General features: G+C 43.2%; 1 protein-coding gene and 1 pseudogene across 2 annotated transcripts; one reads left to right on the top strand and one right to left on the bottom strand.

The window, feature by feature from the left end:
* The first annotated feature begins 41,027 nt into the window (after positions 1-41,027).
* Positions 41,028-118,416, top strand: LOC139001790 (selection and upkeep of intraepithelial T-cells protein 1-like). Of its 2 annotated transcripts, XM_070403328.1 has the most exons (7): positions 41,028-41,299; positions 64,833-64,913; positions 75,691-76,038; positions 101,212-101,358; positions 102,646-102,717; positions 104,121-104,219; positions 117,901-118,416. In XM_070403328.1, exons 2-7 carry the CDS (start codon positions 64,838-64,840, stop codon positions 118,029-118,031), a joined length of 873 nt encoding a protein of 290 aa, XP_070259429.1. In that variant the 5' UTR covers positions 41,028-41,299; positions 64,833-64,837; the 3' UTR covers positions 118,032-118,416. The 2 variants fall into 2 exon arrangements, with proteins under 2 accessions (XP_070259429.1, XP_070259430.1); XM_070403329.1 differs by lacking the exon at positions 104,121-104,219 and having other exon boundaries at positions 41,029-41,299.
* LOC139002392 (pre-B-cell leukemia transcription factor 2 pseudogene) lies at positions 61,792-64,606 on the bottom strand (annotated as a pseudogene).
* Positions 118,417-118,867: the final 451 nt, after the last annotated feature.

Here is a 118,867-nt window from a genome sequence, read left to right as displayed (position 1 = left end):
TGTGAATTCCTTAGGATTTTCTATAATATAAGATTATGTTATCTGTGAATGAGATTTACATTTTCCTTTATAATGTGAATGCCTTTTCTTTCTTATTCTTGCCAAATTGCCCTGACTAGGAAATCCAGTGCATCATTGAATATAAGACGAAGCATCCTTGTATTGTCACTGATCATAAAGGGACATCATTAACTCTTTCACTACATAGTTCCATGTTAGCTTTGGGTGTTTTCGTAGATGGCTTTTTATCAAATTGAAAATTCTTTTCACCCGGCAACAGTGGCTCAGTGATTGATCATCAACCTATGAACCAGGAGGTCTTGGTTTGATTCCAGGTCAGGGCACATGCCCGAGTTGTTGGTTCAATCCCCAGTAAGGGGAATGGAGAGGATAGCAGATCAATGATTCTCTCTCATCATTGATGTTTCTATCTCTCTCTCCCTCTCCCTTCCTCTCTGAAATCAATAAAAAAAATTTTTTTTAAGAAAGTTATTTTCTGTCCCTGACTTTTTATTGTTTTTATCATGAAAAGTGCTTGTGTTTCATTACTTGACTTTCTGAATCTATTGAGATGAATATGTTGTTTGGTCTTTTATTCATTGTATTATATTAATTTGTAGAAGTTAAACTAACCTTTCAATGCTAGGATAAGTCCCACATGGCCATGGTGAATAACACCTACACTAATAAAAGAGAAACATGGTAATTAGCGTACGACCGCTACCCTTCCCATTGGCTAATCAGCATATCCTTATGCAAATTAACTGTCAGCCAAGATGGCGGCCGGCAGCCATGCACTGAAGCGAACAGGGAGGCTTGCTTGCTCCAGTGACTGCGGACTCCAACGTTCCCCGCCGGCCTCTCAGCTGCAACTCTAAGCAACTATGTTGCAAATATAGAAGCGAAACAAAACCCCAGAAACCAGCTTTCAGTCAGCAGGGCTTCAGCCAGCCAGACTGCAACATTGTATCAAATACAGAAGGTAAAGGCCAGAAACCTGCTTTCACCAGCGAGGCCTCAGAGCTAAAGCTGGCCCAGAATAGAAAAAGAAAAAAAAAAGAAAAAAAGGAGCAGTTGGGAGCTTCAGTCATCCGCCAACCGGAAAACGGCCCTCAGCCCCTCAGCCAACCTGGCCAGGCACCCCAGTGGGGACCCCCACCCTGATCCAGGACACCCTTCAGGGCAAACCAGCCAGCCCCCAGGCCTCTATCCTATATAGTAAAAGGGTAATATGCCTCCCAGCACCAGGATCAGCGGAGCCGCGAGGCCTCTTGGCACCAGATCAGCGTGACAGGGGGCAGCGCCCAAACCCCCTGATTGCCCTGCAGCTCTGTGTGTGACAAGGGTGAGGGGCCACAACCTCCCTATCCGCCCTGCTCTGTTCCTGACAGGGGAAGAAGCCCCAACCCCCTGATCAGCCCTGCTCTGTGCCTGATAGGGGGGAGCTCCCCAACCCCCTGATCACCCTGTGGCTCTGTGTGTGATAGGGTGCGGGCCCCAACCACCCCACCCCCCATGGGCCCTGCTCTGTGTGTGACAGGGTAGAGCCATAACCTCTCCATCAGCCCTGCCCTGAGTGTGACAGTGGCGGTGCCCCAACCCCCTGATCGGCCCTGCTCTGTGGGTGATAGAGGGTGGCGCCCCAACCCCCCTCCACGGGCCTTGCTCTGGGTGTAACGGGGTAGAGCCATAAACTCCCCATTGGCCCTGCCCTGAGTCTGACAGGGTGCAGAGCCACAACCCCCTGATCCGCCCTGCTCTGTGTGTGACAGGGGGTGGTGCCCCAACCCCCTGATCGGCCCTGCTCTGTGGGTGATAGAGGGCAGTGCCCCAACACCCCCCCCCCAACAAGCCCTGCTCTGTGTGTAACGGTGTAGAGCCATAACCTCCCCATCGGCCCTGCCCTGAGTGTGACAGTGGTGGCGCCCCAACCCCCTGATCGGCCCTGCTCTGTTGGTGATAGAGGGTGGTGCCCCAACCCCCTGGTCCGCCCTGCTCTGTGTGTGACAGGGGGCAGTGCCCCAGCTCCCCTATCGGCCCTACTCTGTACATGACAGGGGGTGGCGCCACAACCTCCCCATCGACCCTGCCTTGAGTTTGACAGGGGGCGGTGCCCCAACCCCCCAATCGGCCTTACCCTGAGCGTGACTGAGGGTGGAATCGCAACCTCCCGATCCACCCTGCTCTGTGCATGACAGGGGGCAGCGCCTCAACTCCCCAATCAGCCCTACTCTGAGCCCGACCAGGGGCTGCACCTAGGGATTGGGCCTGCCCCCTGCCACCCAGGAGCAGGCCTAAGCCAGCAGGTCGTTATCTCCTGAGGGGTCCCAGACTTCGAGAGGGCACAGGCTGGGCTAAGGGACCCCGCCCTCCCTCCCCCCCAGTGCACAAATTTTTGTGCACTGGGCCTCTAGTCTATAATAATAATAGGGTAATATGCTAATTAGACCAGACATCCTTCTAGACAACTTTCGGACAAAAGCTGGGGCTCGGAGAGAAGCCCACGTCGTGGATGCCAAAGGGAAGCCAGTGCCGGCAGCACGGGTAAGGGAGGCCTACTCTTGCATGAATTTTGTGCATCAGGCCTCTAGTTTTTTATATAAGGCATGGTTTGGTTTGCTAGCATTACTTTTCTAATTGAGGAATAATTTCTTCTGGTTCAGGACTTTGTGTCTATATTCATAAGATACTAGAGGCTCAGTGCACAAAAATTTGTGCACTCGGGGGGTGGGGGTCCCTTAGCCCGGCCTGTGCCCTCTCGAAGTCTGGGACCCCTCAGGAGATAACGACCTGCTGGCTTAGGCCTGCTCCTGGGTGGCAGAGGGCAGGCCCAATCCCTAGGTGCAGCCCCTGGTTGGGCTCAGAGCAGGGCTGATTGGGGAGTTGGGGCGCCACCCCCTGTCATGCACAGAGCAGGGCGGATCGGGAGGTTGCGATGCCACCCTCAGTCACACTCAGGGTAGAGCTGATTGGGGGGTTGGGGCACCGCCCCCTGTCACACTCAAGGCAGGGTTGATGGGGAGGTTTCGGCGCCACCCCCTGTCATGCACAGAGCAGGGCCCATCAGGGGGTTGGGGAGTTCCCCCCTCTCACGCACAGAGCAGGGCCAATCAGGGGGTTGAGGAGCTCCCCCCTGTCACTCACAGAGTAGGGACGATCAGGGGAGTTGGGGCACTGCCCCCTGTCACACACAGAGCAGGGCGGATTGGGGGTTGGGGAGCTGCACCCTGTCACACTCAGGGCAGGGCCAATGGGAGGTTATGGCTCTACCCTGTCACACACAGAGCAAGGCCCGTGGAGGGGGGTTGGGGCGCCACCCTCTATCACCCACAGAGCAGGGCCGATCAGGTAGTTGGGGCGCCGCCACTGTCACACTCAGGGCAGGGCCGATGGAGAGGTTATGGCTCTACCCTGTCACACACAGAGCAGGGCCCGTTGGGGGGGAGGGGGTTGGGGCACCACACCCTGTCACACACAGAGCAGGGCCGATCAGGGGGTTGGTGTGCTGCACCCTGTCAAACACAGAGCAGCAGGGCAATCAGGGGATTGGGGAGCTCCCCCCTATCAGGCACAGAGCAGGGCAGATAGGGAGTGTGTGGCCCCGCCCCCTGTCACACACAGAACCGCAGGGCGATCAGGGGGTTTGGGTACTGCCCCCTGTCATGCTGATCCCGGTGCGGTAACCTCACTGCTCCGCTGCTCCAGGTGCTGGGAGGCATATTACCCTTTTACTATATAGAATAGAGGCCTGGTGCATGGGTGGGGGCTGGCTGGTTTGCCCTGAAGGGTGTCCTGGATCAGGGTGGGGGTCCCCATTGGGGTGCCTGGCCAGGTTGGCTGAGGGCTGTTTTTGGGAAGTGAGTGACTGAAGCTCCCAACTGCTCCTTGTTTTCTTTTCTTTTTTTTTTTTTTATTCTGGGCCAGCTTTAGCTCTGAGGCCTCACTGCTGAAAACATCAATACAAAGTTTCAGTCCGGCTGGCTTTCAGTCCGGCTGGTTTCTGCGGTTTTGTTTAGCTTCTTATTTGCAACATAGTATATAGTTGCTTAGAGTTGCAGCTGAGAGGCCGGCAAGTTAGGCGGGGAACGTTGGAGTCTGCAGTCACTGGAGCAAGCAAGCCCCCTGCTCGCTTCAGTGCATGGCTGCCAGCTGCCATCTTGGCTGACAGTTAGTTTGCATATACTCACTGATTAGCCAATGAAAAGGGTAGCGGTCGTATGCTAATTACCATGTTTCTCTTTTATTAGTGTAGATATTTGTTGTAGTTTTCTTTTCCTGTTAATCTTTATTGTTCAGATTATTACATTTGTTTCTCTTTTTTCCCCCCATAACTCCCCTCCACCCAGTTCCCACTCCACCCTCCTCCCTCACTCCCCACCCACTGTCCTCATCCATAGGTGCACGATTTTTGTCCAATTTCTTCCCTCACCCCACACCCCTTTCCCCCCGAAGAATAGTCAGTCCACTCCCTTTCTATGCCCCTGATTCTATTATAATCACCAGTTTATTTTGTTCATCAGATTATTCACTTGATTTTCAGATTCAATTGTTGGTAGATGTGTATTTGTTGTTCATAATTTGTATCTTTACCTTTTTCATCTTCTTCCTCTTCTTAAAGGATACCTTTCAGCATTTTATATAATACTGGTTTGGTGGTGATGAACTCCTTTAGCTTTTCCTTATCTGTGAAGCTCTTTATCTGACCTTCAATTCTGAATGATAGCTTTGCTGGGTAGACTAATCTTGGTTGTAGGTTCTTGGCATTCATCACTTTGAATATTTCTTGCCACTCCCTTCTGGTCTGCAAAGTTTCTGTTGAGAAATCAGCTGACAGTCGTATGGGTATTACCTTGTAGGTAACTGTCTTTCTTTCTCTTGCTGCTTTTAAGATTCTCTCTTTGTCTTTTGCTCTTAGCATTTTAAATATGAGGTGTCTTGGTGTGGTACTCTTTGGATTTCTTTTGTTTGGGGTTCTCTGTGCTTCCTGGACTTGTAAGTCTATTTCTTTCACCAGGTAGGGGAAGTTTTCTGTCATTATTTCTTCAAATAGGTTTCCAATATCTTGCTCTCTCTCTTCTTCTGGTACCCCTATAATTCGGATGTTGGTATGCTTGAAGCTGTCCCATAGGCTCCTTACGCTATCTTCGTATTTTTGGATTCTTTTTTCATTTTGCTTTTCCAGTTGGGTGTTTTTTGCTTCTTCGTATTTCAAATCGTTGACTTGATTCTTGTGATCCTCTGGTCTGCTGTTGGGAGTCTGTATAATATTCTTTATTTCAGTCAGTGTATGCTTAATTTCTAGTTGGTCCTTTATCACAGCCTTGGGGGTCTCATTAGATTTCTTGTATATCTCATTAAGTTTATCGGCAGTTTCTAGAAAATTCTTGAAAAACCGTAAAAGTGTGGTTTTGAACTCTATATCCCGTAGTTTGCTTTTCTCCATTTTTGTCATTTGTGTCCTTTTTCTTTGTCTCCGCATTTTTTATGCTTCCCTGTGTTGATAAAGTGGTTTTCTGTGCTAAGTGTCCTCTAGGGCCCAGTGGTTCAGCCTCCCCAATTACCTGAGGAGGACACTCTTGGTGCACCCCCTTGTGGTCTTTGTGCACAGTCTTGTTGTAGTTAAGCCTTGATTGTTGTAGGTATCACTGGGAGGAATTGACCTCCAGGCCAATTGGCTGTGAGAATCAGCTGTGTCTGCAGTGGGAGAACTTCTGTGCTGGAGACACCCCTCTGGGGCAAGACTTACTTCATTTGGGCTTTGGTGCTCACTGAGTCTGCCCCCAGAGAGTGTCCTTTATGGTTCCATGGAGCTGCAAACTAAATGGTCCCACTCTCACCTCTGGATACATTGGCTCCTGGATCTCTAGGGAGGTGCTAATCTAGCCTCTGCCTGAGGATATCCAGCAAAAGCCTCCCTGTAGGGCTTGGACGGGGCGGGTCCCATGGGATCAAGAGGGCGGGGCTAGCAGTTATGGCTGCTCTCAGACCTGCCCTCAGAGGCTCCGATTCTCAATGTCCCGGTAATCGCTGCAAGCCCCTCCGAGAGAAATCTGCCCTCGGGTTCCGACCGATGCCAGACAGTCCCGCTTCTCCCATATGAGTGTGGGTCCCCAGAGACTCATCCGGAACTGGAGCTCAGAGCCTGAGACTCCCTCTCGATTGAAAACAACAACCACGCCCTCAGCCACCAGCCCGCTCTATGTGCGCCTCTGTACCTTAGTATTTTACTTCTGCACCGCGCCTCCTCTGAGTCTCGGTATGCTTTTCTCTTTCCTTCTAGTTGTAGAATTTCCACTCAGCCAGCCTTCCTGTGGTTCTGGATGATGTCTGTTCCATCTTTTAGTTATATTTTTGAAGTGGTTGTTCAAGGCAGCAAACTCCAATGTTTACCTATGCTGCCATCTTTGTTTCTCCCCTGTTATGTCTTTGTCTAGCTTTAATATAAGGGTAATACTGGTTTGATCTAATCACATGGGAAGTGGTTCTGTCTTTTCTATGTTTTGGATGAGTTTGTTGAGGAGTAGTATAAATTCTATAAATGTTTGGTAGAATTTACATGTGAAGCCATTTGAGCCTAATCTTTCCTGTGTGGAGAATTTTTTAACAAATTAATTCAGTTTTTTTTTTTTACATTTTATAGGCCTATACATGTTTTCTTTTCCTTCCTGAGTCAATTTCACAGTTTGTATCTTTCTAGTATCTTGTCCAATTTATGTTATCTAAACTTTTGGTATTCATTTCTTCACATCTCCTTACAATCCTTTTAATTCTGTGATCATGGAAATGACGTCTCCCAGTTTAACTCCTGATTTTAGTAATTAAAGTCTTTTTTCTTTTCTTTCTTATCTTAATAAAGTTTGTTAATCTTCTTAAGTAATCAATTCTTGGTTTTATTAATTTTCTCCATTATTTTTCTATTATCCATTTTATTTATTTCTGCTTTAATTTTTATCATTTCCTTCTTCTGTCTGCTTTAATTATAGTGTGCTTGTCTTGCTTCAGTGTCTTATGGTATAAAGTTAGGTTATAGATTTTTCTTTCTTTTTAATGTATGCACTTAAAATTATAATTTTTTCTCTAAGTGCTGCTTTATATGCCTCCCATACATTTTGTTATGTTCTGTTTTTATTTTTATTCTTCTGAAAGTATTTTTAATATCCCATGTGAAGATGTGGTCTGGTTTCTTTTTGCTGCTTATAGTAAAATGTGAGAGGGGGGGGAATGATTGTTGTAACAACTGTTAAACAAAACGGAACCAGGACTTGTTGATGTGGGAAGTTCTCAGCAATTCAAATGATAAATAAATAAATAAATAAATAAATATGCTAAAATTAGGAGAGTCACTATTAGGAAAGTGTGCTCTAGAGAGAAAGCCTAGGGAAGCCGTGGACAAACTACGGCCCGCGGGCTGGGTCCGGCCCGTTTGAAATGAATAAAACTAAAAAAAGAAAGACCGTACCCTTTTATGTAATGATGTTTACTTTGAATTTATATTAGTTCACACAAACACTCCATCCATGCTTTTGTTCCGGCCCTCCGGTCCAGTTTATGAACCCATTGTGGCCCTCGAGTCAAAAAGTTTGCCCACCCCTGGCCTAGGGTGTGTTTGGGAAATCTTTTGCTGAAGTCTTGGAGGAATAAAAAAAAAATCAGAGTATTCAATCATGCAGAGAGTTGCATACTCAGATTAGATTAGATTAGATTAGATTAGATGTGTGATTATGGATATCATCAGCAATATCAGCAGAAATTAGAAATAAATATTATATTATCCTGGAAACATCTGTTAAAGGATCTCTTATGTAATAGAGTTTGCCCCTCTGACATACACAGGAAAACTTCAGGGCTCTTGAGAATGTTATACCAGCAGAAAATCTGCCAATTTGTACTAACCAGGTCAGAAAGATAAGATGAAAGAAGACTGTTTAATTTCTAAAATTAACTGACAGAAAACAAGACAATAAAACTCAAAGCTACAAACAGATATTACTGTCCTATGGTCACTGTACCAATGTACCACAAACTTACTAGTAGTATCTTAGAGCAACACAGGTATCATTCAGCTGAATCCAAGGTGTCACAAAGGCTGTGCATCCTCCAGAGGGTCTATGAAAAATCCATTCCCTTGTCTTTTACAGCTTCTATATCTTCATCCTTGCATTTCTTGGTTCATGGCCCATTCCTCCATCTTCAAAGCCAGCAGCATAACATCATTAAATTTCTCTCTGTTCTATCTTCACATCCTCTTCTCCTCTGTGTGTAAAATAAACTGCCTCTCTCTTATAAGGGTACTAGTGATTGCACTGGGCCCACCCAGATAATTTAGAATAATGTCCCCACCTTAAGATCCTCAACTTAATCACATCTGCAAATACTCTTTTACCACATTAGGTACCATGGATTAGATATTTAATATCTTTGGAGTCCATTATTCAGCCTACTGTCATATACTATCCTTTATGAAATTGGAATAAGGATTCCAGGCCTAGAGGTCAGAACCATGAGGCCTAGAGAATTATCCCCAGGACTTGAAACTTATGGAGTTTGCCCTATAGAAATTTCAAGTTGTTTGGTCATAGTAACTACATTTTTTCTTCTCATTTTCTCTTCATTTCAATGGAATGTCTATAATGGTTTTCCTATGCCTATTGCACCATTATACTTTAGAACAGATCATTTATTCTAGTTTCACGATTCATGATGAAAAGGAATTTTACTGCAGGGTAGATTATACTCAGAGCCTCACTCATTTACCTCCAAAGTTATTTAGTTTATTGGACAATTTCAGTTCTTTGTAGTTGTAGTACTTAGGTTCCACTTCCTTGCTGATTATCAGCAGAAGGACTAGAGGCTGCCTGGATTTCTTCACTTGTTTTTTCTGATGCTCTGCCAATAATGGTGGGTCAAGTCCCTCTCAGCATTTGGAATCTTTGACTTTTCCTTCTGCCACATTTTCTGACTGCAACCAGAGAAAGTCTCTGCTTTCTTGGGTTCATATGATTAGATTTTCCCCACCTAAATATTCCTGAAAAATCCTCCTATTTTAAAGTTTGTAACTTAATTATATCTTCAAAATCTCTTTTTCCATGCAGTGCAAGATATTCATAGGTTCCAAGGATTGGGGTACAGGCATCCCTGGGGGGTTCATTCTGTCTATGATAATCTGTTTCATCCCCAAAGATCCACACCTCTCCCAAACACAAAATCTATTTTACTCATCCTAGTTTCATCTTATTAGAACATCAACTCATCATTAATAATCTTACCTAATAATAGACAAACATGCAAATTGACTGTACCTTCACTATGCCCACCATCCAAACGGATGAGTATGCAAATTAACGAAACAAAGATGGCGGTTAATTTGCATACATAGGCGCCCAGCCACATTCAGAGCCTGCAATCAGACCTAAGAGGTCCCCTGCCCAGGCCTAAGGCCTTGAGGAGTTAGGCCTGGGCAGGGGTGGAGCTGGCGATGGTGGGGAGCAGGAACGGAGTTGGTGATCTTGGGGAGCAGGGGCAGAGCCGGCGATCATGTGGAGTAGGAGTGGAGCCAGTGATGGCAGGGAGCAGGGAGGGAGCCAGCGATGGTGGGGGGCAGGGGCAGAGCCAGCAATCACAGGGAACAGGGGCAGAGCCGACGATGACGGGGGGCTGGATGTCCCCTGCCCAGGCCTAACAACTCGTTCAGAGGCATTAGGCCTGGGCAGTGGCAGAGCCATTGATGGCAGGGAGCAGGGAGGGAGCCAGCGATGGCAGGGAGCAGGGGCGAATTCGATGACTGAGGGAGCTGGGGGTTCCCTGCCCAGGCCTAATGACTCAGTCACACGTGTTAGGCCTGTGCAGGGGAGGAGTAGGCAATCCTGGGGAGCTGGTGGTCCCCTGCTCAGGCCTAATGCCTCTGCCACAGGTGTTAGGCCTGGGCAGGGGCGGGGAGCTGGCGATGGCGGGAGCAAGGAGGGAGCCAGCGATCATGGAGAGCAGGGGTGGATCAGATGATTGCGGGAGCTGGGGGTCCCCTGCCCAGGCCTAATGTCTCGGCCAGAGGCATTAGGCCTGGGCAGGGGCTGAGTTGGCAATTGGTGTAAACTACAGAGGAAACACCTTTCTGATTGCTCATTGGCTAAGCTCCCTGTATGCTGCTGGTAATATTCTTAGTAACATGGGTAATAAGAATCCAATAAGGTGATCTAGGGTTTTTTACCACACTCCTGGTGAAAAAAAGAAAAGTTCACTGCTGGAGGGCTAAGAAATGTCATATCCTGCCCTAGCTGGTTTTGCTCAGTGGATAATGCCTCAGCCTGCCCACCGCAGGGTCTGGGTTCAATTCTGACTAAGGGCATGTACCTAGGTTGCAGGCTCCTCCCTGGCCTGGGTCCAGGTCAGGGCTCATGCAGGAGGCAACCAATCATAGTGTTCCTCTCACTTTGATGCTTCTCTCTGTCTTTCCTTTTCTTTTCCACATTCTCTAAAAATCAATGGAAACCTATCCTCAGGTGAGGATAATAAAAGAAAGAAAGAAAGAAATGCCATATCCTATGAAAGATACACCTTGAAAATGCCTAAAGAAAGTTGTCACTTTTTCATGGTGAAGGGACTGGAGTCCGTGTTGATGAAAACACCTTGGTGGCTGTGGTGACTGGCAAGTGGCTGCAACAGTGGGGTGATGGGGCTGGTGCCTTCCCCTGATCAGCCTGGTCACCTCCCACAAAAGGAGACCAGATTGTGGCTTAGGCCCGCTCCCCAAGGGGAGCAGGGAGCAGGGAGTAGGACATCCCCTGAGAGCTCCCAGTATGTTATAGGGAGCAGGCTGGGCTGAGGGACCCCCCTCCAGTGCACAAATTTTTGTGCACCGGGCTTCTAGTTCTATATAATAAAGTGGTAATATGCAAATTGACTGTCACACCCTCACAAGATGGCTGCCTACAACCAGGCCAGCAGGGGGGTTAGTGAGGGACAACCAAATGACTGAACAACAGGCTGTGTGGGGTGACCAGACAGCAGAGGGCCATGAGGGGCAACCAGGTTGGCGGGGGGGGGGGGGGCAGTTGGGGGTGACAAGGCCAGCAGGGGGGCAGTTAGGGGAGGTCAGGCCAGCAGCGGGGTGGCAGTAATGGGCAACCAGGCTGCAAGAGGGTGCAGTTTGGGGCAACCAGGCCGGCGATGGGGGGGGGCAGTTAGGGGCAACTATGCAATCATAGGGGGACAGTTGGGGGTGACTAGGCTGGGAGGTGGGGCAATAAGGGGTGACCAGGCCAGTAGGGGGGTCAGGTAGAGATGACCAGGCTGGCAGGGGGGGTCAGTTACGGGCAATCAGGCCAGCACACACAGGCAGTGAGGGGTGATTAGGCTGGTGGCGGGGGAGCAGTTAGGAGTGACTAGGCAGGCAGGCAGGTGAGCAATTAGGAGCCAGTGGTCCAGGACTTTGAGAGGGATGTCCGACTGCCGGTTTAGGCCCGATCCCTGGGATCAGGCCTAAACCGGCAGTTGGACATCCCCCAAGCGGCCCTGGATTGGAGAGGGTGCAGGCTGGGCTGAGGGGGACTGTTTCCCGCCCCCCCCCCCCGCCCCCCCGGACCCCCTGTGCATGAATTTCTTGCACCAGGCCTCTAGTAAGAAGATAAAAGAATATTAAAGAGTCTACTTTATATAGTTGTTATGAGGATTAATTGGATGAATCTATTTTAAATAGTAAAATGATGTCTTTTAAATACTACATTATCAGTATAAGTAAAGATACTAAATGTTATTTCTTGAATATTCCCCCCCCCCCTTGTTCTCAGTTTAATTAATTTTCTCATTTTTACACCTTTTGCAGTTTCTATTTCAGAGCCTTTCTTTTCTTTGTATAATGACTGAATATGGGATATGATGAAGATGGTAATGATTCTGATGGGATTTTACAGTGTTCTTATCACTGCTTTATACCTCACAGTAAGAGGTAAGTGGTCAGGGTTAGTCATGACTCTAATCTATCATTTTTCCAGCACACATTTATATTCCATTCCCTGTAAGGCCCCACTTTCTGCCTGGTTATTAGTTCAAAGTTCATCCTCTTTACAGAGAGAAAAAATAAGTCTCAAATTATAATTTTTCAAGTTATACATTTATATACTAAGGTTAGTTATAGTATCTCAATGCACAATCACAGAGTGACTCTACTTCTGCTCTGACCTTCAGACTTCTGCTCTGACCTTCAGCTAGTAATACACAAAATCATAGCTGTAATTCTCAGATTTTTCACTGTCCTTCTGCAACATGTAGGTCAATTTTTATATTGGCATCTATATCTCTAGCACCCAAAAATAGTGCAATGCAGGTCTCTCCAAGCTCATGTTGTGACATTGCTGTTCACATTGATTGATTTATCCAGCTCTTATGTGATTCTGTTCACTAAAAATTACTAAAGCATGATTCAACTTTGACATTATTTAATTGTTCACTCTGCCTCCTTGAATTTATTTTACCATTTCTCCACTTTTGTTCAGCCAATAATCCCAAGTAATAGGTAGTAAACTAAAAATTCTTATGATTTTTTTTGGCCAAGATTTTGATATGTATGAGGGCCAATAAGTGTTCAGATATATAGTTTTCCCATAACAACTTCCTATAAGTAAATTTAAATTCATAAAACCATAAGTAATTCCCATTGCTTTCTTGACATAATTTTCTTAAATGAACATAATATTAAATGGACAGTGAGCATCTTATTTGTATCATTAGATGTTAGAAGAAACAATAACAATATGTGGGATTCTAATGAGTAAGTGTGATTTTAGCACACAATTTTACCTATTCTAAATAATTTCTTATAAGAGCAAAATATAGTCAAGGATGTAAAGAATTTACTATTACCATAGATTATATAAAAATTATTTAAGAAAAATTTTCAAATGGCAATGAGAATATGGAAAAAATTAGATGTAAAACAATTTGATCAGGAGAAAAAAAATGGCGACCAGCAGGAAGGTAGGGAGGGAGAGAGTGTGAGAGTGCAAGGAAGTGATAGAGGAGTGTGTGGACGTGTGTGGTGTGTGTGTATGAGCTAGGGACAGTTAGACTCTGCAGGTCTTCTAAGGGGCTGCTAAACCCGGCAGTCTTAGGCGGCGGAGTCCCGCTCCTGGCGCGGACACTCCTGGGCGGCCAGCACAGGCACAGCGACCACGCCATCTTGGGAAACGGAGCTGCTTGAGACTAGGATCCTGGCCTCAGCACCACCCAGTCTGATCTCAGAAGCATACCAGGACCCTGCAGCTACTGGGGACAGAGACCTGCGACCACAGCTACAGACCTTCGGACACCAAAAATTCAGAAATCCCTGAGGCAGATCCATGAGTAACAGAGCCCATTCCCCCTTCCCCCAGGCTTGCGGGCAGCTCCAGAGTAACTAACTGATAGACCTACCCCTTGCCAGGGCCTCAGCGCTGCAGGAACTTTGGCCTGGAAGTGCGCGAGCACCTTGGAACTGATCCTACTCGCACTGCGGGCTTCGGAGCCCTGGACTGGGAGCATAAGCGTGCACAGAACCAGGAACTAATCCTGCGCGCACTGTGGGCTTTGGAGCCCTGGGCTGGGAGCAAAAGCACACACAGCACCAGGAACTAATCCTGTGCGCACTGCTGGCATCGGAGCCCTGGGCTGGGAGCAATCGTGCCAAAGGGAGTTTGTCCGCCTAGCACAGGCCCAAGGACCCTGTTTCTCAGGGCAGGAGGCAGCACCAAGCACCAGTGACTTGACTGTGTTTCTCATCACCTGCGCCTGAGATCCTGATTTCCTGTGCACTCATACTAAGAGCCAGTGAATCCAATTCCTGGTGCAAGGGCACACAGGGACCCTGATTCTCAAGGTGAGGTCGCGCGAAGCAACAGAGACTCTGATACTGGACTCTTGGGGAACTCTGATTCCTGGCGCAAGCTAGGGGGCTCTGCTCTGGTTTTCAACACGCTCCAGGGGGGCTTCTATTTCAGCACAGTGCAGGCAGGGTCCCTAATTCTAAGGGCACGTGCGAGGCCACATTGAGTGTTGGCAACACTGACACAGAGCGAGCCTGGTTCCCACCAACCAACAACAACCACACATCTTAGTGTCAGAGCTCTTCAGTGACACTAGGGTGGTGGGAGCCTCCCACTGCACACGGCCCAGGCCCACGCAACTCGACCTTTGAACCATCAGGAGATAATCAGAAAGAAGAAATGACACAACACCCAGAGGAAAGACAATGAGGAATCACCAAGAAAGGAAATTAATGAAGTTGAAGCATGCAACATGACAGAAAAAGAATTCAGAATAATGGTTGTACAATTCATTCACCGGATGGATGAGAAAATCAACAACCTATGCAAGAATCAGGAAGAAATGAAAAGTGATATAGCTATAATCAAAAACACCATGGAAAGTTTCAACAGCAGACTAGAAGAAGCAGAGGACAGAATTAGTGAGTTAGAAGATAAGGCAGAGAAACAAGCTCAATCTGAACAGCAACTGGAGAAAAAAATTAAAAAACAGGAGGAGAGCCTAAGGGAGTTTTGGGACCACATGAAATGAAGTAACATATGCATAATAGGGCTGCAAGAAGGACAAGAAGAGCAGCAAGGATTAAAAAATCTATATGAAGAAATAATGACAGAAAACTTCCCAGATATGGGGAAGAAAAAAGTTACACAAGTACAGAGAGTCCCAAGCAAGATGAACCCCAAAAGACCCACACCAAGACCTGTCATAATAACAATGGCAAATGTACAAGACAAAGAGAGAATCTTAAAGGCTTCAATCGAGAAACAGAGAGTTACCTACAAAGGATCCCCCATCAGATTATCAAATGATTTCTCAACAGAAACACATCAGGCCAGAAAATAATGGATAGAAATTTACAAAGTGATGCAAAGCAAAGGACTGAATCCAAGAATACTCTATCCAGCAAGGCTATCATTCAAAATTGAAGGGGAAAAAAGAAGCTTCACAGACAAAAAAAGGCTAAGGAAGTTTATCACCACCAAGCCAGCAATGCAAGAAATGCTAAAGGGACTGGTGTAAAAAGAAGAAATAAAAAGCCCAGAAAGAAAACAGCCACAAAAAAATAGAAATGGCTACAAACAAGTACCTTTCAATAATAACTTTAAATGTAAATGGACTAAATGGTCCAATCAAAAGACGTTGAGTGGCTGAGTGGATAAAAAAAACATGACCCATATATTTGCTGTCTACAAGAGACCCACCTCAGGAGAAGGGACTCACACAGACTGAAAGTGAAGGGATGGAAAAATATCTTTCAGGCAGATTGAAATGAAAAAAAAGCTGGGGTAGCAATACTTATATCAGACAAAATAGACCTCAAAGTGAAGGCCATAACAAGAGATAAGGAAGGCCACTTCATAATACTAAAGGGGTCAATACAGCAAGAGGATATAACCCTGATAAACATATATGTGCCCAATGCAGGAGGACCCAAATACATAAGAAAACTCCTGGAAGATATCAAGGGAGAGATCGACAATAATACAATCATAGTAGGGGACTTTAATACACCACTGACATCACTGGATAAATCTTCTAGACAAAAAATCGGCAAAGAAACAGCAACCCTAAATGACTCACTAGATCAGATGGACTTAATTGACATCTTCAGAACACTTCACCCCAAAGCCACAAAATATATGTTCTTCTCAAGTGCTCATGGGACATCTTCAAAAATAGATCACATATTGGGTCACAAACAAAGTCTCCCCAAATTCAAGAAGATTGAAATCATACCAAGCATCTTCTCAGACCACAAGGGTATAATATTAGAAATAAACTACAATAAAAACAACTCAAAATACTCAAACACTTGGAAGCTGAATAGCATGTTATTAAATATTGATTGGGTTACCAATGAGATCAAAGAAGAAATTAAAAACATCCTGGACACTAATGACAATGAAAACACAACGATCCAAAACCTATGGGACACAATGAAAGCAGTCCTGAGAGGGAAGTTTATAGCTCTACAGGCCTATCTCAACAAACAAGAAAAAATGGCAGTAAATCATCTAAATCTACATCTCAAAGAATTAGAAAGAGAGCAACAAGAAAACCCCAGAGTGAGCAGAAGGAAGGAGATAATAAAGATTAGAGCAGAAATCAATGAAATAGAGACCAAAAAAACAATACAGAAAATCAATGAAACCAAGAGCTAGTTCTTTGAAAGGATAAACAAGGTTGACAAACCTCTAGCCAGACTCACCAAGGTACAAAGAGAGAGGACCCAAATAAACAAAATCAGAAATGATAGTGGCGAAATAACAACAGACCCCACAGAAATACAAATGATTGATAAAAAATACTATGGACAACTCTACTCCAACAAACTAGACAACCTGGAGGAAATGGACATATTCCTAGAAAAATACAACATTCCAAAACTTAATCAGGAAGAATTTAAAAATCTCAACAGGCCAATAACTATGGAAGAAATTGAAGCAGTCATCAAAAAGCTTCCAGCAAACAAAAGCCCAGGACCAGGTGGCTTCACAGGGGAGTTTTACCAAACATTCAAGGAAGAACTAAAACCTATCCTCCTCAAAAAATCCTAGGGAAAAAATCCAAGCTCATTCTATGAAGCCAACATCACCCTAATACCAAAACCAGGTAAAGACAACACAATGAAATAGAATTACAGGCCAATATCCCTCATGAACATAGATGCCAAAATCCTCAACAAAATCTTAGCAAATCGGATCCAGCAGTACATCAGAAAGATCATACACCATGACCAAGTAGGATTTACGCCAGGGATGCAAGGATGGTACAATATCCGCAAATCAATAAACCTTATACATCACATAAACAAATTGAAAGAAAAAAAAACACATAGTCTTATCAATTGATGCAGAAAAAGTGTTTGACAAAATTCAACACCCATTTTTGATAGAAACTCTCAGCAAGGTGGGAATAGAAGGATCATACCTCAACATGATAAAAGCTATATATGACAAACCCACAGCCAACATCATACTCAATGGACAAAAACTAAAACCATTTCCCCTAAGAACAGGAACAAGACAGGGATGCCCACTCTCACCACTCCTTTTTGACATAGTACTGGAAGTATTAGCCATTGCAATTAGACAAGAAGAAGAAATAAAAGGCATCCAAATTGGAAAAGAAATAAAACTGTTCTTATTTGCAGATGACATGATATTATACATAAAAACCCTAAAGACTCCATCAAAAAACTATTAGACTTAATAAAAGAATTCAGCAATGTAGCAGGATACAGAATTAATGCCAAGAAATCTATGGCATTTCTATACACCAATAGTGAACTTGCAGAAAGAAAGGCTAAAATAGCAATCCCATTTACCATCACACCAAAAAAATTAAGCTACTAGGAATAAACTTAACTAAAGAGGTAAATGACCTCTACTCAGAAAACTACAGGACTTTGAAAAAAGAGATAGAGGAAGACATAAAGAAATGGAAGAATCTACCACGTTCTTGGATTGGTAGAATCAACATCATTAAAATGTCCGTATTACCCAAAGCAATCTATAAATTCAACGCACTTCCCATTAAAATACCAACAGCATATTTCACAGACCTAGAACGAACTCTCCAAAAATTCATCTGGAATAAAAAAAGACCCCGAATAGCTGCAGCGATCCTGAGAAAGAACCAAGTAGGTGGGATCTCAATACCAGATATCAAGCTGTATTACAAAGCCACTGTTCTCAAAACTGCCTGGTACTGGCACAAGAACAGACATATAGATCAATGGAATAGAATAGAGAGCCCAGAAATCAGCCCCAACCAATACGCTCAATTATTATTTGACAAAGGAGGCAAGAACATACAATGGAGTCAAGATAGTCTCTTCAATAAATGGTGTTGGGAAAATTGGACAGATACATGCAAGAAAATGAATCTAGACCACCAACTTAAACCATACACAAAAATAAACTCAAAATGGATAATGGACTTAAATATAGGACGGGAAACCATAAAAATACTAGAAGAATCCAAAGGCAAAAAAATCTCAGAAATATGCTGAAGCAATTTCTTCACTGATACAGCTCCTAGGGCATTGGAAACTAAAGAGAAAATAAACAAATGGGACTACATCAAAATAAAAAGTTTCTGCACAGCAAAAGAAACCATCAACAAAACAACAAGAAAGCCCACCACATGGGAGAACATATTTGCCAATGTTATCACTGATAAGGGTTTAACCTCCAACATTTATAGGGAACTCATACAACTCAACAAAAGGAAGATAAACAATCCAATCAAAAAATGGGCAAAGGACCTAAATAGATACCTATTATAAGAGGACATTCAGAAAGCCAAGAGGCATATGAAAACATGCTCAAAGTCGCTAATCATCTGAGAGATTCAAATCAAAACAACAATGAGGTACCATTTCACACCTGTCAGAATGGCTATCATCAACAAATCAACAAACGATAAGTGCTGGAGAGGATGTGGAGAAAAAGGAACACTCCTGCACTGCTGGTGGGAATGCAGACTGGTGCAGCCACTGTGGAGAACAGTATGGAGTTTCCTCAAAAAACTAAAAATGGAACTCCCATTTGACCCTGTGATCCCACTTCTAGGAATATATCCCAAGAAAACAGAAACACCAATCAGAAAGGATATATGCACCCCTATGTTCATAGCAGCACAATTCACCATAGCTAAGATCTGGAAACAGCCTAAGTGCCCATCAGTAGATGAATGGATTAGAAAACCGTGGTACATCTACACGATGGAATACTATGCTGATGTAAAAAAGAATGAACTCTTACCATTTACAACAGCATGGATGGAACTGGAGAGCATCATGCTAAGTGAAATAAGCTAGTCAATGAAGGAAAAATACCACATGATCTCACTCATTTATGGATAAGAAAGACCATTATACACTTATGAACAAAAATAGATACAGAGGCAGAGCTGCCTCGAACAGGCTGTCAAACTACAGCAGGAAAGCCGGGGAGGGTTGGGGGGCAAAAAGGGGGTGGGTAAGAGATCAACCGAAGGACTTGTATGCATGCATATAAGCATAACCAATGGACATAAGGCACTGGGGGGTAGAGGAGGCCAGGGTATTGTCAAGGGCGGGGAAAAAAGAAGGAGACATATGTACTACTCTCTGTAATACTTTAAGCAATAAAATAAAAAAGAATCCACAGTGAGTTGCAGACCCCTGGGTCCCTGACCCCTAACACACCTGCAGCAAGTTGCCTAGTCAGACTTTATAACCTGATTCTTAATGTCTCTATTAATTTCACTTCTAATTCTGTCAATACATAAACATTTATTTTATTTTAAAAAAAAGAATGGAATCATTTCATTTGCAACAATATAGAAGGAACTAGAGAGTATAATGTTAAGGCAAAAATAGGTTTACAGTTGTTCCTATGGAAAATAATATAATAATTAATAAATAATAATACAAGAGTAAACTGCTTCATGTGCTCACATCTGTAAACCTACTTTGCCCCACCCTGTATGTGAGACAGTAAAAGACAAATACCATATATTTTCATTTATATTTGCAATCTTAAAACAAAAAATAAATGAATAAACAAAACAAACTGAAATAGACCCATAGATTCAGAGTACAGGTGATGGTTTCCAAAGGGGAGGAAGTTGAAAGGATGGTTGAGGGGAAAAAAGAATTAGTATGGGGTGACACTTAGTACCTATTAAAACTCTCCAAGTGATTTCAAAAAAAGAAAAACAGTAAAAATTTATTAACTCATCCACTTTCAATAGATTAGGAATTTGGACAAATTTTAGCTGAGTTTTATGTCTCTGGGTTTGTCATTAAATCCTATATAACAAAAGGGTAATATGCATATTGACCCTAACAGCAGAACGACTGGGAATGACTGGTCACTTTGACACACACTGACCACCAGGGGGCAGACGCTCAATGCAGGAGCTGCCCCTGGTGGTCAGTGCGCTCCCACAGGGGGAGCTCTGCTCAGCCACAAGCCAGGCTCATGGCTGCCAGCACAGTGGTGGTGGCAGGAGCCTCTCCCACCTCTTCAGCAACGCTAAGGATGTTCGACTGCAGCTTAGGTCTGCTCCCTGCTGGCAAGTGGACATCCCCTGAGTTCTCCCAGGCTGCCAGAGGGATGTCTGACTGCCAGCTTAGGCCCGATCCCCAGGGGAGCGAGCCTAAGCCAGCAGGTGGACATCCTCTGAGGGGTCCCAGATTGAGAGAGGGCACAGGCCGGGCTGAGGGACCTCCCCGAGTGCATAACTTTTTGTGCACCAGGCCTCTAGTAAGTAAATAAATGAATAAATAATTAAATAAATTATTAAAATGTTGACATTTTTATAGAATTGGAAATATGAGTATTGGTTGTATCTCTGAGGATACTAATAAATTTTTAATTTTTAGGTGAAATAATATTATTGTGACTACGTTAGAGAAGATCTGCTCTTAGAGATGTGAGATATGTACTAAAATATTTAGGAATGAAATGCTATCAGGTCTAGGATTTGCTTCAAAATAACATGTCAAGGATGTGAAATGGGCAATTACATACCTTAAAACAAACCTGTCAGTTAGGTGATATTTATTAAAGCTGGTAATGGGAACATAAATTATACTAATATTTCTATTTTTTATATGATGGTGTCCTCTTTTATTCCTATGTTCCACCCAGGTAAGTCAGTGCTTGTGTCTCTTCTATTCATGGAATTTCCAGGCTACCTTTTTCTCTACAAACTCAGCAGGGTCCAAGAAAAGTTATAATTTTGTTGATTATCCAGCTTTTCTTTGGTGTTAGGCTTGGAGCAACACTCTAAATTTATTGATCCCAAGCAGAAGTTAAAAATGTAATTTAACACTGAATTTGGATGGGAGGAAATTGTACATTTTGAATATATATATATATATACTGAGTGGCCAGACTATTATGACCACCTGATGTTTGAAGGCAAATTAGCTATAATTTCACGCTGAAGTTGCTAGAGGGCCAGTCCATTATACATAGGGAAGCAGGTTGTTTATCACGACAGTAGAAGTGATTTTTTTTTCTGAAGATATGGGTAAACAATGTGATTTAACAGCCTTTGAATGTGGGATATAGTTGAACGTGAGTGGCCAGATTATTATGATCACCTGACGTTTTTAGGCAAATTGGCTGTACACTGCATCGTATAGGATATGGCAGCCAAAGGCCTGTTCGAATACCTTTTCTGTCTGCAGTTACCAAGATAAAACGTTTCCAATTCACACAGAAACACAATGATTGTACAGTCGAGCATTGGAAAAAAGTCATGTGGTCTGATGAATCACGTTTCTAGTTGCATCATGCAGATGGCAGAGTGAGAATTTGGCGGATACAGCATGAAAGCATGCACCCCACATGCATGAGTACAACCCTTCAAGCCGGTGGGGGCAGTGTTATGGTTTGGGGCATGTTTTCCTGGCATGATTTGGGCCCTTTACTTCGTGTGGAACAACGTCTGAATAGCACAACATACCTAAGTATTGTTGCTGATCAAGTTCATCCTATCATGTTGATGGCATATCCCAATGGAGATGGCTTCTTCCAACAAGACAATGCACCATACCATAGTGCTCGTATTGTGCAGGAGTGGTTTCAAGAACATGAGGGATACTTTATCTTGCTTAGGTGGCCTCCACAATCACCAGATCTCAATCCAATTCAGCATTTATGGGACGAAGTTAAAAGAGCCATCAGGCAGCTGGTTCCACAACCATCAAATCTCACAGAACTGGACAGTGCTATTCATCAGGCATGGTGTCAGATTCCTCACATCACCTTTCAACATCTCGTGGAGTCAATGCCAAGAAGAATTGCCTCAGTATTGAATGCAAAAGGTGGCCCAATGAAGTACTGATGGGGTGGTCATAATAATCTGGCCACTCACATTCAAATATATCCCATGTTCAAAGGCTGTTAAATTGCATTGTTTAGCGATTTCTTCAGAAAAAAATCACTTCTACTGTCATGGTAAACAACCTTCTTCCCTATTTATAATGGTCTGGCCCTCTAGCAACTTCAGCGTGAAATTATAGCTAATTTGCCTGAAAACACCAGGTGGTCATAATAATCTGGACACTCAGTATATAGATAGATAATAGATGATACATAGATAGATAGATAGATAGATATACAGATATATAGATATATAGATATTATTGATTTCAGAGAGTAAGGGAGAGGGAGAGAGATAGAAACTCCAATGATGAAAGAGAATCATTGATCAGCTGCTTCCTGGGGATTGAGCCTGCAACTTGGACATGTGCCCTGACTGGGAATGGAACTCATGACCTCCCGGTTCCTAGGTCAATGCTCAACCACTGAACAACACCAGCCTGGCCATCATTCTTCTTCTTTATGGTTATGCCTATGTGACCAACCTAAGAAATAACTGAAGATCATATAAACCCTCCTACATTGTTTAGAGCAGTTTTCCCATCAACCATGATGAAACTCTGGCTCTAAACAGAGAGTGAAAGCAGGAGTTCTCATTACCTTATGCTGCAGATGGAGACAACAGCACATGAAGCCACTTCTTTGCAAGATGAAGCTTGTTCTTCCTAGCAGTGCAGTCCCACACTCAGAACTAGAGAATAACAATAGTAGAGCTGATAGGATTTGGAATACTCCCAATACCCTTCCCAATAGCCCCAACTGAGAAAACTTCATTACTCTGCCTCTTAAATGCTTCCTGTCAAAGCCTTCAAAATTTGTAAGCGTGTGTCAGAAATATACATTAAATATGGAGACATAGTTTTTAACAATTCAATCATCTCAGGGAGCTTTAGAACTTACCAATAGCATCTAATAAAGAAGAACGTAAAGAAATTTAATAGAATGGTGGTTACCAGGGGTGAGGATTTGGGTAGTCAGGGAGATGTTGTTTAAGGGTGCAAACTTGTAATAGTAGATAAACAAGTTCTGGAGATCTAAATGTACAGCACAGCTATTATAGTCAAAACTGTGCTATAAACTTCAAAGTTCCTATGAGACTGTATCTTAGTCACTCTCACCACAAAAAGGAAATGACAATTGTGAGATGGGGTAAAGGTGTTAGCTAATGCTATGGGGGTAGTCACATTGCAATATATAAATGCATCATATCAACATATGTCTTAAATTTATATCAATATGTTAATCATAGTTTAAATTTTATAAAAGAACATCACTATAATGAGGGATGCAAAGTTAAAATGAAAACAATAAAGTCAGTAAACGAGTTAATAGTTTTAAAATATGTAGATTCATAAGTGGAACAGTATCTACACTAATAAAAGAGAAACATGCAAATTGGTGTCACTCTGCTATGCCCACCAGCCAATCAGGATGAGTATGCAAATTAACCCAAAAAAAGATGGCGGTTAATTTGCTTATACAGGCATAGAGTGAAGATTGAAGGCTCCGCCCAAGTGAGGAGTGAAGACGACTGAAGACTGAAGAGGCTTGGCTTCTCCTCTGCAGCCGGAGCGAAGGCCTGGGTCCCAGGTGCTGGCCGCCAGGGGAAGGAAGGCCTATTGCACAAATATCTTTGCAACGGGCCTCTAGTCCTATCTAATAAAAGAGAAACATGGTAATTAGCCGTAACTTTGCTACACTTCCCATTGGCTAATCAGGGCGATATGCAAATTAACTGCCAACCAAGATGGTGGCAGGCAGCCAGGCAGCTGATGCGAACAGGAGGCTTGCTTGCTCCAGTGACGGAGGAAGCCAAGGTTCCCTGCCTGCCGCTGTTGGGCTCTGAGCTGCTCTCTAAGAAACATTGTCACAAATATAGAAGCTAAACAAAACCCCAGAAACCTGCTTTCAGCTGGCCGGGATCTCAGAGCTGGAGTCGCAACAAAGATTCAAATACAGAAGGTAAACAAAGCCCAGAAACCTGCTTTCAGCAGCCAAGGTCTCAGAGCTGGAGCCGAGCCTCAGAGCTAAAGACGGCTCTCAGCTCCAGTGACAGCCGTAGAAGGTAAATAAATCCCAGAATAAAAAAAAAAGGAAAAAGGAGAGGTTGGGAGCTTCAGTCACCCACCAGCCTGAAAACGGCCCTCAGCCCTCACCCAGACTGGCCAGGCACCCCAGTGGAGACCCCCACCCTGAAGGGGGTGTGACCAGCTGAAAACAGCCATCATCCCCTCACCCAGGCTGCCCAGGCACCCAAGCGGGACCCCCACCCTGATCCAAGATACCCTTCAGGGCAAATCAGCTGGCCCCCACCCGTGCACCAGGCCTCTATCCTATATAGTAAAAGGGTAATATGCCTCCCAGCGCCAGGATCAGTGGAGCCGTGAGGCCTCCCAGCACTGGGATCAGTGGGGCAGCGAGGCCTCACTGCCCCTGTGTCAAGTGGAGCCTCGAGGCCTCACAGCACTGGGATCAGCATGACAGGGGGCAGCACCCAAACCCCCTGATCACCCTGTGGCTCTGTGTGTGACGGGGGCAGGGCCACAACCTCCCTATCTGCCCTGCTCTCTTCTTGACCGAGGTATGCGCCCCAACCCCCTGATCGGACCTGCTGTGTGTGTGACAAGGTGTGGCACCCCAATCCACCCCCCATGGGCCCTGCTGTATGTGTGATGGGGGGAGCCGCAATCTCCCCATTGGCCCTGCCTTGAGTGTGACAAGGGGCAGCATCCCAACCCCCCAATTGGCCCTACCCTGAGCGTGACTGAGGGTGGCATCACAACCTCCTGATCGGCCCTGCTCTGTGCATGACAGGGGGGAGCTCCCCAACCCCCTGATCAGCCCTGCTCTGTGGGTGACAAGGTACGGAGCCCAACCCCCTGATGGGCCCTGCTCTGTGCGTGATAGGGGGCAGCGCCCCAACCCCCTGATAGGCCGGCTCTGTATGTGACAGGGGTAGCACCACAACCCCCTAATCCTCCCTGCTCTGTGAGTGACAGGGGGTGGTGCCGCAAACTTCCCATCGACCCTGCCTTGAGTGTGACAGGGGGCAGCGCCCCAACCCCCCAACCGGCCCTACCCTGAGCGTGACTGAGGGTGGCATCGCAACCTCCTGATCCCCCTGCTCTGTGCATGACAGGGGGCGGTGCCCCAACTCCCCAATCGGCCCTGCTCTGAGCCCGACCAGGAGCTGCGGGGCAGGCACCTAGGGATTGGGCCTGCCCTCTGCCACCCAGGAATGGGCCTAAACCAGCAGGTCGTTATCTCCAGAGGGGTCCCAGACTGTGAGAGGGCACAAGTGGGGCTGAGGGACACCCCCCCGCTGCCAGTGCACAAATTTTTGTGCACCAGGCCCCTAGTCTATAATAATAAAAGCGTAATATGCTAATTAGACTGGAAAGCCAAATTACCTTCTGGATATCATTCCGGACATCCTTCTGGACTAAGCAGTGGTGGCGGGGGCCAAGGCAGAGGTAGTTAAAGGCGATCAGGCAGGCAGGTGAGCAGTTAGGGGCAATCAGGCAGGCAGTCAGAGGGGTTAGGGGCAATCAGGCAGGCAGAAGGGTTAGGGGCAATGAGGCACGCAGGCGAGTGGTTAGGGGAGATCAGGCAGGCAGGTAGTCAAGCAGTTAGAAGGCAGCAGTCCTGGATTGCGAGAGGGTTCAGGCCAGGCTAAGGGACCCCTGCCACCATGCATGAATTTCAAGCACCAGGCCTCTAGTTCACCCATAAAAAGGAGTGAAGTACTGATACTTGCTACAACATGGATGAACCTTGAAAACGTTTTTGCTAAGTGAAAGAAGCAGGTCATAAAAGCCACATACTGTATAATTCCACTGATATAAATGTCCAGATTTGGAAGATCAACAGAAAAGGTCAGTGATTGCAGGGATGGAGGGAGGGGGAAATTGGGAAATACATGGTTATTTTTAGGGTGATGAAAATATTCTGGAATCAGATAGTGATAATGGTTGTACAACACTGTGAGTATACTAAAATCCACTAACTTGTACACTTTTAAATAGTAACTGTTATGTTTCATGAATTATTCTCAATTAAAAATTGACACACAAAACCAAAAATAAATAAATAAATAAATAAATAAATAAATAATGCTAATGGCATTCCCCACTCCAAAGCTGCTCTAAAATATTCCCTAGTTGATTCAAATACAGTGGGGCCTTTACTTACGAGTGTCCTGACTAACGAGTTTTTCGAGATACGAGCCGTCTCGTAACTGATTTTTTGCTTTGAGTTGAGTTGCGAGCTAAAATTCAGGTTACGAGCCAGCTTCAGATACCCCACCGATAGTTGCCACAGCAAACGTCACAGTGATTTTACATACGAGTAATTTGAGTTACGAGCTCCATCACGGAACGAATTAAACTCGTAAGTCAAGGCCCCACTGTATGTGGTCTTAGTGCCTGATACAGAGACATATCAGAATTTCAAGGTGGATGTTCTGTTGAGGCAGAGGAGTCCCTGCCCTCTGAAGAGGGGATCGAAGATAAACCATAAGCTTTAGACCCCAAACCTCCTGAGGATTCAATGTACATTCAAATCAACCTGTTCAATCTGTTCCAAACCAAACTTATTCGCAAGCACATATAAACATAAACATTTTACTCTCATGTTTAAAATTGCTCTCTTCCCTTTAGCCATATCTCAAGAAGTATTCTCTCCATTCATCTGGTCAGTTAAATGCTGAACTCTGGGAGACACCCTGAAATTCTTTATTTCCCTCAACTCCCTCATTCCATGCATTCTACCTATCAGTTCCTCATCCCAAATAGATCTCAAAATTTCTAATTATGCATTGTCTGCTCTGCCACTACTTTAAGTTTTCATTGTACTTGTCCCTGATTATTGATTTACATATGTATATGTGTATATGTTTCTATCTCACATATGTCCATATGTGCTGTGTAGTTCATATGTTTGTATATGTATAAACATAGGCAAATGTGTATTATAGACATATATATATATATATATATATATATATATATATATATATACATACTAGAGGCTCAGTGCATGAAGGTCATCGAGGGTCAAGACACTGCCTCTGGTTGAAGCAGGTGCTGTGGGAGCAAAGGGACCAAAAAAAATGGTATGTCCAATAGCCATCTAACTCCACATATGGTGTGCGATTTAGTCATTGTTAGAATCAAATTTAGTACTGGTGTGCCCCATTTTAAGCAGACCCCCCAAATAGATTTATCATGTTGATGATTCACTTTACTACAGAAAGAATGCACAAAGATTCTTGAAATAAGCAAAATATTTTGCACCTCATAGTACGAAACGTTGAAACACCATTAAAAATAATCTCTGAGTAAAGGGAGTTGATATTAGCAAAATCTAATATACCCAATTCAAAATGTCATTCAAAAATGCATCTACTATGTAAAATCGAAGTATGGTATCTAGGGTTTGAAAAAAGCAACTTTACTCCTCTCTACCTTCTCATTCCCTCAGCCTTATGCTTTGCACAAAACTCTCAATAAAGAGAGGAAGCATAAGGAAAAGTAATGCTTCATGGCACTGAAATTTATCAGTTTCTTCAACAAATATTTATAGAAGTTAGGGATCAGGCCTAAACTGCAGTCAGATATCCCACGAGGGGTCCAAGATTGGAGAGGGTGCAAGCCAGGCTGAGGGACCCTTGCATGAATTTCATGCACCTGGCATCTAGATTGTACATAATGTACAAAGAAGTAGAGATAATATTGTTTCAAGTGAACCATAGAGAGCCAGGACTTAGACAAAAGGAAACTTCCACATCAAAAGGGCATGGAGTAAAGCCAGTGGTTCTGCCCAGTTATTCTGAAATGTCATTTTCAGATTTTACCAGAACTCTATGCTGACCAGTAAGAGGTGCTTAGGAATCAGGACCATTATCCCCCACTTCACAGTTGAAGGAGCTGAGGTCCTGAGATGCCAGCAAGTTTCCCACGGCCTCACAGTTAGTGTCTGCAGGGCTGAGATGGAGCCCGAGGCTCCCAGCTACAAGGCTGGTGCTGTTGTTCTTTCTCCTTGTCCTCCTGCCCCAGGGCTGCCTGGAATCATGGAGGTGGGCTCCTTCCTCACAATTCCCTCAAGGACACCTGCTGGGTGTGCACTTGGTGCTGGGGACTCAGAGAAACCAGGCCCAGTCCCTCTCAAGGACCCCCTGCTGTGATTTGGGCGGTCTGGTTCTTAAGCAGACTCTTAGAATACAGTGTGCTACGTGATGTGGGAGTTTTGAACACAGGCAGGAGACAGGCATCTAACCCTTTGAAGGTGCATGGCATACAATTTTAGGTCCCTTCCAAACTAGTATTAGGTCTGGGACAGGAAATAGGGTTGGGGAATTTGGGTTGCGTTCACGCCGTAAACAAAGGGCAGTCATGTTTACAACTGGTGTGGAGTGGAACAGCTGAGATTACGGGCTTTGAGAACAGGACATATTAGTTCTCTTCTCAAGGAAGCCAAGTTCTCTTCTCATTTTTCATGTGAGAAAACTGAGGCTCAGTCAGGTCACTTTTCCCAGGTCAGAAGGCCAGCAGGTGGCAGTGCAGGACATGAGCACAGGTCTCCCATAGCCAGGCGGGATCTCCCCAGCTGGGTGCTTTGTTTGGGTGACTCTCCAGACCCCTGGCCAGTGTTCACTGTCTGCCAGGCCAGCCCTGACCCCCACCTGGGCATCATTCTGTAGCTAAGAGCTGGCAGGAAAATGCCCCACCAACTGGAATGAGGCAAACTCACCGAGGAAATGATCTGCCCTTTGCCAGATTGTAACACCTGCTCTATTAGACTCCTTGTATGAAACCAAGACTCCAAACTCTGGTTAGACTGAGACACCCACCTGTCCTTTCCCTCCCTGCGGGGATTATCTCTGGAAGTTCACTCACTTCTGTGGGGCTCCGGGCTCCCCTGCATTCTGACCTGGCAAATGTTATTTGAAAAAAAAAATTGCCTTTGTAACCTGCAGCAAGTAGAGGTATGCTGTACCTCACTGGCCTCAGAGAGCCTATTAGGTTTAAGGAAAATCATCTGACATGTCCTTAGATGACTTTCTAGCCAGTCGCTGACTTCAACCTGGCCCTGATCAATAATGTTCAATACATGATCAATCAATAACTGATTAACTAGTTTTTAATCGCCATCATTTAAAAATCTTAGACTGTGTATCCAACCTTGTGCTGGCCCTGTGACTGAGGGAAATTAAGTGGAGACTGGGCCCTGCCCTTTAAAGAAATTAGCTGGAGAGCTCAGAGTTGGAGCAGAGAAGAGAATGATGTATTTGAAGTAAAACAGATATAGCTTTGAATGACAACACTTCATCTTATTAACCTTGTGACCTTAGGTAAGGCACCTCATGTCTTTTGAGCTCAATGTCTCCGGACACCTGGCTTGATAGTTGTGATTATGAAAGTAGAGAATATATACATTTGCTCACTGCTGGGCCCATGGGAAGCACTCTCTTGGTAACTGTCACATGCAGGACAAATGCACACAGATATTCAAAGTGATGTAGGAATTCAGAGAACAGAGTGATTTATGCACGAATTCTCTTGTAAGGCTTTGGCTTGGTAAGTAGGTAATTCAGACCCGTGGGTGTCCCAGGACATGGAAATGTTGCACTTTTCAGAAGCTGCAGTACAAGAGATGGCCACAAAGGGAAAAACAAGGACAAAATGTAGGATCTTTCATCCCACTGTCCCTCTGGGCAGAGACCACCAAGGGACTGTCCTTTCTTCCCTCCCTCCCTCCCTTGTCATGTTGTATTCGAGCTAAACTCCCACAAACAATATCTGAAGATAAATGAGGGACTTTTTGGGCTTTTTAATGTGAAGCAGAATGTCAAAAATTCCCAGGCATTCACGGCACGCAGGAGCCAGTGTCAAATATCTCTGACTCCATTTCTCTCCTCTCAAACTTGAATTGTGTTTCAGGTTCTTTGTGTAACTTCCCCAATATCTTCCTGAAAATATGCAAATGTACACAGTTTTCTATATCTCTTTGAAACTTTTGGAAACTGTGACTGTCTCTCAAATGTTCTGAAACTCCTTGAAATGCTCTAAGTTTCTGTTAAAGCTCTGAAATTCGAAGTCTCTATGTGGCTGGCTTTCTCTGAATTTACCTACTCTGTGAAGCCACACATTCTTTCTGAATCTCAGAGGCTCAGGCCTGTATCCACCACAGCTCATTATCATTTCACTGATGGGTGCTGGGCAAAGGCAGGTGCTGTTCATGACAAAAGCTCTCTCCCGACTCACCAGCTCCGGCTTTCACCCACCGCCTAGCACCACACTACCCCTTCCCTTGCTTCAGAGGAAAGTGGATCAGATCCCTACTCCATGGGAGGTTTAAGGAAGAATCGGAGCAAGAGGAGAAAGCCAGGCCTTCAGAGTCAGTCAAACCCATGTTTGATGGTTCTATTCCTCGCCTTACGTTTTGAGCAAACTTGAGTAAAATGCTTCTCCCCTTGCACATCTCTCATCCCAATCTAGTTAAAATAATAGTGATATTGAGGTCAGAGGATGGAGAGATTTGTGTGTGTGTGCTTCATAGAGAGAACCTACATGAATGAACCACTGACCTCACTGCCTTGCATTCCTCTAATCAGATTGTCTTTATAGAATTGCCATATAGAATGACTTTCATACTCTCTGCTTCAGTGGGGACCACAAAAACTAGTGACTTACAGTGTGAAGAGGGATCCCTGGCTGCAAGTAAACCCAGTGATACCCTGGCTTTACCGGTGCAAAAAGAGAATGTGTTGAGAATGTTTCAGTTAAAAACATTAGAAGAACTAAGGAAGAGGGGAAGAGGGTGGTTTTTGAGGTACTTCCCCCCCGCCCAAATGCAGATCTTGCTTTATCTGTACCTCTGGTTATTTGGCTAGGAATACTTCCCAGAAGTGTAAAATTACTAGGCAGGCAATTTAAGAGAAGACAATGAAAGCCAGGATTCTCTAAAAATATATTTCTATTGATTTCAGAGAGAAGGGGAGAGAGAGAGAGACATAGAAACATCAGTAATGAAAGAGGATCATTGATTGGCTGCCCCACACTGGGGACTGAGCCTGCAGCCCAGCATGTGCCATGGCCTGGAATCAAAACAAGACCTCCTGGTTCCTAGGTTGACGCTAAACCACTGAGCATGCTGGCTGGGCAAAACCAGGATGAATTGATCAGGCTTCAGCGTATGAAGAGAGGAGAGAAGGGTCCTCCCCAAAGCAGCACTAGGCAGGGATCAAACGTGGGCAAAGGAAAAGACAGGGAGCTGCTCTGGAGTGGGGGTGAAGGACTCACCCTGCTCTGTCCAGGACAGGGTGAGGCATGTCCTCTCCTCCCTCCACCCACCCAGCCTCCACCCTAAAGCAGCGAGAACTTTCCAAATGTCACTCTGAGCATGTCACTCCAAACCCCACACTCTGCTTAAATCCAGGAATGTGAATAAAGCTTACTAGGCCCCTTGTGCTCTGCCTGCAGCTTCATTTTGCCTCAAAGCCCCTCCTCTTCGCTCTCTGCACTCCCCTCACTGTGGTCCATTTCCTGGCAACGCTCTGCTCTCTGCCACTGCAGGGCCTTTGCCTGTGCTGCTGACTTGTTCAGGGACCCCCTGTCCCCACCCCTTGCTTTGTGATCTCAAATATTCATGTTCTTCCCAAGTAGCTCCAGAGAGCAGGGATTGGCCTGATTTTGCTCATCATAACATCATCTGTGTCGACGTAAGAAATGTCCAAACCTGCAAAGTTCTTAAAAATCAACAAAAGAAAGATCAACTGTGTAAAGGAGACCTGGAGGAAGGACACATGCAGGTATCAGAGAAAAATAAATACAATTTTGGGGGAAGATACTCAATTTCACTCAATAAAAAGGTAAAATATAATCACTATGAGAATTCTTATCTGTAACTTCGGGAAAAGATAAAGAGCTCTGGTACCTGGAATACCTGTGACACCTGTAATGTCTGACATAGTGACCCCCCTGGCAAGCTCACATGTGCTCTGGTGGAAATGTATATTGGTGACTCTTTCAGAACATTTTCAAGAAAATAAAATAGCGCATAACCTTGATCAACAGTTCTACCCATAGGAATATTTCCTGCCTATGTACTCACAGGTGTGCTTAAAAACAGGTACGAGATGTTTGTAGCAGCATTACTTTCATCAACCAAAGACAGGATGCCAAAAAAGAACGTGCATCAGTAAGATTTCTGCTGTTTAGCAGGTAATATTGCAAGGAAATTTTATCTTTTATGTCATTTGTTGTCTCAACTTTTATTTGTCCCTACATAAGCTATATTTATTTTCGCTTTGCAGAGATCCCCCTACCCAGGCAATTTTATCATCTGTCAGTTCCCACTAGCCTATCCCTTCCTTCCTCATTGGCATCCCCACTCCCCTGATAACTCACATGGATTCCAACATGAATCCACATCCTGGGCACTTCCTCACTGTGTGAGTGACACATACAGAGTCTCCTCAATATGAATATTGGGTTCTCAAGGGCAAGTATTAGGTCTTCTTCATTTGCTTCTCCAAAGAATTTAATTTAACACAAATCCAGGTATGTGATAAAGACAACGTGCTGATTGGAAATAATTAACTTTACCCAACTGTAAGCTGGATCCTATAGTACATGCCCTCATTACATAATTATGTGTTAAGTCTGAGGAACCATGGCTGTCTTTTTGAATATTTGATGTAGCCATAGCTCATACAGGTAGGAGAGTCAAGCCTGAACTTGGTGTTACCATCTGAGGGAGGAGCATGAGAACAAAGTGTCTGGTGAGAGACGGTCCTGTAGTTGCTATTACTCCTGTGATAACAAGGGAGGAGGGTTCAGAAACAGCGATAACAAGTGTCTGCAGCCCTGAACTCTCCAGTTCTCTTGTTAGATAAAATGCAAGACTCCCAATTAAATTTAAATATTGAATAAGCAGGTATCAATGTAAGAACATCGAAACCTGTCGAGAATTTTTAGTAGAATTTACTTGAGCCAAACTGAGGGCATATGCTGAGGAGCAAGATCTCAAATGCTCTGGAGAATAGCAGCTTCGCAGCTTCTCTTTTGCTCTTGAAATTAAGGAGGGGACATAAGAAGATTGCATGAAGGTGTGAGAAAACAAGGTGAGGATTCAATAATAGGGTAGTTATGTCCAAGGTGTGTTAACCTAGATGCACAGAAACAATGGACATTACTTGCTTAAGGCTAAGATAAACCTTATTAAAAAATCTTCACCCTAGTATATTTTTTCCATTGATTTTTTAAGAAAGAGTGAAGGGGAAGGGGAATGAGGAGAAGAGACAGAGAGAGAGAAAAACATCCTTGTGAGAGAGACACATAAACTCGTTGCCTCCTGCATGTGTCCCGGTCAGGGGCTGGGGGTAGAGTCTGCAAAGGAGGTACATGCCCTTGACCAGGAATGAAACCTGGGACCCTTTGGTCCTTTGGCCGATGCTCTAGCCACTGAGAGAAACTGGCCAGGGCAAAAATAAATCTTTTAACAAAAAGTTATATGCCAGGGACGTGATTACCCACTGTGACTAGCCCAGTTAGGAATTTATTATATCACCTTGTGAGGTTACTTTCCATAGAACACCCCTCCTTTTTTTTTATGCACACCTGCATAATGCCAGACACAGAGTCAACTCTTAATTGTTGAAAGAATGGCTGAATTTTCTTGTTAGAGTGAAAGATCTTCATGCTATCAGATTTTACTTCTAAAAAAGTACATGATATTGATCTTTTATTGCTCTTCCATTTTCATTTCTGGGAAAGGTGGGATGAAATCTTGAATCATGACTGGCAGGGCTTTGCATTGGCAAAGGACCAATCAGTGGGTGAGGGATGTGTGATGGTTTCTGTGATGCATCTGGGGGAGGAAGGAGATTCCAGGTAATCCTGAGGAATCATCTGCTTTGCCAATGGCAATGCCCTTCCCAGGTGGCAACCAGGGTTCCAGGAATTGTATCTATCTTAATGAATGGATAAGTAGATATGCAGACACAACCACAGAGCCCTAAAGGAACTTGTACTCTTGACCAGCAGGATTCTCACCTACACCTGTGCCCCTTACATCTCATGCAACTCCCAGCTATGATGTTTTCTCTTATAAATCTCTTTTCAAACTAGCAGTGATCCAAAACCTGATGAGTGGAGTCAGACAAACCTAAATTTGAGTGTCCACTCATCGGCTTATCAGCTGTTACTTCAAGCAAGTATCTTAACCTCTTTAACCTGTTTTTGCCTCTAGGAAGTACGTAAAATAGTTTCCATTTCATTGGGCTGCAATGAGTTCTCAATGCAATAACCATTCTGAAGCACTGGAAACCACTCTTATCTCATTGGATTAACACAATAGAGGTTTATTTTTTCTCACACTGCAGTACAATGAGGTGATTAGCCAAGGTGTAGGGAGTGCAGATCTCTGCATCTTTCTGGAAGACAATTGAACAATATGTATGGAATGCTTTAAATTAGCCTGGTAATTTCACACTTCTAGAAATTATTCCTAACCAAATAACCGGAGACACAGATAAGAGCTGATGTACATGGACATCCATTATGACCTATTGTAATGATGGATAACTAGAAATGTCTGAAGTGCTTAACAATATTGGGAAGAAGAGAAGAGATGTTGATGGTGGTTGTGAAGGTTGTGTTCTTCCCACCTGTTGAGGTTTACTTCCTTCTGAAAGCAGCTTTTGTTATTACTAGAGTAATACCCTTGGCTTCTGTCTACCTCCTCACTTACCCTTCACATGCTTTCATGGCATCAATTTGAGATTAGGAACTGAGTTTTTGTACTCCTGAAATTTTTTTCCATCTATATAAGGAACAAGCATCCCACAGAGAAAATGTCTTCTCATTGCTTTCAGCCATTGGGGTAGATTTAGCAGTTAAGTCTCTGTCACTAGGGGAGCCTACTATCACTGCCTGTAAGGGCAGATAAATCAGCCTAACACTGAAGTTCATTATTAGATTGTTCACTCACCCACACACATCAATTAGCTTTATCTCATATCAGTGATTTACAAATATGACATTTTAAGGTACAACCTGTTATAGTTTTTTGTATTATTTCTCAATTAGTTTAGAACTCAGGCAATACAAAATTAAGTTATTCATGGAGCATGGGTTTAGGAACAAGAGTTTTCTGGGAGCAAGGTCTGTGGTTTGCCAGTTGTCCCAGATGAACACTCAAAGGAAGAGATCCCAAATGTGGCCTGTGGAACAGCCTAATGAAGGAGGGAGTAAAATTGTCCTGAAAGATTTCTGCTTTCTTATCCCAAATGGAGATAGCCACAGATCTCCCTCGGGTATAGGCAGCCCACACATTACATATGCTCCCTTTAGAGGCAAAAAGGGTGCTATGGAAACTGAAAACTAAACTTACAGGGTGATCTGATCATAAATTCTTATTTTGTTTTATTTTTCTTTTCCCATCACCATTCATTTCCTCTATGCCAGCGGTTCTCAACACGTGGGTCATGACCCTTTTGGCGGTCAAATGACCCTTTCACAGGGGTTGCCTAAGACCATGCTTCATATCAGATATTTACATTATGATTCATAACAGTAGCAACATTACAGTTATGAAGTAGCAACTAAAATAGTTTTATGGTTGGGTCACAACATGAGGAACTGTATTTAAAGGGCCAGAAGGTTGAGAACCACTGCTCTATGCCCTCTTCCACCTCCCTACACACACACACACACACACACACACACACACACACACACACACACAATCACCACATTGTTGTTATGTCCATGAGTCCTTTCTGTTTTTTTTTTCCTTTTTTGCTCAATCTCTCTACTCTCTTCACCATCTACTATCCCCTACCCCCTTACTCCACTCCTCCTCGCCCTCCCCCTCCTAATGAGAGCTGCCTGCCTGTTCTCTATCTATGAATCTGTCTCTATTTTGCTTGGTAGTTCAGTTTGTTCATTAAATTTCACATATGAGTGAAATCATATGGTACTTGTCTTTTTCTGACTGGCTTCTTTCACTTAGCATAATGTTTTCCAGGTCCATCCATGCTGTTGCAAAGAGTAAAATTTTCTTCCATTTTATGGAAGAGTAGTATTCCATTGTGTAAATACACCACAGCTTTTTTATCCACTCATATACTAATGGACATTTGGGTTGCTTCCAAATCTTGCCTATTATAAATAATGCTGCAATGAACATAGGGGTGCATCTATTCTTTTGAATTAGTGTTTTAGTATTCTTTGGATATATTCCCAGAAGTGGAACCACTGGGTGATAAGAAAGTTCCATTTTTAATTTTTTGAGGTAACTCCATACTGCTTTCCACAGTGGCTGCACCAGTCTGCATTCCCACCAACAGTGCACGAGGGTTCCTTTTCTCCACATCCTCACCAACACTTGTTGTTTGTTGATGATCATAAGTTTTTAACTGGGGCCCTGGCCAAGTAGGTCACAGCCAGTGCTTGTAGCTGATTGGCCTGGGGATAAATCCCACCCACTGATGTGCCAACAGCAGTCAAGATTTAACTACAAGAGGAGGGTGTACACAGCCCACTCAGCGGGTGCACCTTGAGTGCCCAGCTTGGGTTATCAACGAGACTGTGCCACTAGACCCCACACAATACCTCTTAAGCCTGGAAGACATAGTAGCTCTGTCTGATACATAGTAAAGTAGGGAGGTTGACAAAACAAGAAGACAAAACAAGCAACCATATAACCCCCCCAAAAAACATGTCCCAAATGAAAGAACAAACAAAACTCCAGAAAAAGAACTAAATAAAATGGAGACAAGCAATCTACTAGATGCAGAGTTCAAAACACTAGTTGTAAGGATGCTCAATAAACTTAGTGAGAACCTCAACTGCATAAAAAATAACCAGTCAGAAATGAAGGATACACTAACTGAAATGGAGAATAATTTACAAGAAATCAATAGGAGAGTAGATGAAGCTGAGAATCAAATCAGCAATTTAGAATATAAGGAAGCAAAAACAAAACAAAACAAAACAAAACAAAACAAAACAAAACAAAAATCCCACCCAATAAGAAGAGAAAAAAGACTCCAAAAAAATGAGGATAGTGTAAGAAATCTTTGGACAACTCCAAGCATACCAATGTTTGCTTTATGGGGGAGTAAGGGAAGAAGGGAGGAAGGGAAAGAGAGAGAGAGAGAGAGAGAGAGAGAGAGAGAGAGAGAGAGAGAGAGAAAGAAAGAGAAAAAGAAATTGAAAACCTTTAAAAAAAATAATGATGGAAAACTTCCCTAACTTTGTGAAGAAAATATACATACTCATATATGAACTCAAAGAAATCTACACCAAGAAACATCATAATTAAAATGCAAAAGGTTAAAGACAAGAGAGAAAAGCAGTTAGTTACCGATGACTGCCAACTGATTTCTCAACAGAAACTTTGCAGGCCAGAAGGGAGTGGCGAGAAATATTCAAAGTGATGAAAAGCAAGGATATCCAACTGAGATTACTCTAAATTACTTTGATAATTTAGAATCAAAGTACAGTAAAATAGCTTCCCAGACAAGCAAAAGCTAAAGGAGCTCATCACCACCAAACCAGTTTTGAAAGGATTTTTAGGGATAAAACAGTCAAGTTTAGGGAATCTTAGGAATAAAGAGGGTCCATGGGGGAGGAATGCATAGGTGAGGGCTTGGAGCCACCAGAAGGCATACACTCACAGAGAATAGAAAGGTGCCAAAGATAAGGAGAGAGGAAGACATGCATTCCCAGAGGATCAAGAAAAATTGCAGAGTATGGGGAAAAGGAAACATACTCACAGAGGATAGAGAAATGATACAAATGCTGGGAAAAGGGAAACGTGTTCACAGGAGATAGAGAAATGTTACAAGATATGGGGGAGAAAAAGAAGGGGCAACCACGTGGGTTTTGGACTGAAGCTGATATTCTGCAAAAAGAACTGACCAATTAGAAAAGCACAGGGTCATAAAATGGGGAAAGGGTCCAATTAGAAGGGAGCACGAAGAGACAAAGAACTGCAGCCTTTATAAACCTTAGAAAAAAGGAGCTTAGTGGGTACCCCCTTGAGACCCCCTCCCTACGTGGGAGTCTGTATTTGCTTCCAATAAATTTCCAGCCTTTTACTAACAAGTCTTTTTAGTCTGTGAATTTTACTCTTCAATCTTCCTGAGGCAAGAACCCACAAGGGGACGATCAGCTCCTCACACCCTATGTTTCAGTATTATATGAAATGTTAAAGTGTCTTCTTTAAGAAGAAGAACAAAAAAAGATAAAAGATAATGAACAATAAGATGGCAATAAACCTAATTACAAACAATTTAACCTAAAAAACAAACATAAAGATATAGGCAGAGAATATTTTTACAATTGCCTGATGGGAGGGGGGGTGGAGGAATGAGTGAAGAAGATGAAGAGATTAATAAGTACAAATTGGTTGTTACAGAATACATGGAATATAGTCAATAATATTTTAATAACTATGTATGGTGCCAAATGGGCATGAAATTTATCAGGATGATCACTTAGTAAGTTAGGTACTGTCTAATCAGTATAGTATATGCCTGAAAGTAATAAAATAATGTATGACAACTGTAATTGAAAAGAAAATTATTATATCATCCTAAAATGTATATGGATGAAAGAATAGCTTTACTTGATTGAGGAACAGATTAGTCCTGCTAAATGCCAGGGGTGGGGGATGGGGCAGGTGACAGAACTCTATTAGTTAACTTTAAATAATCCCACCCTGAAATATGTATACAGGATTGAGTCATGGAGTAAATAACATTACTTGCTTATTAGAAATATAGAGGACTATCTCCAAACAACCTCTACTATTTCTCCAGGCAGTGAATTACAATGGAAAGAAATATTACTGAACCCCCCAAAGGTCAGAGATGTACTGAGGAAAATATCTGGATGGCCCAAGAGATTCATTTCCAACCCCTGCTTTCAGTAGCTCAACAGAAAGATGATTCAGTAGCTCTGAATTAGCTCAACAGAAAAACAAGCGACTGGCCACTATTTGTCTTTAGAGTCACCTTTGTTTTAGTCACATTGAAAAGGAAAATGGGGGGCGGGGCTTGCAACCTTGTTCAGTATCTAGTTAAAACTGTAGTCTTACTTCCCCACTCTGACTGACTTGGATAGAGTTGCAGAGCCTAAAGGCCCCGCCACAGCTGACTCAGCTGAGCTGTGGAGCATGTCCCCAAGGCCTCATCAAGACTGACTTGGGCAGAGCCACAGGGACCCTCAGGGCCCACCACAGGGAAAGATATATAGGCCAGAGCCTCCCCACGAGTTCAGTTCATGCTTTGGATCCGGAATTTCCCTAGACTAGCAGATCTGTGAAATAAAGGTTAAACTTTCCTCCCTCAGAGTGCTGGCTGATCATTCTCCCGTGCATTCTGCCACAACATAAATGTTTCTTACTACTCTTATCCCTTAAATAAGCAGAGCATTACAGTAGCAGGGGATTCCTCTCTACATAACACTGGCCATGATGCCTGCAGTCCAGCCATGACTGGCCTAAGCACAGCTTTCTATGGAATAAGAAGAATTTAGAGGTTTGCCTATGGTCCTCTACTTATAAACTTTTAAGTCTGTTGTCTTTAAGCCTCATTTTACACCTGTACTTTGTGGTAATAGTGGCTTGTTGACATAAAACATGTCCAAACCTTTCTGAATTTATGAGTTTATTTGAGCCTCACTGATGACAGTTGCCAGGAAGCAAAACCTGAACATATTGAGAAAATGCTCTGGAAAATGGGGTGTTTACAACTTATTTTATGCATCAGAATCAAAGCGGAGGGAACCTAAAGACATTACATGAAAATCATTGGTGATAGATTAAGGAGATGGAAGAAAGCAAAACAGGGAAATCTCTAGGATTGGATAAAAAATAAAAGGAATAGACACATACTTATTTTAAACTAGAGGCTGGGCTGAGGGGGACCCTCAGCCCAGCCTGTACTGTTTCAAATCCGGGACATCCCTCTCACAATCCAGGACTGCTGGCTCCTAACTAATCACCTGCTCACCTGCCTGCCTGCCTGGTTGCCCCCAACTGCCCTCCACCCACTAGCCTAGTCGCCCCACACAGCCTGCTTGTTTACTCCTTTGGTAGTCCCTCACTAACCCACCTGCTGGCCTGGTTGCCCCACGCAGCTTGCCGTTCAGTCGTTTGGTCATCCTTCACTAACCCCCCCGGCTGGCCTTTTCACCCCACACAGCCTGCTGTTCGGTCATTACTGTTACTGTGACAGCATCCTGGACAATTTGCACATTCCTCTATTATTAGTATAGATAGGTGGGTATAGGTAGCTAACAGTTAACAATTAACAGGATTAGAGTAATAATGAGGGGTTCTGTGGTCTCCTGCTCTGGTGGGATATTGAGCCATGAGGGGTCTGGAAAAAGGAAATTACCTGGACTTTCCAAAGGTATGTTATCATAGATGCAAAAAGACAATAGACAGGCTTAGTAAAGGTAAAGATGGACCTTTGTCAAGAAAGATACACCCTAGGACGTGACTATAACCATGACTCACTTTTGGCTACAAAGTTTTAATTTCAGACCATCGTATGTGGTTACTTTAGGTCTCTGAGTTTGTAAGGCCACCATGTAGGCCTCCCCTCAGCTTGTCAGGTTTAGTATGTGGCACCTTTTTCGTCCACAAGCCTATGTCAAGGTTGCTTTTTAGAACACCATCATTACAAGTCCCCTATGGACCAGGTAATTTCCAGCACTGACTACCTAAGCCTCATCCAGGTTCCTTTAAATTAAAAATTTCATTGTTTGGTTAATTTAAAAAATTGAAAATTATTTTTCAAGTGCTTGCTTTGCATGGTTCTCTACATTGAATGCAGAAAGAAAACAGCACTGGTGTGGGTAGTAGAAAAAAATAGTACTTAGTAGGGCTGGATGAGTAAGAGGAAACTAAATTGTATTTACAAGAGGACATAAAACTACTAATCAGAGCAACAATTCCCCTCCAGTCCTTTCTAGCATTCTTGTAATGTCACAGAAAGACCCATGAAAAAATACATGAAGAAAAATGCTTTGGCTCAGATATTATCTCAGGGCAGGGCATGTCATGTTGGAACGTGTCTCTTGCAAATGTAACATGGAGTCCTCTCAGGTGATGCAAGGTGCAGTTTCAAATAGATTTGAGAGTTTACAGTGCATAAAACAGACACATTGCTGATTTCCCAATGAAAAGATATTGATTTCAGGTGGCAGGAAAAAAGTTCCGCCAGCAGGCTGTAGGTGGAAGCTGTGGTAAAGAGTCCTCACTAGACTGGAGTGTAGCTGTTACCGACTGTTGGTGGAGGAGCACTGCCGAGTCACTTTGAGACATTGAGCCAACTTTCTGAAGGATCGGGAAAGAAATTTCCTCTGGATCCTGGAGCCCAAGTAAGTGATGAGACTGTGAATGATGTTTAGGGACAAGGCTATATCCACCTCCTTTAGCAGGACCATAGGGGTTCTTTTAGCTCGAATTCTGTAATGTCTTGTAAATCTTTTCATCACAGAATAGTGGTAAATGGAGATTTGGAAAGCTAACAGGCAGTGAGGTACTGAAAAAGAGAGAATCAGTTTTCAAAACCCAGTTTTGGAATGCTGATAATTAAAAACTAATCCTGTCTCCTCTGGGTCCCTGAAATTCTGCCACTCCCTCAGTCTCTTTCTTTGAAAGTACTCAAAGAAAACGTAAGTGATGTCAGTGTTTCATATGTGATAGACACTAAGAAAGGTGTCCCCAGTTACCAAGAATCCTCTTAGAAAATATAAATGTTACAGTCATTAAATTTAAATACCCCCTAAAAACTTATTACTGATGTTTTCTCAAAATTATATTTAAAAAAGGATCCCTGTTTAGAAACAGATTTTTGGAGGTATAATGTACACCAAATAAATGGCATACATTTATTTGAGGGAGAGAGAGAAATTATCACTGTAGTCAATATAATAAATGTACCCAGCACTCCTAAAAGTGTCCTCGTGCGCATTTGTAATTGCTCCCTCCTGCCCCTTCATCCACCTTTAGGCAACCATTGATATGCTTTCATGAAGATTATTTGCATTTTTCAGAATTATATATAAATGAAATCATACAGCATGAACCAGGTTTTTGGTCTGACTTTTTAAAACTCAGAATAATCCTTTTTCTTGTGTGTGTGATGTACAGAGTTTCAGGATCAAACTTCTACACTATCTCTCAGTTTAGATTTTGTGGGGGTGTGGCAGAGAGGGGTGAAGTAGAAAGATGTAAGTGTGGGACTTTGTATATGCAAGGAAATCAAATTAATATTTGGACATTTCACTGCTAGATCTGGGATAGGACTTGGCGGGGGTGGGGGGTGGGGCAGAAAATGAGACTTGGGAAACTGGTTGGGGAGGAGAAAATGGTTTGGACTAATACTGCTGCTAAAGAAACCAATCCTGGAGTTCAGGATAGAGAACAACTTCTGGCCCTTTCCTTTTTTCCTTTCTCACATTCCTCCATCAGAGCCACCCATTTAGCACTCACAGATTACACCTTAAATCTTAGGTTTGCTCAGAAACATAGAGCAGGGTGGGGAGAAAAATCATTGCCCTGGAGAGTAGTGGGTAGGCCATTTCCACTTGAAGCGTTAAACATGATCAGACTGGACCTATTTCTAAGGCACTTATGAGAATTTACATATGATTACAGCTAGTGTTAAATAAACTATATTTCAAAATTCTCAAAGGAGTGGTGCTTGATAAAGAAGAATCCTTCAGCAAACCAGTAGTAATTACAAATCATCACTTCTTTTCTAAAAATTTATTATCAGATAATTTCAACATCTGATTCATCTCAGTGTTGCTCTTTCTTTGCTATTCTCATTCATGTAGTGATGCCCATGGTTCTTGGTGTATTGGATTTTTTTTTGTCATATCCTAGAAATTTTATCTATTTTGTCAGGAGACCTGGAGCCATTTAAATTTTATATTTTAACAGTTCATCACACTGTGCACACAAGTAGATAAACTGGTTCTAGCTTATTTTTATGTGGCTCTAATGATAAAAACTTTTCAAAAACTTTGAAGATGTTATTTTGGTGTGCTTGCTACTGGGGTTCCTGCTGGTCTCTGCTGGAGACAGAAAAATATTGCCTATGCGTGCTGCCTGCTACTTCTAAGTGAGGGGAGAGAGCCTGTGGCCTATGAATACTAAGAGCCATTCCTTAGTCAGACTTGTAGTGTCAGAATCCTTCTTGCTGGTGCTACCTAGTGTTTGTAGGTGGGAAGATATTCTCTAACCCATGGTAGGACAATACATACCAGAGCAGGTCACTTGTTGGATGGGATCCCTCTTGCCAGTTCCACCAGTTTCTCTGTGTCATGGAGGGGAACCTAAGGCCTGGTGGGGAAGGAGAACACTTTCCAAACTGGGAATTTTTTATTGCCAGATTCTTCATTTCCTGGGGCAATGAGGGGATGGGAAGCACTTTCTGAGCACAGCACTTGTTGTGGTGAGATTTTTCTTCCTGGTCTTCCAAGGGAATAATGCCTGAAAATTCTCAGCTCTGAGGTGTTTCTGAATGAGACAATTTTAAGCCATTTGGAACAAAGAGGCTTCACTGGCCAGACTGCTTGTTGCGGGGGGGGGGGGGGGGGGGGGGGGGCAATCCTTATTGTTAATTCCATTTCTCCATCAGAGCCCCCAACTCTCTCCTGCACTCCTTCCTTTCTGTGCTTCTGGTGCCTCCTGCATTTAGCTTCCTCCTGAGCCCCAGCTCCCCTGGCTCCCCATCTACCTCCAGTGCCCAGATTTCCAGCAAGGTGAGCCCATGCTCCCTTTCACAGAGAACCTTCTCAGCATTCTCTAAGCACCCAAGAGCTTTGGATAGCCTGTCCACGAGGGTTGGAGGAGTTTCGCTGAAAGATTGTTCCTCAGGTTGGGCAGCCTAGCAGAGTGAGTGTAAAACTCTTTCCCCTTCTAGTGGGGACCCAGTCAGCCTGCGCCCTGGCAGCTCCAGGGATTGAAAGCGGGTGTTCCTGGTTAGAGGAAACTTTCCAGCGGAGCGCTTGGCTAAAGCAAACCATGCACCTGTCAGGAATGCTCTCTGGGCACTGTTCTTGACAGTAGCTCGTGTTCTTCTGTGGTAGATGCAGCAAGGAAGCAATGATTAGTGCATCTGACAGCTAACACTGAGGACTAATAGGAAAAACACACACTCCACAGTCCCAGCTGGCGAATCTGAGTATGATGCAATCGTGTGTGCCTGTACGACAAAGAGAGGCTTAAAGAAACGCAAACGTTTAAGCGTAGAGTAAATGACACTGCCACCATGAAAAAGCACACTTAATTACACTTTGGACTTTTCACAGTCAGTAAGGACACCTGTATTTTGTGCTTTATGATTCACATGACCTGATCATTTGAGTTGGCCCAAAACATACAAAAAGGCACTGTTGATTTTGGTTGAGGTAATGAACTGAGATTTCAGATTTCTTGGTTGTTTTCTCCTTTGCCCAAGTTTCCAGATTCTCAAAACTCTAGGATTAGTTTTGGGAGGGATGAGAGAAGAAAATATGTAAATACTCAGGAGGATTAAAATCAGATAGCAGTTGAGATTATAGACAAGGTTTTTGAGTTGGCAAATGAATCGGTTTGAAATTCGTGAGCCTGGCCTCTGGCCAGGCTGGGCATGGAATGCTTGTGTCCTTGCAGGCCAGACTGAGGGTCCTCCCCGCCTGCACAAATTTAGTGCACCAGGCCTCTAGTAGTTTTATAAAACGTTATTGTCAAGGGAAACTAAGTAAAGGATATATAGGTTATGTCTGTAATATTTATCTTTAATATCTTCATGTGAAACTATAATTATCTCAATAAAGATTTTTAAAGACTTTTTTATTTTTTTTGTGTGTGTGTTTGTGAGTATGAGAGAAAGAGAGAGAAAGAGAGAGAAAAGAATGGACAGGGAGAGAGAGAAAAAAAAAATCCCACATGCACCCCAACCAGGGACCAAACCCACAACCTGGGCATGTGCCCTGACCAGGAATAGAACCAGTGATCTTTCATTGCATGAGACAATGCTTAACCAAGTGAGCCACACTGGCCAGCACTTTACTTAAATTTAATAGAAGTTAGGTTATAGGTAGAGTCAAATGCTTCTAGCAAATATTGCCCACATTATTTTTTTAAAGAAATAAGATCAGAATATTAATAGGAGAAATATACTTTTTGGAATAAAATATATAAATAATATTAAAAATAAATCCATTCTCACATTTAAGAAAAGACAGACAACTGATGCCAACACTAGGTGACACAGATGTTGAAATTATCTGATAAGAATTTCAAAGTTGTTTTTAAGTTTAAAAAAATGCTTCTATAAGCACATACTGGCATGCATGAAACAAATGTAAAAAGTTTCAGCAGCCCTGGCTGGTTTGTCTCAGTGGATGGAGTGTTGGCGTATGGACTCAAGGGTCCCAGTAGGAGGCATGTGCCTTGGTTGCAGGCACATCCCCAGTAGGGTGTGAAGGGGGCGGCTGATCTGTGTTTCTCTCTCATCAATGTTTCTAATTGTCTGTCCCTCTCACTTCCTCTCTGTGGAAAACCAATAAAATATATTAAAAAAAAGTTTCAGCAGAAAAATAGAAGACAAAAGCAATATTTTTTAAATAGCTTGAAATTTTATAATAAAAAAATCCAATAACTGAAGTAAAAATCCATTGATTATGCTCAATGAAAGAACAGAATTGAGAGAAGAAAAATCAGTGGACTGCAATACAGAATAATAGTAACTACTCAATCTAAAACCCAAAGATAAAATACTATAGACTAAAAAGCTGAACAAAGCCGCAGGGACCTGTGAAATAACAACAAAAAATTCAACATCATCAGGGTACCTAAGCAGAAGAAGAGAGTGGAACTGACAATATAGTCAAAGGGATAATACCTGAAAGTTCTGAAAGTTTGACAAAAGCCTTAAACCTATGGATTCAAGAAGCTGAATAAAACCAAAACATGATAATCTGGAATAAATATATATATTAATACACATTAGAGTCAAACTTATTAAGACTAAATACAAGGAAAAACTCCAGAAAGCAGATAGAGAGAAATAACATATTACCAACAGAGAACACGGACTTGAATGACAGCACATTATGACTCATAAACCACGTTAATCACAAGAAAACAGTACACTTTTCAAGTGCTAAAAGGAAAGAAATGCCAGCCCAGAAATCTGTACTATTAAAGAAAAAAAAATTCTGACACGTTAAAATGGCAAGAAAGACTTTATTCGGGACTACCATAAAGGTGTCAAAACTATTACAACAGGGGAGAGCAATTAAATTCAACTCTGAATGTGACAAGAACAAATGAAGATTTATACCCAAGGAGGTGGCTGAGAAACTTAGTAGATGAAAAGTTTTTAAGAGGAGATATCAAAGGTAGAGATAATTTTTGCTAAACCAACCTAACAGGATTCTCATTGAAGGCAGGGTGATAGGATATCAGGGGTGGAGAGATGATAAATTGAGGTTGATCAGATATCAAAACTGAGGAATCTCTCTAAACTGACTTAAGATTCTTATAACCATTAGTTACTTTTATTTTACAGGAGAAACTAGGAATTAGACAATTGTGAAGTGTCTAGAACATGCCAGAATTCTGTAATAGACTAGCAAGTTTTATGAAGACATCAGCTCATAGTTTTGTTTTGTTTTTTAAATATGTTTTTATAGATTCGGAGAAAAGGGAGGGAGAGAGATAGAAACATCAATGATGAGAGAGAATCATTGATTGGCTGCCTCCTGCACTTCCCCTCCTGGGGCTTGAGCCTGAAAATGTGGCATGTGCCCTGACTGGGAATCAAACAGTGACCTCCTGGTTCATAGGTAGACACCAGGGAGGTCCCCGCATGGGAACAATGACCGCTGAGAGCACCTCTGTCTGGTAGAAAGTCGCCCCCACATTCCTGCCCTGATGCCAGACAGTCCAGTTTCTCCCCGTATGTGTCTGGGTCCCCCAGAGCCTCACCTGGCAGTGAAGCTCAGAGCAAGCGGGAGCTTGTAAATTCAGTTCGTGGTGCCAGCCTTTAAAGAGGAGCAGCTGGGTCTCCAGCAGCCTGTGTGTCACTCAGCCCCAATCCTCACTGGTTTTTATAGTCCGTAGTTCTTATGGCCTGTAGGGACATCTTTCCCCAGTTCTGGAACCCTGGGCTGGGGGTCTGGTGTGGGACTGGGACACCTCGCCCCTCTAGGCAGCCTCCGCAGAGGGGATCTCCCTCCCAATTAAAAACCAGCCTGTTCTGCACCTTTGCACCTCCTACCAGTCTCAATGTGCTCTCTTCTTTACCTCTCTAGTTGTAGTACTTCCACTCAGCTAGCTTTCCTGCAGTTCTGGATGATAGTTGTTCTGTATTTTAGTTGTAACATTTATGTGGTTGTGGGAGGCGACAAGTGCAGGCATTTACCTATGCCGCCATCTTGGTTACTCTTCCTATTCTTTTACTTTTTGATGACTGTTTCAATTTTCTTTTTTTTAATTAAATCTTTATTGTTCAGATTATTACATTTGTTCCTCTTTTTTCCCCTCATAACTCCCCTCCTCTTAGTTCCCACCCCACCCTCCACCCTCACTCCCCACCCACTGTCCTCATCCATAGGTGCACGATTTTTGTCCAGTCTCTTCTCCATTCCCCCACACCCCTTTCTCCCCCAAGAATAGTCAGTCCATTCCCTTTCTATGTCCCTGATTCTATTATAATCACCAGTTCATTCTGTTCATCACATTATTTATTCACTTGATTCTTAGATTCAATTGTTGATTGATGCGTATTTGTTGTTCATAATTTGTATCTTTACCTTTTTCTTCTTCTTCCTCTTCTTAAAGGATACCTTTCAGCATTTCATATAATACTGGTTTGGTGGTGATGAACTCCTTTAGCTTTTCCTTATCTGTGAAGCTCTTTATCTGACCTTCACTTCTGAATGATAGCTTTGCTGGATAAAGTAATCTTGGTTGTAGGTTCTTGGCATTCATCGCTTTGAATATTTCTTGCCACTCCCTTCTGGCCTGCAAAGTTTCTGTTGAGAAATCAGCTGACAGTCGTATGGGTATTACCTTGTAGGTAACTGTCTTTCTTTCTCTTGCTGCTTTTAAGAGTCTCTCTTTGTCTTTTGCTCTTGGCATTTTAATTATGATGTGTCTTGGTGTGGTCCTCATTGGATTCCTTTTGTTTGGGGTTCTCTGAGCTTCCTGGAATTGTAAGTCTATTTCTTTCACCAGGTAGGGGAAGTTTTCTGTCATTATTTCTTCAAATAGGGTTTCAATATCTTGCTCTCTCTCATCTTCTGGCACCCCTATAATTCGGATGTTGGTACGCTTAAAGCTGTCCATAGGCTCCTTACACTATCTTCATATTTTTGGATTCTTTTTTCATTTTGCTTTTCTGGTTGGGTGTTTTTTGCTTCTTCATATTTCAAATCTTTGACTTGAATCTTGAGATCCTCTGGTCTGCTGTTGGGAGTCTGTATAATATTCTTTATTTCAGTCAGTGTATGCTTAATTTCTAGTTGGTCCTTTATCACAACATCGAGGGTCTCATTAGATTTCTTGTACATCTCATTAAGTTTATCGGCAGTCTCTAGAAGACTCTTGAAAGACCTCAAAAGTGTGGTTTTGAATTCTATATCCAGCAGCCTGCTTTCCTCCATTTCTGTCATTTGTGTCCTTTTTCTTTGTCTCAGCATTTTTTATGCTTCACTGTGTCGATAGAGTGGCTTTCTGTGCTAAGTGTCCCAATTACCTGAGGTAGACACTCTTGGTGCATCCCCTTGTGGTCTTTGTTCACAGACTTGTTGTAGCTAAACCTTGATTGTTGTAGGTAACACTGGGTGGGATTTGACCTCCAGGCCAATTGGCTGTGAGAATCAGCTGTGTCTGCAGTGGGAGAACTTCTGTCCTCTAGGGCTGTGCTAATCTAGCCTCTGCCTGAGGCTAACCAGCAAATGCCTCCGTGCAAGGCTTGGGCGGGGCGTGTCCCAGGGGATCAACAGGGTGGGCGGAGTGAGCAGTTCTGGCTTCTCTCAGTCCTGTCCCCAGAGGCTCTGCCTCTCAGTGTCCCAGCAACCGCTGCAAACCTCGGAGAGAAAGCTGCCCTCCAGTTCCGACCGATGCCAGACAGTCCCAATTCTCCTGTTTGAGTCTGGATCCCAGGAGACTCGCCCAGAACTGGAGCCCAGAGCCTGAGACTCCCTCCCGATTGAAACAGACAACCGTGTCCTCAGCCCCCAGCCCGCTCCACACGCACCTCTGCACCTTTGTATTTTACTTCAGCTCTGCACCTCCTGTGAGTCTCATTATGCTTTTCTCTTTCCTTCTAGTTGTAGAATTTCCCCTCAGCCAGCCTTCGTGTGGTTCTGCGTGATGTCTGTTCCGTCTTTTAGTTATATTTTTGAAGTGGTTGTGCGAGGCAGCAATCTCCAGTATTTACCTATGCCGCCATCTTGTTTTCTCCTGTTTCAATTTTCTTACTGTTGATTGTCCTATTTCGATTTTTTAACTTCTCATAATTCAGTAATTTATATAATACTAGTTGTCTGGTGTATGAAATTCGTGCACATTAAAAGGAGATTAATTAGAGGAAATATTTTAATATTGTTATTTGCCCTTTCTCTATAATAGAAGTGTCAGAGATGAAAGAAAATTAGGAAAATGTATATGTAAATCTTCCTCGTGTCAGAGTCTGGGGTGTGCCACGGGACCCAGAGTCAAGTCCCTGCCCACCTGCAGTGTCTCAAAATCATGCAAGACCCAGACCCAGCTGGCCCCACCCTCATTGGGTGAGATCCAGACCTGGCCAACCTCACCTTTGTCAAGCCCTGCCAGGCAGGGGGCACAGCCTCAGGTTCCCTGGCCTGGTGCTGGGTGGGGGACACACCCTCAGGTCCCCCAGCCAAGCACCGGGGAAGGGGGCATGTCTTGAGGTCCCCAATCAAACCCCACTGGACAGGGGCTGTGGCCTGAGGTCCTCGGGCGCGACGCCAGGGCAAGGGGCCCGGCCTGAGGTCCCCCAATCCAGGGCAGGGGGAGCAGCCTGAAGTCCCCTGTCAAGCCCCGCCAGGTGGGGGGCATGGTCTGAGGTCCCCTGTCAAGCCCCGCCAGGTGGGGGACATGGCCTGAGGTCCCCTGTCAAGCCCCACTGGGTCGGAGGTGCAGCCTCAGGTCCCCTGCCCCAGCCCAGCGCCATGCAGCTTCCAGTCCCTACTGATTGCTCATTAAGGCTCGTTATGGGAACTCAGCCTCTGCTGTGGGTGCAGCCATCTTGTGTTACAGAAACCCCACCTCTGTTGTGGGCACTGCCATATTTGTGACAGCTTGACAGCCAACTTGCATATTTCCTCTTTATTAGATAGGACTAGTGGCCCAGTGCACAAAATTCATGCACAGGGTGGGGGGTCCCTCAGCCCAGCCTGCACCCTCTCCAATCGAGGATCGATTCAGGAATGTCTGACTGCTGGTTTAGGCCCAATCCATATCACAATCTGGGACTACTGGCTCTTAACCATTCACCTGCCTGCCTGCCTGATTGCCCCAACCCCTCTGCCTGCCTGCCTGATTTCCCCTAACCTCTGCCTGCCTGCCTGATTTCCCCTAACCTCTCTGCCTGCCTGCCTGATTGCCCCCAACTGCCCTTCCCTGCTGGTCTGATCTCACCCCCAAATGCCCTCCACTGCCGGCCTGTTTGCTCGTAACTGCCTTTGCCTCAGCCTCCACCATCATGGCTTTGTCTGGAAGGAAGTCAGACTTCCAGAAGATGGCCAGTTGACCCAGTCTAATTAGCATATTACACTTTTATTAGTACAGATAGATTATATAGGATAGGATTGCTTAAATGGTGGGGGGAAGCAGTTTTCAGCAGGAGGAGATGCTCTTGGCAGACAAAAATACATAATTCCTTTTAATTCCTATATGTATTAGTATAGTGTATATGACTGATAGCCAGCCATACACTATACTGCCAAACCAGTCATTAAAAAGTTGAACCGCTTTCTTACACCTTACACCAAACAGCTGTGGCCCTTAAAACCCCTCCTCAGCCTCCACCTTAGGGTCTGCCTTTGCAGTTCACCCAGATTAGGTTCTGATTGGTTGGTTTATATTCCAGTCAGCATCAGAAGCTCCACCTCCTAGGCAGCCATTGGCTCCTCGCAGTTCACCCAGATTTGGTTCTGATTGGTCAGTTTCTATGCCAGTCAGCATCTCTGAGCCTATCTCCGGGCCTGATCAGAGAGGCAGGGCTGATCAGTAGATGCCCCTGGCTGCTGGCAAGAGGGCTGAACTGCTGACCTCTTGGAGAGAGAGAGAGGCGTGGCTGCTGGCCAGGTCGTGAGAGAGAGACAGGCAAGGGCTGATTAGCAGCTGCTGCAGAGGATAAGGATCAGACCCTGCTTCTCTCTCCAGGCCTCACCAGCAGCCACGCTTCTCTCTCTCTCTGAGAGGTCAACAATTCAGCCCGCTCACCAGTCCCTGCCCACCTTATGGACCCTGGCTCTTTATATATATAGACTAGAGGCCTGGTGCACAAAAATTTGTGCACTCGGGGGGGCGGGGAAGGGGGTCCCCCAGCCCAGTCTGTGCCCTCTCGCAGTCTGGGACCCCTTGGGAGATAATGACCTGCTGGCTTAGGCCTGCTTCCGGTGGCAGAGGGCAGGCCCAATCCCTAAGTGCAGCCCCTGATCAGGATCAGAGCAGGGATGATTGGGGAGTTGGGGCGCCGCCCCGTCATGCACAGAGCAGGGCAGATGGGGAGGTTGCGATGCCACCCCCAGTCACGCTCAAGGTAGGGCCGATTGGGGGGTTTGGGCACCGCCCCCTGTCACACTCAAGGCAGGGTCGATGGGGAGGTTGCGGCGCCACCCTCGTCATGCACAGAGCAGGGCCGATCAGGGGGTTGGGGCGCTGCCCCCTATCACACACAGAGCAGGGTCGATCAGGGGGTTGGGGAGCTCCCCTCTGTCAAGCACAGAGCCCGGCCGATCAAGGGGTTCAGGAACTCCCCCATGTCACTCACAGAGTAGGGCCGATAGGGGAGCTGGGGCACCGTCCCCTGTCACACACAGAACAGGGCGGATCAGAGGGTTGGGGCGCTGCACCCTGTCACACTCAGGGCAGGGCCAATGGGGAGGTTATGGCTCTACCCTGTCACACACAGAGCAAGGCCCGTGGAGGGGGGTTGGGGCGCCACCCTCTATCACCCACAGAGCAGGGCCGATCAGGGGGTTGAGGCGCCGCCACTGTCACACTCAGGGCAGGGCCGATGGAGAGGTTATGGCTCTACCCCGTCACACACAGAGCAGGGCCCGTGGGGGGGGGGGATTGGGGCGCTGCACCCTGTCACACACAGAGCAGGGCCGATCAGGGGGTTGGTGTGCCCCACCCTGTCAAAAAAAAGCCACAGGGCAATCAGGGGATTGGGGAGCTCCCCCCTATCAGGCACAGAGCAGGGCTGATCAGGGGGTTGGGGCGCCTTCCCCTGTCACGAACAGAGCAGGGCAGATAGGGAGGTTGTGGCCCCGCCCCCTGTCACACACAGAGCCACAGGGCGATCAGGGGATTGGGGAGCTCCCCCCATCAGGCACAGAGCAGGGCTGATCAGGGGGTTGGGGCGCCTTCTCCTGTCACGAACAGAGCAGGGCGGATAGGGAGGTTGTGGCCCCGCCCACTGTCACTCACAGAGCCGCAGGGCAATCAGGGGGTTTGGGCGCTGTCCCCTGTCATGCTGATCCCGGTGCTGGGAGGCATATTACCCTTTTACTATACAGGATAGAGGCCTGGTGCATGGGTAGGGGCTGGCTGGTTTGCCCTGAAGGGTGTTCTGGATCAGGGTGGGGGTCCCCACTGGGGTGCCTGGCTAGTCTGGGTGAGGGGCTGAGGGCTGTTTTCCAGCTGGTGAGTAACTGAAGCTCCAACCACTCCTTGTTTTCTTTTTCTTTTTTTTTTTTTTATTCTTGGCCAGCTTTAGCTCTGAGGCCTCGCTGCTGAAAACATCGATACAATATTGCGGTCCGGCTGGGTGAACCTGGCTGAATGAAAGCTGGTTTCTGGGGTTTTGTTTAGCTTCTTATTTGCAACATAGTACATAGTTGCTTAGAGTTGCAGCTGAGAGGCCGGCACGTGAGGCGGGGAACGTTGGAGTCTGCAGTCAGGGGAGCAAGCAAGCTTCCCTGCTCGCTTCAGTGCATGGCTGCCGGCAGCCATCTTGGCTGACAGTAAATTTGCATAAGGATATGCTGATTAGCCAATGGGAAGGGTAGCGGTCGTACGCCAATTACCATGTTTCTCTTTTATTAGTGTAGATTACAAATAATTTGTACATTTCTTCTAGGTTATTGAATTTGGTGGCATATATATAACCTTTCATAGTATTCTTGTATAGTCCTTTATATTTCTGTGGTTTTCATTGTAACTTCTCTTTCATTTCTGAATTTTATTCTTTTCCTTGTTTTTCTTTAGTGGTTTGTCAATTTTATTAATCTTTTCAAAGAGGTCTTTATTGCACTAATATTTTATGTTGTCTTTTTGTTCTCTATTTTGTTTTTGTTTTTTTTTTTGTTTTTTTTTTTTAAATATATTTTATTGATTTTTTTACAGAGAAGAGGGGAGAGGGATAGAGAGTTAGAAACATCGATGAGAGAGAAACATCGATCAGCCGCCTCCTGCACACCCCCCACTGGGGATGTGCCCGCAACAAGGTACATGCCCTTGACCGGAATCGAACCTGGGACCCTTCAGTCCGCAGGTCGACGCTCTATCCACTGAGCCAAACCGGTTCGGCTTGTTCTCTATTTTGTTTAATTCCACAATAATTTTTATTTCTTTCCTTCTACAGTACTGACATTGGACTTTGTATTTTTTTCTACTTCTTTAAGCTGCAATGTTAACTTGTTTATTTTTTTGTGGGGCAGGCCTGTAATGATATAAACTTCCCTATATTTTTAATCTGCACCTGAGGATGTTTTTTTTGCATTGATTTTCAGGCAGAGTGCAAAAGAGAAAGGAGCAGGTAGAGAGAGAGAGAGAGAGAGACAGAGAGAGAGAGAGAAATATTGATGTGAGAGAGACACACTGATTGGTTGCCTACTGAACGTGTCTTAGCTGGGACCAGGAATCAAACCCCTGACCCTTTGGTCTATGGGCTGATGATCTAACCACTTAGCAAACCATCCAGACTTTCCTCTTATTACCACTTTTTTTCTAACCCCTGAATTTTGATATGTCATCTTGTCATTCTCAGTTGTCGCTATCTATCTTTTGATCTCATCTTTCTCCTTTTAACCTACTTGTTATTTAGTAACATGATATTTAATATCCACATGTTTATATTTTCCCCACTTCCTTTTTGTGGTTGATGTCTAATTTCAAAGTTTTGTGCTTGGACAATATGCTTGGAATGATTTCATCTTAAAATTGTTTAGGCTCATTTTACGACCCAACATATGATTTATCCTTGAGAATGTTCTGTGTGCATTAGCAAAGAATGCACATTCTGTGTTCTGGGATGAAAATAGACTACTGCATATATGAAGCTTACTGCTGCATAATCCTAATGATAATCATGAAAAAGTTTAGAACAGAGGCACATAAGATAAAAAAAGGAACCAGGGAAAACTCATAGACTACCATAGAACAAAATAACAGAAACACAAGGGAAAAGAGACTATGGAGACACAGAGCTATTAATTATGTCTATTTCATCTAATGTGCCATAGAAGGCCAATATTTCCTTACTGATTTTCTGTTTGGATGATCTATCCATTGCTGTTAATGAGTTACTTAGGTCTGTTATTATAACTGTGTTTTTGTCAGTTTCTCCCTTTAGTTATGTTAGTAGTTGATTTATACATTTTGGTATTCTTAGGTTGGGTGCATATGTATTAACTAAAGGTCTGGGGCATGAAATTTGTGCACAGTTGCGGTCCCTAGGTCTGGCCAGCAATCAAAGTGTGAACATCTAATGTGTAAGGGCAGGTCCCAGCTGACCTCTGGGCCCTGGGCAGCACCTGAGTCACGGTGCCTGAGTCCCCATGCAGAGATGCTATAAGCATGGCTGGACGCCGCAGGCTGTGGTGCAGCGTGGGCCTCTGGGCCACCCAGTGGCACTGCATGGAAGCCAGGTGGTCAGCGTGCTCACTCCTGGCTGGCCTTGTAGATCGGCTCCTGCACCAACCCACAGGGAGCCCAACTGGTCCAAGTGGCTGCAGCCCCGCTCACCCAGAAGAGGCTGTGCAGTTGCAGGGCAGGCTCCTTGTGGGCGCCTGGCATCTGAGAGTGAGGGCTTCCCTGGCACATGAGTTTTGGCGTTCCGGGGGAGGGTAGCAAGGGGAGTGAGAGTGAGCTTGGTGGACACCCCGCATTCTCACTGCACCTCTGTCCCCATCACCCCCACCTCCAGCTAGCTGGCAAGGGGTCACAGCCCCCTGCCCGGGTGCCACAGGAGGTTGGTCACTGCCACCTACACACAGTTCCCCATCCCAGCCCAGGGCCTTGCCCCAATTGGGTGATCAGGGTCTACCAGCTGCTGGTCACCATATGTGGGATGATTGCTCAGGGATAGGCCTCATGCCCGGCTTCCTCGGTGTCTGGGAGCCCGGTAGCAGCCCCACCCCCTGCCACCACTGCTGGTCACTGTCTGCGGGGTGATCAATTGGGGCTGGGACCCCCTGCCCAGCTCCCTCAGCACCTGGGAGCTGGGCAGCAGCCTCATCCCCTGCTGCCACTGGTCACTGCTTGTGGGGCGATTGGCAGGGTGATCAGGCCCCTACTCTCACCCTCCTTGGCCTGGTGCCACCTACTCACCTGCTCCACCATCCTGCTGTGGTCCCACTTAGGTTGGGGCCCATCAGGGCTGGCAGTGCCTCCATTGCCACCTATTGCCAGCACTGCATCGCCCACTCCTGCCGTGTTCTGCGCTGCCCTCTGGTGGTCAGTGCACATTATAGTGAGTGGTCAAAGTCCCGGTCAAACTCCCAGTCAAACAATTTGCATATTTGGCTTTTATTATATAGGACTAGTAGCCCAGTGCACAAAAATTTGTGCACTCGGAGTGGGGGGTCCCTCAGTTATTAAACATTTATCAGCACAACACTGACCACATTGGTGGTGGTGGTGGTCTTCTCAGAATGTGTTATATTATGCAGATGAAAATCTATTTAAACAGATTTGATGTAGATATTTTCAAAGATGGAAGAATTGTCCCCGTCAACTATTTTAGTTGATTAATATCTTCAGTAATTGTCATCATTGCAAAGTTTTCAGTCCCCATATGGATTGCTGGATATAATAGGTCATGTGCTGTCCCTGTCCTTTGTAGCCTTTGAGACCTTAGGAAGAACTCTAGTTTTCCATTTATATGTTTAAATACCAACCTTACTGGCTTAAGAAAGTAAGCTTTTAATACTGCTCTCTCTGTTCCATATCCTCCCGATGAAAAGTGGAGTTGGGTTGCAGCACAGGAGAGAAATTCAGAAGGGGAATATTGAAGTAATGACTGCAGTAGGAGAAGAGGGAACCTATTTCCCTGGCCACAGGCGCTGGCGCCCTGGACCACAGGGCTGGCAGCTTCTCTGGGTGGCTGCAGCCTGGGACCTCAGGTGTGTGGCTTGTCTGTCTCCTGGGCTGCAGCCAGCCACAGGCACTGGCGCCTGGACCAAAGGTGGGCGGCTTCTTCTTCTGGCAGCTTCTTCTTCTTCTGTGCTTCCAGGGAGGGCAGTCAGTTATGTGTATATGTGTGTGCATGCAAACATGGGCGGGTACATGTGTGTATGTGGAAATCTGCTGGGCAAGTCAAAACCATAGAAGAGTTGCCCCCTATCTCTTGAATCTTCCAGAGATATCCCCCACTTTTTAATTCTATCACTATTGCAGACTCAGTATTTGCAGCCAGCAAGCCAGTAACTCTCTCAGTGTCCATGACTTCTTCTTTCCCTCTCTGTCTTCCAACCCCTAATCATATTTCCAATTGGATGCATCATATTTACTCCCAATATGCTGTATAGAGAAGGAGTCAGGATGTTGTCTTCCCATGAATAATACTCAGTAACAAACCAATTCCATTTAGAGTTGGGCAATGCCCCTACCCACCCTTCAAATCCCTTCCACCACGCATTTCTGTTTCCCTTTTTGTTTGTTGGATTTTTCTGCTGCTCCTTCTCCTCACCCCACCACCCTTGGATCATAATGTAAAATTCTTTTACATTGTCAAGAAGTTTTTAAAAATACAGGTACTTTGAAAAAAAATACAGGTACTTTTTTTTATCACCGGTGGGGGACCGGAGGGGGGAGGCAGAGAAGAGGTGGCTGCTGGCCCCCCAAGATCTACGTGGCAGCACATAGAAGCCAGGACCCATTCTCATGGGTTTTACCCACACAGTTTGAAAGGTGCTAGAGATCTAATTGGCAGCCAGGACCCGGTCTCATGGGGTTTGCAGTTTGAAAGGTGCTCAGGATCTATGTGGCGGCCAGGACCCGGTCTCAGGGGGTTTGCAGTTTGAAAGGTGCTCGCAATCTACGTGGCAGTCAGGACTTGGTCTCAGGGGGTTTGCAGTTTTAAAGGTGCTCCCGATCTACTTAGGTGTCAGTGTCGCCTCTTCCCTGCCCCGCACAACTTCTCCTATATGGCTGGGGGGTGGGGCAAAGGCTCCCTGTTCTCTGATCATGGCTGGAGGGGGGGCGGGCAAAGGCGCTTGGGTTCTCAGATCACGGCTGGGAGTCGGGGCAAAGGCCCCAGCTTCTCTGATCATGGCTGGGGGTGGGCAAAGGCCCCTGCTTCTCCAATCACTTCTAGGGGGCAGGGCAAAGGCCCCCACTTCTGCGATCCCAGCTGGAGGTCAGGCAAAGGCCCCCACTTCTCTGATCCTGGCTGGGGGTCAGGCAAAGGTCCCCGCTTCTCTGATCGCGGCTTGGGGTCGGACAAAGGTCCCTGCTTCTCCAATCATGGCTGGAGGTCAGGCAAAGGTCCCCGCTTCTCCGATCATGGCTTGGGGTTGGGCAAAGGCCCCTGCTTCTCCTAACACAGCTGGGGGGCGGGCAAAGGCCCTGCTTCTCTGATTGCGGCTGGGGGTCGCTGGGGGGTGGGGCAAAGGCGGCCGTTTCTTTCCTGTCACCTGGGTTTCCGATCACCAACAGCCGCAGGTGGCTTCTTCCATCCTTCCCCATTTGCCTCCCAGCATTGCGCCTATATATGCAAATTAACCGCCATCTTTGTTGGTGGTTAACCGCCATCTTTCTTGGCAGTTAATTTGCATATCACCCTGATTAGCCAATGGGAAGCATGTCGGAGGCACGGTTAATTATCAGGTTTGTCTATTATTAGATAGGACTAGAGGCCCAGTGCACAAAATTTGTGCACTTGGGGCGGGGGGGTGTCCCTCAGCCTGGCGTCTACCTCTCCAATCTGGGACCCCTCGGGGGATGTCGAACTGCCAGTTTAGGACCGATCCCCGGGATCGGGCCTAAACTGGCAGTTGGACATTCCTCTCACAATCTGGGGCTGCTGGCTCCTTACCTCTTGCCTGCCTGCCTGCCTGATTGCCCCTAACTGCTTCTGCCTGCCAGCCCAATCGCCCCCTAACTGCTTCCCTGCCAGCTTGATGATGCCTAACTGCTCCCCTGCCAGCCTGATTGTCCCCAACTGCCTCCCCTGCTAGCCCAATCACACCTAACTTCCCTCCCCTGCAGGCCTGGTCACCCCCAACTGCCCTCCCCTGCCAAACTGTTTCCCCCCAAATCCCTCCCCTGCAGGCCTGGTTGCCCCCAGCTTCCTCACCTGCTGACCTGGTTGCCCCCAATTCCCTTCCCCTCCCAGCCTGATCTTGCCCCCAAGTGCCCTCCCCTGCTGACTTGATGGACCCCAACTGCCCTCCCCTTCCAGCCTGGTAGCCCCATGCAGCCTGGTGTTCATTCGTTTGGTTGTCCCTCACTAACCCCCCTGCTGGCCTTGTCACCCCACGCAGCCTGTTCAGTCGTCCATCTGGTTGTTTTGGTCGTGACGACCCCTGGCTCCTTATATATATGAATGTTAGCCTTTTAAAGATGTTGTTTCAATGAATTCTGCCCTCCACAGTTTATGAGAAGTATGTAATTTTTAAAATATCGTTTCTATCCAGTTCATAATGTGTCATTTTCTGTACTTTTGCTTAAAAATTTTGAAGGGTTTTTATAAATTTTATTATTATGTATCAAAACCACTTTGCTTTTCCTGTTTGAATATTATTGACTTTCTTGGGTCTGGTCAAAACCTTGATTTCAGCTTTGTGAGACCCTAAGCAGAGAAGCCAGTCAAGCCTGCTAAATTTCTGACTTACAGAACTGTGAGATAATAAATGTCTGCTGTTTTAAGCCAGTAATTGTTAATTTGTTATGTAGCAATTGAAAACCAATACACTATGAATAAAGTAATTCATTGTTTTCAGTAGTACATTGTTCTCTAGAAAAATGCTTGGCCATCAGAAAGGGTGTCATCTTACTTTATATATGGCTGCCACTTATTTCTCTGATTTTTATATTTATCCTAATTTCTCCTTTTACTTTTTCTCTTAATGTATTACATGCAATTTTGAAAGATAACTAAACTACTTTGTTTAAGATGGGCTAGTAAAAATAAGAAATAAAAAAATTGAATTCAGGATTGCAACGTATTTCCTTTGCATTTAACAAGTTGATTAGCAGTTTTAATTTGGTGAGAATTTAGTTTGCAGCTCTATATTTTTCTTTATAAGGGAATAAAATTATTAAGGTTGGATAGGTGGTGAGCCTGTGATGTTAGCAGTTTAGTTAAAAGGTGGATCAAAAACTATACTCTTTTAAAGAATGTTTTATGTTTTAGGGGTTTGTTTATCTCTGTCTATAGGAAAGTCCTGATCTATATTATGCACTGATTGAATGAATAAATAAGTAATTTTAATCCAATAAATATATTTTAAACACTAAGCATAGAAAATTGAGTCAGATATAATCTCAGTGCTTGAAGGGATTTTAAGTTAGTAAAAGTAAAAATATTATTAACCATAGATAATAAGAATATAGAAAGTGGCAATCCTATATAAAAAGAGGTAATATGAAAATTAACCCTCATGCCCTCACTAGATGGCTGCCTATGACCAGGCTGGCAGAGGGGTTAGTGAGGAACGACCAAATGACTGAACAAGCAGGCTGTGTGGGGTGACCAGGCCAGCAGGGGGGTTAGTGAGGGTTGACTAAACGATTGAACAGCAGGCTGCATGGAGGAACCAGACCAGCAAGGTGGGGGCGGGGGGGAGGGGGAGGAGTGTGAGGGGCAATAAGGCTGGCAGGATGCAGTTGGGGGTGACCAGGCTGGCGGGGGGGGGGGCAGTTAGGGACAATCAGGCCAGCAAAGGGTGGCAGTTAGGGGCAACCGGGCTGGCAGCGAGGACAGTAAGAGGAGACCAGACCAGTGCGGGGGGCAGTTATGGACAACCAGGATGACGGTGGGGGGTGCAGTTGGGAGTGACCAGGCTGCTGGGGGGGGCAGTTAGGGGTGACCAGGCTGGTGGGGGTGCAGTTAGGAGTGACAAGGCCGGCAGGGAGGGGGCAGTTAGGGGCAACCAGGCAGACAGGAGGGGGAAGTTAGGGGCAATCAGGTCAGCACACAGAGGCAGTGAGGATGCAATTAGGCTGGCGGGGGTAGGGGGACAGTTAGGGGCGACCAGGCAGACAGGCAGGTGAGTGATTAGGAACCAGCGGTCCAGGATTGTGAGAGAGATGTCCAATTGTTTAGGCCTGATCCTGGGGAGTCTGACATCCCCCAAGGGGTCCTAGATTGTCAGGCCTAAACCAGCAGTTGAACATCTCCCAAGGGGTCCCAGATTGGAGAGGGTGCAGGGTGGGTTGAGGGATACCCCCCCCTGACACACACACACCCCACGCATTAATTTTGTGCATTGGGCCTCTAGTAATAATTATAAAAACAGAACAGTGTTCAGCACTTTTCTCAACTTTTATTGAGATACTAGTGAGATACTAACCCCCCTGCTGGCCTGGTCACCCCACACAGCCTGCTTTTTGTGCACTCGGGGCTTCCCTCAGCCTGGCCTGTGTCCTCTCTCAGTCTGGGACCCTTTGGGGGATGTCCATCTAATGGCTTAGGCCTGCTCCTGGGGTATTGGGCCTAAGCTGGCAGTCGTGCCCAGTTGTTCTGCTGTTAGGGTCAATTTGCATATTACCCTTTTATTATATAGGATAATTGACAGACAGAACTGAATAAGTTTAAGGCATGCAGCAAAATAATTTCACTTAAATATGTAATAAAATGATTATAATAAGTCATCTGTCCAGAAGTTGTGTCCCCATTTTTGGCATCTATGGTAGATAGGGCAAGGCTGGTGTCTCCACAGATCCCAGAGCAGATAAGGGGTGGGGGGAGAGAGAATGGGTGAAACCAGAAAGGGGTAAGAGAGAGAGAGAGAGAGAGAGAGAGAGAGAGAGAGGAACAGAATAGTCGTATATGTGTTTGAGAGAGAGAGAATGTATGTGTCTATAGAGAAACAATAGTTGTGTATGTATCTATGAGAGAGAGAAACAGAATAGTTGTGTATGTGTCTATGAGAGATAGTATCTGAAAGATAGGGTTCTAGGTGTGTTTCTGTGTAAGAAATGGGGAGAAAAAAGATTGAAAAGAAGGGGGAAAAGGGGAGACAGACTCCACCTTTACCTTAGGGGACCCCCTTCTCCTTGCCATGTAGTCAGCAACCCCAGCACTGAGTTGGCCAGGGTAGGGGGACCCCACTTGCCCTTCTCCACCTTGTGCTTCTCCTGTGTCTGGGGCTAGTCCTCTGGATGCCTTGTCCTCTTGTCAAGAGTCACCTCATTAGCCTCCACCCTGTGGCCCTGAGGGATGAGATCAGTTGGAAGTGTCAGAATGAGCGTGCCCTGGTCCTTCTGTTGGGGACATCACTGAGGACCGGGTCACAGCCTCCTGCCAGCGCCATTTGCCCTCATTTCCCGAGTGCTGTCCATCTGGCCTCCCCCGAGGTTATCTTCATAGCCCCCTGGGCCCATTGAGTGTCGGAGTGATTCCACCTGGGAAGCAGGGTAGGAATCTCTGCTGAGCCCGGGCATCCCCAGAAACATGTCTTCGGATCCTGAAAGATTGAAAGAGCTGCCAGAGCCTGCAGAGGAAGGGAGTGTTGGGGACCTGGTGCAGCTGTGGCCCCCCTGGTTGACACACATGGTGGTCTTGATGGCATAGATGTTTGCCTCCTCTTGAAACTTTCCGATATTTTTCTTATAGTGAATCCTCTTGTTGCCAAACCAGTTGGAGACCTGAGAGAGGGTGATGCCACACTTCTTGGCAAGCTCCTCCTTAGCCTCCTCACTGGGATACGGGTTACTCAGGTGGGAATAGAAATACTCATTTAGGACCTCTGTGGCCTGTTTGCTGAAGTTCCGGCGTTTCTATCTGGCATCTAGGAACCAGGAGCGCAGAGGTCTCCTTGATTTCACACAGGAAGCTAAAGAGAGCTGGCATCATTCTGTGGCAGTTTAGGGCATGTTTCTTGGCCTGGACCTTGTCCAGGATCTGGTTGGTGATGGTCATAATCTGCTGCAGAATGTTCCCAATGTCTTGCTTCCCTTGGCCTCATAGGATCCTCCCCACCACCTCCACTGTGAGGCTCTCCAGGGTCCCCAGGCTCCACACGCACCAGCCACAGCGCACCCACCCCCCCCTGCCTGGAGGGGGCCGCCCCAGCAGCTGCTCGCCCAAAGTGGTGGGGGATGGGGGGGCCCTGTGCCCCATCCCTGTTCTGCCCCTCCCTGCCTGGTTACTTCCCCCCAAACTTACAAGGCGGCTGCTCTCTCCACTCTGACCCCCGCCCATCTCTCCATCTCCTGGCTCCCTCTGGGGGTCCACCCTGGCTCTGAAGGGAGACCTGTGGTACCCGCTGAATCCCCCACAGGATACCCTGGCCCCCGGCAATGGAGAAAATGGAGCCTGAGAGAGAGGAGGCCCAGGCCGGGGTGTGTGTGAGCACAAGAAAGGAGCTCTTTTTCCCTCCTTAAAGCTTCCATTCTGTGTGCTGGCAGAGGGGAAGTTGGGGGGGGGGGGGGGAGGGTTAACCCCCAGCCCAGGGCTCAGCCTTGGTCAGGTGTTCACTGACCCTCCCCCCCTTCCCCCGCATCCCCACTGCCTTCCTGCTCCCATTCCCTGCCCAGAACACCTGGCCCAGCAAGGGTGGCCGAGGCCAGAGCATCCGGGCGCTGCTGCCTCAAAGCAGGAGCGCCTCTGCCCATAATGCCTCTGACTGTCCATCCCTCCATCCGGGACCTGCCAAAGGCCTGCAGGGGGCATCCTGCTCCTCACTGGTTTGTTCCTCTCTGTATTTTTGTTTCTCCTCTAGGCCTTTCTGCATGTAGGACTGCCTTCCTCTCCTTCTCCTTTCTTATCCCCTCCTATTGTATCTTATCCTACCCCAGGCCTTGCAGCTGCCTGAGCAGAGGGCAGGGATGCAGCCTGATGATCTGGTCATGACATTACAGGTATAATGGATAATTAGCATGTTCCTCTCTTATTATATAGGACTAGAGGCACAGTGCACAAAAATTTGTGCACTCAGGGGGGATGGGGCGTCCCTCAGCCCGGCCTGTGCCCTCTCACAGTCTGGGACCCCTCAGGGGATGACCACCTGCTGGCTTAGGCCCACTCCCCGGGGGATTGGGCCTAAGATGGCAATCAGACATCCCTCTGGCAGCCCGGCTGCCCTCGGGGGATGTCCACTTGCCAGCGGGGAGCAGGCCTAAACTGCAGTTGGACATCCTTAGCACTGCTGAGGCAGGAGAGGCTCCCACCACCACCGCTGTACTGGCAGCCATCAGCCTGGCTTGTGGCTGAGCAGAGCTCCTCCCATGTGAGAGCACCCTGACCACCAGAGGGCAGTTTCTGCATTGAGCATCTGCCCCCTGGTGGTCAGTGTGTGTCATAGTGACCAGTCATTCCCAGTCCTTCTGCTGTTAGGGTCAGTTTGCATATTTCCCTGTTACTATATAGGCTAGAGGCCTAGTGCACGGGTGGGGGCCGGCTGGTTTGCCCTGAAGAGTGTCCTGGATCAGGGTGGGGGTCCCGCTTGGGTGCCTGGCCAGCCTGGATGAGTGGCTGATGGCTGTTTGCAGCTGGTCACACCCCCTTCAGGGTGGGGGTCCCCATTGGGGTGCCTGGCCAGTCTGGGTGACGGGCTGAGGGCCGTTTTCAGGCTGGCAGGTGACTGAAGCTCCCAACCTCTCCTTTTTTTCTTTTCTTTTTTTAATTCTGGGATTTATTTACCTTCTACTTCTATGGCTGTCACTGGAGCTGAGAGCTGGCTTTAGCTCTGAGGCTCGGCTCCAACTCTGAGACCTCTGCTGTGGAAAGCAGGTATCAGGGCTTTGTTTAGCTTCTATAATTGAAACACTGTTGCAACTCCAGCTCTGAGGCCCAGCTGGCTGAAAGCAGGTTTCTGGGGTTTGTTTACCTTCTATAATTGCAACATAGTTGCTTAGAGTGCAGCTCAGAGCTGGGCGGCGGCACGCGGGGAATCTTGGCTTCCTCCATCACTGGAGCAAGCAAGCCTCCTGTTCGCTTCAGCTGCCTGGCTGCCGGCTGCCATCTTGGTTGGCAGTTAATTTGCATATCGCCCTGATTAGCCAGTGGGAAGCATGTCGGAGGTACAGTTAATTACCATGTTTGTCTATTATTAGATAGGATATAACAATCTAAGTGTATATTAAAATATATTTTCTTCTCTAGAACAGATAATTTGATTATTTCTATTTTTGTAATAAATAGAACAGTTGTAAATATGTGCTTATTAAATATTTATTGACAGCATAAATCAATAAATTACTGAATGTATATAATATAGCCTCTCTTCTAATCAAATATTAATCTTCCTTCTTTTCCATTTTCAGGTAAAATGGAGTTTACTGCCCACACTTTATTTGGATGCTTCCCTGTAATCTTTTTCCTGGTGATACCAATAGCAAGTTCAGGTAAGAACTATTGTTAGCCCTAGTTAATGATGCTTCTTAGCAAGGGTGCTAAATGCTTCAGGGAGACAAATACTCCTTCTGCCACTCACCAAATTCCATTTTTTTTTCTGCAGAAGAAAGCTGTGAAAACAAGCTTATTATTTGTAAGTGAAGTTTTTTCAAGCCAACAGGTCTTCCCTGAGTACTTATTTATACAGAACCTAATATAAAACACTAGAGGCCCTGTGCACAAAAATTTTTGCACTCGGGGGGGAGGGTGGTCCCTCAGCCCATCCTGTGCCCTCTCACAGTCTGGGACCCCTCAGGAGATAATGACCTGCTGGCTTAGGCCTGCTCCCGAGTGGCAGAAGGCAGGCCCAATCCCTAGGTGCAGCCCCTGGTCAGGATCAGAGCAGGGCTGATTGGGGAGTTGGGGCGCTGCCCCCTGTCATGCACAGAGCAGGGCAGATCAGGAGGTTGCGATGCTACCCCTAGTCACGCTCAGGCTAAGGCCGATTGGGGGGTTGGGGCACCGCCCCCTGTCACACTCAAGACAGGGTCAATAGGGAAGTTGCTGCATCACCCCCTGTCATGCACAGAGCAGGGCCCATCAGGGGGGTTGGGGCTCCGTACCCTGTCACACACAGAGCAGGGCCGATCAGGGGGTTGAGGAGCTCCCCCCTGTCACTCACAGAGTATGGCCAATAGGGGAGTTGGGGCACCGCCCCCTGTCACACACAGAGCAGGGTGGATCAGGGGGTTGGGGCGCTGCCCCCTGTTATGCACAGAGCAGGGCCCATCAGGGGGTTGGGGAGCTCCCCGCTGTCATGACAGAGCAGGGCTGATCAGGGGGTTAGGGCACCTTCCCCAGTCACAAACAGAGCAGGGTGGATAGGGAGGTTGTGGCCCTGCCTCCTGTCACACACAGAGCCGCAGGGTGATCAGGGGGTTTGGGCTCTGCCCCCTGTCACTCTGATCCTGGTGCCAGGAGGCCTTGAGGCTCCGCTGATCCCAGTGCTGGGAGGCATATTACCCTTTTACTATATAGAATAAAGGCCTGGTGCACGGTTGGGGACCAGCTGGTTTACCATGAAGGGTGTCCTGGATCAGGGTGGGGGTCCCCAATGGGGTGCCTGGTCAGTCTGGTTGAGGGGCTGAGGGCCATTTTCAGGCTGGCGGGTGATTGAAGCTCCCAAACGCTCCTTTTTTTCTTTTTCTTTTTTTTATTCTGGGCCAGCTTTAGCTCTGAGGCCTCGGTTGCAGAAAGCAGGTTTCTGGCCTTTGTTTACCTTCTGTATTTGATACAATGTTGCGGTACGGCTGGCTGAAGCCTGGCTGACTAACGCAGATTTCTGGGGTTTTGTTTAGCTTCTGTATTTGCAACATAGTTGCTTATAGTTGCAGCTGAGAGGCCGGCAAGTCAGGCAGGGAACGTTGGAGTCCGTAGTCACTGGAGCAAGCACGCCTCCCTGTTCGCTTCAGTGCATGGCTGCAGGCCGCCATCTTGGCTGGCAGTTAATTTGCATAGCTCCCTGATTAGCCAATGGGAAGGGTAGCGGATGTATGGCTAATTACCATGTTTCTCTTTTATTAGATAGGATAAGCAAAAGCAGTATATTTAGACATAATACACTCATCTAATACAGTGGAAATTCAATACAAGGAAATGTATACATGTCTACATATATACATTTAATATAGTGCACTACTCTAACTTAACCCAAAGCAACAAAGAAGGAAAAGTTTTGCTTGAACTTATTATGTCAGAGAAGAATTTCTAGAGAATGTAGAGATTAAATTAGACCTTTTATCTTAAAGGCTGGGGTGGCTCAGTGACTGAGCATCGACTCATGAACCAGGAGATTTCAGTTTGATTCCTGGTCAGGGCAAATGCCTGGGTTTCAGTCTCAGTCCCCACTGAGGGGCATGCAGGAGACAGCTGACCCATAATTTTCTCTTATCATTGATGTTTCTATCTCTCTCTCTCCCTCTCCCTTCCTCTCTGAAATTGAAATCAATAAAAAATATATTTTTAAATATATATATATATTTGGAAAAAAGATAGTTAATGTTTTGGATAGAGAAAGAGAAATAAACCCTACAACATGGCATTCAACTACAATATTACATTTTAAAAAAACCATTCTATCAGTGATTTTAAATTTGATAAAGTGTCTATATATATATATATATGCCAAGCAACCTGAACAGTGGAATAACTGGAACAACCGGAATGACCAGTTACTATGATGTGCACTGAGGCAGCCAACTAGCCTGATGGGGGTCCCAATCGGCACCCCCAACCTCCTACGGCCCCTCCCCCCCAGCTGGCCTGGCCCCAGATCAGCCTCCCCTCCCCTCTGATCGGACCTCACCCATGCACAAATTTGTGCACCAGGCCTCTAGTGTATTATATGAAAATTTAGTGAGCTAGATTTAAGAGTTATGGCCAGTATAACCAATTACAAAAGAAAGATTTTGGCAGTTCCAATTTGTACCTTAGAGGTAACATGATATTAAGTTGGTTGTGCAGACCTTCTAATAAAATCAGTAATGGCTTTTATACCTCTATATCAGGGGTGGACAACCATTTCATGAGTGTGTGCCAAAACCAGCAAAATCTCTGACTCAAAATTCTTCTGTGTGCCAACCCTAATTTTTTGAGAACATGTTATGCCTACTTGATATTTCTTAAGGTGTACATATGTGAAGAACCTTGAAGAAATAATAAAATTCATTTGAGCGACAAAAACACAGTATATGATGATGAAAAATACATTTATTTTTTAATGTATACATGTACACTGATAGTCTGACAGAAAAGTTTATGACTCTATTTAATATTATCAGTGGGACTTTTGCTGCTGCATCACTGATGACAGAGATTTTACACCAGCTTTATATTTCATGACCTTCAGAGATATGCACGAGCTACTACTTTCATCCGTCAGGCTACTCCTATTATGAGACTTAACAAAATTCATCACTGAGAACAAAGATTCACCAGCGTATGTGGATGAAAACATGGAGAGTAATGTTGTTGCAAAGTTTTCTAAACAGAAAAAATTTTCTGGAATGGCATTCCAAGTCCTCAATAGTTTGTTTTCAACACTTCTCTCTGGTACTCCTGTCTCTATTTGCTTTTTTTCAATGTTTTCCAAGTCAACTCTAAGGTCAATAAGTTTCTGCTTCCAAATTGAGCTACTCTGAAATTCAATCAACTGCATTTCAAGTCAGCCATGTCTATCCATGAAAACATTTGTAAGTTTAGTTCCTCCAGTTTCATGCTGTCTGGAAACGTCGTGAATTTTGCTGTCTCTTCCAGTTCTCTGAATTTCGCAAATCTTGAGAAGAATTGCTCAATAGTTGACTCGATGATGTTTAAAAACAGCGTTTGAAGGCTTTGACAGTCTGTTCTGTCATCTTTTGGGAGGTCTTTGATGGGCCTCTTGAGGTTTGGGAAATACCTAAATCTCTCATCCTCTTAAATCCACATCCCTCTTAAAGACTTCCAGTTTCTTTTCAAAAGCCTTTATGTAACCAAACATAACATCAAGTGTTTTGCCAATTCTTTGTAATTTAACATTTAAGTCATTCAAATGTTCATTAAAATTGTAAATAGAAGATTATAAGAGAGGGTTTCGCGTGCCAGCAAAAGTTACTGGCATGCCATGTTTGGCACGTGTTCCAGGGGTTGCCCACCCCTGCTCTATATCGATTAGATACTTTTGGCACCCATTTTTTCTTTTGATGCTTCTTTTTTCATTTTTCCTAACTCTAAAATATTATTATTACTGAGTACTACCCTAAACTTTTATTTTCCTATGCTATATTATTTACTTTTCTGCTTTACCATATTTTCATAAGCTGATGACTTTTTATTTTATCTGTAATGATCTAAAATCAGATCCTTATACAATTGTCTACTGGGCTTCTTCACCTTCAACATGTTGAGATCAATATACAAACTTAAATCACCTTCTCCTTCCGATGTTCATAAATCCTTCTATTTTCCAGTTTTAATTATAAATACCTTTATCTTTATGATCTCTTAAATAACAAATTTAGGTATTATAATAAAATTTTTCTTTTTTTAAGACTATTTTCCTACTCCAAAACATCTAGTTGACTAAACAATCCTGTTTCATTTTTTAAAATTAATTTTTAGAGAGATCAAACTCACAACATAGACAGGAAAACACTTCAACAAACAGACACCTGGCCAGGGCTTCTGCTTCTTTTAAACTAGAGGCCCAGTGCATGACATTCGTGAACTGGGGGGGGCGGGGTTCCTTAGTTCAGTCTGCGCCCTCTCACAGTCTGAGACCCCTCAGGGGATTGTTGCCTGCTGGCTTAGTCCCACTGTCTCCGGGGAGTGAGCCTAAGCTGGAAGTCAGATATCCCCTGAGGGGTCCTTAGCTTTGCTGCAGGGGCAGGAGAGTCTCCAACTACCACTGCTGTGCTCGCCACTGCTGGTGCGCTTGCAAGCCGTGAGCCCAACAGTCAAGGCAAGTGCAACAGGAGTGGTGGGAGCCTCTCCCATCTCAGAGGCAGTGCTAAGGAGTAGCGAGCTTGACTTCTGTCTGAGTGGCACTCCCCCTGTGGGAGTGCACTGACCACCAGGGGGAAGCTCCTACATTGAGCGTCTGCCCCCTGGTGAGTGCACATCACAGCAACTGGTTGTTCAGCTGTTTGATCGATTTGCATATTAGGCTTTTATCAAATAGGAAGTTTCTTTTAACAATATTCCTCAATGGATGTGAATTTGAGGAGTCACATCCTCAAATTTGGAACTTGGAAGAGTACAGGTATATCAGAAATTTTGGAACAGGGATGGGAATTGACATATACATCTGCAAAATGTCTAAACTTTAGTTGCCACGTTAAATAAAATCTAAAAATTATCACAATATTAAAACTAATGAGGTAAATCATATGAAGTTAATAATAAAAAATAAGATATTGAATAATAGACAATTTATTCAAAAGTAAAATTGTAACAATATGGAATACCTTACAAACAAATATAAATTAAGAGAATTGAGTTAAATAATATAAATCATATCAATAATCATTGAAGATTCTTAGCAAGTATGTGACACATTTTGTTGCCAAAGTTCTCTTTCTGGGACTTGGGGTTGAGCAAGCATAGAACATTAATAATAGTGTGTTCTGTGTCATAGGTTAAAATGAATATGATTCTGTGCATCTCAAATTTATTAAAACTATGCAGAACTTTCACTAATCAGGTAAAAGTTTAATTGTTGTAAAACAACTTTTTCAATTTTTTCAGAATAGATTATTTTTAAAAAATTATTTTATTGATTTTTTGCAGAGAGGAAGGGAGGGGGATAGAGAGTTAGAAACATCGATAAGAGAGAAGCATCGATCAGCTGCCTCCTGCACACCCCCTACTGTGGATGTGCCTGCAACCAAGGTACATGCCCTTGACCAGAATCAAACCCGGGACTCTTCAGTCCCCAGGCCGATGCTCCATCCAGTGAGCCAAACCGGCTGGGGCTAGATTATTTTTTAACAACATGCTTTTCTTCTAAGAAAGGAAAGAAATGCTTTCTAAATATTTGACAAGACGAGCATACATTGATAAGAAAACTTATCGAAGCACAAAAATGGCTTTAGCTGCTTTGTCTAAGTGGATAGAGTGTTGGCCCTTGGACTGAAGGGTTGCAAGTTTGATTCTGGTCAAGGAAGGACATGTACCACTGAATCTGGGTTGCAGGCTGACCCCTGGGCTGGTCGGTTTGAGTATGGGAGGCAACCAAACCATGTGTCACTCTGACATCATCTAAAGGAGGAGCCAATGCACAAATGAAAATGCTATACAAGAAATATGAATTTAGAAGGCATGGGGGAGGCCAAGTAGAGACCTCTTTCGTGAAGAGGCACCCCTGAGACTGGGTCCCCTCTAGTTTTTATTGAGTTTTAGATACACATCTTGCCCTCTAGCAATGAATACAGGCATATCAAAGGTGAAGTTTGGTAAATAGTAAAAAGATTATCAGCTTAGGGAATTGCCTTGAGCCACCGCTATCTCAACAGATGAGGTGCTTAATGTCAGCCCTGCTAACACCGAAGGTCCATCGGCCTTCCCATTCCTTGGTGCACTGTCATGATAGTATTGGCAGTGGGTGGCTTCCTGCACAACCAAAGAATGTGTCTCTCTGACATCATTGTTTCTCTTTGTCTTCTCCCTCCTTTCTACTCTCTCTAAAAATCAATGGAAAAATATCATTGGGTGAGGATTAACAACAGCATAAAAGCACAAAATCGCAACATTTGAATTTATGCAAGAATTATCAATGTAATAGTAGTATATAGAATTAAACACTGCATGAAAATAAAACTTCAGTTAAGTAGATAAACAAAGTGATATTTCAATGTTAAAAAACTGCCCTGGCCAGTTTTTCTCAGTGGTTTGAGTGGGTTTAATTTCTGGTCAAGAGCACATACCTCCGTTGCAGGCTTGATCCCTGGCCCAGGTCAGGGAGTGGGCTGGAGGCAACTAATCAATGTGTCTCTCTCACATTGATATTTCTCTATCTCTCTACAAACCTTTTGTTTTTAACTTAACATGGTCCTATCTCCTGACCTCCAATTCAGTAGTTGCCTTGAGAATAATAGCCCATCTTAGTATATAAGATCAGAAGGAGCAAAGTGGACCTTATTTGTAAAAATTTACAATTATTAGTTTTGACCTGTCCAATGCCTCTTTGGAAAACTGGCTCAAAAGACTTGCCTTCCTCTTTTCAAAGTTGCCAAAATGAGAATGTGCCAAATGCTAAAACAATTACTTGTGGGGAGAGGTTAGTGTTTGATTACAAGCAAATATGTTAATGGCTACTGTCTGCGGCAATAGGTAAAAGTTGAGTAAAGTAATAGAATAAGTAAGAAACTTTAGAGGAAGGTTTAAAAATAGAATGCTTTGGGAATTAAAGTGCTTTGGAAAGCTCAGACATATCAAGGGAATCTAGAACGTGTATATACCAAGGGTGAGGGACATGCTTGCAAAAGACCTGAGAAGGCCCTCATCTATCATCTCTAGCTGATCCCAAGACTCTGTAAAACAGGAACTGAGGGCTAATGTAAAGTTTAAACTGACCGATTGTGGAAAGTGTGTCCTAACACACTCACACACATACACACTCACACACACACACAGAGTTGAACCCCTCTGCAAATACTGGGAAATTTCGGAGAGGGTAGCCATTAAGGGAGTCTCTGTATAATTATTAGCTGACCACGAGGCTAATAAATTAGTGGCAACACAGTACAAGAATGTAGAATCAATAAAATTAACCCAAAAAGTAATTAAAAATACAAAAAGCAGCAATGACCTATGGAAAGGGGAAACTCTAATTTTCTAGTTGCCACATTATAATTCTCAAAATGTACAGTTTTAAAAATTAAAATGCATGCAAAGAATGAAGAAATTTCAGGCCATATAAGGAAGGAATAAATCAATAGAGATTGTCCATGAGGGAGCCCAGACATTGGACTTACTAGACAAAGACGTCAAGTAAGCTATTTTATTTTCATTAAATTTATTAGAGTCACATTGTTTAATAAAGTCATATAGGTTTCAAGTGTACAATTCTCTGACATATCATCTGTATATTGTATTGTGTGCCCACAATACAAAATCAAAGTTTTTTTCATCATAAAACTCTTAGAAAAAATAGAGCTACAGGACACCTTGATTGTGGCAATTGATTCATAGGTATGACACCAAAAGCATGAGCAACAAAAAAGAATGTAGATAAATTGAAGATCAAAATTAAAAACTTAATTTTTCAAGGGATAGTATGAAGAAATTCAAAAAATAACTTACAGAATGCAATAAAATATCCTATCTAATAATAGACAAACATGGTGATTAACCATACATCTGCTACGCTTCCCATTGGCTAATCAGGGTGATATGCAAATTAACTGCCAACCAAGATGGCGGCCGGCAGCCAGGCAGGTGAAGCGAACATGAGGCTTGGTTGCCCTGGCGATGGAGGAAGCCAAGGTTCCCCGCCTGCTGCGGCGCAGCTCTGAGCTCCAGATGCAACAATGTTGCACTTATAGAAGCTAAACAATCCCAGATACCTGCTTTCAGCCAGCCAGCCTCGGAGCTGGAGCCACAACTAAGTTTCAATTACAGAAGGTAAATAAATCCCAGAATAAAAAAAAAAAAAAAGAAAAAAAGGAGAGACTGGGAGCTTCAGTTGCAGGCTTGGCCTGCCTGAAAAAGCCATCAGCCCCTCATCCAGGCTGGCCAGGCACCCCAAGGGGGACCCCCACCCTGAACAGGGTGCGGGAAGCCTGAAAACAGCCATCAGCCCCCCATACAGGCTGGCCGGGCACCCCAGTGGGGACCCCCACCCTGAAGGGGGTGCAGGCAGCCTGAAGACAGCCCTCAGCCCCTCATCCAGGCTGGCCAGGCACCCCAGTGGGGACCCCCACCCTGAAGGGGGTGCGGGCAGCCCCTCACCCAGGCTGGCTAGGCACCCAAGCAGGACCCCCACACTGATCCGGGTTACCATTCAGGGCAAACCAGCCTGCCCCCACCTGTGCACCAGGCCTCTATCCTATATAGTAAAAGGGTAATATGCAAACTGACCCTAACAGCAGAAAGACTGGGAATGACTTGTCACTATGACACACACTGACCACCATGGGGCAGACGCTCAATGCAGGAGCTGCCCTCTGGTGGTCAGTGCGCTCTCACATGGGGAGCTCTGCTCAGCCACAAGCCAGGCTGATGGCTGCCAGTACAACGGTGGTGGTGGGAGCCTCTCCTGCCTCCTCAGCAGCACTAAGGATGTCTGAATGCAGCTTAGGTCTGCTCCCACTGGCAAGTGGACATCCCCTGAGGGCTGCCGGGCTGCCAGAGGGATGTCTGATTGCCAGCTTAGGCTCAATCCGCTGGGGAGCGGGCCTCAGCCAGCGGATGGTCATCCCCCGAGGGGTCCCAGACTGTGAAAGGGCACAGGCTGGGCTGAGGGACGCCCTCCATGCCCCCTGAGTGCACAAATTTTTGTTCACTGGGCCTCTAGTCTATAATAATAAAAGCATAATATGCTAATTAGATCTGACAGCCAAACAACCTTCCAGATGTCATTCCAGACATCCTTCCGGATGAAACTGCGGTGGCGAGGACCGAGGCAGAGGTGATTAGGGGTGATCAGGCAGGCAGTTGAGCAGTTAGGGGTAATCAGGCAGGCAGGCAGATATGGATAGGGAAGATCAGGAAGGCACGCAGAGGGGTCAGGGATGATCAGGCAAGCAGGCAGGTGAGCAGTTAGGAGCCAGCAGTCTCAGATTGGGAGAGGGATGTCTGACTGACAGTTTAGGCCTGAAACTGGCAGTTGGACATCCCCTGAGGGTTCCCGGATTATGATAGGGTGCAGGCCAGGATGAGGGTACCCCTGCAACCCCTCATGCACAGATTTCATGAACCAGGCCTCTAGTTTTTGTCATATATCTGATAAGCATTTAATATCTAGAATATACATGGGGTGGGTAAAAGTAGGTTTACAGTTGTTTGTATGAAAATAATACAATATTTAATAACTAATAATATAAGAATAAACTCTGTGTTTCGTATACTCACAATTGTAAATCTACCTTTGCCCACTCCTTTATAACAAAAACCTACATCTCAAGAACAAAAAGACAAACAGCTCAATTTAAAAATGTGCACAGGACTAGAATAGACATTTTTCCAAAGAAGATATACAAATGACCAATAACTACATGAAGAAAGCTCAGTATCACTAATCATTAGGAGACTACAAATCAACTACTATGATGGTTATAATAATAAAAACAAAAATAGGGAAAACAGTTTTGGCTAGGATGTGGAGAAATTTGAACCCTCATGCATAGCTGGTGGGAATCTAAAATGGTACAGTTTAGCAATTCCTCAAAAAGTTAAGTATATAATTGTCATATGACCCAGAGATTCCACTCCTAGGTACATACTTCATCGAATTGAAAACAGGAATTTAAACATGCTACAATATGGATAAACCTTGAAAACATAAATGCTAAGTGAAATAAACCAGACACAAATGGACAAATACTATCTGACCCCCACTTATACTGAATATCTAGAAGAGGCAAGTTCATTGAGAAAAATAAACTAGGTTAGAAGTTACTAGGGGCTGGGTAAGGGAAATGGAGATTTGTTGCTTACTGGGAACATAATTTCTGTTTAAAATTATTTTAAAAAATTGGAAATACCCCTGTATATCATAGTGATAATTGTATAACATTGTAAATATAATAATGCCACTCTATTATACACTCTACATGATTAAAATAAGGTGGCAAATTCTATATAAGAAAATTATATATAATAAAAGTTATATATATTTATCAAAATAAAATCATAGTATATTTTTTAGCCACTATGTCATTATATTTCTACATATCTTTTCTCTCCTCCCTTTCCTCTCTTTTCCTCCATTTCTATACTGTCTGTAACAGCAATAACAACAAAAATAAGAAAAAATGTCTTTTTTTCTTATACCTTTTTTGGTGTAATCCAGGATTTGTCTACAGACTTGAAATTTCTTCTGTGAAGCTGATTATATTTTGACAAGGTGCCATTCTTCTCCCAGTTTTTATTTTGTGCATCAAGTATGGTTTGTCTTCTCAGATTCATAAGTAAAAGTCTTGAAAGCAAAAATAAGGGGGGTTATAAAATAACATTCTAATTATGTTCATGGGCAAGAATAGTATCTACTGATCACCCCTAACTGAAACATTGATCTTTCTCTCTCTACAGAACTATTTACTGTGGATAGTCCTGTGGGACCTTTGGTGGCCCTCGTGGGTGAAGAAGTAAAGCTGCATTGCCACATCTCCCCAGCGCAAAATGCAGAGCACATGGAGATATATTGGTACCATAAATCCTTCACCAAACCTCTTCAACTGTACCATAGGGGCAATGACCACTACAGAGAAACCAGCTTGGATAACATCAAAAGAACAGAAATCTTGAAGGAAGACATTGGAAAGGGCAATATAACCCTCAGGATCCAAAATGTCAGTGTATCTGATGGTGGAAAGTACCGCTGTTTGTTTAAAGATGCTAACTTTACTAAAGAAGCTGTGCAGGAACTGAAGGTGCTTGGTAAGAAAGACAGTCTCCTTTTGTGACAATGCTCTTGAAGTCATTTAAATAACTGGCTTTAGGTATTATAACAATAATCATAATATCTATTGTGGTATTTATGTTTAAAAGAAGCCAAGCAATTTTAATAATCTTGGAAGACAGAGAATTGAAAGAGGCAAGGCATAAATATATGAGAGGTACTGTCAATTAATCTTATTTATATGACCATACCAACAATATACTTAATACCATACTTCATACGCAGATTACTATAATGATTTATTTCCCAAACTTTTATCTTTTTGTTTCATGATTCATCTTTAGCTTCCTCCCTGCTTGCCTCTGACAATTTAGATAGTAAAACACTCTCACATTCTAAATACTTATAGCTAATGTATAAAGTTTAAAATCTAGTAATCTATATCTGAGAAGTGTCTGCATTAAGAACAGGAAAATAAAAGGAGTGGAGAATAATTATAGGTTGGATATAAAAGGAGAGCTTGTGGCTCTAGCCGGTTTGGCTTGGTGGATAGAGCATCTGTCTGTGGACTGAAGGGTCCTGGGTTTGATTCAGGTCAAGGGAGCATGCTTGGGTTGTGGGCTCGGTCCCCAGTAGGGGGTGTATAGGAAGCAACTGATCAATGATTCTCTCTCATCATTGATGTTTCTATCTCTTTCTCCCTCTCACTTCCTCTCTGAAATCAATAAAAATATATTAAGAAAATAATAAAAGGAGAGCTTGTGAAGTGGTTGCACATATAATTAGTGCCAGGTCACATGGCATTTCATGTTTTAAGTTTTTGGAAATTTAGAAAGTATAAAAAAGTAGGCTTATTAATTAATTTAAATATAGCAAAGTATGTAAATTAGAAATATTTTATGACTATATACTTACAGTGTAGATTACAGTATATTATATATAGTTTTAACCACTTGGATGTTCTCACAAGAAAATAAGAAAAATTCTTAATGACTATAAAATGAAAGTCTGACATAAACTTAATGCTTAAACTTTGGCTATTCAGGGATAATTATTTATCTCAATAACCTACTATCTTAGTATGTTTGGGCTGCTACCACAAACAATAATAGACTGGGAGCCTTTAATATGAAACATTTATTTCTCACAGCTCTGGAATCTGAGAAGTCCAAGATCGAGATGCCAATACATTTGGTGTCTGGTGAAGGCCTGCTTCCTGGTTCAGAAATAACTATCTTCTTACTATGTCTTCACAAGGGGGAGGATAGCAAGGGAGCTCCCTGGGATCTCTTTCATAAGGGTACTAATTCCTAATCCTATTCATTAGGGATCCACCCTGGTGACCTAATCTAGTCTACTTCCAAATACCATTACTGTCCAAGATCACATCATCACATTTCTGTTGCCTTTGTTGGGACAGCTGATGGTGGAGACCTCTAAATATACATGGTTTCATTGATGGTAGCCATTCTCACAGGTGTGAGGTGATGATAGTTCATTGTCATTTTGATTTGCATCTCTTGGCAATTAGTGACTGAACATTTTTTCATATGTCTCTTGTATATCTATTTGTATATCTGCTTTGGAGCAGTGTCTATTTAGTACTGTTGCCCATTTTTTAAATTAGATTTTTGTTAAGTTGTATGACTCCCTGTATATTTTGGAAATTAATCTCTTGTCAGATGTATCATTGGCAAATATGTTCTCCCATGCAGTGGGCTCTTTTGTCATTTTGTTGATCATTTCTTTTGCTGTTCAGAAGCTTTTTATTTTGATGTAGTTCCATTTGTTTATTTCCTCCTTAGTTTCCTTTGCCCACGGAGATGTATTAGTAAACATATTATTACCAGAGATGTCTGAGATTTTGCTGCCTATGGTTTCTTCTAAGATTTTTATGGTTTCACATCTTACTTTTAAGTCTTTTATCCATTTTGAGTTTATTCTTCTGTATGATGTAAGTTGGAGGTCTAGTTTCATTTTTTTTTGCATGTACTTGTCCAATTTTCCCTACACCATTTATTGAAGAGACTGTCTTTACTCCATTGTATGCTCTTACCTCCTTTGTCAAATATTAATTGAGCATAATGGCTTGGGTCAATTTCTAGGTTCTCTGTTCTGTCCCATTGATCTATATGCCTATTCTTGTGCCAGTACCAGGCTATTTTGAGTACAGTGCTTTTTGTAGTATAACTTGATATCTGATATTGTGAATCCTACATCTTTGGTTTTCTTACTCAAGATTGCTATAGCTATTCGGGGTCTTTTCTGGTTCCATATAAATTTTTTGAGTATTTGTTTTAGATCTGTGAAATATGCTGTTCGTATTTTAATAGGGATTGCATTAAATCTATAAATTGCTTTGGGCAGTGTGGCTATCATCAACAAATCAACAAGTTACAAGTGTTGGTGAGGATGTGGAAAAAAAGGAACCCTCGTGCACTGCTGGTGGGAATGCAGACTGGTGCAGCCACTGTGTAAAACAATATGGAGTTTCCTCAAAAAATTAAAAATGGAACTCCCATTTAATCTAGTGATCCCAATTTTAGGAATATATCCTAAGAACTCAGAAACACCAACCAGAAAGGATACATATACCCCCATGTTCACAGCAGCATAATTTATAATAGCTAAGATTTGGAAACAGCCCAAGTGCCCATCAGCAGTTGAGTGGATGAAAAAGCTGTGCTACATTTACAAAATTTTTTACTACACAGCTGTAAAAAAGAAAAAAAAACCCTTACCATTTGCAACAGCGTGGATGGACCTGGATGGTATTATACTAAGGGAAATAAGCCAGTCAGAAAAAGATAAGTATCACATGATCTCACTCATATGTGGAATCTAATAAACAAAATAAACTGATAAACAAATTAGATCCAGAGACATAGAAGCATGGAATAGACTGTTGAACCTCAGATTAGGGCAGAGGAGGGTGGGTGGGTGGGAAGAGATCAACCAAAGACTAATATGCTTAACCCATGGTCACTGACAATAGGGTGGTGAAGGCCTGAGGTGGTGGGTGGGTGGTGGGGTCAGACAAGAAGAGGTCAATGGGGTAGAAAAGGGGTCATATGTAATACTTTCAACAATAAAGATTAAACATAAATAAATAAATAAATAAATAAATAAATAAGGTTTCTCCACAAGGCTAGGTTGGCTTCTGTACATAGCAGCAGGATTCCAAGAGTGAACTTTCCAATTGGAGAAGACCCAATTTGCAAGCATTTATTATGCCTCTGACACTTCACACTTACTAAACTTTCTCTGGCCAAAGTGTTACACAACTAAACCCAAAGATAACAGTCTTTTAGAATTATCACTAGAGGCCTGGTACACAAAATTCTTGTATTGGAGGTGGGGGTGGGTGGGAAGGGAGTACATCATTCCAGCCTGCACACTCTCACAATCTGGGACTCCTGGCTCCTAACTGCTCTCCTGCCTGCCTGATCGCCCTTAACCTCTTCTGCCTGCCTGCCTGATCGCCCCTAACCTCTGACCTGCCTGCCTGATCACACCTAACCTGTTGTGCCTGCCTAGCTGATCACCCCTAACTGCTTGCTTGCCTGCCTTATTACCACTAACCACTCACCTGCCTGCCTGATTATCCCTAACCAATCTACCATCCTGCCTCATCCCCCTAAATGCTCACCTGCCTGATTTATTGCTCCTAACCACTCGCCTGCCTGCCTGACTGATCACCCCTAACCACCTCTGCCTGCCTGATCACCCCTAACCACCTCTGCCTGCCTGCTCGATCACCCTTAACCACTTGCTTGCCTGCCTGATCGCCCCTAACAACTCACCTGCCTGCCTGATCACCCTTAGTTACTCACTTGCCTGCCTGATCTCCCCTAATCACCTATGCCTGCCTGCCTGATCACCTCCAACCACTCTCCTGCCTACCTGATCACCCCTAACTGCCTCTGCCTGTTCCCCCCTACCCACTTCCCTGCCTGCCTGATTGCCCCTAACCAACTTGGTTGGGGTGGGGAGGGGTGGGGGGCGTTCTGGTCTCTGATTGTTCTGCCATTTTGGTCACTGGGCTTTTATTATATAGGACGAGTGAAATGAAAAGGTTTATATGTATTAAAAATAAAAATAAAAATCTAAGTTGTTTTAATCCCATCAATATATTTTCCTCATTTTTCATAAGAATAGTTTCTAAAATAAAACATATATAGTAAAGAGTACAAATCATAAGTTTACAGATTGTTGATATTCTGCAAAGTATACACACCTAAGTATACAAGTAAATACAATGGCTCTCCCAGTTGCTATTACTCTGAGTTATTCCCTGAACACTTAGATACATTCTAACATAGATTATCTTTACCTATTTTTGAAAATAATGTAAATGGAATCACAGAGTATATACCCTTTTGTTTGTGGTTTCTTTTGTTAAACATAATTTTCAAAGAGCCATACATATTATTGTATGTTATAATAGTTTGTTCATTTTTATTACTAAATAAAATTTTGTTGCATGAATATACCATAATTTACTAACCCATTTAGTATTTGGATATTTGTGTTATTCTCAGTTTTGTCTACTAAAATAATGCAGCTATAAAGATTATTATATATCTTTTTGGGGGTACATATGTACAGAATTTTGGTGAGGATGTCATTGGTATTGTCAATCCCTACCATTTGCAGTGAGTTTAAAGGTGACCTTCCAAAAGACCTGTGAATATAACCTAATTTGGAAAAAAATATTTAAAAATGTAAGTTAAGAATCTTGAGATGAGATAATTCTGGTTTATTCAACTAGGCTCTTTATCCAATGTCCAGTTCCCTTACAAGAGAATGACAGAGAAAAGACACACACAGAAGAGAAAGCCATGTGAAGATGGTGGCAGTGATTTGGCCACAAACCCAGGTTGAGGTAGCTACCAGAAGTTAAATGAGGCAAGGAAAGATTCTCTCCTAGTGTCTCAAAGGGGAAGATAGCCCTATAAACACTTTGAGTTTGAAATTCTAACTTCTAGAACTGTGGAAGAATAAATTTCTGTTGTTTTAATAACAGAAATTTGTCATACATTATTAGAGCAGTCCTAGGAAACTAATACATTATTTAAATCATTCTGAAAGATATCTAGCTGTATCTCATTGTGATTTAAAATGCATCTTTCTTTTTATTGTCATACTAGAAGCCTGATGCACGAAATTCATGCAAGGGGCTCAGCCCTCACAGCTCCTCACAGCCTCAGCCGGCCCTGGCAGCCCCAGCTTCACCCAGAAGTTTGTCTGGACCAGTGGTTGGCAAACTGTGGCTCGCGAGCCACATGCAACACTTTGGCCCCTTGAGTGTGGCTCTTCCACAAAATATGACTTCTGCGCATGGGCCACGGAGTTTCAATTGCACTGTACTTGTGCCCGCACATGCTATTTTGTGGAGGAGCCACACTCAAGGGGCCAAAGAGCCACATGTAGCTCGCGAGATGCAGTTTACCGCCCACTGGACTGGACGGTCGTTCTTCTGTTTGGTCTAATTTGCATATTAACTCTTTATTATCCTATCTAATAAAAGAGAAACATGGTAATTAGCGTACGACTGCTACCCTTCCCATTGGCGAATCAGGGCGATATGCAAATTAACTGCCACCCAAGATGGCCGATAACTGCCAACAAAGATGGCGGCTAATTTGCATATGTAGGCACAATGCTGGGAGGCGAAAGGGAAAGGACGGAAGAAGCCCCCTGCAACTGATGGTAATCGGAAACCCAGCGGGGAGCTAAGAGCAGGGGGCAGCTGTGATCAGAGAACCAGGCGCCTTTGCCGCCCAGGCCAGTGATAGCGGGAAGCAGGGATGGAGCAGGCAGTCTGGGGAGCTAGGGATCCCTTGCCTAGGCCTAAAGCCTTGGCCAAAGACGTTAGACCTGGGCAGGGGTGGAGCCTGCAATTGTGGGGAGCTGGGGGTCCCCTACACAGACCTAACACCTTGGCCAGAGGCATTAGGCCTGGACAGGGGTGGAACCAGGCATCGCAGGGAGCAGGGGCGGAATCAGCGATCCTGGGCAGCTGGGGGTCCCCTGCCCAGGCCTAAGGCCTCGGTCAGAGGCATTGGGTCTAGGCAGGGGAAGAGTGGGAGATCACAGGGAGCTGGGCAGGGGAAGAGCGGGAGATCTCGGGGAGCTGGGGGTCCCCTGCCCAGGCCTAATGCCTTGGCCAGAGGCTTTAGGCATGGGCAGGGGCGGAGTCAGCAATCATTAGCAGCTGGGGGTCCCCTGCTCAGGCCTAATGCCTCAGCCAGAGGTGTTAGGCCTGGGCAGGGGTGAAACCTGCAATTGCCTGGAGCTGGGGGTCCCGGGCCCAGGCCTAATGCCTCGGTCAGAGGGTTAGGCATGGGCAGGGACGGAACCAGCCATGGCGGGGAGCAGGGGCGGAGTCAGCAATCGTGAGCAGTTGGGGGTCCCCTGCCCAGGCCTAAAGCCTTGGCCAGAGGCATTAGGTCTAGGCAGGGGCAGAGCGGGAGATCGCGGGGAGCTGGGGGTCTCCTGCCCAGGACTAATGCCTCCACCAGAGGCATCAGGCCTGGGTGGGGGGCAGAACCAGTGATTGGGGGGATATGAGGGTTCCCTTGCCCAGGCCTGAAGCCTGGGTCAGAGGCATCAGGCTTGAGCAGGGGGTGGAGCAAGTGATCAGAGGGAGATGGGGGTCCCCTGCCCAGGCATGATTCCTGGGCCAGAGGCATCAGGCCTGGGCGGGGGTCAGAGCCAGTGATCGGGGGATATGGGGTCCCCTGTCCAAGCCTGACACCTCTGGCGGAGGCGTCAGGTCTGGGCAAGGGGCCGATCAGGCGATCAGAGGGTGATGGGGGTCAATGCCTCTGGCCAAGGTATCAAGTCCTGGGCGAGGGCGGAGCCAGTGATGGGGGGAGAGGGGGGGTCCCCTGCCCAGGCATGAATCCTGGGCCAGAAGCATCAGGCCTGGGCCAGGGGCGGAGCCAGCAATCGGAAGGGTCTGGGGGTCCCCTGCCCAGGCCTGACGCCTGGGCCAGAGGCATCAGGCCTGGGAGGGGGGCAGAACCAGTGATCGGGGGGAAATGAGGGTACACCTCTGGCAGAGGCATCAGGCCTGGGCAAGGGGCCGATCCTGTGATTGGAGGGTGATGGGGATCAATGCCTGAGGGCTCCCAGTATGTGAGAGGGGGCAGGCTGGGATGAGGGACACTCCCCCCCCCCCCACCCAGTGCACGAATTTCGTGCACCAGGCCCCTAGTATAGGATAATTGACATATAACATATTAGTTTCATGTGTACAACATGATAATTTGATATTTACATAAATTGATAAATGATCTCCATAATAAGTCTAGTTAATATCATCACCACACATAGCTATAGACTTTTCTTTCTTATAATGACAACTTATAATAAAATATATCCTTTTAGTAACTTTTAAATATACAAAACAATATTATTAATTATAGTTACCATGCTGTACATTATATCCTCATAACTTAGTAATTTTATAACTGCAAGTTTGTACCTTTTGATCACCTTCACCAATTTTGCTCACCCCCCACTTTTCTAAAGCACCAATCTGTTCTTTATACCTATAAGTTCATTTTTTCCTTTTAGATTCTACTTATAAATGAGATAATATGATATTTGTCTTTCTCTATCTGACTTATTTTACTTAACATAATGCCCTCAGACCATCTATGTTGTTGCAAAAGTCAAGATTTTCTTTTCTTTTTTTAATATTAAATTGCATATTTATTCCCTTTCGATCAGATAGTCATAGAACAAATACTATAATAGTTTATATAAAAGAAACCAACCAACAAATAGGTAAATAATTGAATTCTTAAATAGGTAAATGCATACATTAAATATATCAAAGTTCTCCCATAGGAGGAGGCAGTGCCTACAGGACATAGTGGAAAGAAATTGTAGACATGATACATGTAATAGAGAGAAGTCTGCTCCTGTCCCAACTCTGCCATGGGGGACTCTGGGCAAGTCATTTAATCACTAGGAGATCAGAGTCTTTGCACAAAATAAAATAGGTTAATAATACTTGCCTGATGTTCGTGAGCTAATAAGGAGAAAATTACTATGCAAATTTCAACAGGCAAAGTAACATCTGAAATAGAAGAACCGAGATGAGCTGAAGGATTTTCTTCTTTTCTATTGCAGAATAATATTCCATTCCCAATATGTATTACATATATAATATATATTTACAATATATGTTATATATTACACAAAATATGTTTTATACATACGTATTTTATATATACACTAGAGGCCTGGTGCACAAAAATGTGTGCACTTGCGGGGGAGGGGAGGTCCCTCAGTCCGGCCTGTGCCCTCTCGCAGTCTGGGACCCCTCTGGAGATAATGACCTGCTGGCTTAGGCCTGCTCCCGGGTGGCAGAGGGCCGGCCCAATCCCTAGGTGCAGCCCCTGGTCAGGCTCAGAGCAGGGCTGATTGGGGAGTTGGGGCGCTGCCCCCTGTCATGCACAGAGCAGGGTGGATTGGGAGGTTGCGATGCCACCATCAGTCACGCTCAGGGTGGGGCCGATTGGCAGGTTGGGGCACCAGCCCGTCACACTCAATGCAGGGTCGATGGGGAGGTTGCGGCACCACCCCCTGTCACGCACAGAGCAGGGCCAATCAGGGGGTTGGGGCGCTGCCCCCTGTCATGCACAGAGCAGGGCCCATCAGGGGGGTTGGGGCTCCATACCCTGTCATGCACAGAGCAGGGCCAATCAGGGGGTTGGGTGAGGGGCTGAGGGCTGTTTTCAGGCTGGCGGGTGACTGAAGGTCCCAACCCCTTCTTTTTTTTCTTTTTTTTTTTTTTTATTCTGGGCCAGCTTTAGCTCTGGCTCCCGCTCTGAGGCCTCGGCTGCTGAAAGCAGGTATCTGGTTTGTTTGGGTTCTATAATCGAAACACTGTTTCAACTCCAGCTCTGAGTTCCCAGATGGCTGAAAGCAGGTTTCTGGGGTTTTGTTTAGCTTCTGTATTTGTAACAATATTTCAAACTGCAAGCTCAGAGGCTGGCAGAGGCAGGCGGGGAACGTTGGAGTCCTCCGTCACTGAAGCAAGCAAGCCTCATGTTCGCTTCAAGCTGCCTGACTGCTGGTGGCCATCTTGGCTGGCAGTTAATTTGCATATCGCCCTGATTAGCCAATGGGAAGGGTAGCGGAGGTATGGCTAATTACCATGTTTCTCTTTTATTAGATAGGATAACATAATGTTTTATATATATAAACATTTCCTTGAACTATTTACTCATTGATAGACCCTTAGTTTCCTTTTATATCTTGGCTTCCTTTTTTAAAAATAATGATGTAATAAACATCGGGGTACATATATCTTTTTAAGTTAGTGGTTTTGCTTCCTCATTTGGTGGGAGGCTTTGGTTACTGGTTCAATCTTTTTACTAGTAATTGGCCCGCTCAGATTTCATATTGCTTCATGATTCAGTCTTGGTAGGTTGTATGTTTTTAGGAATTCATTCATTTCTTCTAAGTTTCCAATATGTTGATGTATAATTGTTCATAGTAGCCTCTTATGATCCTTTGTATTTCTTTGGTATCAGTTGTAATATCTCTTCTTTCATTTCTAGTTTTACTTATTTAATCCTCTTTATTTTTTCTGATGAATCTAGCTAAAAGTTTGCATATTTTATCTTTTCAGAAAACCAATTCTTAATTGCATCGATCTTTTCTATTGTCATTGTAGCCTCTATTTTATTTATTTTAGTTCTGATCTTTGTGTTTTCTTCCTTCTATTAACTTTGGGCTTAGTTTTTTCTTATTTTTCTATTCCTTGGAGAGTAAAGTTAGGTTATTTGTTTGAGATCCTTTTCTTTCTTGATTTAGGCATTTTTATTGCTGTAAACATCCCACTTGGGACAACTTTTGTTGCACCTCCTAAGTTTTGGTGTGTTGTCTTTCTGTTTTCATTTGTCTCAAGGTAGTTATTTTTTTATTTTCTTATTTCTTTTTGACACATTAGTTGTTCAGTAGCATGTTGTTTAATCTACATATTTGTAAATTTTCCAGTTTTATTCTTTTAACTGATTACTAGTATTATACCATAGTGGTCAGAAATGACTTGTTATGGGCTAACATATGATCTATCCTGGAGACCGTTTTATGTGTACTTTAGAATGTATATTCCCATTTGTGAATGGGACACTTTCACAAATGAATCTTTAGAGAGATAACTATCTCAATAAAGCTTTTTTTCCCCATCTCTCATTTTTTGGGGGAATGTATATGAGACAGAATGTATATGAGAATGTATATTGCTTTGGATAGAATGCTCTGTATATGTCTGTTAAGTTTATCTGATCTAATGTGTCAATTAAGGCCAATGTTTCCTTATTGATTTTCTGTCTAAATGATCTATCCATTGATGTGAGAGAGGCATTAAATTTCCCTACTAGTATTGTTTTGCTGTCTATTTATTTCTTTAGGCCCATTAAATTCTTTATATATTTAGGTGCTTTTTGGGGAGTGTATAATTATTTACAGATCCTCTAATTGGATTTATTTCTTGGTCATTGTGCATTGACCTCCTTTGTTTATTATTATGGTCTTTATTTTATGGTCTTTTTTTTAATCTTTAAATTCTTTATTAGTTAAGGAATTACAAATGTGTCCTCATTCCCCCCATTAACCCCCAATTTCCCCTCCCCCACTCATGTGCTCATCCCCCTGTTGTCCATGTCCATTGGTTTGGCTTATATGCATACATACAAGCCTTTTGGCTGATCTCTTCCCCTTACCCCGACCCTCCCCTACTTTCCCTCTGGGAATTAATAGTCTGATTGTTGTTTCTCTGTCTTTGGATCTGTCCCTGTTGATCAGTCTATGTTGTTCTCTATATTCCACAAATGAGTGAGATCATGTGGTATTTATCTTTCTCTGACTTGCTTATTTCACTTGGCATAATGCTCTCCAGTTCTATCCAAGCTGTTTCAAAAGGTAAGAGTTCCTTCTTTTTTACCACAGTATAGTATTCCATTGTGTAGATGTACCACAGTTTTCTAATCTACCCATCTGCCGATGGGCACTTAGGCTGTTTCCAAATCTTAGCTATGGTGAATTGTGCTACTATCAACATAGGGGTGCATATATCCTTTCTGATTGGTGTTTCTGTTTTCTTGAGATATATTCCTAGAAGTGGGATCATGGGGTCAAATGGGAGTTCCATTTTTAATTTTTTGAGGTAGCTCCATACTGTTCTCCACAGTGGCTGCACCAGTCTGCATTCCCACCAGCAGTGCAGCAGGGTTCCTTTTTCTCCACATCCTCTCCAGCACTTGTCGTTTATTGATTTGTTGATGATAGCCATTCTGACAGGTGTGAGGTGATACTGCATAGTCGTTTTAATTTGTATCTCTCGTATAATTAGTGACTTTGAGCATGTTTTCATATGTCTTTCGGCCCTCTGTATGTCCGCTTTCGCTAAGTGTCTATCTAGGTCCATTGCCCATTTGTTGATTGTATTGTTTATCTTCCTATTATTAAGTTTCATGAGTTCTTTGTAAATGTTGGAGATTAAACTCTTATTGGTGATATCATTGGCAAATATGTTCTCCTATGTAGTGGGTCTTCTTGTTGTTTTGTTGATGGTTTCCTTTGCTGTGCAAAAGCTTTTTATTTTGATGTAGTCCCATTTGTTTATTTTCTCTTTAGTTTCCATTGCCCTAGGAGCATTATCAGAGAAGAAATTCCTTCGACATATGTTTGCTATTTCACTGCCTATGGATTCCTTTAGTATTTTTATGGTTTTCCATCTTATGTTTAAGTCTTTTATCCATTTTGAGTTTATTTTTGTGTATGGTGTGAGTTGGTGGTCTAGTTTCATCTTTTTGCATGTATCTGTCCAATTTTCCCAACACCATTTATTGAAGAGACTGTCTTGACTCCATTGTATGCTCTTGCCTCCTTTATTGAATATTAATTGGGCATAGTGCTTTGGGTCAATTTCTGGGTTCTCTATTCTATTCCATTGATCTATATGTCTGTTCTTGTGCCAGTACCAAGCTGTTTTAAGAACAGTGGCTTTGTAATACAGTTTGATATCTAGTATTGAGATCCCACCTACTTTGTTCTTCTTTCTCAGGATTGCTGCAGCTATTCGGGGTCTTTTTTTATTCCAGATGAATTTTTGGAACGTTTGTTCTAGATCTGTGAAATATGCCGTTGGTAATTTAATGAGGATTGCATTGAATCTATAGATTGCTTTGGGTAGTATGGACATTTTGATGATGTTGATTCTACCAATCCATGAACATGGTATGTTCTTCCATCTGTTTATGTCTTCCTCTATCTCTTTTTTCAGTGTCCTGTAGTTTTTCGCAGATAAGTCTTTTACCTCCTTACTTAACTTTATTCCTAGGTAGCTTAATTTTTTGGTGCGATGGTAAATGGGATTGCTTTTTTAGTCTCTCTTTCTGTAAGTTCACTACTGGTGTTAAGAAATGCCTTAGATTTCTTGGCATTAATTTTGTATCCTGCTACATTGCCCAATTCATTTATTAACTCTAATAATTTTTTTATGAAGCCTTTAGGGTTTTCTATGTACAGTATCATGTCATCTGCAAATAAAGACAGTTTTACTTCTTCTTTTCCAATTTGGATGCCTTTTATTTCTTCTTGTCTGATCGCAATGGCTAGTACTTCCAGTACTATGTTGAACAGGAGTGGTGAGAGGGGACATCCCTGTCTTATTCGTGTTCTCAGGGGAAATGGTTTTAGTTTTTGCCCATTTATTATGATGTTGGCTGTGGGTTTGTCATATATGGCTTTTATTATGTTGAGGTATGATCCTTCTATTCCTAACTTGCTGAGAGTTTTTATCAAGAAAGGGTGTTGAATTTTGTCAAAAGCTTTTTCTGCATCAATTGATATGACTATGTGGTTTTTATCTCTCAATTTGTTTATGTGATGAATCACGTTTATTGATTTGCAGATATTGTACCATCCTTGCATCCCTGGGATGAATCCTACTTGGTCATGGTGTATGATCTTTCTGATGTATTGCTGGATCTGATTTGCTAGAATTTTGTTGAGTATTTTGGCGTCTATGTTCATGAGGGATTTTAGCCTATAATTCTCTTTCATTGTGTTGTCTCTATCTCGTTTTGTTATTAGAGTGATGCTGGCTTCATAGAATGAGCTGGGGAGTGTTCCTTCTTCTTGAATTTTTAGGAATAGTCTGAGGAGGATATGTTTTAGTTCTTCCTTGAATGTTTGGTAAAACTCCCCTGTGAAGCCATCTGGCCCCAGGCTTTTGTTTGCTGGGAGCTTTTTGATGACTGCTTCAATCTCTTCCTTCGTTATTGGCCTGTTGAGATTTTTAGAATCCTCTGGATTGAGTTTTGGAAGATTGTATTTTTCTAGGAATATGTCCATTTCCTCCAGGTTGTCTAGTTTGTTAGAGTTGTTTATAGTATTTTTGAACAATTCTTTGAATTTCTGAGAGGTCTGTTGTTATTTCACCTCTTTCATTTCTGATTTTGGTTATTTGAGTCCTCTCTCTTTGCTTCTTGGTGAGCCTGGCTAGAAGCTCATCAATCTTGTTTATCCTTTCAAAGAACCATCTCTTGCTTTTATTGATCTTTTGTCATTTTTTTTGGTCTTTATGTCATTTATTTCTGCTCTGATCTTTATTATTTTCTTTCTTCTGCTCACTCTGGGCTTTTTTTGTTATTCTCTTTCTAAGTATTTGAGTTGTAGAGTTAGATGATTTACTATCATTTTTTTCTTGTTTTTTGAGGTAGGCCTGTATTGCTATAAACTTCCCTCTCAGGACTGCTTTCATTGTGTCCCATAGATTTTGTGTTGTTGTACTGTTATTGTCATTAGTTTCCAGGATGTTTTTAATTTCTACTTTGATCTCACTGATAACCTAATCATTATTTGTAACATGCTATTCAGCTTCCAAGTTTTTGAGTTTTTTGGATTGTTTTTATTGTGGTTTATTTCTAATATTATGCCCTTGTGATCTGAGAAGATGCTTGGTATGATTTCAATCTTAGTGTATTTGAGGAGCCTTTGCTTGTGACCCAATATGTGGTCTATTTTTGAAGATGTCCCATGTGCACTTGAGAAGAACGTATATTCCATGGCTTTGGGGTGAAATGTTCTGAAGATGTCAATTAAGTCCATCTGATCTAGTGAGTCATTTAGGATTGCTGTTTCTTTGCTGATTTTTTGTCTAGAGGATTTATCCAGTGATGTCAGTGGTGTGTTTAAGTCCCCTACTGATTATGTTGTTGTTGATCTCTCCCTTCTTATTTTCTAAGAGTTTTTTTATGTATTTGGGTGCTCCTGCATTGGGTACATATATGTTTATAAGGGTTATATACTCTTGTTGTATCAATCCCTTTAGTATTATGAAGTGGCCTTCCTTACCTCTTATTATGGCCTTCACTTTGAGGTCTATTTTGTCAGATATAAGTATTGCTACCCCAGGTTTTTTTCATTTCCATTTGCCTGAAAGATATTTTTCCATCCCTTCACTTTCAGTCTGTGTGAGTCCCTTTCTCTGAGGTGGGTCTCTTGTAGACAGTATATATATGGGTCATGTCTTTTTATCCATTCAGCCACTCGATGTCTTTTGATTGGAGCATTTAGTCCATTTACATTTAAAGTTATTATTGAAAGGTACGTGCTTGGATTCATTTCTATTTTCGTGCCTGTGTTCTTTCTTACCTTTATATTTCTTCTTTTTACAGCATTTCTTGCAGTGATGGCTTGGTAGTGATAAACTCCCTTAGCCTTTTTTTGTCTGCAAAGCTCCTGATTTCCCCTTCAGTTTTGATTGATAGTCTTGCTGGATATAGTATTCTTGGATTCAATCCTTTGCTTTGCAACACTTTGTATACATCCTTCCATTCCCTTCTAGCTTGATGTGTTTCTGTTGAGAAATCATTTGATAATCTGATGGGGGATCCTTTGTAGGTAACTCTCTGTTTCTCGATTGAAGCCTTTAAGATTCTCTCTTTGTCTTGTACATTTGTCATTGTTATTATGACAGGTCTTGGTGTGGGTCTTTTGGGTTCATCTTGCTTGGGACTCTCTGTACTTGTGTAACTTTTTTCTTCCCCATATCTGGGAAGTTTTCTGTCATTATTTCTTCAAATAGATTTTCTAATCCTTGCTGCTCTTCTTGTCCTTCTTGCAGCCCTATTATGCATATGTTACTTCATTTCATGTGGTCCCAAAGCTCCCTTAGGCTCTCCTCCTGCTTTTCAATTTTTTTCTCCAGTTGCTGTTCAGATTGAGCTTGTTTCTCTGCCTTATCTTCTAACTCACTAATTCGGTCTTCTGCTTCTTCTAGTCTGCTGTTGAAAATTTTCCATTGTGTTTTTGATTGTAGCTATATCATTTTTCATTTCTTCCTGGTTTTTGCATAGGTTGTTGATTTTCTCATCCATCCAGTGAATGAATTGTACAACCAGTATTCTGAATTCTTTTTCTGTCATGTTGCATGCTTCATCTTCATTAATTTCCTTTCTTGGCGACTCCTCATTGTCTTTCCTCTGGGTGTTGTTTCGTCTCTTCATTCTGATTATCTCCCGATGGTTCAAACGTCGAGTTGCGTGGGCCTGGGCCCTGTGCAGTGGGAGCCTTCCACCACCCTAGTGTCACTGAAGAGCTCTGACACTAAAATGTGTTGTTGTTGTGGGTTGGTGGGAACCAGGCTCGCTCAGAGTCAGTGTTGCCAGCACTCAATGTGGCCTCGTGCGCGCTCTTAGAATCAGGGAACCTGCCTGCACCTAGCTGAAACAGAGACCCTCCTGGACCATGTTGAAAATCAGCGCCCCCTAGCATGCCCAGGAGTCAGAGTTCCCCAAGAATCCAGTATCAGAGTCTCTGTTGCTTCACTTGACCTCACATTGAGAATCAGAGTCCCTGTGTGCCCATTCAATAAGAATTGGAGTCACTGGCTCTTAGTATGAATGCACAGGGAGTCAGGGATCTCAGGCACAGGTGATAAGAAACACAGTCAAGTTACTGGTGCTTGGTGCTGCCTCCTGACCAGAGAATCCGGTCCCTGGGCCTGCGCTACATGGGACAAATTCCCAGTGTTCGAGTGATTGCTCCCAGTCAAGGGCTCCTGAATCAGGCAGTGTGCACAGGACCAGTTCCTGGTGTTCCCGCTTTTGCTCCCAGCCCAGGACTCCTGAAGCTGGCACTATTCGGGACCAGTTCCAAGGTGCTTTTGCACTTCCAGGCTAAAGTTCTTGTGGCAGCACTGAGGCCTGGGAAAGGGGTGGGTCTATGAGTTACTATAGCTCCGCCCGCTCGCCTGCAGGGAGGGGGATGGGCTCTGTTACTCAAGGATCTGCTGCGGGGATTTCTGAACTTTTGGTGTCTGCAGGTTTGTAGCTGTGGTCACAGGTCTCTGTCCCCACTGGCTGCAGGGTCCTGGTATGCATCTGAGATCAGATGGGGTGGTGCTGAGGCCAAGTTCCTAGTCTCAAGTAGCTCTGTTTCCCAAGATGGCATGGTTGCTGTGCCCATGCTGGCCGCCCAGGAGCGTCCGTGCAGGGAGTGGGGCTCCGTCACCTAAGACTGCCCAGTTTAGCAGCCCCTTAGAAGACCTGCAGAGTCTAACTGTCCCTAGCTCATACACACACACATCACACATGTCCACACACTCCTCTATCACTTCCTTGTACTCTCACACTCTCTCCCTCCCTACCTTCCTGCCGGTCGCCATTTTCTCTGGTCTATTTTTACTGATATAAATATAGGTGACCCAGTTTTTTTGGTTTTCATTTGCATGGGATATCTTTTTTCTATATCTTTACTTTCCATTTCTGTTTGTTCCTACATTTTAAAGAATTCTCTTGTATGTAACATAGACAGTCATGTATCACAATGGTGGGAATACATCCTGAGAAATGCATCATTAGGCAATTTTGTCATTGTGCAAACATCATTACACAAACCTACATGGAATAGCATACACCATGATAAAGTAGGATTTATTTCTGAGATTCAAGATTGGTACAATATCTACAAGTCAATTAGCATGATACACCACATAAACAAAATGAAGGATAAAAATCATATGATACTGGCATAAAAATAGACAGGCAGACCAGTGGAATGGAATAGAGAGCTCAGAATTAAACCCACACATGTACTGCCAATTGATCTTCAATGAGGGTGCTGAAAATACCCAATGGAAAAAGAATAATATCTTCAACAAACAGTGTGGGGGAAATTGGGTGTGCACCTGAAAAGCAATCATCTCAAAATAGATTAAAGATTTAAACCTAAGACCTGAAACTGTAAGAATTCTAGAAGAAAACATAACCAGTCCACAGGCATCTTCTAATTTTCAAGTACAAGTTGGGAGTTTTATCTCTTTTCTAAAAGTTCTATTTATTTTGACTCTTTGCTTTGAGTGTACATTGATAAAGAACTTTGAATAGCAATTTGAAGGAATTTAATGTAACTGAACCATTCAACTTTTCATTGTCTTTCTTCTCTCTCTCTCTCTCTCTCTCTCTCTCTCATCAATACTCCTCCTGTTTGACAGACAGTCTACTGAATAAAATGCAGAATTGCTTGCCCTCTTTTAAATAAATATAAATATTTTATAAGAAAGATTAAAATTTTTGGAAAGGATATTGTCAAAACATATATATATAAGCAGAAACTTAATCTTATATTTCTTAGCTAAGTTCCAATGACTGTAAGGTCCAATAAGTACCTATATGTGATAATTTTACAAATGATAAACCATCAATGGATTCACTCACAAGTCTCTACTCCTATCACCTCTTTCTAACAAGGCTTATGGCATATAAATTGTTTTTATATATTTCACATAAAACTATGGCCTCTTATTACATACAATAGGCTGTGTTAATAAAATTGCATTAGCATCTGTCAGCAATCCTAAATAAACTGAAATGTCAAGTAGAAAACAAATTCTTCCCTTGAATGTTAAACTTGCAAAACTAGACTTTTTGATTTTGTTTTCTTATTCTTTATATCTTCACTTTTCTATTAAAAACTGAATTGTTAATTAATGGGACACATTCACAAATGAATCTTTAGAGAGATGGCTATCTCAATAAAGCTTTTTGCCCCATCTCTCATTTTTGGGGGGACAATGTGACATTGCTACTTTTGTATTTTTTTGTTCCTGTCTGAACTCATTTATCTTCCATATATCTTTTTAAAAAAAGGTGGTGGGGGATCTAAGAGGAAAAAAAAGACCCCTACACTATAAAATACAAATTTTAAGAGAAAAATATCCTGAGTTGCTTCATTATGCTATTTTCCACTTACCCTTCAAGCCACTACATTCAGGTACCACTCTGGTGATTTTCTAATTGCCAATCAAAGGCTGCTTTTCATTCTGTTTTATTCAACTTCTCTGCAGCATTTGACACTTTATTACTTCCTTCCTCTTGATCTATCTTCTATGGCTCTAGCTCACCTCTATTTCTGACTGTTGGTGCTTTCAGAACTCTGTGCTTAAATCTCTTCAATTTTCACATTACATATTTCCTCTAAATTATTTATTTCATTTTTATATCAATATCTACCACCTATAGACTGGTAACTCGGTTGCAGAATTAATTAACAATTCACTGAAATAATTAAATATCAATGAATTAAAATGAATGAACTCCCTGACTTAATATAGAATTGTCACTAAGATACAGATGTTCAGCTCACTTTTAAATTTCCCAGCTGCAGGAGAAGCACAGCAAATGTCATGTGTGCATATATTGTGTTCCCTTGGCTTTTAAGTAAGTGTGGTTTATCCATGGTCTCTCTTTTTGAATGACCTCTCCAGACCTCTGGCTCTTCTCCAATTTCTACCACCTGGAAAATGCCTACTTTTCAGTGAAAAGTTTCCTTATTGCTATAGAATTCTTGTGAACATATGTATCGTGGTTCCTATTAAACTTTATTAGTCTGTATCATTCTACTAGATTATAAGCCTTTCAAAGTCAAACACCACATATTATTTAGTGTTTCATCCCCCAAATCTAGGATAGTACCTAGTACATAGTAAAATTTAAACATTTGTTTATATGAATGAGTGCCTTCCTACAATTCTTTTTGGCCCCATAGTTTGGACTTTCTAATAGAAGCCAAATAAAAGTGTTTATGTGGTTATTTTGCTCTCTCTGAAATGCCCTCTTCCCCCAATATTCTAACTCATGTAAAATTATATAAATAACTTTCTATATTTACAATTCAGGAAAGATTGCAGGTATTTGAGATTTTTAAAATTACATATTCAAAATAATGGTAAGAACTACCAATTAATGTAAATATACTTTCTATTTGTTAAATATATAGCAAATAATTAAAATGTCACAACTGCTGCATTCTCTATTTGCATAACATAATTACAGTTGCAGGTAGAACTATGAAGAGTTTTTTTCATAAATGCTTGGCATAATTCACAATTGTAGTTGCATATGTTTACCCACTTTCTTTTCAGGAGCAGTTTATGGAAGAGATAAATTAAAATAAGTAAAAAAAATGAATTTAGCTATCCCTTGTGGGCAATGAAAAACCACAATGGAAAACATAGATCTTATTGATCTTTCCAACTTATAATACACTGATCATTAGGTAACCCAAATGATGAATTTTCCTTTCTTCATTGAGGATATCAAAAAGGTCAGCATCAACTACAATTTTATAATCATTTGCAATGACTTTTTAATCTATTGCATGTAATCAATGATTATCAGGGGAGATTTTTTGTGTCAAAGGCTAATTGAATTATCATCCATATACCCTTTGGATCCTCATTATTTCCTTTTTCATTCCCTTTGACAGCTATGTGTAGTTTTGTCATATAGCAGGGTAGAAATTATTAGGATGATCTTTTGCCTTTGACAACCCTTAAATAACTAACCTGTATATGTTTTCTCTCTGCTAGCTCCAGACTTGGATTTAGAAATTCAAGTAAAAATAAATAGAATCCAAGGGATCCAGTTTAAATGTTCCTCAGGAGGATGGTTCCCGCAGCCTCAGATGCAGTGGGTTAACAGCAGAGGAGAAATAATTCCACTTTCATCAAAATCTGAGACACAGGATGAAGCTGGTCTATTCCATATGCATATTACTCTTTTCCTTGAACAGTCCCAGGGAATGATCACATGCTGGCTTCAGCATCCAGAAACTGGCCAAGAGAAAAGAACAAGCATTCAGATGTCAGGTGCGTGCTAAGAGATGGGTTCTCCCATTGATGACCATTTAGAAGCATTATGAACTAAGGAGCAAACAAACAGGCATGTTGAGTCATGTAGCTTAAGTTTGCATTAAACCTTTGGAAATAATAACAGAGCCAGATACTAAAAGGGAATTTTTAATGTACAAAATATAATGATGATATGAATAATAATAATTTTCTGCCCAGCATGATCCAATTTTAAAGGATTTTAAAATATTGAGCTCATTCAATTCTCAGGTATTTTGAGACCCCTCTTTCTAGCTAGGTGATGCCATCTCAATTTTCTCACTTTTCAAATGAAGATAATTATTAAATCATTGAAAATTTCAATAGAAATGAATATAAAATACTTTTTCCAATTGTAAGTCACTAGACAGAATATTTTAACAAAAATATTTAATAAATGCGAATGGATGAAGACTCCAACTCAAAGTGTTGAAGTTGAGTCATCCAATGTCACAATATTACTGAGTGAAGATCAGAAAATAATTCATCATCTGACTTTGAGCCCTGTTCACTTTCCCAAAAATAAGGGATATATTTCTGTCATGGGTTGTCGTGGAGAAAGGATCTTAAAAGGTGACTTTAGAGTGTCCATTTAGCCTTAAAAATAATATAAAAAAATTGATATGAGTACTGGATACTGAGAGCAATGGAATTCATCTCAAGGTATTCAACACATACCTTTTCCCCCCTATAATTACCTATGAAAAAGTCATGAGACTATAAAATAAACATAATCATTTTTTTCCTTTTATTTACACACTAGAGGCCTGGTGCACAAATGGGTGGGGTCCAGCTGGCCCACCCTGATGGGGGCCAATTGGTCTAGGCCAGTGGAAGGGAGGGGCTGTGGGAGGTTGGCCAGCCAGCCCCAACCCCGATTGGGGTGTTAGGGGCCCATTGGGGGTGGGAACAGCTGGGAGGAGGGGCTGTGGGTGGTTGGCTGGCAAGCCCCATCCTTGATTGAGGTGTTAGGGGCCAATCGGGGATGTGGCTGGCTGGGGGAGGGGCTGTGGGTAGTTGGCCAACCAGCTCTGCCCCTGATAGCAGTGTTGGGGGCCAATCAGGGGCCAGGCCGGCTGAGGAGGGGGCAACTGGGGCCTGGATTAGGCCAGTTGGCTGCCGGAGTGTATGTCATAGCCACTGGTCATTCTGGTCATTCTGGTTGTTCTGCCATTCTGGTTGCTGGGCTTTTATATATATAGACTAGTGCCCCGGTGCAAATATTTGTGCACATTGAAAGGAAATTAATTAGAAGGTGACTGGTGGGGTGGGACTGGGCGAGATGGGCTGGACACGCCCTGGAGCCAACCTCCCATGGTTCCTTCCTGGCCTGCCACACTTGGGGCACACAAGGGTGTCTACAGAGTGAGTAGGGTCCCTCCAGCAGGTGGGGTCCCTTGACCTGGCCTGCAAGGATTGGGCCAAAACCGGCTCTCCAACATCACCTGAGGGGTCCCAGATTGCAAGAGGGTGGTTCTCCAGTGACGCACTCCAGAATTGGGCTCCCTCCTCTCTGGTTCCAGGTGCATCACCCGAGAACCACAGTTGCCAAGTCAACGCATCTCAACAACTCCTGTGCTGAGTGTCTGCTCCCTGATGGTCAGAGCACAGTCATACCTACCAGCTGGTTAGACAGTCAGATGGTCACTTAGCCATATATATTCTCCTCTTCACCCTCAGGATAGCCAGTACCTTACTCTTTTCCAGGGGAAGCTAAAAATCTGCTTAGGACTGCTATTCTCATAATTTTAGTGGGTGGTTTATTCCTCCAGTTTTTGCTATTAGGTTGTCTGGTTGCACTAAAAAGTAAGAGAATAAAGTAGAAATATATATTTTTTGCTCTTTTCAAATAGCATTATAACTTAAACTAAGTATTTCAAACATAAAAAGTGGATATATATCACTGTGAATATTAGTTGGGTAAGATGTCTTCAGGAGGATGGTGTGATATATGAAGGATGACAGGCTAGGCCGCTAGGAGATAGTTGGGGGCCTCAACAAGTTGGATTTGGGAGGTATAGGGAGGAAGTTCAGTACAAGTTAATAAGCATTCAATTTTAGGGTTGACAACAAAGAGGAACAGTTAATTGCCTTATACTCAATATTTTAGGGGGCATAACAGAATTATGCTAATACCTATGGAGTCCTAATTTAATTTGCACTATAAATCAGGGGTCCTCAAACTATGGCCCTAGGGCCACATGTGGCCCACCGAAAACATTTATCAGGCCCGCCGGGTGTTTTTGCCGCCACTGCCTGTCCTGCTTAGCAGCCGACTCGTCCCGGGCCCACAGTGTGCATGTGTGGAATGTCTGAGGGACAGTGAACTGGCCCCCTATTTAAAAAGTTTGAGGACCTCTGCTATAAATGATATAATTGGGAAACAGAAAAAAAATCTTATCATGATTTATGTAATATTTTAATTATTTTCCTCAAATATTTTTCCTGGTAGTTATTCTATATAATAAAGGGCTAATATGCAAATTGACCTAATGGTTGAACAACCAGTCGCTATGACACACACTGACCACCAGGTGGCAGAAGCTCAATGCGGGAGCTGTCCCCTGGCAGTTAGTGTGCTCCCACAGGGGGCGTGCACTCCCACAGGGGTAGTGCTGCTCAGCCAGAAGCTGGGTTCCAGCTGGCGAATGCAGTTGCGATGGTGGGAGCCTCTCCTGCCTCCTTGGCAGCACTAAGACTGTCCAACTTCTGGCTTAGGCCCACTCCTCCGAGGGCACCTGGACTGTGACAGGGCCCAGGCTGGGCTGAGGGACCCTCCTGCCCCCCACCGAGTGCACAAATTTCATGCACCAGGCCTCTAGTAGGTTATAGTGAACATAGAGGATAGAACAAACGATGTATGCTAAGGCTTGAGTTCAAGAGATTGAAAATCAGAAAATCATATTAATGTATGGGCATATGAACAGAAAAGAAGAAAAGCTAGCTTTTCTTATTTTTAAGTTCTGAATTTCATTAATCTAATATAAGGTTTCATTTGTCCTCCATTTTAGTCCACTACCATTTTAGTCATCTTTCTATAAAAGTAGGTTGAACCAAAGAATACATATATTACAAAAAAGCATATTTCAGCTTGATACGCAGTGGTTCTCAACCTTCCTAATGCCGCGACGCTTTAATACAGTTCCTCATGTTGTGGTGACCCCCAACCATAAAATTATTTTCATTGCTACTTCATAACAGTAATTTTGCTACTCTTATGAATTGTAATGTAAATATCTGATATGCAGGATGTATTTTCATTGTTACAAATTGAACATAATTAAAGCATAGTGATTAATCACAAAAACAATATGTAATTATATATGTGTTTTCCGATGGTCTTAGATGACCCCTGTGAAAGGGTCATTCGACCCCCAAAGGTGTCTCGACCCACAGGTTGAGAACCGCTGATTTAGAGGAATAGTTTTTTTTATATTCAGACAGCTTAAATTGTGGAACAATTTTTTTTAATAGATCATGGCTGTACCTTTTAAAATGATATTGAGATTTAAATTTCTGTCAGATTATTTCCCAAATCTGTTTGTATGAGAGTGGACTCCTTTCTTTAGTCACAGCAACATATTCACACAAGAAACATGATTGAAAATATATATGAGAAAGAATAAATACTGGGAAAAAAAAGAAAGAAAGAAAGAAAGAAAGAAAGAAAGAAAGAAAGAAAGAAAGAAAGAGAGAAAGAAAGAAAGAAAGAAAGAAAGAAAGAAAGAAAGAAAGGAAGGAAGAAAGAAAAAAAGGAAGAAAGAAAGAAAAAAAGAAATAAAGAAAGAAAAAAAGAAATAAAGAAAGAAAAAAAGAAAGAAAAAATGTCAATGTTTGGTATAAATTGAGTTGTTGCAGAAAACCCAATACAGAAAAAATCTGGTGGGCTGTGATACTAGTTTTCATAAGATAGTAAGTTTTTGATACAAAACAGACAATGTTATCTCTGATCTAATGCTATCTATCTCAGGCACTAGGAAAGAGATGAATGTGAATTGATGAAGAGATAGTTGAAATCAGATTACACACCTATAGAATGGATAATAATGCAAGGAATAAGAAAAATAGATCTGACCACTAACCTCTTTAATATCTGGTGACTCTATTCATAGAGGAATGTGGCCATGCTGTGTTCTGATTTTCTGATTAATCATATTAGCACTCTTGGCATTTAGAGGAAAAAAGAGGGAACATGTTGAGAACCTGTTCTTCATCAGATACTTACATCATCACTGGAAGTGTTTAAGTAGACATGTGGGTATAAAATTGTTTAAAAGGTTAAAATAATAATAATAGCTGAGATTTATTGATTCTCACTAAGATTTTAAGTAAACTAATCTAAATTATGTATATATTCTCAGTTTATTATTAGTTAATATTAGAAAATTTTATCTCAAATTTTTAATAAATATTAGACAAATGAAGCATAGAGTTGTTAAATAATTTACCAAAGTAAATAACTGCCACTGCCACTAAGTGATAATACTTGGGTTCAAACCCAGAAAGTCTGACTCCAGAGATTGTTGCCTTAAATATTACAGAAATATGCTGCTCCATGTATAAAAGAAAGTTCTTGAGTTCCCTTCATAAAGTTATAAAAGGAATATCCTTGGAAAGTCTGTGTTCAATCTATCTTCTTAGTAATCTCTGAAATAGTCTCAGGATCATCATTTTCTTCTGCTCCCAGTAAGGTGCATTATGTCAGAGGCTAATACAGTTTCCTTTCTTTATTAAGGAAATGTATGTGTCATATATGGCTAATAAAAAGCAAAGAGAAATACCTCTTGGTAGCTCTTGGCAGCCTTTCCCAAATTTAGACCTATCCCCAAGTTCCCAAACCGTTCTAAAGCCTCATATTTACGCATAACCCTGTTTTACTCCCCAACCCTGACATAGTAGTACTGAACTGGACTAAGGTGGCACAGGGCAATCAAAGATTAGAAGGGATACTTTATTAGATGGTCACTACTAATTTCCTAATGTTGTGTTTTCATTTGCTGTATTTCAGATATTCTATTCCAGCAGCATAATTTTCAGAAGAAAGTTACTCATGCTAGTATTATTTCTAATTCTGTGCTCTTCGGGCTTTCAGTCATCCTGGCTGCATCCTATGCTTATTTGAATTACAGATGTGGAAGAAGATCAATTTTAACAGGCAAGACCTCTAGGAAATATACATGTACATAATTATTAAGACTCTCTTGATGATAGGAAAAAAATTAAAAAGACTCATCACAAAAGTTGTAGAAAATATTAAAAATCTGCAAATAACAGGATTACTTCTATGTCTATTCTAAAATAGAACTTTTGTGATATTATACTATGTTAGTACAGTTTTGGTAATATTATTATATTTAAAAACTTTTCCTTAAAATATTAATGTTTATTACATGTAATATATTCAAAATCATTTAAAAAATAAAATAAATAAATAAACTCAAAAAATTTTTTTAAAAGACTCTCTTGATAATTACTATGATCTTGTAAAAGTCAACTTGGAAGTTTGGCTGCATAGATACAGGTCACTGGATAAGTTACGATTTTAAATATAAAGGGTAATTTAGAGCCCATCTGTTCAATGCTCTATCAATTCATGGAGCTAAAGCACTAAAAGTACTAAATAGCTATATTTGTTTCAACATTTATCGCAAAGCTTTAGGCTGAGCAATTTATATATAATCCTATCTAATAAAGAGGAAATATGCAAATTGACCCTCATGCTGTCACAAAGATGGCAGCACTCATAGCCACAAGATGACAGTGCCCAGTCCCCTCAGCCCCGCCAGAGTCCCCAGTCCTTTCAGCCCCGCCGGGGCGGGGGGGGGGGGGGGAGCGGGCAAGTGGCACAGGTCTTGCCATGCCACTTTCCTGCCACTGGAGTCCCTGGACCCACTGGTCCGGCCGCACCGCTTGCCCACTGCTGGAGTCCCAGGTCACTCTCAGGTGGTTCTGGCCGCACTGCTTGCCTGCTGCTGGAGTCTCCTGTCCTTTTGGTTTCTGTGGCCCCTGGACCAGAAGCACAGGCTGAGAGTGTGAGGAGCACCAGGAATGCTGGGAATCATAGTTCTGGTCACAGTCCCTGGACTGGAAGTGGAAGCTGAGAGAACAGAGAGCACCAGGAATGCTGAGAATCATGGTTATGGTGGCAGATGTGTTGTGCGATCTCCTAGACACTGGAGTGAAGTGAGCCTGGAGCAAGTTACTGTTGTGGGTGGGGGCTGGAGGGAAAGCAAAAGTGAGAGACATAAGTAAAGTCAGAGTGTCGAGGAAAAATTAAAAGGAAGATATCCTGCAACTTCTAGGAAATCTTCACCAATGGAGCAATGAGAAAAAAAGTGCTATATTATTCTGTGAGCACCAAACCAGACTGGGCTGGGGTCTTACACAATTCGCTCATATGATTGCAAAGACAGACAGAAACTTTACTCTTTTATGTACCCAGGCAGATACAATGGACGACATACAAGCTTTCACAGAAGAGGACGTATCAGCACCATTTGCTATACACTCTTTGGTAAGTCACCATTTTAGTGGCCATCTGTGTTAGTTAATTGCCATAATCAAGAGTAAAAATTAAAACTTTTCTATCTCTATGACAAGCAGGTCCTTACAGCTTTGAGCAAGGCAACTATATATAATAATCTATAATAATAAAAGTGTAATATGAGGGGCAATCAAGCAGACTGGCAGGCAAGTGGTTAGGAGCCAGCGGTCCCGGGTTGTGAGCGGGTGAAGCAGGGTTGAAGGACCTCCCCCTGCCCCGTGCATGAATTTTGTGCACCAGGCCTCTAGTTATTCATATAATTCTCAATCATCAATATGTAAAGGATTCTTATCTTTGAGTTGAGAAAAATTTATTTTAGATACTTAAGTAACCTGCCCAGGGATAACAGTAACTAGCAGAGATGGGGTGGAAACCAAGGGCAGTTTATTTTCAAATACTATCTTTTTAATCACTGTTTCTCATTTATAGAATGTACATCTCTCTATTAAGAATATTTATTTTCCTTTTCAAAGCAAGTATCAGTATGAGAAAGTATTTCCACATTGAGCATACTTTAGCTTCCTTGCAAATTCCAGTAATATTATACACACAAGTCGATTCCTTCTTCCCTATCACAGACAGACCCTTGGAAATCTGATTGCTGCACTGATGAGGTCCTCTGTGTCTTGTCTTTTCCAAGCTAAATATTGTCCATTCATTCAAGTATTGCTTATTTGAAATGTTTTCAGAATTTTATACCTCAGGATAAAATTGTGGTAAATTTTCTCTAGAAGTTGTGAAAATAAAATTGAATTTTAAGAAGAAAACCCAGTTTGTTGTAAGGAAAAGTGTTCCAGTAATCAGAATTGACAAGCTATGGATAAAACTATCTGTGATAGTGGTTAATTTCTCACTGTGGGAGTTTTAAGCAGAGACCGAATATACCTTTCATATCTCCAAGATATGTTCAACTTTGACCAGAAGGCTATATTTCCTAAACTTTGAGAATTCTAACTCTGGCATTCCAGGTCTCTAAGAATCCTTTCTTGTATCATCCTTCTCATATTACCAGTAGTCATTTTGAGGTCATTATCACAGCCTTTAGGCTCATATGTTCTAAGAAATAGACATTATGTTTAAATACCTATTATATCTGGTCCCGTTCCTTAGCTGGATCTGTGTAGGCATGGATAATGTTAACCAGGGAAAGATCACTCTTTCAACCTGCTCTTCCCTCTGCACAAGCCATCCCACTGTCAGACATTCTCTTTATTCAAACTCAGAATGGAAAACTTTATCCTCAGACAAGTTTGAAAGGTCTAAAGATTTGGGGCAACTAAAGATAAACGCATTTTCTTTACCTACTTTCGCTTTATCTGCTGACTCTCCAAACTTTCAGTTTCATTATTTTTGTTTCTTTCTGTCTGTTTCAGGTCCTTTGTATATGTGTCTGAAAATGATTATTCTTCTCACAACACCATCAGTAGTTTCTATTACCATTATTTACACCTATGTGAAATTTGGAATACAAGGTAAATGGGACTGAAAGGATTAGAAATATGAGGACATGAAACATGGTTTTGCAGGAAAGAGAAGCTAAATTTCTTACTTTTTACTATATTTTGTTACTTTTCATATACTAATGCTACTTTTTGTGGTAAACATATGTAAGTATTATTATTGACCATTTTACAAGTGAGCAAACAGGCACAGAGAAGTAAATCAACAGGTATAAAATCATACAGCTAATAAATTCTGCTGGCAGAATTCAACCCATCCAGTTTAACTCCTGGTACTGGTTACTTAATCACTATATATATAAAGAACCAGGGGCCGTCACATCCAAAACAACTGAACGGACGACCGAACAGGCTGCGTGGGGCGACCAGGCCAGCAGGGGAGTTAGTGAGGGATCAACCAGGCCAGCAGAGGGGTAGTGAGGGATGACCAAACGACTGAGCAGCAGGCTGTGTGGGGTGACTAGGCTGGCAGAGGGAGCAGTAGGGGGCAACCAGTCCAACAGGGGTGGCAGTTTGTGGCAACCAGGCCGGGGGGGGGGCAGTGAGGGGTGACCATACCAGCAGAGGGGGGCAGCGAGGGGTGACCAGGCCAGCAGGGGAGCAGTTGGGGGTGACCAGCCCAGCAGGGGGGGGGGGGGTAAGGGGTGACGAGGCTGGTTGCAGGGGGGCAGTAAGGGGCCACCAGGCTGGCAGAGGGGAGCAGTTGGGGGTGACCAGGCTGGCAGGGGGGGAAGTTAGGGGTGATCAGGCTGTCAAGAGGGCTAATTAGTGGTGATCAGGCAGGCAGGCAGGTGAGCAGTTAGGAGCCAGTGGTCCTGGATTGTGAGAGGCATGTCCGACTGCCTGTTTAGGCCCGATCCATGGATCGGGCCTAAGCCAGAAGTCAGACATCCCCCGAGGGGTCCTGGATTGGAGAGTGTGCAGGCTGGGTTAAGGGGACCTCCCCGCCCCATGCACAAATTTTGTGCACCGGGTCTCTAGTTATAATACCTTATCAGCTTCAGAACTACAGCTACATTTTAGGGATATTAGACTTCACTTTCTTCATTTATGTAAGTCCCTAGGAGAAATGCTATAGACATTGTTTTCAGCCCCATTGAAAGACATGACTGTCACTGCTGCTGCTGATATTTATTCTAATAATGATACTTTAAGAAGAAATAGCTTTTTTCTTCTGACTGTTAAATAATACTCATTAAGCAATTAAATTAATAATTCTATAATCAAAGTAAAGGTTTTTCAAACTTTTGAGTTTTTCACCACTTTCGGAATTTAAATAATAGAAGTACGCATTCAATACAAAATCATAAGATCTTGAGGAAGATATTGGGCCAATTATCAAATTCTCTTGAACTTTATCACAATATTACTGAAAAGATAAATTGGTACTATGGTAGAATTTAGATAGGAAATCTTGGAATACCCACTCTTGTTTTTGATTAATTATTCTTTCCTAAGTTTTCTCTTAAAAATATCAGGTGTGTGTGTGTGTGTGTGTGTGTGTGTGTGTGTGCAAGCAGGCACACATAGGTTTCTTAGAGACCAGCGCAATGTGGCTGTTGATATACCCCTAAACCTATACGGAACTCAAATGATATATGTTGAACCACATGAAGATGTTCTCCCTATATTAAAGAGATCCAAGTGGCCTCAATTGACTGAAATTAAAAAAAATTCTTCCTTTGTTTTTAGGTTAAATTCTTAATATATGCTTTGTAACTGTAAGTCCAATACTCAAAAGGCCCATTGCTAGTGCATAATGAAAAGCTGCTGTAATGAGGCATGAGATAACATTTCCTCCAACATTTAGATTGAAACAAGGCAGGCCATGTGCCTCAGATTTTTTTTCATGTTTGGGCATCATCCTCAGGTATGACTGTCATGTGAATCCTATATAATAAAAGCCCAGCGACCATAATGGCATAATGACTGAATGACCACTCAATCAGTTGCTTTGAGGTGCATTGACTACCTCTCAGTCCCCGCCGCCCCCCCTCTGGCCTGCATGCTCTTATTGCTGCATGCTGAACAAGGAACCATGGGGAACTGGGGTGGATGTTGGCGGGGAGAGACAGGGGACTGGTGAGCAGGCAGAAGATGGCCCTGATTGCAGGCTAGGCCTAGGGACCCTGCCCACACTCGATTTCATGCACTGGGCCTCTAGTAAAGAAATAAAATATCTATCAGAGTTACCTTATAACAACATACCTTATACTATCCTCATATCCCAATTATTAGGTTACTAATCCTTTACCAAGCTGTGGAATATTGGGATGATTCTTTGAAAACTTTCTGATTGGCTAAGATCACAGAGCATTTGTGTTTTTCTTGATATCTGCTTATATAAACCCTTACGGACATCTAATCTCAAATACCTCATTTATACACTGCTAGACCAATTCCAAAGATAAATCCTATATAATAAAAGCCTAGGTGGCGTTGCATGACGTTGTCACAAGATGGCCACCACAAGATGGTCGCCACAAGATGATCTCCACAAGACGGCCACCACAAGATGGCCAGCAGGAAAGGGCAGTTGTGGGTCATCGGGCCAGCATGGGAGGGCAGTTGAGGGCGAACAGGCCTGCAGGGGAGGACAGTTGTGAGCTATCAGGCTGACAGGGGAGGGCACTTGGGGGTTATCAGGCCAGCAGGGGAAGGCAGTTGGGAGAGACCAGGCTGGCAGGGGAGGGCAGTTGGGGGCCATCAGGCTGGCAGGGGAGGGCAGTTGGGGGCAAGATCAAGTTTGCAGGGCAGGGCAGTTGAGGGTGATCAGGCCAGCAGGGGAGGGCAGTTGGGGGAGAGATTAAACCTGCAGGGGAGGGCAATTGGGAGTGACCAGGTTGGCAGGGGAGGGCAGTTGGAGGCCATCAGGCTGGCAGGGGAGGACAGTTGGGGGTGATAAGGCTGGCAGTGGAGGGCAGTTGGGAAGTTGGGGGTGATCGGGCCAGCAGGGGAGGGCAGTTGTGGGTGATCAGGCCAGCAGCAGAGGGCGCTGGGTGTAAGATCAGTCCAGCAGGGGAGGGCAGTTGGGTGTAAGATCAGCCCAGCAAGGGAGGGCAGTTGGGAGCAACCAGGTCAGCAGGGGAGGGCATTTGGGGGCCATCAGGCTGCAGGGCAGGGCAGTTGGGGGTGACCAGGCCTACAGGGTATGGCAGTTAGGGGCAATCAGGCTGGCAGGGGAGGGCAGTTGGGGGTGAGGTCAGGCCTGCAGGGGAGGGAAGTTGGGGGCTAGATCAGGACTGCAGAGGAGGACAGTTGGGTGTGAGATCAGGCCAGCAGGGGAGGGCAGTTGGGAGCAACCAGGCTAGCAGGGGAGGGCAGTTGTGGGCAATTGGGACAGCAGGAGAGGGCAGTTAGGGGTCATCAGGTTAGCAGGGGAGCAGTTAGGCATCAATAGGCCGGCAGGGGAGTGGTTAAGGAGCGATCAGGCTGGCAGGCAGAAGTGGTTAGGGCCAATCAGGCAGGCAGGCAAGCAGTTGGGAGCCAGCAGTCCCAGATTATGAGAGGGATGTCCTAGATTGGAGAGGATGCAAGCCAGGCTGAGGGACACCCCCCATGCATGAATTTTGTGCACCAAGCCCCTAGTTTATCTATATTCTCAATATTTTATTAACTACTCTGTTTATGTTATGTCTTAACTGCTTCACAACAGTTCTCTGAATAACTCTTTTTCTTGCAGCCCCTTCAGTTGGGTTGATCAGTCTTCCATTTTTCATGTACCTGAGGGTTTAAAGAAAAAATTTTAATAAACACTGTTACCTTAATATCCTTAAGTGACTGCCATGCTTCATTGATATTCACGACTACTCTATAGATATCTCCATGACTATACTGAAATTTCTCTCATAATATCACAGTTATTGAAGTTATTTGAAATTAGGCCAGAATCATTCTGTCTATCTCCAAATTAATCTGCACACTGAAGAGAGTTTAGATTCTTATGGATCCATTTATATGGTCAGTCATTGTCCTGATTAAATATAAAATTTTCTTAATTACAGTTTATATCTTTGGCAAATATTTGCATTTTGGACTCTGTTCTATCCCATATTCACATAAAATTAATTAATTAATTATTTTATCTCACCTCTACATTTATTTTCTCTGTATTCTGTAAATTAGTCCCATCATCATGATTTTTAATCTTGCAATATAGGAATGAATTAATTTTAAGTCTTGGTTTATGAAATCCAATTAACATTGTTTAATGCCCATGCATTTTAATAATCTTTAACCTGGTAACCTGCATCCAAAATAACAATTGAAGTATTTACAATAATATCTACATACTAGAGGCCTGGTGCACAAAATTCATGCATGCTTGGGTCCCTAGGCCTGGCTGGCAATCAGGGCCAATCAGGGCCAGGCCTATCAGGGCTGGGCCAGAGAGGAGATGACAGTCACTGGGCTGGGTGTAAAAAGAAGATGCTGGAAGCCAACACCACCATCATCGGCACCCTGCCACTGCATGGTTCCCTGCCTCTCCCTCCTCCTCCTTCCCTCACTGCCACGCTGCCACCATGGTGGGTGGGTGGCAGGCCTATCAGGGCCTGCCAGCTGTGGGGAGGGACAGAGAACAGAAGTTTGAGGGAGCTGGCCCTCTGCCCCCTGGGAAAGGGGCTGTGTCTGCTGCCACCCACCCGCAGTTCCTTCCCTGCCTGGCGCCTGGCCATGATCAGGTGATCGGGGCCTGCCAGCCAGCGGGGGAGGGACTAAGGGAGGTTGGCCAGCCAGGGGAGGTTGGCTGTGGGAGTGCATTGACCACCAGGAGGCAGCTCCTGCATTGAGCGTCTGCCCCCTGGTGGTCAGTGTGTGTCATAGCGACCGGTCATTCTGGGCATTCTAGTCTTTCTAATCAGTTAGGCTCTCATATATATAAATATGCTCCTTCTCCATCTCATGTTTTTGCTCACTTCTAGTGAAAGTAAATATTTATTCACACATATAATCAATAAATGTTCTTGAGTGTCTACCAGTGCCAGGAACTTGTCTAGGTTCTTAGAATTCATCAGAAAACAAAAGAGATTTAAAATTCTGGCAATTTGGTATTTACATTTTAATAGAAGAAAAATATAAAACAAACAATAACACCATACAAGTAAAATGCATTGTATATTAGGTTTTACAATATATACATTAAAGAGTAAAAAGTTGAGTGCACCAAATAGTGTAAGCATTAGCAAGGAACATACAAGTTTTATGGAAATTACTAATTGATCACATTATCAACTTTTCTAAACATTTTATTGTGATTATGATGACACATTATAAATATGTATGTATACCATTCTGTATTTATGACAATTAACTGAGGTAATTTTAGATTTCTATTGCCTTTGTTACCCTTCCAGAAGCAAATGTAAATACATTGTGAAGGAAAATAATATTCTTATTTCTACATTCTTTTAATGGTTTTTGTGTAAATTATCGAGCACACAAATAAATATAATCATCCACATGAAAAAATAAGAAAATAAATGAAACAATAGACAATAGCAATAGACCCACAGAATGCAGATAATGGAGTTACATGACATTGATTTTAAAATAACAGAGTTTAATATATTAAAAAAGATAAAAGAGCCCTAGCCACTTTGGCTCAGTGGATTGAGCATCAGCCTGCAGACTGAAGGGTCCCAGGTTCGATTCTGGTCAAGGGCATGTATTGTGGGCACATCCCCAGTGGGGGGTGTGCAGGGGGCAGCTGATCGATGTTTCTCTCTCATCGATGTTTCTAACTATCTCTCTCCCTTCCTTTCTGTAAAAAATCAATAAACTATATTTAAAAATAAAAATAAAAAAGATAAAAGAAAACATTAATATTAGAAATAACCAAATATTCTAAAAGAACTAAATATACAACTACATAGATATTCTAGAAATTTAAAATGTAATATAGTTGAAAAAAAGCAGATTTTGACACTGTTGAAATTAGAATAAATATATTGAACATTATAAGAAAACATGTATGAGGCACCAGATAAAAGGATTTTAAAAATACATAATAAAAACTAAGAAATAAGGTTAATTCAATGAGAAACTTTTAGATGTATTAGAATCATAGAAGGAAACAGTAAAAGCAATATTTAAACTAATACCTAAAAACTTTCTAAAACTGATAAAGTGTTTCAAGCTACAGATGAAAGAATGCTCAAGAAAACTAAACAAAGTAAAACCAAAGAATATTACACCTCTGTGTATCATAGTACAACTGTACCAAAAGCAAGAAATAATCTTTTAGTGAAAAATGGCAAATTACCTATAAAGAAAAAAATACATAGTTTGACACATTACTTTTCATATTTATTTATTAACTTGATTGTGGTGACATTGGTCAAAATGAACATATAGGTTTTAGGTGTGTGTCTCTATGTTACAGATCTGTGTACTGCACCATGTGTCCACCAGTCAAAATCAAATCTCCTCCTGTCACCTTATATTAGGACCCCCTTCTCCCATGACTTCTGAACTGAAGCAATAAAAGCCAAAATAGAATGGAACATTTTGAAAGAAAATAACTGTCAAATAAGGATTTTATTTTAAGCAAAAATATCTTTCAGGAATGAAAATTAAATAAAGATATTTCAGACCCTTAAAAACTAAGATAGTTAATCACCAGCAAACACACAATACATGGGATATTAAAAGTTGTTTTATAACAAATAAAAATTATCTGTTGATAGCTTGGAGATTTATAAATGAATAAATTGTGTCAAAAGAACAAATTAAATCTAAGTAATTTTTGGAAACAAACATACATGGGCATGTGTGTATGTATAGATAGAAAAACATTGATGAAGAAAGGCAGAGTCATATAGAGATAGAAAAACAGAGAGACAAATAAATACATACAAAGAAATAAGTTTTGTTGCAACATAAATATATATGTTAGGAGTGGAGTAAAAGTACTCTAAAATTATTTTGTTATATTTGTAAAGAGAATATAATTAATATTAATATTAACTAATATTAACTTAGAATTTGATCATTCAAAGACAGATATTCCCATTCATCTCCAGAAGAATAGAAAAAAATGTATAACTCTAGGCTAAAAGAGGATAAATCAAATGACAAAATTACCAACAATACAAATGAAATGAGAAAGGAGAGAGAAAAAAATATCACATGAAATAGTATAATTTTAGAGTAAAACAAATATATTATTAAGTAATTATAAATGGACAAAAGCAACAGTTAAAAGAAAAATATTATTAGGCTAAATAAAAAACAAAATAAAACCATATACTATTTATGAGAGAAGTACTGCAAATACAATGTACAGTATAGGCAAATTAAGGGGGTGGAATATATATTACAAAAATCCAACCCAAAACAAGTTGGTATAACTATATTACTGCCAGGAAAAGCTGATGTTAAGAAAAAGTGCATTTCTTGCCGAAACCGGTTTGGCTCAGTGGATAGAGCGTCGGCCTGCGGACTGAAAGGTCCCAGGTTCGATTCCGGTCAAGGGCATGTACCTGGGTTGCGGGCACATCCCCAGTAGGAGATGTGCAGGAGGCAGCTGGTCGATGTTTCTCTCTCATCGATGTTTCTAACTATCTCTCTCTCCCTTCCTCTCTGTAAAAAAATCAATAAAATATATTTAAAAAAAAAAAAAAAAAAAAAAAGAAAAAGTGCATTTCTTAAAAAAAAGAAAATAATTTAAAATGTCCACCATCTGAAAAATAATGTCAATACACAAAAGTTGAAAATGATTAAAAGTCTTATGAGTGAGATGGAATATCTAATAACAGACTAACAATAATGCCAAGAACAGCAATAAGAGCCAGATAGAATACAGATATAATCAGCCTGCTATGTGGGGCAACCAGGCAGGCGGGGGCGGGGGGGGGGGAGTGAGGGGCGACCAGGCCAGCAGAGTGGGCAGTGAGGAGCGACCAGTCTGGAAGGAGGTGCAGTTGGTGGCAACCAGTCCGGCAGAGGGGCAGTGATGGGTGACCAGGCCAGCAGGGGAGGCAGTTGGGGGCAACCAGGTTGGCATGGGGGGCAGTTAGGGGTGACCAGGCTGGTAGAGGGGGGTGAGGGGTGACCAGGCTGGTGGGGGTGGGGCAGTTGGCGGCAACCAGGCTGGCAGGAGGGCAGTTGGGGGTTACCAGGCAGGCAGGCAGAGATGGTTAGGGTGATCAAGCTGGCAGGGGGGCCAGTTAGGAGTGATCAGGCAGACAGGCAGGTGAGCAGATAGAAGCCAGCAGTTCTGGATTGTGAGAGGGATGTCTGACTGCAGGTTTAGGCCCGATTCCAAGACTAAACCTGCAATCGGACACCCCTCGAGGGGTCCCAGATTTGAGAGGATGCAGGCTGGGCTGAGGGGACCCCCCCCTCCTGTGCACGAATTTCATGCACCAGGCTTCTAGTACAGTTATAATCAGTTTGAAGACAAATGTGGGGATTCTAAAGCTAGAAGTACTAATGGAACTAAGATATGAAGAGGGGGAAACACCCAAAAGGCAATCTGGCTTCTGCAAGCATTCTTATCTGGGGGAATTTGCTTAATTTGAAAATGTAGGTGGCTGAGCACAAAGGCTTTTTTCCCAAGAATGGATTACTTGAGGAGTCTCAGAGAATCTGAGATGGAGTTTCAAATACATGGACGTTTTTACCAAAGTATATTTTTTAATATCATGTGACCACATAGATTAAGAGAATAAATACCTACTGAATTTCACCACTGAATTTCAGGGTAGAACTTTTGCCATTCACAGAGTCAAAGAATAGAGTTTATGACCTGAGAGAGGGAAGGGCACAAAGGAACACAACAAGCTCTCAGCTGAAAATTCTAGAAGGCCATGAACCAAAGGTAGATTGAGTTTTACCGTGATGGAACCCAGAGCTTCACTGGAATAAGCTGAGATCATTGATGACTCTGTATCCTATGGGAAAGAAGAGTCCACTTCTCCAGAAGGAACTAACATCATTTGGAGCCTCTATAAAATTTTTACATAAAATATCTATACCAGTCATGGTTTAACCATGGAAACAGGATCAGTTCTTAAAGGGATTTGGCTTATACCATGTGTGGGAGCTGGTTAAGCAATCTCTACAAGGCTCTTGTCTCCATGTTTGATTCTAGAGCTTAAAGTCCACAGGCAGGCAGTTACTAAAGAAAATTCATAAACAGAATCATATGAATGATGCTTGAACCTCATATAGATGGACTGAAACTCATGTACATTCTTATTGCCCTTGCCAATATTGAGGAGAGTGTTTTACAAAATTCAGGGTCCTTTATTATAGAACTACACACACATACACACACAACTCATAGTCCAAAGAAGTTGAAGGAGGATGCAGTAGGAGGTACAGCAATTACAGGCCTTGCTACTTCTTCACACTGATGAGATGAATCAGATCAGAAACAATGTGTGAAAGCTATAAAATGGATGCTGTTTCTCTTTCACACAACACCCCCCAAGAATCTCCCTTGTGACCTACACTAACTGTAAACATAAAAGATAGGGAATTCAGGAAAATACAGTTAATCCTGGCTAAGTCAATGTATTATAAAGTTACCATATGTGCTTAAACCAAACCTACTGAGTAGGAGAAGAGACAGAACAACCTGAACAAAAACCAAGAGAAAACAATTGCCAGTAGAACCAGACCCACAGCTGATTGAGTGTGTGAAATTAGCTGATAGTTTAAAATAACTGTAATTAATTGTTTAAGCACACAGAGGAAGAGACAGATAACTTTATCATGGAAGGAGAATCTGTAAAATGTTAATACTTGAAAATTTTAGGGCAAATTTAATTTCTGAAAAAAACTCTAATGAGTACAGTGGCAATTTATACAGACAGGGACACAGGATTAGTGAACTGAGACACATGTTATAAATATCCAAACAGAAAGAGTACAGAAAGAAAAGCTTAGGAGATAAGAAACACAATAGAAGAATCTAGTATACATGTAACTAGAATCTCACATATAGAAGGAAGAATAGTTTAAAAGAAATATTTGAAAAACTGATGACTATAATTTCTTTAAATTCATGCATTCAAGGAGATTCATGAATCTCAAGCAGGGTAAATACAAATTTAACCATAGCAGAAAAATTATAGCAAGACTATTAAAAACCAAACTAAAACAAACATTTTTAAAGATGTCTGAGATTAAAAGGCACATTGCCCTCAACACAACAGCTGACTTTTCAATCCTATATAATAAAGAAGTAATATGCAGATTGACCATCATGCCCTTACACAAGATGGCTGCCCCCATGTGGTCACAAGATGGGTGCGGCCATGTCATCACAAGATAGCCACCACAAGAGGGCCGGCAGGAGAGGGCAGTTGGGCGCTACCAGGTTGGCAGGGAAGGGCAATTAGGAGTGACTGGAGGGGAGGGAGGGCAGTTGGGGACTACCAGGTTGTCAGGGAGGGCAGTTAGGGGGGGCCAGGCCTACAGCAGAGGGCAGTTGGGGGTGAGCAGGCTAGCAGTGGAGCAGTTAGGCATCAGTCAGGCCAACAGGGGAGTGGTTAGGGGGTGATCAGGCTGGCAGGCAAAAGCAGTTAGCGGCAATCAGGTAGACAGGCAGGTGAGCGGTTGGGAGCTAGTCGTTCTGGATTGTGAGAGGGATGTCCGACTGCCTGTTTAGGCCCGATCCCCAGGAGAATCCCCAGGATCAGCCTACACTGGCAGTCAGACTTCCCCCAAGGGGTCCCAGATTGTAGAGGGTTCGGGCTGGGCTGAGGGACACCCCGCTTCTGTGCATGAATTTCATGCACCAGGCCTCTAGTAGATATATAAAAGCTTGAAAATAATGGAATAACATTCAATACATTGCAAAGAAATAAGTTCCAACTAGGATTTTGCACCAGGTGATGCCTTCTTTAAAAATATATATCCTCCTATCTAATAACAGACAAACATGGTAATTGACCATACCTTCAATATGCGTCCCATTGGCTAATCAGTGCGATATGCAAATTAACCCAACCAAGATGGCGGCCGGCAGCCACACAGCTGAAGCTAGCAGGAGGCTTGCTTGTTCCAGTGATGGAGGAAGCCAAGGTTCCCTGCCTGCCGTGGCCTGGCTCTGAGCTCCGAAAGCAACAAAGTTTCAGTTATAGAAGCTAAACAAACCCCAGATACCTGCTTTCAGCAGGCCATGGCCTCAGAGCTGGAGCAACTAGGAGCCGGCTCTCAGCTCCAATGACAGCAACAAAGTTTCAATTATAGAAGATAAATAAATCCCAGAATAAAAAAAGAAAAAAGAAAAAAAGGAGAGGCTGGAGCTTCAGTGGCCGGCCAGTCTGAAAAAGGCCCTCAGTCCATCAACCAGACTGGCCAGGCACCCCAGTGGGGACCTCGATCCTAAAGGGGGTGTGGCCAGCCTGAAAACAACCATCAGCCCCTCATCCAGGCTGATCAGACACCCCAGTGGGGACCCCCCCCCCCTGCAGGGGGTGTGACCAGCTGCAAACAGCCATCAGCCCCTCACCCAGGCTGGCCAGACACCCAAGCGGGACCCCCACCCTGATCCAGGACACCCTTCAGGGCAAACCAGCAGGCCCCCACCCGTGTACCAGGCCTCTATCCTATATAGTAAAAGGGTAATATGCAAACTGACCATAACAGCAGAAAGACTGGGAATGACTGGTCACTATGACACACATTGACCACCAGGGGACAGACGCTCAATGCAGGAGCTGCCCTCTGGTGGTCAGTGCACTCACACATGGGGGAGCTCTGCTCAGCCACAAGCCAGGCTAATGCCTACCAGTACAGTGGTGGTGGGAGCCTCTCCTGCCTCCTCAGTAGCGCTAAGGATGTCCAACTGCAGCTTAGGTCTGCTCCCTGCTGGCAAGTGGACATCCCCCGAGGGCTGCCAGGCTGCCAGAGGGATGTCTGATTGCCAGCTTAGGCCCAATCCCCCAGGGAGCAGGCCTAAGCCAGCAGGTGGTCATCCCCCGAGGGGTCCCAAACTGTGAGAGGGCACAGGCCAGGCTGAGCAACCCCCCCGCCACACCCCCCCGCCGAGTGCACAAATTTTTGTGCACCGGCCTCTAGTCTATCTATAAATAATAAAGACATAATATGCTAATTAGACCAGACATCCTTCCGGTCAACCTTCCAGATGAAGCTGGGGCTGCAAGGGAAGCCTGGGTTCTGGGTGCCAGAGGGAATTTGGTGCTGATAGCCAGGGAAAGGAAGGCCTACTCTTGCATGAATTTCATGTATCAGGCCTCTACTAGGTTAAATATAAATGATTACATCATAACCTGAAAGAATTTATGTTACCATGTTTAAGGAAATGGTCTCCTTGATCTTGAATCAAATTAAGCATCAACAAGGCTACGACTTTATGACGGTATAGAAAGAAAAGTCCATGACTAGATTTCAGTGAATATTTTTGCTTACACTGTTTCAGAAAGCTATTTTCCCCACATCCTACCATGTGATTCTCCCTCTGAATGGAAACTTCTACCAGGTTTCTTCTAGATTGTATTAAGAGCTTGTTTTGGGTTCTGGACTTTCTCACTCAATTACTATACTAATTCTGAAACTCTTTTATCAATTAAAGCTATCCCCTCACATGACTAGTCAGAATAAGTGTTCTGACTTTATTAGGAATCTCTGTACAAAAATATCCTTTTAGTGCAAAAGTTAAAAAACATGAAAATCACGTATTTTACCATTAATATACACTAAACTCTTATGCTAACAGTCACCTCATGCCTTGCACTGATTTATATCCTAGACATGCTCTAATAAAAATGTAATATATGAGTTCCCAAACTACTAATGAAACTTGGCTGAAGGATGTGGGGAACTGTCTTTTGAGTAAGTTCTCTGCTCAAAAAGTTGTCTGTTTTTTTTCCTCCAAAATTATAAACTTTTACTTGTTTGGAAGCCAAATAATTTAACACTTTACATGGATGCAGACTTTAACACACACTAGAAATACAATTCTAACACTCAGAGTTCTTTGGTCAGAAATCAATCTGACTCAAGATGGTAATGAGTTTACCATTCTTGGAAGTATTTAAGCAAATATTTGACAGCCAAATTAAAGGATAAAATAAATTAAAGAAATTTCTCTCTTCAGCTAGAATACTTGATTTTTGAAGTCCTTATTCTCTGTGTTATTGCTGGACTCGAATGGCGTTCTGTTCTCTTAGCAGTCTTAAAATGATTAAAGCTACTGCTGGGATTTGCCCTACATCTTTCAATATATCTCTGTACAGGGAATGATGTCTAATCCCAGCCATATATTAAGTTTACTAAAGAAAATCACTCAATACTAAACTTTGCCATATATTTCTGTGTCTTGCCTTTCCTCAAAACTGATTCTAACTTCTAAATACCCCATATAAAACTAAAACCAAAGGTCAACAAGAATTTAAAGATATGAGGGCAACCCTACCTCCACAAAATGACCCTTCGATATATATGTATATTTCTTTATTGATTTCAGAGAGGAAGGGAGGAGAGAGAAATAGAAACATCAATGATGAGAGAGAATCATTTGATCGGCTGCCTCCTGCACATCCTCTACTGGGGGTTGAGCCCACAACCCCGGCTTTAGCCCTTGGACAAAGTAGAACCTGGGACCCCTCAGTCCGCAGGCTGAGGCTCTATCCACTGAGCCAAGCCGGCAAGGGCCAACATGTCCTTTTTAACAAACCCTAGATTCCTAATTGTTATATCTCCTTTCTCTTTCTTTCAGGTTCCCAGTTCTCAATGACAAAGGTTTCCATGATGCGTATATTACCAGAAACATTTATAAGCATGTTTACTACAAACATCTTAATTTTATTACCACATTTTTGGATAAAGAAACTTTTCCTAAACAGATAATGTGGGTACTCTGGGGGGATGAGGAGTTGTATCTGTCTTATTTTAAAGTCCTCTGATTTGTTTATCAATGTTATGCGATTCCTTCCCTTAGATAATTACAAATACAGATAAAAACATCAAACTGAGTGGCATTTCAGAGATAGTCTACTTTTATATTCTTTGTTGAATTCTAGGTATCAGCCAGATTCTCACATTGCTTGGGACTACTTTAAATAAAATTTCATTTCTTTAACACCTTATGGTTCATTTGTTCTATGATAAATGTCATTTATGTTAATTAAACAAAATAAAGTATGAAATGCTTATGATGTGACAACATGTTCATATAAAAATAAAATATTCTTTATGGTACATACATGTATAGATATGTATATGTACATATACAATAAATGGGAAGATAATTTAAAACTTATCTTTAACTTTGTTATCTGAATAGAACTGAGAGGAGAAAAAATGAAAATAAGTTTTTGTTTTTTTATCAATGTGTATTATTTGACTTGTATGAGCATTCATTGCATTTTCAATATAATTTTTTTAAACTACTAAAATAGAAATGCACACTTCTATATCTTGCAATATGAAACACTCCTTCCTCCAACAGCACTCACATTCATCAAAATACATCCAAAAGCACTAATAACAACATCAAAAATAAAACACTTAAGAATATTAAATTTAAGAAATAATTGTAATTGTATAGCAGACATAGATGCAATTCTTTGAAATAAAGGAGGAAACTTAACATCAGAGTGGTAATCAAAAGCTAATAATTTGGCAAGAATTAGATGTAGACAGGCATACAAATCTCTCTAAGCAAGAGATATGGGTCTTTACAG

This window comes from Myotis yumanensis, unplaced genomic scaffold (genome assembly GCF_028538775.1).
Source record: "Myotis yumanensis isolate MYYU_CA2020_CCGP unplaced genomic scaffold, mMyoYum1.0.hap1 SCAF_2, whole genome shotgun sequence".
Lineage (NCBI taxonomy): Eukaryota > Metazoa > Chordata > Mammalia > Chiroptera > Vespertilionidae > Myotis > Myotis yumanensis.
Note: the sequence above shows the minus strand (reverse complement) of the source record. Positions and strands in the feature narration are given on the sequence as shown.

Bases quoted from the DNA above. Each gene is read 5' to 3' on its own strand.
- LOC139001790 (XM_070403328.1), top strand. From the start codon at position 64,838: ATGGAGTTTACTGCCCACACTTTATTTGGATGCTTCCCTGTAATCTTT. The intron at 101,359-102,645 runs GCAAGACCTCTA...TTATGTACCCAG, and splicing joins AAGAAGATCAATTTTAACAG to GCAGATACAATGGACGACAT. The intron at 102,718-104,120 runs GTAAGTCACCAT...TGTCTGTTTCAG, and splicing joins CATTTGCTATACACTCTTTG to GTCCTTTGTATATGTGTCTG.